Source organism: Cynocephalus volans, chromosome 4 (assembly GCF_027409185.1).
Source record: "Cynocephalus volans isolate mCynVol1 chromosome 4, mCynVol1.pri, whole genome shotgun sequence".
NCBI lineage: Eukaryota > Metazoa > Chordata > Mammalia > Dermoptera > Cynocephalidae > Cynocephalus > Cynocephalus volans.
In genome coordinates, this window is record NC_084463.1 from 118,647,484 (window position 1) to 118,791,662 (window position 144,179).

Consider the following 144,179-nt stretch of genomic DNA (forward strand, 5'->3'; position numbering starts at 1 on the left):
CCTTTAAGCTGATTGGAGGATGTAAAAAACCTCCCTTCCCCATTTGCCTTTAAAAGCAAGTGCTTGTGTGATAATAAACGGAACTGCTTGACAGAACCCCCTTTAATGGGCTGATTGGGGCCAGTGGCTGTGCTCACCTCTCTTCACGGCTCTCTTCCCCGTCTCCTTCCAAGGGGGCCAGAGGGAAAGAGGAATCTGGGCAACTCGCTCACCCACCAGAAGGAACACCAAGGGAGAGACTGATAATGAGGCTAAGGGCTGTTCGGGTCGGCCAGCAGCTGACCCAACAAACTTGTATCTGTGAAAGGAGTTTTTAAGACTAAAATATCAGTATCATCACCATACTGTCTATAAAGTCATGCTATATATTTTTTTTTAAAGAAAGAAAAAGCAAAGAAAAAAGAAAAAAAGGCTAAATCACAAAGATCCTTATTCTGTTGCCTACCTAGAATCCCTTGACAGAAATTCAACTATAGACTTGAACTGACTTCAGGGGAAAATTGAAAATCTCTCCAGTCTGGCAAGAGGAGTCCTTTGAATTTTTAAGTAAGAATCATAGACTTCGGGGTTTAAAAGATTCTGAGAAGCCCTGACACGTGATCACCTGGCCTCTGTGCTCAAACACTTCCAGATATTGAAGTTTCCTGTTCTAACCACTGAAAAATTCTTTTTTTTTTTTTTAAAAAAAAAGCTGACCAGTGAGATCTTAACCCTTGACTTGGTGTTGTCAGTACCACACTCTCCCAAGTGAGCTAACTGGCCATCCCTATATAGGGATCCGAACCTGTGGCTTTGGTGTTATCAGCACCACAGTCTCCCAAGTGAGCCACGGCTGGCCCCTGCTGAAAAATTCTTATTTTTCTTGGGTCAAAAACCTGCCTCCACTTCCTTTCATACTTTCCTTGCTCCTGGTGCTGTACTTTGAAGCCTCCAGCTCTGGACTGCTCCCTCCCTGTTCTTTCTCTAATTACCTCCACTGTTTACAGACACCTTCCTGTCTCTCTTAGGTCTTCTTCTCACCACCCCAGCCCCCAAATGAAACAGCTACACATCCTTAAACTCTTCCTCCTCCTTTGGCCCCCTCTGAGTTATGAAAGTCCCTCTTGAAACTGAGGCCACAAAAAGAAGTGCATTATTTCAGACGCAGTCAGCACAGTTCTGATCTGTGTTGACTTCCACAATGGGAATAAGACAATGTTTCCCAAACTAATTGTTACCCACAGACCAGGCTCTGCTTGCCCTTTCTCACTAAACAGATGACTCGAAAGTCCAGAAGTTGGTGCAAGGATTGGAAGGTTAATTCAGATAACCGGCATCTGGGGGATGACTAGGCTAAAATCATCCCAACTTCTGATGCCTGTTCTGGGCTTTATAAAAGGGAAGAGGCAGGAAGATGAAGTAACGGTCTTTGTTCTGAAAAAAAGGGGGGGGGGCGTGAATCTGGGAGCAGCAGATGGTCTGAGTCAGATGTCAGGGTCCCATGATGGATTGGGAACTTCAGCGTCACAGAGTCTGTGGTCAGCTTCTAGTCCTTGATGTTACCTCGGGGTCGGAGTCCTTATCTCCTAGGGAGAGCTCAAGGATAACAACCTCAGTCAAATATCATAAATATACCTGACTTGGATTTCTAATTAATGTGGATGCAGTTTTCTTTTAAGAAAGAGGGGGAGTTTACAATCAGCTAGGTTATCTTGCCTCTCTCATATCTCCTCTTTGTCTGCCCTAATGAGAGAGGTAAGAAAAACAGGAAACTTAGTTTCAGTCTTTAGTTGGAGGTGCACAACCTCTGAAGTAAGTCAACATAAGAGGGGGTGATTTCATCTCTGGGCAGTCTCAGCCAAATGGTCAATCTTTCAATTTTTCTGCTAACCTCAAAGAATTGATGATTATCAGTTCCCAAGTTAAGGGCTGACTGAAACTTTCTGCTTGGTCTTAGTTACCCTAAAGATGGTTGTTTTTCTGGCTAAGGTCCTTTTCATACTTATTCCAGAAACTGCCTCATAATTTTTGCCATTCCCACTTATCATCCATACTATTTAATTACTTACTTTAATTCGTGTTTTTAAAGATTAAATCTATTTTTTAAATATCTGGGAATTCAGTACTACTTGACATTAATAGAAGGCAACTGTAAAAACAAATGCAATAAAATGATTTAATTCTGACTAGATGCAGTTTAAAAAGAAATTAGCAAATTAGCAAGTGTTGGAACAATACCAGCAGAAACCAAGACTTCCTTTTGAATAATTCTTTTTGAAAAAAGAATGTTTATATTCTACTAATACCAACAACAGGAACTGACACATGTAAAGTGTTTAGTGCCCAATAAATGGTAGCTTTAATGTTAGAAATAACTCAAACGAGGGAAATACTATTATTCTCATTTTCTTAATGAGGAAACAGAGGTGGCAGAGAGGGTGTTAATTTCATGTGATTTCACTCCTTCTAAGTGACTGGACCCAGAATTTAAACTCAGGATTCAAATCCAGAGCCAAGATCTTAACCTCAATGATTCATGTACCACTGGGGTGGAATGTAGTATAACCAAAATTTGCTGAAAATAAAGGAGGTAAGGCATGGTGGGGGATGGGACCTGGGATTTAGTGGGAAGCCTTGGAATAGAGTTGCCAGATAAATTGCAGGATACTCAAGTTAAATTTGGATTTCAGATAAACGATGAGTACTATTTGGTATAAGTATGTCCCAACTAAAAAGTTATTTGTTGTTTATCTGAAACTCAAATTTAATGGGAGGTCCTGCATTTTTATTTGCTAAAGCTGGCAGCCCTACCTGGGAACCAAAGGCATGATTCCAGCAGGAAGTTTAGACCCACGGAGGGGCAGGCAATTAGAGCTTCAGTGAGGGCCTGTGGTAAATCCAACCCCTGTCACTAGGCGGCAGTAGAGGACTCACCTGAGCCGGGGAGGGGCCGGTGGGGAGAGAGAACAGACCGGAAAAGGGTTTTGAGGCTGCGCTAGATCCTAACACACAATCTCGCACAATCTCGAATCAAATCAGCAAAAGACAGAACAGGCAGCTCACAGAAAAAGAACAGTTTATACACGAGTTATAAACATGAAGAGATGCTTAGTCCCACTCATGATTAAATTAATAAAGCTAAAACAAAATGAGTTATTTTACATCCCTCATATTGGCAAAAATTAAAATATCTAAAAAGATAAATAATACTGTGTTGTGATAAGTATGAAAAGATACTATGTGAGTGGAGACTGGTGCATCATCTTTGGATTAATATCAAGATATGAAATGCATGTTGCCTTTAATCAATTATTTAACTCCTAGGGATTTATCAGACAGGTTTACTCTCCCTTATATGTGGAGACATATGAAGATGTTCATCATAGTTTGTACTAGGCACGAACAAAACAAACAGCCTAAAGAACCACCCAAAGGGAATTGGTTAAATAAATAACATATCTAGGTAATGGAATACTATGCATTCATTTAAGGATGGTGTAGATCTATATATGTTCATTAGGAAAGAATTCTAAGATATTTTGCTATGTGAAAAAAGCAAGATGCAGACCAGTGTATATAGTTTTCTTCAATTTGTGTGTAACAGAAAGAGAGAGAGTGCGCGCGAGGGGATGAGACGTATTTGTAAATGTATAGAACGTTTCTGAAAGGGTAGCCAAGAAATCATTCACATAGTTCTCCTTGGGGAGGGAGACAGGGACTCTAGGATGGGAAGAAAACTTCCTATTCATTGTATCGTTTTTATTTATTAATTTTACTCATTAATTATTAATTAATTGTATCAGTTTTACGTGGGTTTTTTTTTTTTTTGTCTTTTTCGTGACCGGTACTCAGCCAGTGAGTGCACTGGCCATTCCTATATAGGATCCGAACCCGCGGCGGGAGTGTCGCCGCGCTCCCAGCGCTGCACTCTCCCAAGTGCACCACGTGCTCGGCCCTACGTGTTTTTTTTAAAACCACATGCAGGTATTACCTTTAGAAATGTAAACTAAAAAAGAAGTTTAAAAAACAGATGTCAAAATCAGACTAAGAGGTATGATAACCAAAAGAATCTGCTCTGACCAGTTCAGCTAAATTACAGGGCCTTGGGAAATCTGGGATAAGTCAGTAATCAGGTACACCTGTCCTGGAAAACATTATCATAAGGCCATTTTACTTAGTAGCAGCCATAATGGCACCAGAGAGCCATAAAATAACCTAGAATACTTCTTAATACCCTCCCTAGATCCCTGCATGTAGGATGTAACCTAGTAACAATCCCAAGTGTATATGTCATGTACTACCAATAGAAAGCCTGATAAAGTAATCAGGAGGGACTGTCTTTCCCTCTCTCTCCTTTGACCCTTCACCCTTTTATGATTATAGAATGTTAAGCTCTGCTGGCCCTCCTGGGAACACATTTTCAGGGTGACCTGATCTATGTGACTCCCTGGCTGCAATTGTCATATTTGCTCAATAAATCCTTGCTATATGTATTTGTTCTTTGTGTCATTTTAAGTCAACACATGGAAGAAAATGTGTCTAAAGCTGAGATGGGCAAAGTGGAAATGGATCTGGCCCCTGGGCAATGGAGCAAGTCTTCAGGTAGTGGGAACCTGGCAGGTCTGTCCAGAATCCAAGAAGTCTTTGGTTCCCGGGATGCTTGGCCTGGTCTCCCCTGGGGTGAGCTGGGGAAGTGTCCACAATCTTTGTGCTCAGGAAGCTACTGTGGATGGACCCTGTCAACTGGCCTCTTCTTAGGCAGCCTGAGGATGATGTTCATATGAACTGTGGATGACAGAGGCCACGACAGAGCAGGGCCGGAAGACTCTCTTCACCTGTGTATTTTACTTCTTTTGCTGACTGGTACGGGGATCAGAACCCTTGATCTGGTATTAGAACATCGGTCTCTAACTACCTGAACTAACCGGTCAGCCTTCTTTACTTCTCTTAACACAGTCTTAGGCATTGCTTACTTTTTTAGATTCACAGACGGCTGTGGTCAGGTTAGCTCCTAGAAATTTTGATCTTACTGACAGGAGAGGCCCAGAAGATTAACAGTAGATAGAAGAGAAAGGCAGAAGAGCCCAGAGGTGGGCAGAGGTACTAAGAGGAGGGAGGGGAGAACAGGAAAAAGTTGAGTCCAGGAGATAGGATTTAGAGTGACAACAGTACTTCTCAAAGTGAGAACTGCAGACAGGGCCCTAAACATGGAAAAACACTGAACCCACCTCCTAACACATACGGAGTTAAAAAATAAGAAGATATGAAATAAATCTTCTCAATTTTGTTGTGAACCTAAAGCTGCTCCAAAAAATAAAGTCTATTTAAAAAAAGGTATGGAAGTCTGGAAAATTTTTGGATTTTCCCGTGGTAGCTTCTTTGATATTTAAAAATGCTAATCATAAAATATTTTTGTAAATCTTCTTGTTTCCCTAGTGTGCTTACACCCTGAATATTAGGCCTCATGGCTAGGTTAACATCAGCACAGCCAGGTTAAGCAACTTCCCCTCTATCTCCCCCTCCCCTTTTCCTTTTCTGCTCCCGGTACTGAGCAGTGAAATTCCTTTCCTGGGAAGGTAAATATGACCTTTATGATCAAAGGAATGTCTTGTGGGCTTCGGTAGCTGGCTTCCGCTACTTCACATGGAGAAATGTGAAATGCTTTGCGCTGATATAGCAGCGACACTAATTAGAAGCCTATGCCCTAACCAACCAGGTGTTAGCAGACTACAAGGGCTGGGTCACCTTGCATACCACTGATTTCAAAATGGCCCATTACTCTGCTAGAACCCTCAAAGGCTTATGTACCCCTGCTTTCCTTTGTTTGGGGGAATTGATCTGGCTCAGTCTCCCCTCCACGTTGGTGGAAACAAAGCCTTTTGGTTGAAGTAGCGCCTGGCTCGGGTCTCTTTCTCTGCCTTTTCTCTGTCTTGCCAAACCTCACACTGAACTTGTGCTTTAGTCTCTCTGTTGGATAATTCGCCTCTGTCTGCAGATCACTGGTAGCAAAAATTACCTGGCTTTTGGACGGCTACTTCAGTACTACTAAATAAGAAGCTCCAGGGGTGGGGCCAGGAACCTGAGTTCTCACTAGATTAAGAAATAATAATACATAGCATAATAGCCAGCCTACAAGATGGCCCCCAATGGTTCCTGCCTCCTGGTATTAATTCCTTAGTGCAGTTTCCTCACACATTGTACCAGGGTGGCCTGCATGACCCATAGTACATGACAGAAGTGAAAATATGTCACTTCTGAGATTAGGTTATAAAAGACTATAGCTTCTGTCTTGGGTGCCTGCTTTCTCTCTCTCTCGGGCCTTTCACTCTGGGGAAGTAAGCCACTGCATTGTGCATAGCCTGTGGAGAAACCGTGCAGCAAGGAATAGAAGATTCTGTCCTGCTGGTAGCTGAAGCTTGCCAACAACTATGTGAGTGAGGTTGGAAGCCGATTCTCCATCCCCAGTTGAGTCTTGACAAGACTGCCATCCCAGGCCCCAGTTGACAGATTGACTACAACCTTATAAGAGATCCTGAGCCAGAACCGTCTCTACTAAGCCACTTCTGGATTCCTGACACTCAGAAACAGTGAGATAATGAATGTCTGTCTTTTCAGCTGCTAAATTTAGAGGTAATTTATCATGCAGAAATAACTACTATAAGTACCATTTGTTGAAAGCTTACTATATACCACATTGTCTTCCAAGTGTTCAACACACATTATCCCAGGCGAATTTTACAAATATTTATGAGGTAGGAAGTACAAATATTATCCCCATTTTATAGGAGAAACCAAAGTTCAGTGAAACTGCTGAAATACCATCATTCTGCATATAAAGTTCAGAGGAGAATATCCAAAATGTTAAGTGAAAGTATTACAAACCAGTTCTTTTAACCATAAAATAAAAATTTGCTAGAATTGTGCTTTAGTGTAATTAACAAAAAGGATCATTATATACGTCTTAGCAAAAAATGTACTCCCCAATGTACTTAAATTAGGTAAACTAGTTTGCCAGTCACCACAGGATTTTCCATTTAAATGTTACCAAGTACATTTTAAAATTTAGCCATAATTAAGCTAAAGTGGACTTTCCAAGAATTAATTGTCACTAATGTAGGCTCTTTTGTGTGTGTATGTGTTTACTAGTTTGTGGCAATAAAGTCATGCCATCGGCATAAATGAAAAAAGGAAAAAGAAAGGTTAAGAAAGTTTAAGTGCCCTAAATGTGTTCTCATAGTGGTTAGTTGACTTGCTGAGTCAGGATTAGAACCTGGGCCTTTGGACTCCTGCACTGGGGCCATTCTTATGGCATGAGACTTTCTCTTATGAAACCCTGTCTGGTCCCCGTGTAGGTGCAAGGCAGAGCTGGGTTGCTAGTCCTGAAGGCACCTTGGATATCAGTGCTGACTCTGCCAGCTGTGATTTCACCTGACCAGTGGGAAGAGAGAGGGGAAGCTCTGGCTTAGGAAGCTGAATGCTGCCCTCCCCACGCCCACTAATTTATTTTTCCCAACTGTGCTCATCTGTGCTGTTCTGGGAAGCAGCAGTAGCGAAAGTATGGATTTTTAGAACCATCAAGACCTGATGTCAAATCCTGGCTCTGCCACTTAATTTCTGTGTGACCTTGGCCTAGAAACTTCACCTTTCTGTACCTCAATTCCATATTTTCATTCATTCAATCATACATTTATTCAAAAATGTTTATTGAGAAATCACTAGGCAGTGGAGTTCCATGGTGCACAAGATAAAGTTCCGTATCTCTAAGAGCTTTTAGGTCATATGGGAATGGTAATAGGTACTATAAAGACAATAAAATAGGGTAAAGTGAGTGGCCAGGGGTGCTGCTTATATGTAAAAAGAGATGGTATCATATGACCTAGCTATCCCACTGTTGGGAATATACCTAGAGGAATGGAAATCATCAAGTCGAAGGTATACCTGTTCCCCAATGTTCATTGCAGCACTCTTTACAATAGCCAAGAGTTGGAACCAGCCCAAATGTCCATCATCGGATGAGTGGATACGGAAAATGTGGTACATCTACACAATGGAATACTACTCAGCTATAAAAACAAATGAAATACTGCCATTTGCAACAACATGGATGGACCTTGAGAGAATTATATTAAGTGAAACGAGTCAGGCACAGAAAGAGAAATACCACATGTTCTCACTTATTGGTGGGAGCTAAAAATTAATATATAAATTCACACACACACACACACACACACACACAAACCCAGGGCGGGGGGGGGGAAGAAGATATAACAACCACAATTACTTGAAGTTGATACGACAAGCAAACAGAAAGGACATTGTTGGGGGGGGAGGGAGGAGAGGGAGGAGAGAGGGAGGTTTTGGTAAGGGGCAACAATAATCAACCACAATGTATATTGACAAAATAAAAGTTAAAAAAAATAAATTAATTAAAAAAAAAAAAAGAGATGGTATCCCTACTTCACAGGATTGACATAAAGATTACATAAGATAGTACATGTGAAGCACTTAGAATCGTGCCTGGGACAGAGTATTAATAATGGTAACAATTATTGAGTCCTTGTTATGTTCTAGACATTGTTCTAAGTGCTACAGATGAACTAATTCATGTAATGACCTTATTTTACAGATAAGGGACTGAGGCATAGGTAGGTTGAATTACTTGCCTAAAGATCAGAGAGTTAACAGATCATGGAATTGTGACCTAAACCCTGATATTCTTTTCTGAGTCTATGTTTTTAACTGCTTTATTAAAGATTAGTGGTGCTCTCTGCCTTCTATAACTTGATTTATGGAGGATGAAAGGCCCCAGAGGAGGTCATGTTCAATTCTGTTGGAGGTGTGGGGGTTGGAAGCCAGGTGGGACTGACATCGGCAGCTTACGGAGTAAATGCAAGGGCATTTGGAAGGCAAGTAACCATGTAACCTGGTGATGCTACTAGATGACAGAAAATGAGAGCTGAGGATAATGACGTTATAAGATAATAGGATAAAGAGGGTGTCTTAATTATAACAAAATACATAGACTGGGTGGCTTAAACAACAGACATTATTTTCTGACAGTTTTGGAGGCTGCAAGTCCAAGATCAATGTGCCAGCATGGTTGGGTTCTGGTGAGGGCTTTCTTTCTCACATGGTGGAAGTTGGGTAGAGAGAGAGCTCACACCGTGGCATCTATTTTTATAAGGGTACTAACCCCATCATGAGGGTGTCACCCTTATGACCTCATCTAATCCTAATCACCTCCCAAAGGTCCTGTCTCTAAATAGCATCACACTGCAGGTTAGGCCTTCTATATATAAATTTGGGGGGGACTCAGTCCATAGCAGACAGATGAACAGGAACTATGGAATGTAATGCCAGAATCTGGATCTGCAAAGCTTTCCCTGGCAGGAATCTAACAAAGATGAAACACAATAGGAGAAATGTCAAGTCCTGAGTTTAGATCCAAAAAATTGTGAAATTCAGAATGGAAGAAAATATTTTGCGATTTAATTAATTGCAACCTCAGGCTGAGGCAATGGGGACGACGTGGTCACCAAAAGAGCTGAATCTCTTCCTCTGATTGAATGCGAACACTCTTTGGACAACATTGTATTTGGGCACCCCTCACAACACAGTTCTAAAGTGCCTTAGGTAGCTTGGGTGTGGCACTTCCTGGACCCTGCCACCTCAAAACAAATCCTATTATGTGCAATCTTCTTCCCCAGGTATTTTCTTTCTTCCTTTTTTTCTTTTGGTGGCTGGCCAGTACAGGGATCAAACCCTGGACCTTGGTGTTATCAGCACCATGCTCTAACAAACTGAGCTAACCAGGCAGTCCCCCATGTATTTTCAAATAGGCCCAGTCATTTTATTGCTTGTGAACTTTATGAAGTATTGATATATGAATTTCTATTACTTAACTTGCCACAATACATTAGATTGTTGTATAGATAGCAAGTGTCAAAGGGTAAAGAAAGATGCATGAAATAAAAATTTAAGTTTGAGAAAATTAAAATTGAGAATGGCCCAAAGATTATCTTATTTTAGTGGTACAAATCCATTTATAGGCAAGCTCACAAACATTAAGGAACTATTGAAGTCCTGCAAGAACATGCTTACTTTATCATACACCCATCTCCATTCTTATCAACCCCTTAACTGCCCCATAACCAGTGAACTTTTTCTCTCTGGCCACAACATCCAGTCCTTCCACCACTCCCTCTTCCTAATTTCTAGCTCTTCTCCCTCAAAAGGACCCCTATGGGCTGTACAGCATGTGTAGTCAGACATTCATTTATTCAGCAAATATTTATTGAACACCTACTATGTGCTAGATTCTATGTTAAATACGAGCGATATAATGGTGACCAGAAACAGGCATGGTCTCATCTGTTATGGAGCTTATAATCTAGTCAGGGAGAAGATAATAAAACAATCTAATTCAGCTCATAATTACAAATTGAAATGACATCTATGAAAGATCAAATTGATACAGACACCACAAGAGCAAATATTGACAGCATTGGTTGGGTGCTGTCCAAAAAACTGGGAAAGTCAACTTTACTAGTAAAGTGATTTAATCAAGCCAGGGAAGTCATAGGGAGTTAATCATCATAAGTTGATGGGTGAGTTCAACCTCTTGTGATAAACATAGTGTATAACCTCAAGTAAATTACTCAGTTTCTTACAACAAACATTCTAACAAAAGCGGTTTTCTATAAAAAAATTTATGGTCTCAAGTTTGTTAGTCAATGCTTCTTGAAACCATTAAAACCAACCTGTCATCTTCCAGGGAAGTCCTTTGCCATTATTAGTAAATAAACTTAGAAACCGTCTTAGTCAGCTGCCATAAAAAATACCATAGACCATGTGGCTTAAACAACAGGCATTTATTTTCTCACAGTTCTGTAGGCTAAAAATTCAAGATTAGGGTGTTAGCATGATCAAATTTTGGTGAGGGCCTCCCTCCTGGTTTGCAGATGGCTGCCTTCTTGTGGTGTCCTCACCTGGCAGAGAAAAAAAGCTCTGATGTGTTTTTCTTTTCTTATAAGGTCACTAATCTCATCTTGGGGACTCCATCCACGTGACCTCATTTAAACCTAATGACCTCCCCAAAGCACCTCCTAATACTACTACCACATTAAGGTTAGGGCTTCAACATATGAATTTTGTGGGGACACAAACATTCAGCCTATAACAGAAACTCAACTTTATAATGACAGAATATAGAATAAATATAGATTTAACATACATTTAATGGTAACTGATATGTAAATATTCTCTGTTCTTTTCATTATCTGTCCAAGAGGTAATGGCTACTGATTCTTAGTTATTTGCAAGCACCTGTGTCAACAGTTGTTTTAGTCAGTTTTGTGTGTTGCTATAACAGAATACCTGAGACTGGGTAATTTATAAAGAACAGAGGTTTATTTGGCTTACAATTCTGGGACAGCTGCATCTGGCACGGGCCTCAGGCTGCTTCTACTCATGGCTGAAAGTGGCAGCAGCTGGCAGGTGCAAGCAGATCACATGGCGAGAGGAAGCAAGAGACAGAGAGGAGGTGGCAGGGTCCTATAAACAACGAGCTCTAGCGGGAACTAATAGAGCGAGAACTCACTTACTACCCCTCCTTCCCCAGGGAGAGCATTAATCCATTCTGAGGGATCCGCCCCCAAGACTCAATCAGTTTCCAACACTGCCACATTGGAGATCAAATTTCCACATGAGTTTTGGAGGGGGCAACACATCCAAACTCCATCAACAGTCTTCTTTCTAAGGTTCCTCATTAAATAGGGAACCAAAACTTGTGGCCTCTGGCTTCTGATATAATTTCTGAACAAGGCTGATCAAAGAATGATTTGGGGTTTATAATTTTTTGTTTTCTCATATGTGACCTATGGCAAGTCCCTCAGCCTGTCTCTCTGAGCCTCAAGTTCCTCACCTGTAAAATGAGATAATAATAGTGTCTATATTATTGTCTTTGTCTATTTCATGCTGCTATAACAGAATACCACAGACTGAGTAATTTATAATGAACAGAAATTTATTTGGCTCATGGTTGTAAAGGGAAGACCACGAACGTGGTGCCAGCGTGTGGTAAGAGCCTTCTTGCTGTGTAATCCCATGATAGAAGGTGGAGAGGCAAAAGATGAGAGAGAGAGAGCGAGAGAGACAGAGAGAGAGAGAGAGAGAGGAAAGGAGGGAGGGAGGGAAATGAACTCATCCTTTTATCAGGAACCTACTCTCTTGATAATTAATCCACTCCTGGGCCCGCCTGTGGCTCACTCGGGAGAGTGTGGTGCTGATAACACCAAGGCCACGGGTTCGGATCCCATATAGGGATGGCCGGTTTGCTCACTGGGTGAGCGTGGTGCTGACAACACCAAGTCAAGGGTTAAGATCCCCTTACCGGTCATCTTTAAAAAAAAAAAAAAAAAAAAAAAGATAATTAATCCACTCCCATGATATTAATGCATTCACGAGGGCAGAGCCCTATGACTTAATCATCTCTTAAAGATCCCATCTATCAACAGTGTTGGATTAAGAATTAGGTTTCCAACACATGCTTTTTGGGAGACATACAAATCAGCAATTATAAAGGTATTGTGAGAATTTAAAGAAAAAATACATATAGGTAGAGCACCCAGCACAGTGTCTAGCATATAGCAAACATTAGAAAATATTTGCTATTATTAAGAAAGGAAGGAAGGAAGGAAAGAAGGAAGAAAAGAAAAAACAATCGCAATAATATGTTGAATTTTCAAAAGGAGAGAAGAGAAACAGTTACAAGAGGTAGGAAAGGGGAAGGGGTGGGGGTTAGAGAGAAATTGGTTAAGGGTCACAATGAATGATTACAGTTTGTAATGATGAATATACTAATTCCCTGATTTGATCCTTACGTATTGTACAGATATTGACATTCAACTTTGTATAATCAATTGTTTCAGTAAAAAAAAAAAAAAAAATTGCTATTATCAATACAGGAAGTAGAGCTTATAGAAAATGAATCGAAACAGAAATGTGATCTTTACATAATGCTTAAAGAATCTGGAGCTGGCTGGTTAGCTCACTTGAGAGAGCATGGTGCTGGTAACACCAAGGTCAAGGGTTCAGATCCCCATACTGGCAAGCTGCCAAAAAAAAAAAAAAAAAAAAAAGGGAGTTTACATGGTTACATGTATTTATCAGATGAACTAATGTTCTTCAGAACTGTCACAAAAGCAGAAACTCTTTTTGAAGGATAATTTGAAATTTATGTGGACAGCAATTTGTTAATAATAAACATAATAATTCCCTTTGATTTAATCATCCTACTTCTAAGAATTTGTCCTAAGATAATAATCAAAGATGTGGACAAAGATTTAGTATAGGATGTTCATTACAGCATCATGTATAATAGGAAAACAGTTTACATATCCCAGGATATGGGAAGGTTAAATAAATTTTGGTAAATTTACATTTTAAAACCTGAAAATTCGTGTAAAACAATTGGAAGGAAATATACCAAAACATCCAACTGTGGTTATCTCTGGACTGTGGCATTGTAGGTGGGTTCTGTTATATTATTTATGCTTTCTGTTTTCCAATGTTTTCATAATGAATATGTGTTACTTTCATACTTGAAAAGACTCTTTTTAATAGCCTCATAGACAAAAATGTTTTACCCTAAGCTTTGTGGGGTTTTTTTGGCAGCTAGCTGGTGTGGGGATCTGAGTCATTGACCTTGGTTTTTTAACACTGTGCTCTAACCAACTGAGCTAACCGGCCAGCCCTCCCCTGTGCTTCGAAAAGGGCCACATTGGGACGACAGAATCCTGATACCAAAAGGAACTATTTAAAAATCTTCTGAATGAATCTTCATGCTTCTTTTTCACACTCTGCTTCCACTACTCCAGTTCAGATCTCTACCCTTCTCATGGACTATTGTAACAGCTTCCTAATTGTTCTCCTTGCCTCCAGTTTTGACTGTGCCATCCCATTCTCCATACTGATAGCTGCTAGAGTGATCTTTCTACAGAGGAAATCTGATTGTTCACCTGAAATCTTCACGGCTCCCTATGGACTTCATTGTGAAGTTGAAACTCCTTAGCACAGCAGGTGCATCACAGTCTAGTCCCCAAACACACACCTCTTCCTGCTTCATTGCCCTGGTACCCTAAGCTCCAGACACACCTGGTCACTCCCTGTTACACTGCTCTGTCTTTGCACACATGCACTGTTCTGGCTGGTAAACCCTGCCTACCCTTTAAGCTGTCAGATGCCCCTCCCCCAGGAAGCCTTCTCAGACTTCTCCCTCCACAGGCAGCATTAGTTCCATTTGGCTACCCTTTCCTTGGTGCCTACTTTCTTTATTGACTTATTGTTTCATATATCTGTCTCCCCCATAAGATGCACCTCTTTGAAGGGTATCACTTAACTATTTAATAAGTATTCACTGTGCCAGGCCTTGTGCTAGGCACTGGCATTTCAAAAAATGCATTGTTTACTTCTTTGCCTCTGCCCAGCACCTGGCACATGCTTATTGAATGAATGGCTCAATGAGTTTTCTAGTACAGAGGTTCTCAAACTTCAGTGTGCAAATGAATCACTCAAGGAGCTTGTTAAAATACAGAAGGCAGGTCCCCACCCTAAAGCTCTTGAATCAGAACCTCCTGGGTGAAGTTTGGTCATCTGCATGTTTACCAAGCTTCCCAAGAGATTCTGAGGCAATCCAAAGTTTGTGAACATTGAAAACCCTCACTTATCTTCAGAAAAGACCATGCCTAAGTCATTCCAGCCAGATAAAAGTTCACTCTGAATTTGTTTCCTCAAAGAAAGGAAAGCACTATTTATCAAAAACTTATTAAGTATCAGGTGCCTTATATTTAGGTGTCTTATATACTTTTCTCATTTAATTCTCACAAAAACTCTGCTCCGAGGGAACTACTTGTCTCCCCCTTTCAAAGGAAACTGCAGCTCAGAAAGATTCAGTCTCTTGCTCAGGAGAAATGGTTGGCGCTGGGAATCTAACCAGGAACTATCTGGCCTCCAGAGCTGTTCCATGACACCAGGCTGCCACTGCACTCCTGCCACAGTCAATGCCACTCTTCTGTGTGCCTCATTTTTCACCGTCTCCAAATGCCTACCAGCACACTGGTGCTGGTGCCCTGATGATGGTTTCACCAGGCCTACGAGAAATGGGAAAAATAAAAGGAATGCAACTCTTTTCGCTAAGCTGAAGTCTAGTTAAAGGATTGGCTTCAATTTTCTGCATTTTTAGGGTTAAAATATTTTTTGTTTTTTGAAGTGATGATGGCAGTTGGTTGTTTCCTTTTTAAAATGTTCTTACTTGGTAAAATAAAAAAATACGCAACCCTAATTGTCTAAGTTTGTTTTTTTTTCTCTCATTTTACTGGTTCTGGAAATCCCAAATGTGGATACTGCTCCTTTCAACACAGTTCCCCCCAACAGTGTGAGCCTGTTTCCCCAGCTCTGTAGCAAGTGGGGATCACTCACAACACTTCTGCATACGATGGAGGTTGAGACGCATGTTGCTGGGTGTGGGGTGGTGTGTGTGTGTGTGTGTGTGTGTGTGTGTGTGTGTGTGTGTGTGTGTGTGTATAGTAATAAGAAGAATGGGTCGATTTTTCAGATTGGGAGGAAGGAAGAAATGGGGAAACTGCTCTCATCCCCTCCTCCCCTGCTGCCTTTCCTCTCCTTCCCAACCTGGCTGGCCGGGATGGGAGCCCTCAGAGCTGGGGGCAGGGAAAAGAGGATGATTACAATTCCAGCTTTTTCATTTGCAGTTCAAACTCTATTGTAATTATTACATGTGAATTACGTGCTCCCAAAGCCCACTCCGGATGGGAGGCAGGAAGCCAAGCTGCAATAGGAAAGGGTTTGGAGAGGGCTGAAGTAACACAACTCTCCTGACTCCTGCACGGGGTGCCTCTGCCTCACTGCCCTTTGCTCCACTCCTGGCCTGTCCGGAGAAATCTCCTCAAAGGCCCAGTCAGCCCTCGCTGTCCCTGCCCACTTTCTGGTCTTGGGAGATCTAAAGAGAGGAAGGCAGAGTGGAGGTGGGAAGCTGAGGCAATGGTTGTGTTGGCCTCTCCTGCTGGACCATGAGCCCCATGAGGACAGAGAAGGTCTGTTTTGTTCATGTTTGTGTCCCAGTTACAGCCTGGTCCATTGTAAGTGGTTAATAAATACTGGTTACATGAATGAGTGATTGTATCTCAGTGAGATTAACTAGAGAAAGGGTCTGGCAGGGGAGATTATCTGTCTGGGAAGATGGGGGTCTCTGGGAGGAAGAGATAAGGAGGTCTGCCCTGGCCTGTTACCCAAGACTGGTCCTCAGGTGCTGATGTTAATGAGAGAATCACTTCCCAGATTCTGAGTGGAATCTTCTAGGTAAGTTTTTTTTTTCTCAAAGACCATCCTTTTTCCCAACCTCAGACACTTCTCCTTTCTTGTTTCTAGTTCCTCCTTCTAATTTCCTGACACTGAGGAAGGAGCGACCCCAAAGTGCATCCCAGACAGCTTAGGGTCTGGTCAGCTTAAGGAGGTGGGGTGGCGGTGCAAGGGCTGAACTTGGATGACCACACATGAGGACTTAAGCACTTGGACTTCACAGAGGCTGGAACTCTGGAAGCTTAGGTGTTGGAGATCATCTAGTCCCACACACCCCACCAAGTGGGATCCCTCCTGTGGCATCCCTCCAGTGGTATTGAGCCCCATTAGAAGACCCTTGGTTTGGCAGCTGTACAGTTAGAGAAATCCACTTGTGTCCCAGGGCTTGATGATGCCCTTGTCAATAGATGAAGGAAAGGAAAGAAGAGTAAGCATCTTATAGATGTGGGACTGTGCTGGACATGGTACATGTATTGACAAACTTCCTTTCACACCACCGGTGCCAGCTTCAGTATTTTGTAGAAAAGGAAACTGAGATTCAGAGAGGTTAAACAATTGCCAAAGCCCCACAGTAGATGAAGAACCTGGACTTAAATTCAGGTGTATCTGGCTCCAAGCCTGGAGGTTAACCAAAGAGCCCAGAATGTCCTTAGGGACACTGCCCTACATATTTTGTTTGTTTGTTGGTGGCTGGCAGTACTGTAATCCAAACAGTAAGTGTTGTAAGGATGCACTCTAACCAACTGAAATAACTGGCCAGTTCTTGCCCATGTATTATCTCAGGACAGCATCAAAATTTAGCCATAACCGAGTGATAGAGTTTAGACGTTATTGTCCCCCCCAAAACTCAAACGGAAATCTGATCCCCAACGTGGCAGTGTTGGGAGCTGTTTGAGTCATGGGGGCAGATCCCTAATGAATGGATTAATGCTCTCCCTGGGGGATGGGGGTAGTGAGTGAGTTCTTGCTTTATTAGTTCCCGCAAAAGCTGGTTGTTTGAAAGATGCTGGCACCTCCTCTCCCTCTCTCTTGCTTCCTCTGGCCATGTGATCTGCTTGTACCCACCAGCCGCTGCCACTTTCAGCCATGAGTAGAAGCAGCCTGAGGCCCGTGCCAGATGCAGCTGTCCTAGAATCGTAAGCCAAATAAACTTCTGTTCTTTATAAATTACCCAGTCTCAGGTATTCTGTTATAGCAACACAAAAACGTACTAATACACCGAGGGTCTGGAAAGATGAGTTCTGCTAAAATCTTTGACCTTTTCTTAAATGCCTACAAGAGCAGATTGTCACATTGTGGGTCATATTGGCTACTCTAGGGCTCACCTCCTTGACCTTGGTGGTCTCCAGTATGACAGATGCCTTCCAGAATGGATGTTTTCAGAAGATGGGTGATAGCAGGATTTAATATTCCTAGGTTGATTCCGGGAGGTAGAAAGGGCAGAAAGATAGGAACCTGGTGTTGGGACTGTGGAGCCTCACACAGACCATGGACCATGGAGCATGCAGTCAGGAATGAAGATGGGTCATGGCCCTCTCTCTTCAAAGCTTCTGGCCCACCACAATGGGGAAGCAGAACTACCATCTGTCACCTGTTCTAAAAGGAAAAACACAGATCGTGTGAGTGTATACTTCTGTGGGTATGTCTGTCTCTTTCCCTGTGAGTGTACTTAGATGTGGGTATATCTGGGCATGCAGATTCCAAAGTGGGATGAACTAAATGAGGTGAAAGTATCCTGTGGCAAAACCATAGCGGTCAGAGATGGAGCAGGCCACTGGGTGAGAAGAAGTCCCTCAGAAGGAGGCAAGGCAAGCCCAGAATGATTGCTGATCACCATTTCTAAGCATTGCCCATGTCGCTGGTGCTTGAGAGCAGCAAACAATCATAGAAGCTGGGAACAGGAGACAATTGGCTTCCTCTCATCCACTAGGTCAAGTCCAAACTCCTTAGTAGAACATTCAAGACCCTTCCTGACCTGCTTACATTTTCAGTGTCACCTTTTCCAGTACTACAGGTATTTCCCTGAATTCAGTGTGTCTGTTGTGCTTTTATGTACACATACAATTCCCCTGCCTAAAATGTCATATTCATTGGTGTCTGCTCAATGAAGACCAACTCATCTTTTTAGCTTTAGCCTCAGCTTCCTCAATTGCTCCAGGTGCAATGAATGATTTTGATGTCTTTTTGATGTCACCTGTGACTCACCTTCAAACCTCAATTATTTCAGTTGTCACATTGCATAATAATTGTTTACCTGCTTTCCTGAAGTGAACTGTGAATTCCATGAGGACAGAGTCTATATTTTACTCAATATTTCAAACTTCAGAATCTGATACAGTGGTTAGCCCATATTAGGTGCACAGTAAACATTTGTTAGATGAATGAATGAGTGAATAGGCTCACATTCTTTTAGAGGAGACAAATAAGTACAGAGAAAAATTACAAAGCTGTGTGAAAAGGACCATGCTAACTGGTCAGAGAGGAAGGAATGCCAGTTCCTACAATTTTCTACAGAAAGAAGGGAATGCCAGTTTTCAGGTAGCCCTATCCAACTCTCTGCCCCCTGCAATATACAATTCAAAATAAAAACACTGAACAGTAAATTAAAAAAGTATGTTTGAAACAAAAAAATCTCATCCATATGAATGAAATTAGGATAAGCTCTTTCTTTTTGGGAAGGGGTTAGTGCTTCTGTTTTGTTGGTGCCTGTATCAGTTAGGGTGCTCGCACACTCAAGAATTTAACTGAAGAGAATTTAATGACTATTTGCAGAGATGTGGGCAGGGTTAAAGAAACCAGCCATTGGTAAAGAGGTACCTGAAGACTAGCAATGGTGGCAAGCTGTTGCCACCCCAGGCCTGAAGGCACAAGGAGGGAGGCTATAGCTGTAGCCTTGGGGGAGTACAGCCATTGCCAGAATCTTAGCCTGGTCCAGTCGGCCTTATCCAAGTTCTCCTCCCACCCTCAGGTCTGCCTATGACTCTTATGAGCTGAACTCAAACAGAAGTGAGAGCCCTGGTGAGCCTGGGGATACAATCCATAGAGCTCAGGCTCCTGGAGCAGCATGGAGACTGGCCAAGAATGGATCTGGGTGGTGGGAGGGCAAGCAGAGAATAACCAGTACAGAAGGAAAATGCCTCTGCTTGTGGGCAGCCTATGTATATGATTAGTTTGCCTATTGGGTAATCAAGCACTGATTCAAGCCCTGTGGATGACAATTCTAGGTCTCATGTTTTGTATAGTTAGGTATTAGTGTATATACAGTTATTCAAATCTGTGCCACCAAGATAGTAGGTCTGGGATGGAACAAAGGTATCTGTTTTTAAAAAGCTTCCCAAGTAATTTTGATAGGCCCCACTTGTTGAGAACTGCTGATATACTCCACCTTCTCATTTTTACAGATAGGCAAATTAGGATTCAGGGAAATGAAAAATGCCGTTTGCCCACTCTCTGAGAACTATCCCTTAGGTAATGTTAGAGAATTTTTGTTGGAAAACTGAAATGTTTGCAACTATCTTGCAGCCCAATTTCTCTATTTTATTGATTAGAAAACTGAAGCCCCAAAGATAGAGTGATGTGCCGAATTATACAACCACAGTAGGAAGTCACAGAGGAAGGACTAGTACTAAGCACAGAATTTCTGACTCCCAATCCAGTGTTCTTTCCAGGCAGCACACTTTGTAGGAGTGTGTGTATGTGTATGACAAAGCCCTCGGGGCAGCAATTCTAGTCCTCCACTCTGGTGAAGTGGGTCTTCCCACAGCCCCGGACTGGAAAGAAAGCAGAGAAGGCAATGTTCATTGACCACTGGGGCTGGATACAGGAGGGGCCTGGAGAGGATGGGGCGAAGACTGTGGTTGACTCCTCATCTCAAGCCTTGACCCTCACCTTAGTGCGCCGGACTCTGAATTTCTGGTTGTCAACTCTGTCACTAGAAGACGGCTGTTCTTCCTCTGGGGGGTGGGGGGGGTTCAGGTCAACAGCACAGGCTTCAGGGAAAGCTGAGAGGGCCCAGAAGTAAAAGGAAGAGAACCATTGTGGGAGGGGATCACAGGAGACTTCAGCCTGTAGGTCTTTCCCCAGCCAGAACAAGGCTGGGATCCAGCCCTAGGGACTGTGTCACCATCCCGGGACGTTTGAAACTCCTTGATGGCTGCTAATTAGGTCTGGTCACCCCCCCCATTCCCAAAGCCTGACACAAAGCTACCGCCCTTCTACTATAGATCACTGGCCACTCCCCTATCCTTCGAGATGTATCTGAAATCTGCATCTCCAGAAATCCTGCTAGACTTCAATTTCCAGACGCCAGCAGCCCTTCCCCTCACCTATCCTACACAACATGTTAGGGTTGGGTGGAACCTTAAAAAACTATCATTCATCTTTAGATGAGGAAATCGAGACCAGAGAAGGGAAATGATTCACCCAATCACACAGCATGGAAGTGGCAAAACCAGGACTAGATTCCAGTCCATTTGACTACCTACCAGTCCACCCATGTAATTCCTGCGATTATGAACAAGTAGGTTCCAAATATGTTTGTGTAACTTTAGTGTATGTAATATCAACATTGAATCCACTTACGTGGTATTTTTGGTAAAGTTAGTTCACTCCTTTGGGTCCTTAAGGATGCTCAAGTCTGTGTCATTCGTGGCATGTTCTTGTGTGCGTGTTGCAGTTGTCTCTGAGTTGTGAAAGCTGTGTGTCTAGGGACAACTGAGTATCTGTGTTTGTTTAAATGTTAGGGTTATGGGTCTATGTCTGCTGTGTACCTACATACATGTCTCTCTTCGTGTTGAAGGTTGTGTGTCCGCTAACCATTGTGTGTCCATTTGGATGTGTGTACACAGTGAAGGTTGCAGGTCAAACTGCAATTGTGTCCCCGTGAAATGTATATTTAAAGGCCGAAGGGAACCTGACTTTGCCTTTTGTTCCCGGGTTATGAGAAAATGTGTGTAGTCGTGTGTCCAGGACAGGAATGTGTTTGTGTCTCAGCCAGGCTCGGTCCTCACCCAGGGATTGGGGTCACGGTCACGTTCTGGGATGCCCTGGCACGGCTTCCTGGGGGGGCGGAGCCTCGGAGCCCCGCCCCCCGCCCCCTGGGAGATGCCTCTTTTCTGGGAGCCGAAGCCCCGGGGGCCTGGCCGGAGTCGCCAGCGGGGCCACGCCCCCCCGGGCTCTGGCCCGCTCATTGGCTGTGGCTGCGGTGACGTTGCAGTGTCCACAGAAAGAACGCCGAGCGCCAAGCGCCAAGCGCGCGGGAGGTGTTGTCCGTCACCCCGGGCTTTGTTACGTCGTCACTTGCTCACCTGGCCGCGAGCGCGTCCTAACCACTGCAGCCCAAAGCGGGGTGCCAGCCGCTGACGCCGCCATGGTGTCCCCGGTCACTGTGGTGAGTGAGCGAGCGAGCGAGCCGGTGTCCGGCGCGGCCGGAGCCCACTGGCCTGGCGACCGGGCTTCGACAGGCCAAGCTGCCGAGGAGGGCCAGGGGTTCCACGGCGGCCGGCGTCCCCCGGTTAGAGGCGGGCGCTGTCACGATCCCCTGCTCCCCAGACCCGCGGCACCCCTCCTCCGCGCGCCCCCGCCGCCTCCCCCGCGGGAGGGAGGAACACATTGGCCACGTGACTCGGAAGCGTGACTTTGTCGATCTCTGTATAAGTGGCGCGGGTCGGTGGGGTCGCGGCCCGGGAAAGGGAGGGTACAACAGCGGGCCGTCGGGTTCTGCGTAGGCGAACCACAGGGAGGCGTGGGAGAGGGCGAAGGGCCAGGAGGGTGACAGGGACCTCCTGGGAATCCTGTCCCAAGTTTGTTTGCTCCCTTTCTTCATCTTATAAACAAGTCAGGGACGGAGGAGGGGACACCCCTGAATCTTAGGCAGCGCTAATAACGCGCTAGGGAAAGCGGGGTCATTCTCTATTGACATTCTCCTTTTCAGACTTTTTCAACTAGAGCCCTGTCTCTCCACCCTTCTTTTTCTAGTACTGGGTTCTCTATGACTGTCAAGGTCTCCCCACCTACTGCCGGTTTCTCCTAGAATATGTGGGCTGGGGGAGGGGATGGATGCTTTCAAAGGCCGGCAGGTGGATGCTGAGACTGTGGGGCTAGTCATCCCCTCCAGTCTTCTCCTCTGACCGTGCCCCTACCCTGACCAGCCTTGATGGGGGAATTTCATGGGAAGGGAAAGTCATCTCCTCCCTACTCTCACCTCTGGCAGAACAAGGGCGGGCTTGGACCTTGGATCCACCCATCTGCCTCTTCTCAAGGATTGATTAGACCCGCTCATCACAGTCTAATCAATCCTTAGGTATCTGGTGCTGTTGAGTCTGGGTGTATCCCCAGAACCCTGTGCTGGACAGTTCATCCAGCCAGAGACAATCATTTTGGCAGAGTGTGGGTATACAGGGAACTGCAGCTGCTCCAAATCACTCTTAGAGATCCTGTACTAGCAGCCCAAGGAGAGGAGTTTCAGGGGGTCACAGGTTCAGAATATCTGCAGCAGCCCCCTTTCCCAGCTTGGACTGTGCCTGCAGTGGCCTTGGGTTCAACCTTTCTTTAGCTGCCCTCCCCCCTAATCCATCTGAGACCAAGTCAGCTGCTCCAACTTCCCCTCTCAGTTCCCCATCTCCTCCCAGCCTGTCTGTTGGCTCCAGACCAGAAGCTGGGAAGAGAGCCCCTCCTCCCCTTCCTGCCTTTCTGGTGCCTAGAGTTGCTCTTGTTCTCTAAGAAATCACACACACACACACACACACACACACACACACACACACACACACACACACACACACACACACACACACACACACACACACACACACACACACACACACACACACACACACACACACACACACACACACACACACACACACACACACTCTTCCAGCAACCCCTGAAATCTCTGGTGTTTCAGGGACAGTTTTCCTGTTCCCAACTCATGGGTCCATTTCTCTAGCCAGCATTCCTAGCAAACTGTCCTTGCCCTTGATACTACCTTTAGGTTGGGGCAGGTGGAGTGGAGGCTGAGGAGCTGACTGGTTGAGGAGGAGAGAGCCTGAGGGGGCTGACATGGTCAGTTTTGCCCACCTCCTACATTCCTGGCACTCACCTGATGTTGCCAGGGCCCTAAACCTGTGCCTGGGCCACACTGCTGAGGATCACGAGTTGGCCAGTCAGGGCGTCTCTGTGGTTTCCCGCTGACTTCACTCCATTCTAGACAGCTCAGGGCTTTTGCTGGCAGAGAGTGGGGCTAAAGAAGGGGCCTGGGGAGGGGGGAGGAGAGGGCAGGAAGGAAGAAGCAGTGGGCTGCAGAAGGGGACATTATCCCAAGGTCTGTTTGCTGCCCAGTGAGTGACCATTTTATCCCAGCCCCAGGACTGAGAGCGGACAAGAACACAGGTAGCAAGAACAGTGGAGCCCTTCCCCCTCCTAATAAATTGAGCCTCAGGGTGGTGATGGGTTTGTTTATACCTTGCTGGCTGGTTGGGGCAGGCCAAGCTGTATTTCTCTGTCAGTCCTCCTTGCTTTGGGTTTGGGGTAGAGGATAAGGGTGGAGTGAGGGGTGGGGGTGGGGGCATGCCTGTTGTGGGGGTGGGTACCTGGGCTGAGGGTATTGGCTCTGAGTGCTGTTCTTGTCCTGTGTCCTCCAGGTGAAGAGTGAGGGACCCAAACTGGTACCCTTCTTCAAGGCTACCTGCGTGTATTTTGTGCTCTGGCTGCCCTCGTCTAGCCCATCGTGGATCAGTGCCCTCATCAAGTGCCTGCCCATCTTCTGCCTCTGGCTCTTCCTTCTGGCCCATGGCCTGGGATTCCTGCTGGCCCACCCCAGCGCAACACGCATCTTTGTGGGACTCGTCTTCTCTGCTGTAGGTGATGCCTTCCTCATCTGGCAGGACCAAGGCTACTTTGTGCACGGTCAGTAGCCATAATATCTGCCCGGGAAGGATCCTGGGGCTGAGGGCTAGAGGGTCCTGGGAGACCAAGGATTTGGAAGAGAAAGCTTTTGAACCAGAATATGGGGAGTCTGAGGGTTTCTGAAGACAGGAATTGTGGGGATCCCTGCTGGAGGATGACCTTGCTGGTGATGTGATCACTTCTAGCATTCTTTTGGTGAGTGGGGAGGATGTGTTTACTTCTGTGGATCTTCCTGCCTCTGTTATTCCCAAAGCAAAGCTGCTGGGTTATTCCAAACAGTCCACCTCCCACCCCTCTTATTACTTGTTACTCACCAAGCCTGCCTCAGTATCTCTCTTTCCCTCTCACTCCCAGGTCTACTGATGTTTGCTGTGACCCACGTGTTCTACGCCTCGGCCTTTGGTATGCGGCCATTGGCTCTTCGGACAGGTCTGGTGATGGCAGTGCTATCGGGCCTGTGCTATGCCCTCCTTTACCCAGGCCTCTCAGGTGCCTTCACCTACCTGGTGGGGGTGTATGTGGCCCTTATCAGCTTCATGGGCTGGCGAGCTATAGCAGGGCTGCAGCTGGTCGGGGCAGCCTGGCGCTGGACTGAGCTGGCAGCTGGCAGTGGGGCACTGCTCTTTATCATCTCAGACATGACCATCGCCCTCAACAAGTTCCGCTTTCCCGTGCCCTACTCACGGGCACTCATCATGTCCACCTACTATGCAGCTCAAATGCTCATCGCCCTGTCAGCTGTTGAGAGCCGGGAGCCAGTGGAAGACTATAGGCTGAGCAAGGCCAACTGAGATGACAGGGTCTGGTCACCCTCTCTCCTCTTGGGGCTGGGGTCCAGACCCTGGGAACCTGCAGGAGCTGGATCAGGATGGCTGCAGTGCCAGCCTGGGGCAGCAGGTACCACTGGGGAATTTACAAGTTTGAGGGGGTAAGCTGGAAAAAGAACTCCCTAGCAAAACCAGCGGTCCAAGACAATGCTAAGAGCTAAAGGAGCTAGCCCAGTAACTCTTGCTGGAGCCAGAAGTAGATGTTTCCCCACCTCTACCCCATCAGGACTTTGAAAGTCCCCCCGGAGGGTGATGGTGCTCAGCTTCTTAATTCCCACTTTCTCCTACTAGGTGGAAAAGTCTGATTCCATCTCTTATGCCTAGGACCAACGGCAATGCTGGGATCACCCACCCCTACCCTTTCTGATCTGCACAGAGTTGAGGGAAAGAGGGGAGAAATCTGTGCTGAGAAGCACCCAGGGCCAGGGCTTGAAGCCCCTTTCACATGCCTCTAGTTGGGAAGACTGCATAAGGGTGGAGTCTCCCTTTCCCTCATCTATCCTTGCTACTTGAACAATCTCAGTCTCCAAGTGGTGGGTGGGAAGGTCCAGGGAAGTTAGGAGAGGGAATTTCCTTGGTCTGGGAGCTTAGGGTACCAAGTTGGCCCCTTCTCTTTCACAGGCCAGCCCAAAGCTCAGGCCCCATACCACCACCCTCAGACCCTATCCCCAGGGCTAAGGTGAACATGCCAAAGGAAGGGGGCCAGCCTGTGTGTGTGTCTCTGTGTCTGTTTGCGTGTGTGTAGTCTGACTCCCAGCCTGCCTATGTCTTTCTCTGCCATATGTCTCTGTCCTGCTGTCTGTCAAAGTCTCATAGGGAGAGGGCCTCAGGGAACTGCTGAAGGGGTGCTGAGCCTGGCTCAGAGAGCTGGGACTCCCTCCTCTCAAACATACACTCTTAATGCTTTCCTCTCTGCCCCTCCTGCGCTGGGAGCAAGAGGAGGGGTCTCCAGTGACACTCTGGGATCACAAGACCCAAGGCACATTCAATGCAAGGGGAGCAAGGATGGGGCAACTCCATCCTCTACTGCCCGTGTGAAAAAAATAAAAACCAAGGGCCACTGGCTGTCCCACTTGTCTGCCTGTGTGGCACGTGCCTGTCCTGGAGAGGGGGTGAGGGCATGGTGCCAGGGGTTCTGGCTGTCCTCACAGCCTGGGTCACAGTCTTGGCCAGTGCATCTTGGCGCCAGGCTGGCTCCCTGGCTCTGGTGACACTGTACTGGAGAGGGCCTCACTTCCCTGGTCACATGTGTGGGTGAGTATGTGATTCAGGAGGATGGGGGGATGGGTGTATTTGCCACTGTCCAAATTTGTCCTTGTACACCACTGTGCACAGGTGCACAGGTACACATGTCCTTTACTGCTGCCCACCTCCTCCCCTCCCCACCCCAGACCCGCTGCCTGTCCCAAAATGATCTAGAGTCTGTTCAAGAATCTCCTCCTTGCACTCTGGGTTTAGTTGAAAAGCTGGGGAGAATAGGATTAAGTTGGCTGATTCATACTTTAAATGTGAACCCCTGACAGAACAATGTATCACCCCACTCCACGTACATTTGCATCTAAGAAGCAATGTCCTAACTCAGAAGTAGAAAGGAAAGCCTTGGGTGGTGGTGGTGAATATGCCACTAGTAGAGGTGCTGCACATTTTGTGGGGATGTGACATAGGGGGCTCAAGTCTCATAGGTGCTGCATGAATCAGTAATTGTCAAACTAGGGTTTTTACAGAGATCCCTGATGGGATGTAGAAAAGGAACATAGGCGAGGAGGAGGCTCAAAGACTCCCTATCCTTGTTTCAAGTCCAGCAGTTAATCTTAAGATTTTTTTAAAGGAAAGATTCCACTGCAAAATATGTTTGAAACTTCGTGAGCTAGATGATCAATCCCTTTTAGCTCTGATAGTGGGAACCCTGGATACTAGAGAGGCAAGGTCCTACTCCTTTCAAACCCCAGAACTCTGAACAAAGACCTACCTGGTATGAAGAAATGACAGGGGGCAGGATGGGGAGAAGGATGAAGTTGGTAAGACTTGCCCCCATCCCCTGAAGCAAGGGAGAAGTTGCAGTGGGGTTGCAGAGAAGGGGTAGGCAAGTAAAGGCCCAGTTAGAAGGGGGCTGGTCACTCCCTTGTGGTGGGTGTGAACCAGGCTCTCAGGGGTTCAGGTCTGGGGATCCCCATCCCACATTTGTGTCCATCTGCTTGGTCCCTGTTGTGTACCACCCTCAGGAACAGGAAAGGAAGAGCTTAGTTTATTGTCCCATCCCTTCACTGAATGTTTACATTGACAAGCACCAGAGAGAAAACTGGGCTGCTTACAGTGGGGCCATGCAGAGGACAGGCCAAAAAGCTCCACATCACAACAGCTTCCTTATCCCTGCAGACTCTCACTGATGGTTGCTAGAATTGACTTGTCATCTTTGTCTGAAAGAGCAAAGCAAGTATTTGTTAGTCTTAATGATGCTGGGGGCCAGGGAAACTCCAAACTGCTGGCTTGAAGTTACTATGCAGGAACCAGGCTCTGGACTCTGGGACCCATAACCCTGGGTCAGTGGAGTATTTGGGGTCTGTCAAGAGCTGCCATTTACTCAGCACTTAATATTTGCCAGGCATTATGCCAGACACGTCTATGCATTATCTCATTTAAGCCTTATGGCCCTGTGAAGTAGATAAGAGAACAGGCTCTGAGAGGTAGCTTGCCAAGGTCAAACGCTGGTCAGTAGTGAAGCCAGGGACCTGGGCCCATGTGCTTACAACCAGAGTTAAGCTGTCAGGGATCTCTCTAGCTGTGGAATTGAAAGCTGGATAGTTGCCACAGTGCCTTCCCTGGCCTAGTTCTGTTACACAATTTGGCACCTACTCTGAAGGCATCATCATCTCAGTGCCAGACACTTAGTTGAGCACTTGAGAGACAAACAGCAACAGGACATGGTCCTTTTCCCAAGGAAAGGTATCTATAACTGGATATAAAAGGTCTGTAACCATGGAGATCACAGCAATGGAGTGCTGTGGAGAGTTCAGGGAGTGGCAGAGGATGAGGCTGGAGAGGAAGGGGAGTGGGGAGCCTTATTGGTTTGGGATTTTATCATGAAGATCAGGGGAAAGCTAGGGGGGAATTTAAGCAAGAGAAGCAAGGCAAGTCAGCTTTGCATTTAAAGTTTGTGCTCCTAGCTGTGTAGCTATGAAGACAGTAGACTATGTGAGAAGGAATAAAATTTCCCCCAGTGTGCACATACATACTCAGAAAGGAGGCATGCATGTGCAAGTGGCAGGGTTCACTCCCTTTATGTCTCCTGTCTGTCCTTATCTTCCTAGACCACTGTTTTCAATCTTGGTTGCACATCAGAATCACTTGCAAAATTTTGTAAACATATAGAACCCTGCCAGAGAGATTGTAATGGGTGAGTCTGGTTTAGGCCTGATCACCAGTATCTTTTTGAAAGGTGAGTCTAGGCCCCCCAAAGGTTGCAAACCACTTCTGATCCAGGGATGTCAAATTCACATGTCTGCAGGGGCCAGGCACATCACTAATGACATTGAGAGGATGGGAGAGCGGTAAGAACTGTGGCCAATAAAGAATGTTTGCACCACTTGATGGCAGTCAGGTGAAATAAAAAACGGTGCCAGCCAAATGAGAGTTGACCAATGGCCCACGAGACCGCCATTTAGCCTCTGCCCCAGACCGGAATTGTCCCTCTAGGCCGGGCTGGCGTCCTCACTGTAGATGGGTGCAGCTGCTGCGGTCCTTGCTCCAGCACGCTGTACTGGCTGATGTCCTTGAGCGTGCAGGTGGCGATGACGAAGGTGCACACGCCGCTGGTGGAGTTGTACCAGAACTTGGAGTTGACTGTGATGTTGACGTCACCCTTGTAGATGGTCACCATGGGCCGCGGGTTCCCAACGAAGGCGCAGGTCATGGTGCAGTCCTGGCCGCGGAGCACCGTGTGCGGCTTGAGCAGGGTCAGGAAGCGCGCGCGTGGCGCCGGTCCTTCTCGTGGGGCTTCAGCTTGGTGCCTCGGTCCTCGAATGCGGGCGGGAGAAGCCGACTGTGAGTGCTCCCCCAGGTCACCACCCATCACCCCTGTTTAAAGCTCGGAAAGGACCCCAAGGACCTGGGCCTGACTCCCAGATTCCCAGATGCCGTCAACTCTAGAGTCCCCCACTTCATACTGGCTCCTAAGGGTTTCCCCCCACCCCGCGTCCTCTCCCCCCGCCCCCAACCACTCCAGGGTTCCGCGACCTGAGCCAGGTTCGCAGGTTTGACACTTCCCCAGACCTGGAGATCATAGATGTCTTTCCAGCGCCTGCTTCCCGGACACGGGTATTGCAGCCATTGTCCTGGCCTTTGACTCCGCCTCCAAGCTTCCCCTCCGTGGTCTCTCTCTCCCCTTCAGCCTCTCATTTTGAGCCTCCCGACGCTACCCCACCCTTAACCCCTTACCTTCAGGGTTCCCAGATGTCACCCCTTTCCCCAGTCTCTCCGGGGCCCTTACCTCCGTTAGCCCCACCCCTCAGAGCAATGTCTCCGCCCTAATCCCCCTCCGCCCCTCCCTGTCCCTCACCGCCGTACCCGCCCCAAAGGTACCTCCCCACTTCCACGTTAGTCTCACCCCTCAAAGTACCCTGTCCGTATATCCTTTGCTAGGTTTTCCCAGCATCTGCTCTCTCCCTGGCTTCCCAGAAGTTAACCCTTCCACCTCAGTGGTTCTCTGATTTTATCTCACCTCTTAGGTACCCCTTGTAATCCTTATGTCATCCCTGCCATCACGGCTCCCAGACATAACCCGAACCCTCAAGTCCCCCAACTCGCTCTGGTCCTTAATGATGAGCCAGGTATCCTTGGAATCCAGCGGGTCGCTGTCACCGAATTCATTTCGAGCCACCACTCTGAAGTAGTGCTTCCTGCCCGGGAGCAGCCCGGTCACAGTGTACTTGTTGCTGAAGACATGCTCAGTAGCGTGTACCAAGTGACAGTGCTTGCATCCCACTTCATGATGACGTAGTGGGCCTCACAGTCCTGCAGGTCCGGGCTGTGGTTCCAGGTCAGAGCACCATGTTGGGGACCTCCTCAAACAACTGTAGGTTTGTGGGGGGCTGGGGGAAATCTGGAACAGTTGGAAGGTCCGTCAGCAACCCTGGGGGGCCTGAAGTATTGTGCCCCCACCCCAGCCACCTGCCAAGCCTGATGGAAGATGGGATGGGGCACATCCTTTCTTTGAGTCTCAGGCAGCTGCTGTCTTGGAGTAAAAGAAAAAAAAAATCTATTTCAAGGTGCTGCTCTGTTACTTACTAGACCTGTGACACCTTGGGCAAGTTACTTATCTTTTGTGCAAAATAAGGCTAACAATGACTATTTCAAAGGAATAGTGAGTAAAGTGGCTGGCATGTAGTTACTATTCAATAAAAGTTCCTTCCTTCCTTCCTTCCTTGGGGGTTTAGGGCTTTATTATAAAACTTCCAGCCCTCTCTAAGAAGTCACCCCCATTTTTAATGAATTCATCTCCGTTTGTCCTTCCTGCCCCTCACCCATTTTCTACTCTCTCTGGAAAGCATACTCTGTATATGCTCATCAGATATGACTGCGGAAACTGAAACAAGGGCTTGGTGATCCTAGTTCAATGCCTCCAGGGCTTCAGGCCTTTGAGAAAAAGCAGGGAGACAACTCTCTCCACTAGGCAAAGGCTGATAAAGTGTTGCTTTGTGGTGTCAAAGAAGGCTTCACTACCCTAAGGTACAACTTTCCACTGGTAGGAGCCCAAGCAGCAGTGGGGAGCTATATTTTGGAGAGTGTGCAGGGATGCCTCCAGGAGGCCTCTGCCCACCGTCCGTACCTGCCACATGCACATGGATGTCATAGTGTGCCTCTCCAAACTCATTCTGGAGCAAGATCTGATACACCACTGAGTCAGAGCACTTGGTGCTATTGATGAGGAACTGGGAGTGGTTTTTGCCCTTGGTGACGGTTTCCCGGCCCTTGGTGTTGATGCCATTTTTCTGCCAGATCACATTAGGTGGTGATGAGCCCTAGCTGGTGACAGCAGATGGCACTATTGGTCACCGAGATGGTTTCTGGTGGTAAGCCCTCCCCCATCATCGAGGAGTGTCCTGCTAGGCTCTAGCGCCAGGGATCTGACAAGGGGAAAAGTCAGAGGCAGAGATTGTGATGGCTACAACAACCATCTTGGTTATGCGGAGGGCATAGGGGGGTCAGGCTCAAGAACAACTTATGGAGAAGGCTGAGTGAATGCAGAGGGCTGTCCCAGCATGAACCACCATGTGACTCTTCAGCCGGGCACTGAGGTCAAACTTGGGGGCTGCTGAGACAGAGGAGACACTGAGAGGTGGGGGCACTGACCTCTCTTTCAAGAAGACTCAGCTTTAAACCTCCCTTCCAAAGCCTTTCCCAGCCTCTCTTCTTTCATGACCCCACTACAAGCCACACAGACTTCTAACTGCCCCACAACACTGTGAAGCATTTATTCGTTTTTCCATGTCTCCCTCTACTAGTATGTGAGACCTTGGAAGGCAGGTCCCATGACTTATTTGTTTCTATATCCCTAACACATCCCTTGGCACATAGTGGATACTATTTGGCACATAATGAGTATTATTATTATGATGTTTTTAAGCAGCGGAGCCCCTGGGGTTAGCCCTAGCTCTGTCCAGGCACATAAGTATGGACGAATTTTTCTTGATCATTGCACCATCCAATTGTCCCCGATGGGATGAGGCGCCAGAAAGGAAGATTTGGAGCAAAAATGTTGGGCTAGAACCCACAGCTCTCTCTGTGTCTTCACCTGGTGGTGGATGGCACGAACCCCCTCATCTGGCTCTACAGCCTCCCCAACCCCAGCCTCATTCACAGCCCAGATTTAGAAGAAGTATTTCTGCCTCTTGGTGAGGTCTCCCACTGTGTAGGAGGTGCCTGAGATGGGGATCTTTGTGCACTTGGACCACTCTTCAGCCTACATTTCAAGGATGTAGCCAGAGGGTGGGTCTCACTCTGCAGGCTGGTGCCAGGTCAGGGAGACGCTGGAGTTGGAGGAATCAGACACATGCAGGCCCTGCACCAGGTCTGGGGGTTCTGGGGTAGCAAAGACATCCGGTCAGCTCCCAAACTCATCCCCACTCAATTCCATGCCCACTTCCCATACTCAATACTCCTGAACCTTATCTTTGACCACTTGTACCTACAATTCCCACAGTTAACACTCTCGATACCCAACCTCGCACACTCAACAACCTCCAAATTCAATTCTCTTATCAACTGAACACTTTCACCCTTAAAGTCAGTACCCTCCGAAATCAACATATCCTACATATTCAAACCCTTTATATTCAAAACCCCAGCTGTTAACTCAGCCATCTCCATCACATCCATTTATAGGTAGTATCCCCACCTCACTTCCTAAACTCAACAGCCTCCCAACCATCTACCCAAGACCCTCACTCAGTTCTCAACATGCCTCTACTACCTCACCTAACCAGAAATACTCAGAGCTTGATAACTTTCTTGTACTCCACCTCCTCACTGTCCCTGACTCTCAATCTTTATATTTGCTGGCTTTCCTATATGTGAATCCTGTCCCTCTATGAGGTTGGCAGCTTCCAGAGAGTGAATACCGTGTGATCCCTCCTGTCAGACTTTCCCAGGGAAGAAATTCTCTCTCTACTTTGAACGGGCTATGTGTTGGGGCTTGGCAGCCCCATACTAACTGTCAGGGTACTTGGACACTACTGAGTTGGATGGCATACTGGGCTGTCGAGGGCCTGCCTTATTTACAGCTATAACTTGGAACTCATATTCTGTGTCCTCCAGGAGACCATCCACAGTGCACTTGGTGCCTGAAATGGGAAGACAAAGGGTAGTGAGGCCAGGGGTGTCCACGGAGTGAGAAACCATGAAAAAGGAGATCGTATGATGCTGTTAAATCTCCCTAAAGAGTTAGGGGAGGGAGTATGTTCAGAGCAGCAATGAGTCCACTCAACAAGACTCCTTTAGCCCCTCTTGAGCCTCTGTTCCTAGGACCTCAACCTGGATGGGGTCCTTGTTGACTGGCACCCACAAGTTACTGCCTTTCTTTGCTCCACAATGTAGCCAAGCACTGTCCCCCTCATCCTAGGTAGGAGCATCCCATGTGATGGTCATGGCCTGTTTGGTCACATCAGTCACTTGAAGCTGGCAGACAAGACCAGATGGCTCTGAGGGGATGGACAGAGGGCAAAGGTTAAAAGGGGGAACAGGCAGACAGTTGCCCACCCCATGCTGACCTCTGCCTTCCCTCCTTAAAAAAAATACCAATGATTCTTAACTCTGGTTGCTACCTCACCTACCTTAATCCAGGACTTCTTGCTGACTGCCCTCTGTTCCACTATGAACTGTGTCATAGGCTTCCTGCCATCGTCCTTCGGGGCCTTCCACTTCATGTGCACACATGTACCAGAGAGCTCCAGGAACTCCACCTTGGCCTGTGGAGGCTTTGGATGTTTTGGGGACAAAGAACAGCTTCAGAATGGGGCTTTGGAGCAAGGGATCAGAAGCACCTCCTCCCACTCACTGCAGGTCTGGCCAGACTGAGGCACAGCTGGATGCTGAGCTTTTTGGATCCCTTGTCCTTCCCTGTGTCTATTGCCCCTCTTTCTGAGATTTACCGAGGGAGTTTGATCCTTGCCCCCTGGAGCCTCCTGCCTACTTAGAAATGGGTGGACTAGAGACCTGAGGGGCCCTTGCCTTAGCCAATTTCCCTGTTGCCTTCCAGACAAGTTCTCCCCTTCTTCAGAGCTTCCAGAACAGCAATGCTTTTTGGTATCACAGTTTACCTTATGTTATAATTACATGTCTGTCTACCAGTTTCATCCCTTTTGGGTTGAGGGACTGCTGGGGATACTTTATCTCTGCGTCTCCAGCACTAACACAGAGGAGGTGCTCAGTCATGCTGCTGAACTGAATTGAAACTCAAACCTTCCCACCCCACAGCTTGATGGAAATGCAGGTGGAGGTGATGACGGGTGTGTGTGTGTGTGTGTGTGTGTGTGTGTGTGTGTGTGTGTGTGTGTGTGTGTGTGTGTGTGTGTGTGTTGCATGTGGAATTTGTAAGTTCATAAGGCCAGCTCGTCTTTTCCCCTATGTGCATGTTCAGACCAATCCCAGATCCTATTCCCACTCCATCTTTTTCTCCCACCTTATTTTATCCCTAACCCTTCTCACCTCTCAGTCTACTCATTTAACTTCCATCCTCACTACATTTCCCAACCAACCTCACCTCCACCCCTAAATCCCACATCTATTTTACCTCCCACATCTATTTCACCTGCACCTTATCTCCAACCATGTCCTCATCTCCAAGTCAATAACAATACCTAACATAAGTGAAGGTGTATTATGTGCTGTGCTCTTGGCTGTGCACTTTATATTCACTAGAAATAGGTACTAGAGGAAAAAATCACTCTGTTCCAGGTGAGAAACTGAGGCTGAGGGAGGTTCATTTGACCAAGGCCACCCAGTTAGGAAGTTTAGGAAGTGGACTTCTGGCTACAAAGCCAGCACTCCAATCCCATTCCTAGCCCAAACTCCAACTCTATCCCTGGCCTCCTCCCCAGCCTGCCTCCCACCCTCAGGTGACAGGTGGCCTCAGACCAGCCCAGCCCGACCCTGCCCTCCTGGCATGCTGAAGTGCAGGGTGGCCGTGGCTGAGCCGTGGTCATTCCTGAGCTCGAGCAGGACGAGGCCACTGTCTTCACGCAGGCATTTTGAGATGGTGAGCAGCACCTGGTCTTCTGCACGCTCCATGGACACGTGTTCCTCCTCCGTCACCTCCATGCCTTCCTTGTACCACGTCACTCTGGGCAGTGGCTTTGCCTGGAAGGGCACCTTGATGCGGGTTGTGTGGCCCACCTTCACGGTCACAGGATGCTATGCCAATGCCTCCAGCACCGATGGGCAGACGGTGGGAGGATCTGTAGGGCGGGGCGGCAGGGCCGGCTAGTCCATTGCGACAGGAGAGGAGCCGATAGGGTCGGGGAGGAGCCGTGAGCATGTGGGCGGGCCAGGTGTGCTGGAGCACTGCCTACCCTGAGCCCGACCACACCTGCGACAATACCGAGGCTTGGCTCTCTGCGCCCTGAGCTCGGAATGTGTTCTTGCCTCGGGGCCCATGTTGGGGAAGATGAGCTTGTGCACCACACCCTGCTTCACGATCTGCATGCCCGGCCAATCGGTGATCTGGGGGGTGAGGGGCGGGCGTGAGTGCAAGCATGGGCCGGATCGACCTCCTTCGCCCGCTTCTCTGGCCCCTACCTCGGACCTCCTTGCCGTCCTTCAGCCACATGCCCTCCACCTTCTTGTGGGTCAGCACTACGCACAACTTGGCTGGACTCCCAGTGGCCTCGTGCACGTGGGGCATCCCGCTCTTCACCGTGGCCAAACGCTCAGAGGAGAAAGGGGGACAAGGGACTCATGGGAATAGGACTGGTGGTGATGGTAGTGGGCAGGGTCGGGGTGCCACGTCAGCCAAAATCGTTTATGATGAGCAGGTGGTTTGGCAATGGTCAGTGGGGGGGCTGGTGCAAGTAGGTGGGGAGATGGGTTGGGGAAAGGTCAGTGGCTTGGGAAATGGCAACCAGGAGCACTGAGAGATGGCTAATGGTGATCAGTGGGGAATTAGGATGCTTGGTTGAAGAGGGGAAATAGATGGTGGAGATAGTTAGTAAGGATGGGATGTTTATTTGTGGTTATGCTGGTCTGTGGGGTGTCCAGGGTCATTGGAGTTGAGGGTGGTCAGGGTCAGTGGGAAGTGGTTATGGTTAGGGAGTTAAAGGACGGTCAGGATCAAGACGTATGGGATGATCAAGGTTGCTGGGGCTGATCAGAGTCTGAAATTGAAGGATGGATGAAGTCAAGGAATTTGGGATAGAGTTGGGAATGGGGGATAATCAGGGTCTAGGAGGTAGGGATGCTTAGTGTGTGGGGGATGGGAGATGGTCAGAATTGGGGAGATGGGGGTGCTCAGAGTGAGGAGGTACAAGTTGGCCATAGTGGGGGAGGGTTGGAGTCAGCACAGGAGCAGGTCAGTGTCCACAGTGGGGATTGACAGGGTGGGTGTTTACCCTCCACAGTGGCAATGGCAGTACTGCCGTATTCAGTAGGGTCCCCATTCTGCATGGCCACTACCACTGAATCGTGCATCCTCAATGACCAGCTCTGCTCACTTGCCCTCATGGCTCATGCTGTACTTTATGCCATGCTGCAGCAGCTGCATGTCCTTCTTCCAGCACAGTGTCACATCCTTGGATGTCAGCTCACACTCCAGGCACACACAGCTCCTCTCTTTCACATGTATATTTTTGAGTGTGCTCACAAACTTGATGGGGATGCCTGTGGACAGACAGACAAATACTTGGGCCTGTTCCCAAACTCCCACATCTTTTTTCTGCAGCTACATGCTGCCCTGCCCCTCTTTTTGGTCCCAGAAAACATAAGGACTTGTGACATTGGGTGTGTTTGTGTGGGCTATGTGGCCCATGGCCCATGGTACCTGACAGGGAGAGTCCCAGCTCTGCCCTTTACTTGCTAGTTGACTGTACATAACTCATTCACCTCTCTGAGTCTCAGTTTCCTCATAAGTAAAATGGGATAACAACTTCTATGGCGCCAAAGTCAAGATCTCTAATGCCCTCTTGGAGATCCAGCCATACCTGCAATGTCACTCTCTCATGTCTGGACCTTTGTACATCCCTCTTCTGGGGGTGTTCTCTCCTCTACCCTCTTCTCTGAAAGCTGAACTACTGTTTGTTTATCTTGCTAAAGCTCAGACATCACCTCATCATATAATTTCTGACATTGCCAGGTGGTGCCCCTTCTTTGGGTTCCCACAGCCTCTGTTTCCATTACAGCAATGATGATTCCAAGTGACATAGATCCCAGGTGTGGTTCACATGTGAGACATGCTCATTGGTGTACCCACCATCAAGTACAAATCCCCAAACTAGTTATAATATCAGAATGGAGTAGTCAAGAGTGACACAGATATGTTGTAATATATGATATTTGAGCCATAAGGGCTAATAATTTTGGGGGCAATGATTTCTCAGCTGATAATAAGACCCCCATGTGTCTTGACTCCTGGCTTAAGAACTGCTATTCTAATTTCATTTCATACCTGACTCTACCACTAGACTAGGAGTTAATGGAAAGGAGAATTCTCTCTCTTTCTAGTACCTATCGTATGGCCTTGCACAAAGGAGATGGATGGATGGATGGAAGGATGGATGGATAATTGGCCACATGGAAGTTGCTGTGGCAGGAAGCCCACCCTACAGGCTCTCGCCCAACCACTCATGTTCAATAGTGAGCTGGGCCTTCTGTACCATGTTCCCTACCTGGGCAGAGAACTCACTGCTGTCACAGAGTCTGGCATCCTTAATCTTAAGTGTGTGGGTCAGACCATCCTCAGACACTGTGATTTCGTACTTGTCATCCCTCTTCAGCTCCTTCCCATTGAATTTCCACACAAAGTTGGGCTCTTTCTTGGAGAGGTGGATCTCAAACACAGCTGTTTGGTGCTCTGTCACCTTAAGCGGCTTCATCTCTCCCAAGAACTTAGTGGCTCATCTGCAGCAAAGAGTACGAGGGGCAGTCATTGGGCTGCAGCCCTTGTCCCTCCTGGAGGGTGGGATGGTGAAGGGGGCATGGAGACTCAGGAATCACTGGCCACCAGTAGCCTACATTTGGGGAAAGCACCCTTCCTTTCATTCTGCTTGTGAGCACTGCTGGGCACTGACCTCCACCTCCACTTTCTTCATCTCTTTGAGCTTCCTGAGCAGCCCCCAGAAGTCGGTGAAACCATACTCCATGCAGACCTTCTCAAAGTCCTTCTTGGGCACCTTGGACAAAATCTTCAGCATCTCTTTCTCATCTGTCACCTTCTTCTGCTTCTTCTTGGGTGCAGGGGGAGCCCTGGGAGGAGGAGGGGACCAAGCTTGCACTCAGAACCTCCCTCTGAAGACAGAGGGAGCCACTCCTAACCTTGAGATGCCCCTCCCCATTCTGTGGATTCTCGGAACTCAGGGCACTGTTGAGAGGCTTTTGAGAGCCAGCCTGGGTAGGAAGACAATACCCTGGGTAGAGGAGCTTCCCAGTCTCACCTCCTCTTCTTCAACATCTTTTTGAAATCGATTTAATCTTGACCTGAGAACAAAGAGAGGGACAGGGTCAGACGGGCGGAGTCTGGGTCCCTAAGAGGAAAGGCCAATAGGAGGGGCTGGCTCACCCTCTGTCACCAGCAAGGACTCGGTGTAGATGTCATCTGCATCGTCATTGCTTGCAGTGCATTTGTAGTTGTCAGAGTCATCCGAAGTCAGTGGTTCCAGCTGGGATCAGAGTCAGGCCACTAGTGGGGTGAGGGATGGTAGAGGCGAGAACCACAGGGAGACTTTCTGTGAGTTGGGAAAGGAGGGCTTTTTTTGGGAAGGGGGAAGAGGTTGAGTGTTGGGTGTATGTATGGAGGATTGAGCATCCTCTATGATTCGAAGGTAGCAGGTAGCAGGTAGTGTAAGTATGCGTGTTTGTAGCCTGATATTGTGGCAATAAAATTGTCTGCCTCCCCATCAAACTCTCTTGGCTGTGAGCTCCTAGAAAGGAGGGACGTCCTCTGAGTTGTAACTCTATCTGCAGTTTCTGGTACTGGGCTGAGTATTTCACCATTTAACACAATTTACTCCTCTGAACCAGACAGTTGGCTGAGCCCCGCAGGAAGTTGACTAGGGGCTTGTCTGCATGGTGTTTACAGCCAGGTGGGCTCTCAGAGGCCAAGGCTTTCAGAAAGTGTTTGCTGAATGAATGACCTTCTGTAAGGAGTCGCCAGCAGGGGGACTCTGGGGCAGCTGTGTGTGCTGTGGGGGACTGAGGGTCTAGTGATGGATCTTTGGGAGGAGAAGGAACCAACTTCTTTCTGTCTGTGGCGGGGAGGGGAGACTCCTTGCCTTTCACAACAAGAAGTCGGGGCAGGACTAGTAATAATAGGGACAGGAGCAATTATAGGCCTACGTCTCCCTGTGACCCATCCTTCCCTTTCCTCAAAGGGTCTGGAGATGGAGGTTGCAGCTGGGCAGGGCCAGCTCTCAGTAAGTGACCCAAAAGCTGGTTAGACCTAAGGATGATCGGCCCTTGGCGAGACTGTTCTCGTGGGCTCAGCTGAACAGCCCAGGACACCTGACCCTCACCCCTACTCTATGACCAGTCTCTCCCTGCGCCCCTGCCCCGCCCCGACTAGGCCTGGCCCCACCGTCTGGTCCCGCCCCTCCTGGCCACGCCCCTCGCTTTGGTCTCACGTTTCCTTTCGGCTCACTCACCTTCAGGACCCGCCCCTTCACTTACATCTGGTCTCTCCTCCCCCTCGTTCTGGCTTTGCCCCGGCTCTGCCTTGCCCCGCCCACAATTTTGGTCCCCTGCTCATTCTGGCAACACCCTAAATCCTGAACTCGGTCTTTTATCCTGCCGCGCCTCTAGGCGATGACAGCCTCTTTCCCCGCCGCCCCGTTCTCGGGTCGCCATTGCTGCTGTCTAGTCGGGGAGAGGACGGGTGGCCCGCCCCGGGTCCCCGCCTCCGGCGTGGTCGGTAACCGCACCTCCCGCTCGGCCCTCGCACCTTCAGCACGTGCTCCTTGTTAATGCTGTCGTCGAATACCTTGGCGGACTCCTTGATGGGGATGCCCCTCTCCCTCTTCCAGCAGATGTTGGGTTTGGGGTTCCCCAGCACCTGGGCTCTGAACACGGCTTTATCCCCCGTGGTGAGCACAGGACGCATTTTCGCCTCTTAGTCCGCCTCTTAGACCCTCTGCCTGCTCCCTGCAGATCTGGGCCTCCTCCCAGAGATCTGGGCTTGGCCCCAGGCAGGGGCGGGACCCTCGGGCCGGCTCTGCCAGTGTCTGTGTATTGGGGGACGTTGGGGGTGGGGTGGGTGGGGGACTGGGGAGATAAGCGGAGCGGACACACTCTCTGGCACGGTGGCCGGGTGACGTTTCTCCACGAACACAGGGACGCTCTCGACGGCAGGGATGTCGGAACTCGCGGTCACCAAGCTGAAGAACCTCCACTGTGCTTGAGGACTTCCTCGCCATGACTTCCTCTGTGGGGGCAGGCGAGAGGTCAGAATGGGTACCAGGTGGGAGTTCAGCCCAGGCCTGGAGGATTGACCTTTTCTCGAGGAAACGGTGATAAATGGAAACAAAGGGCGTCTAAAGCCAGCGGAGGCGGGACCAGCTTTGGAGAAGAACCGAGGCCCTGAGTCGATGGGTCATTGTGCTATGGCAGTTTCTAACCACTAGGGGACGCCAACTCATTTCCCACCCCTCAATGGTCAATCACCTTTATCGGACCACCGCCCTGAGTCCTAATGGTTTTTTTTTTTTTCCTTTTTTTAAACATGAGACTTTTCTTTTTGGATTTTCTTGGTCTCTTGGGATTCTCTCCTGAAAGTCCTGGTCCCTCACTAGCATTAACAGGGGCCGGGCCTGCTTCTGCTTGGGAGATCTGTAGTTTAGTTAAGAAGTGCTGTACATTTTCTCCCTGCCATTCTGTGGGTTCAGCACTCATTGCCTTGGAAGTAAGTGGTGATTCTTGAGTAAGAGACAGGACACGTTCCCACTCCAGAGACGCTACATATGGGAATCTCCTCTTCTGAAAGAGCATACTCAATATAGTAATATAATTTTATATTTGGAAAACAAAAAACTGTTTTTTGCATTGTACACTACAGAAAATCTTGGCTGGTGAGCAACAATTGCTCTGATTCATGGAGCACTTTCCTTGTGTCAGGAACTGTGCTAGTGATTTTCTTTAATCCTCACAGCATCCCAATGAAGCAGGTGCCTTTAAAATCCTAATTTGAGGGATTGAAATTTGAGGGATGGAAAAAGAAATGTGTTAAGCAGCTCTCATGGCCTGCTTTTTAAATAGTGACCAAAGGTCTCAAACAGGCAATGTGCAGGCTGCACCTGGCCTGTAGATGTCTTTTATTTGACCTTCACAGTGTTTAAACAAAACATCTGAAAATTGAAAGATTTCACATAAAAATTCAGATTTCTGGATTCTCACCACTGGACGTATATTCACATGGCAATAGAGAGTTGGAGGTGAATAGCGGCTTCCCCTTTAAAAGGAGTATGTCCTCTCTAGTTCACCCCAGTCTGTTCTCCACATTATGTTCCCTACCTGGACCCTGGTGGTCAGTGGCTTCCAACTGTAGCTGCACATTAGAATCACTGGAGATGATTTAATGGTTTGGGGAGAGACTCAGGTATTGCCATTTTTTCAACCCCCCTCGCACCTCCTATGCTAGGATGACTCTAGTGAGCATCTAGGGCTGAGAATCACTGCTATAAATCTCTTGAGTTTGTAACTTCTGGTCTAGACCATAAGCCTTGAGTCCTGGCTGCTTTGCTCGCTCTGCTGCACTGGCCAGGAGTGTTTGGTATAGAGTGTTTATCTGGGTTTGACCCCTGTGCACAGAGGACTTGGAAAGAGAGGCAATGACTGTGAGGACGGGTATTCAATATCCTGGCCCCTGACCATCTCTTAATCACTTTCCACTGGAGACATGGCTAGAACAGCCTGCCCTGCTCTGAGAACATTTCTGAGCTTTCCCTTGGATCCTGCCCTCCCTCTCAAGTCTGTCCCCCAAGGGCTAAGAGCCTGGACGTTTAGATAACTTGTTTTGTGTGTTCATCCTCTCTCCCCTGGTGGCCCCAAGTCTTCTATTTCTTAAGTGGAGCAGGGTCAGCATTACTCATATATAGATAAGGTGGCTACCTTCCTAACTTCCCCCATTCCTGAAATCCTACCTACCATCAGAGATAAGAGTCCATTCACCTATGGTTCTGATCTCCTTGAGCAATTAAGAGTTTATCATTCACTCACACACATCCATGTAATTGATTTTTCTTAAGCTGTTTTCCTGGAGATCTGATCTTTGGGTGAACATTCAGCTGGCTGAAGCTTTATGAAAGCCCAGATTAGAAGCACAAGTTGGGAGGGGGTTGCTGTTGGTATTGTGGGCCCCTGAGGGACCTATTAGTGGCAAAGACTAAGGCCATGAAGGAGGTGGGAATGGAGGAAGAGAAGCTGGCCCTCCCCCCACTTGCCTCCCACGATCTTGGTTGTCTGGGAGAAGGTCTGCATGTGGGTGGTGGAGCTGGAGAACTCCATGGACACGTGCTCCTGCAGCATCTGCTGGTGGTGAATGGTCGTCATGGTGACAGTAGGCGTGGGCACTCACCTGTGAGAACTGGGGAAAGAATAGGCCAGGGAGGACGAGAGGGAGTAGGAGAGGGATTCAGATACATTTATGCATGTTTATGTGTGTCTGTGTGGACAGGGGAGATGGACGCACACAGGAGAGGGTGAGGGCCGTGGTCAGGCAGCAAGCCTCTACTTTCTGGCCTCTCTTTTCTTCACTTCCTATCTCCCTTTTCCTGGTTGGTTGCAAGGACCAATGAACTCGTCCCCTCAATGAGTCACCCCAAATCATTCCAAGTTCTTGGACGTGGAGCCGACCAAGTAGGGCCCAGAAGAAGTTGAGTATACCTATTGATAGCTACATGGAACCAGGGAGGCAGTGCTGGATGTTTCATCAGGAGGGAATGAAGTCAGACCTAAGAAGGAACTTCCTGACTAAGCCATACTGGAGTGGGCCTTAGAAGGAAGCTGTGGATCTCCTTCCTGGGCTCTGCAGACCGTGGCATTAGTGGAACGCTAAGACAGACGACAATGCATTTCTATAGCTCTTACATTTGTGACATGGAAAAGACAGTTTAGTTTTTATTTCTTATATTTTTCTTTTGAACAGAAATTCAATCACATAGTTAAAAGATAAAACAATATAAAAACCTGCATGAAGAGGCTGCCTCCCACTCCTGAGTCCCTCTATTTCCCAATCCTCCCCCAACAGGCCACCGCCTGGAGTCTCTAGGCTCCTTCTGGAGCTGCTTCATGCAAGTATGCATGCACGGTCGTGTTCTCTTCCTCTGCATTTCACACAGAAGGTAGCCTACTACACACACTATCCTGCCCCTTCCTTTTTCACTTAATATATCTTGGGGATCTTTCCATACCACTTCATAAAGAGTTTCCTCATTCTTGTTAACAGCTACACAGTATTTCGATGAATGGATGTACCTGCCATCCTTTATTTAACCAGCATGGCAGTTTTTAAACGCTATTTTGTATATGAGGAAACTGATGTCTGAGAGAAATGACCAGTTCAAGGTCAGTAAGATTAGAATCCTAGCCTCTTGACTCCAGTGGCCTTCCAGAGCACCCCAAAGCCGCCTTCTGAGCCAGATGGTTTGAGGCTAAACTTTACCCCCTCTCCCCCCACATCTTTCTGCCTGGGCTGTTTCTCCATCTGGGTTCTGAGACTACTTCCTTGTCCTGGCTCCTGCCCTCTACCCTGTGTCCTCCTCTGGACTCAGAAGGTAGCAGCCTCTGCCTGAGGAAAGAGGGAAGCCTTACCTTCCGTGCTGACCAGTCCCTTCTAACATTTGAATGCTGTGTCCACGGCTTTGGAGGCTCAGCTAATGCCTGGGCTGTAAGGTGGGCCAGTCTCCTCCTTCCTCTGCCCCAATAGTGAGGATACCCAGAGTCACTGGTTCCTTAAATGTCTGGCCCCCTGGGGACGATTCCCTACACAGGGTCTGCAGCCGCCTCAGCTAGATGGCACACTGCTTGGGGGTGGGGTGGGGTGGAGGGAAGAGAGGCTGGATCCAGGGCTGGAGGAAATGCTAGGGACCAGGCAGGAGGGAGGCTGAGGCTAGCAGTCCAAGGGCACTTTTCCTTTTCCCTTGTGGTAGAGTTTTGGTTCTCACTGCTTCTGGGTGGTGCTTCTCTGAGCTGAGGGGCTCAGGGTGGTGTGTTTGTGTGCGCACACAGTCAGGTACATGTGCATGCATGGTTCAACAGGGCTTGGGGAGCAAAGCAATAGGTCTGTGTTTTCCAGGGATGGAGAGGGGGTGAGTTAGGGAAGGTCTAAGGTATCTGCTACTTTGCACAAATTCAGGGGGTGCCATCGTGTCACACTCTACGTGTGATTCATGCACATCCTGAGTGGCCTTACAGGGCCACCCTGGGGGAGGAGAGGGAAATGTTAGCCCTCTTCCCCCACCCCACTCCCACAGCCCAATCTCCCTAATCTGCGTAGGAGGGCCATCCTTCTGGGGAGAGAACTCTGCTTGAGGGTGGCTGGAGAGCATGCCCCTCTTCGTGGGGACCTCCATCCGAGCTGCTGCAGCCACCCCATTCTGTCATCATCTGTAGCACACCTTGCATGCCTGGACCCTTGACCAACCCACCCAAGGCCCTGGGATGTTGTAAGGACCTGCTGGTTGGTCAGAAGCTCTATCCTGGATCCCCTCCTGCCCTGAGGTGACCCCCACCTGCCAGCAGTGGCATCACAGCTACTTTTGCTCCAACCCCAGGGGCAGATGACCTGGGCCCCTTGGGAGGGGCTACTCAGTCCAGGCCTTACAAGGGAAATTGCTGGGCTGCAGCTGCTGTCAGGACCCACGGGGCTAACATGAAATAAGTGAGCTGGCCAGCAGGGAGGGGCCCCTGTGTGGCCTGAACATCCCCTGGTCCCAGCCTTGGTCTCTCTGGCCCATGTCAGAGCTGGTGGCCTCCCAGCCACTTTGCTTTCTTCAGAAGCCTCCTGCACTTGTCCTTGAGGTACCCTATGTCCTTGAGGTTCCCTATGTCCTTGAGGGCACATGGCTGGCTGGGGCTGAGGGTGTGTGAGAATCCTGTAGAACGGACTGATTTTGGCTTTTCAAATTTGGACTTACCCCATACTCCCAATCTCCACAAGGGGTGCCAGTGAACGTGAAGGCCAAGTGTGTGTGCTGGGGCTGGGAAGCAGGGGCACAAAGACCAGGTGCAGGGACTGCAGGGCGGAGGCAAATCACACAGACCCAGGAGGCTAGTTTTGCTCAAAATGCTCCGTTTATTGCTCTATTCAATGACCACGAGCGAATTATAAAAAGACACCAAATGTCTCTGTCTGCCGTGGAATAAATAATTAAAGTCAGCAGTAAAAACACGTGGCTCCAAGATAACACATGTTGCCAAAGAATCATGCATGCCCTGCTGATGGGCTCTCAACACACGCATGGACACGGAACACACACAGAGCGACACAAAGTGAGACTTCTGGGAAGGCTTTCCCACAGTGACACAGAAAAATGTTTCACACAGACCTGGGGCCTAGTCCCCACCCTACCCTTGGAACTTCCCTCCCCCACCCCCCAGCAGGGCCCAGATCCTCTGGGTTCTCCACCACCATTCATCCCCTTCATCCCCAATGCCTCGTAGGCTGGCCATTGCCTCTTGAGAGCATCTGACACCCCGAGGCCACCCTGACTGTGATGCCCACCCTATCCCAGAGATCTCTCCCCCAGCTGAGATCTCTCGGCCAAGGTCTCATGCCTGACCTCCAGGTCCTTAGGCTGCCCTCCCCTGCCCCAATCCTGGTCCCAATAATTAGGGGCAAAATACAATCCACCTGTTGGGAGAAGTGGGGGTGGGGGCTTGAGGCAGGCACCTCTGCCTGGGCTGCTTAGGGGCTGGAGGTCATTACCCCTTTCCCGGGCTGAGGAGACACAGTGTCCGGTACAGACAGCAGAGATGGATGGACAAACAGAACACGCTGTGGCAGGACACTTGGGAGTGTGGCACAGAAACGTTTGGATCAAGTAGCGATGGAACCGTCATTAAAAACTGAGACCCCAGGCCTGTGTGGTGTGGGTCAAGCCCTGGGGCCCCAGGCCTGGCCTGGCACATCCCTCCCCATCCCTCCCACTCCCCAATATGTACACTAGGAAGAGCTATGCTGGGGGTAGGGGCCAGGCCCAGGCTAATAGGAGGGAGCAGACTGAAGAGAAGGAAGCGGGAAAGGGCAGAGGCAGGGGAGCAGACCCAGGACCCGAGGCGGGGCCCTGGGTGGTGGGTGAGGGCCCAGATTCAGGCTGGGCAGTGCCCAGGAGACCTCGGAGGAGTGTGATCACTCTGGGGACTGGCGGGACAGCTGCTTCTCGTAGAGGCTCATGACATGGTGCACAAACTGGTACTGCTCGCACGTCTGGATCATGCCACCCCTGCCCGGCAGAGATGCACAGTGGGGATGGGTCCCTAAGGGATGGGCTGCAGGGTGCCCCCAAACCCATGGAGTACTAATCATTTGGGAGGCACACTAGGGGCCTTGTCCATTGTCCTCTGCCCCTTCTAGACAGGGATACAGATGACATGTCCTATCACTTTCAGCCTCTCTCCACCAGCTGTTTCTCTCCCCTCTTCATCTAGCCACCGTCTGGATCCTGCTCCTCCACCCAGCTGTCCTCCCTACTCCTTGTCTGTCAGTCCATATCCAGTGTGTCCATCTGCTCCTCACCCCCATGCACATGTTGATCTCTTCCTGCTGCCCCCACCCCTGCCTGTGGGCTGACCTGTCCTGACGGAGTTGGCACGTGGTCTTCAGGATGTCCACCACGCCCTCATGCCGCAGCTGCTGGCAGCAGATGCTAGTGGCAATGAAGCAGCCAGTCCTCCCAATCCCTGCACTGAGGGCCAAGGCGATGAGTGGAGTGAGGAGCAGGGCAGCACAGGGGTGGGGTGGCGGGCTGCCCTGCCCCAGAGGGCGGCTGGGAGTACCCACCTGCAGTGGACGATGATGGGGGCACAATGGGGCCCCTCCTGCTGGGCTGCCTCCTCCACCTCCTGCACCAGGTGCAGGAGTGGGGGGGCCCGGTCTGGGGTCTTCTGGTCGGGCCAGGATGTGAACCAGTAATGCTTCAGGCCTCGCTCTTCGGTTCCACTCTGTCCAGGAGACAGAGGCCCACCCAGATACATGTGAACTCTTAGCCCACAAACCAGCCCAGAGATGGAGATGGGATGGAGGGAGGATGAACACAAGAAGGAGGACACAGAGTGGAACCTCTTCCCCCTACCATCTAAACCCTCTTGCTAGTGGCACCAGACAGAGACCAATGTCAGCTTGGTAGTGGGGGCTGGTCAGTGGTGTCAGTATTGGTCTTCTCTTCGGTTCTGCTCCAACAACTCCAGATCAGCCAAGAACCCCTTCTCCAATTCTTTACTGTCTCCACGGTTCCTTAACAACTGGCCCAGTTGTCCCTTAGTCACATAAGCCAGAACCTTGGGACTCCCGCTCTCACCTCGCTGTGCTCTGCCTGCCCGATCCCACCTCCATCCTCAGTAAGTGTTGTCAGTTTCACCTCCGCTCCATGCCCGCCTCTCCATTACCACCACCTCGGCTTTGACTTCTATCCTCTTGACTGTGTGAGTTCTCTCCCTCCTGACTGCCCCAGATCCACAGCAGTCAAATGGTCTGTCTACAACACAAATCTGGGCATGCTGCTCTCATGCTCAGAACCCTTTGCTAAGGACTGAATGTTTGTCTCCCACCCCAAATTCATAGGTTGAAACCTAATCCCCGATGTGAGGGTATTTGGAGGTGAAGCCCTTGGGAGGTGATTAGGTCATGAGGGTGGAGCTCTCAGAATGGGATTAGTGCCTTTATAAAAGAGGCCCCAGAGAGCTCCCTCACCCCTTCCACCAGGTAAGGACATGAACCAGGAGGTGGGCCCTCATCAGAACCTGATCATGATGGTGCCTTGATCTTGGACTTCCCAGTCCAGAACTGTGAGAAATAAATCTGTTGTTTATTAGCCACCCAGCCAATGGTATTTTGTGATAGCAGCCAGAACAGACTAAGACATCCTTCAATGGCTCTCATTTCTCTCTGAATAAAACCCACTCTTAGTCCTTAGCTTGGCAAATAAGACCCTTGATACAGGGTCCGCCCTTCCAGGAACATCTCCTGCTCCTTCATACTTGTACTTGATGCCCCTGCACTCCAAAAGATTTGAAGATAAAATCTTTGCAGCGCCCGCACACACAAATGTTCCATCTTTCATGCCCTTACTTTTATTTTTTTTCCTGCTGGAAATGTTCTCCCCACTGTTTTCCCCTGGTCAACTCAAACTCATCCTTCAAGAAGACCTCATTCAACATCACCACTTCTAAGAAGCCCTCCCTGAGCATGCTGGCTGGCAGTGTCCTTCTTCTGTATCCTTACCTATCTCTAGCCTGGTACTTACCATCTTATGGGCACTTCTTGAGGAGAGAGTCCAGGCTAGGGACAGTTCTGTGTTCCCAGTACCTAACCCAGAACCAAGTCCAGGGCAGGTACTTGTAACGGTTTATGGACAAAAGTAAATACCCTCAAACCCCAAGATGCTCTGGTTCTTCTCTAACCAGCACCATGACATCAAGAAGATTAGGCAGACCCCGCCTTAGCCCAGGCTCTTTTTCTAGGAATTTCTACTTAGGAAGCTGGTTCCTCAGGTCCTTTGGTTACCTGGCTGTGACAGCTACCACAGCTCCTGCTCCTCACTTTTCTGGCCCTTCATACCCTCCAGCAAGAGCTGTATCTCACAGTGGCTCAGGTGGGCACTGCCTTCTGGGGAATGAGGTACCCCTTGACACCCTGAGTAGCACCCTATCCAGTGGGAGAGGGAGCAGCTTAGAGGGACGAGTCTCATGCCTGGAGCTCATTTTCTGTGGCTGGACACTGTGGCTGTCAGCGTCAATGGACTTCTCAGGCTGTTTCTGGGTAGGGCATCAGCTTCCTGGTGCCTGGTTACCTCTTCAGCCTTTCCACCTTCCCCAAATATGGGTTTCATTGTTTCTCAAAAACAGAACCCACTAATCCCCAATTCCAAAAGAACAGTCTTCCCTATTATGCAGATCCTGGAAGAAGCACACTTTCAGGTAGGAGGATACCTCAACCCACTCTTCTGGGCTGTTTTGTATTGCTCATTTTTTGTGCATCTTCCTTTTTCTTGCCGTTTTCTGTAACCACAGCCTCCCCGGGCAACCCTAAAACAGCAAGAAGTACCTGCCCTCTGGTGGAAAGATTGGGCACTACAGGCCAGTAGCCCAGCCTCCCAGGTGAAGGGATGTTTCTAGGCAGGATCTCAAAGTCATGATGAACCCTCAGTTATAAGGACAGTACTGGAAACTGCTGCAGTCCCTTCACCCAGACACTCCTGGCATTGGGTGCACTAAAGCAGAGCTAGAAGGCATGAAGAGCAGTGTAGAGAGAGAGCACCCAACAGCATCACATGCAACAGAGGTTTGGGAAATGCAACTGGGGTTTGGCCCTCCCTCTGGTGCCCAAGTCTATTCATCCCTCCCTCATCCCTGCTTATCAGCAAATCCTGGGAGTGCACAGGCTTTTATTTCAGCTACAGTGGGCTTTTAGGCCCTGTTCTCTTTGGAGTTCCCAACTATGCCCCTACCCTCCATCCTTCCAGCCTAGCCCAGACCAGCCCTCACCTTAAGGGAGATGAGTCGCAGCCGGTAATCCTCAGTGTGAATGACTTTCTGCACAGTGACCTCGATGCCGTCGTACACCACCTGCTCCTCTGGCCAATACTCGGTGCATTTCTGCAGGGGCCCAGATCAGGCTGCGATACACCCCCGTTCCCTTCCCATACTCTTCCCGATGCCCCTCCAAGGCCAGTGGAGAGAGATAAAAGGGGAACAGGTTTGCTGTTCTGGAGTGTTGGGTTCAAATCTCAGCTTCATAACCTATAAGATACTTTCCTTTTCTGAACCTCAGTTTCCTCATCTGGAAAATGAAAGTAATACCCATTTTGAAGGACTTTTGTGGGGATTCAATCAAATGGGCTATTATGGGGACAGAAGTAGCCAGCACCAGTTCTGGCAGGCTGGAGGCAGCAGAACTTCATGGTTAAGATGAGGGGCACTGGGGGTGGAGAGGCCTCTGACTATCTGCGTGGCCCTGAGCAAATGACTTAAGCTCACTGAGCTTCACATTTCCCATCTTGACAGTGGAGTGAACACTACCAACCTCAAAAGATTGTCATAAGGATTAATTTGAAAACGAGATGCTCAGTGTAGGGCACAGCACAGCAGACACTTGGAAATGCATGGTACAGGGGTCCCTACCTCATTCATCTCCTCGATGTTGGTGATCATGACAATGATGGGCGTGTGTTCCTGCCACACCATGCGCCAGAAGTCGGCAACCGTGCTGACGATGGGTCCCTGAGTGGCGATGTACACCTTCTCCTCCCCACCGTAGCCCTGTGCCAGCCAAGTCCAGGCTATCAGGGTCAGAGACAGGGCTCCCAGGACCCAGTCCCCACACTCAGGCTCTTCCCAGGGGCTAGAAGGAGCTAGACTGGCTTAAAGACAAGCCTAGAGGATGAATCCCATCGACTCAGGCCTCCCCTTCAGCAAGAGACCATCAGGATGGGGCTACGTACCCGGATATAGTTGGCGTTGATGTAGGAACTCAGAGGGTCGTCGGGGTCTGGTGAGGTCAGACACACTCTGCTGTGAGGGTCTGGGGTAGGGGGAGACAGATGTGGCCGAGAGCTGGGCCCTCTGGTGCAGGGCCCACCTTCTCTGGCCTATTCCAGGACACCCACATTTCTTCTGGGACCTTAGCAGTTCTTCCTTCCCTTACCCCATAGAAACCAGTGACCCATCCATTGTCCACACAGGCAGGTGAGGACCCAGGATGAAGAAGAGGGTAGAGAGAGAGAGGCCCTGGGTCTCTACCTCTGTAGGATCAAGCCTGCCCTTTGCCTGTGCTCCTTAAGCTGCCTGGTGCTCACTACACCTTATGTTCTGGAGAGGAGAAAGCTATGTCAAGAAAGGAATTACCTAGGGTACAGATGCTGGACAGCAGGAGGCAGCTAGAGTTTGAGTACATACTGTCACTACCTTGCTGTGTAACTTGTAAAACATGTGGCTTAGGCCTCAGTTTTCCTATCTGTAAAATGGGAGTCAAGATGCCTACTTACTAAGACTGTTCGGAAGATAAATGAGAAAACATGTGAAAGTGCTGTATAAACTATAAAGTGCTTTATACATACAGAGGGCTGTTAAGATTTGGGGGCAGACAGCTGAGGGAGAATATTGGGAGGAAAAGAGTAAAACCTTTCACACCTGAAATGAGACTGTAGGGTCTTAGCAGCTTGGACATGTGTACACAGAGACACAGAGGGTTTTTTTCCCCCCTCTTCTCAATCTAGTCACGTGTCAAATCCTATAACAACAGATTCTCATAACACCCTACTCTTCTTCCTGGAGTAGCTCTTGTTTTGTTCCAGCTGCAGCCTCCCTGTATTGACTGTTTTCTCAGTCTGCAGAGGCTGAGACTGAGACTGGGAGGGTGCATGAGGTAGGCAGGAAAGCTGAGTGGGAGCCCAGAACCCTGGGTTGTGGTTTAGCTTTGTCACCAGCCCACTGTCTTATCCCTTCTCTGGGTCTCAGTTTCTCTCCTATAAAAGGGAGGGTTGGGCTAAACACACTTCCAGTATGCACTTTAAGGGGCTCTCAAAGGCAGTACAATGGAGTCATTAAGAGTCTACCACTGAGCCAGGGAGGCTGGGTTCAAATCCCGACTCTGTGACTTACTAGCAGTGTTCACATGGGCAATTTACTTAATCTCCCTGTGTCTTATTTGTAAACTGGGGGTACTCCACCCATAATGACCTCACTTATTTGGTAAAGTTAACATGAACAAGTAGGGCACTTAGACCAGCAACTTAGGTCAGCACAAGGCAAACACTATAGAGCAGGGAGTTGCTGTTATTATTGCCCATATGACAATTTTTACCATAAATTAATAGGTAAAAAGGAGGACTTCAAACACAGTAGGATAAACAGGGGAGGTGATGTGCACAAGCCTCCCCTTTCTAGCCCTTTTCTCGCCTCAGCCCCAGTGCCTGAGGTTTTGGCAGGTGACTTTGGCAGTTCTTGTGGCAATGGGTGGCAGGGATGGAGAGGGGCAGGGTAAGTGGGAGCGGGGGCTTCTGGGTGACCCACAGAAGAGGGGAGCAGGAAGCTCTGCATGAGCCATCTCCCTTCTCCTTTTCTGCCTGTCCAGATTAAAGGGCAGAAGGACAGAAGTGGGCACTGCCCCTATGGCCAGATGCTAGGGACTCTGGCATTAAAGAACTACTGTGGCAATGATAATGATTCTGTTCCACAAACCCTTATTGAGTACCGACTCTGTGCCCGGGCACTATGCTTGGGAGTAGGGACTCCTAGATAAATAAGACATGGTCCTCACCCCCAAGGAACACACAGTGTTGGGCAGGCAGACAAGTAGTGAGTAGCACATGAGCACCGGGGCTCATGAACAGAAGGGGCCCTTGCCTTGGATAGGGTGGTTAGGCTTCCTAGAAGAGGTGGCACTTTGGCTGAGTTTGAAGAACCAGTAGGAGGAGGAGCAGGAAATTCTGTTCTAATTCAACCAAACAGGACAAGGTAGGGATTGGGGAGAGATGAGGCTGGAAAGGAACCAGATGACAAAAGGATTTATAAACCATGCTTAGAAACCTGGACCTCAACCCGAGGATTATAAGGGTGACAATGGTGGTGTTTAAGAAGAAAATGACATGATTAGGTTTCTGTTTTGCATCATTTTTCTGGCAACGGTAGAAGATGAACAGGAGAGGAGAACATGAAAGCCAGGAGGCCAGTTAGGGGTTTCCTGCAATGATTTGCATCAGAGTGTCCAGGGTCACAGGGCTGCTCTGCCTGGCATGACTCCAGGGGGCATTTATGTCAACGTAGTCTATGTAAATGGCACTCCTTGGACTTGGGCAACACGGAAGCCATAACCCCAAAAATGTCATTTGGCAGTGAGGATGGAGAGGGGAGCTAGATTTGGGAGATATTCATTCATTCAAATAGGTACAGAATCTCTACCATGTGCCAGGCTCTGTTTCGGTGCTTGGGACAAAGTGGTGAAAGGAACAGAAAAGCTCCCCTGCACCTTGTTCCCAATGCTGCCTGCTGGTCACTGGCACTCTGACTCTGTCCATGGTCCTGTCTTTCCTTGTGCGCAGAGTCTATATCTCATTCATGTCTGAACTCTCAGCCCCTGGGGCAGAGGCTGAGGAAATGTGTGTCAAATGAATGACAGAACAAACCTCAGGGTATCCTGGATCTGAGAGGAGGCCTCTGCAAGCCTGATCTGCTCTCTGCCCCCCAACCCAGTCTCTGAGGGTGCAGGGTCAATTCCTGCTAGATAAAGACAAGATTCTCTGTTGGGCTTGGGGACCTGGATGCACAGGGCAGACGGAGGTGGCCTAAGCCTCTCAGCAATTCAGGGCAGACCACATGGAGTCATGGCAGGACTCCTACCCTCCCTTGTGGCCAGCAAAGCCCTGGGGGTACCTAGTCCTTCCCCCCAGGTAGGGCTGGGATGGGGTAATCAAGATGAGGGAAGAGGTGAGCAGCCCTGTAGAGTGCACCCTGGCTTTAAATGGTGCTTTGTTTAACCGGAATCACCTAGAGACTGTGTAACCATAACAACCACAAGTCGATATTTTGAAAGTTAAAAATAAGTCATGACATCTTACACATTGTTGGGGATGCTAATGGCAAAACTGTTTTTTTTAAAAATCCTCGCTACTCCACAAACCCAGTGGAGTAGATCTGTGGGGATTCACTTTCAACAAGTCACCCCCAAAGTAGCCTGGCGGCCTGGGACCAGAACTTGGCAGGGGTGGCAGGCAGAGGTTTCATGAAAGTTACTTGAAAACGACATCACAGGGCTGAAAGAGGAACATTAGGTCACCTGGTCTAACTGCCCACAAAGGAGGAAAGGCCCTCTCAGACCTCTCAGGGGACTGCTCATGCAGTTTCACTTGAACACACTGAGCGACAGGGAGCTCACTACCTGAAGAGGCAGCTCATTCCCCTGTGGGGTGGTGCTGCCTGTTATGGGACCTACAACCTGACCAGACTGAAAACAAGGTAGATAAAAGAGCCTGACTTTGGGGTCACAGAGACCCAGGTTTGAAACTGAACTTCCTAGCTGTGTGACTGTCAATGAGCTACTAAACAGCTCTGAGCCTTAACTTCCTCTCCTTGAAATCTGCCTCTTCTGAAGAGACAATGGATGTGAAAACACTCTTCAGTCACCACACACTGAGCTGCTGTTATCACCACCCTTTCTCTCTGGGTTTCCACAGCACCCAGCATAGCACTTGGCCAAGCAGGGCAAGGATCCAGAGAGTGCTGCGTGAGGGAATGAACTAGCCTCTGCTTTCAGCAGGGAGGCGATTCCTTTCACTGGGCACCCCCAGTCCTCCATCCCTTCTCCTCCAGTGATGAGTGTCCCATCGCCCCTGAAAGCCCAGCTCTGGGCTTACGGTATTCCTCGGGGTGAGGGTGAGCCTACCCCCACGTCTCTGGGGCAGTGAGTACTCACTGGGAAGGATGGTTTTATACCGGTTCTTCCGCACCAGCCCAGGAATGTCATACTCTTTTGGATCCACAAAATTCATAGGGATTTCCTGCAGAAGGAAGACACAGGGGTGTAAGCGGCTGAGGGCTGGCCCTCATAGGTGTTTGAATCCAGGGGCTGCTGTGCCCCAACTTCTAGTCCAGGGGCTGGCTTGAGTGCATACACTCATTCAACAAATATTTACTATTAAATGATATAGTGCACATAAAGCATTTAGAACAGTGCCTGGCACATGCTGAATGCACAATAAATGTTATTATGGCTGTTATTTATTGAGGGCCAGCCTAGCACATAATAGACACTTGATAAATGGTTGAGGAAAGAAGAACAACAAGATAAAAAGCAACCTGGCCAATCACTGCCTCTTTTACACTCTCCGTGCAGCAGCCAAACTGAGTGGCTTTACTGATCTGTGTTCCTGCCCTGGGCAACTCCACCTTGAGACCTTGATTTGTGCTGCTTCTTCTGTGGTAATATCCACCCCATCCTCATCTCCTGTCTAGCTTAAGGGCCACCTCCCCGGAGAAGCCTTCCTTGATTCTCCAGCAGGAAAGCAGCCTCCTTCTGACCTCCCAGGGCTGTATCTGCACCTCTCAATCACTCTGTGTCAAGAGCTCTGTGTTGGAACTTCTCTCTTTCCATGCAAGGTCTTCTTGGATCTGGCCTCTCTTTACCTCCAGTGATGCCCGTCTCTTCCCTGTTGTTAATATGCCATTCTCAGTCCTGCCTCCAGGTCTGAGCTTATGGCTTTCCACTTGCTGGGAGCACTGGTCCTACCCCTCCTCTCTCTAAATTGTTGCCACCCCTTAAGGTTCACTTCTAGCTCCCCCACGTGCCTCTTCTTGTGCACTCTCTCCCAATCTGTCCACTCAGGTTAGCACCTGACTGTACACAGTTTCATACTATTCATTGTTTTTGGACACACTAAGTATGGGCTTTGTAAAATGAGGATCATAATACCTTCTAGGGTTCTTGCGAGAATCAAAAGGATAAAAAAAAAACATGCACAAAACTGCCAAGGAGTGGGTGCTCAGGCTATGTTCCTTCCTTTCTGGCAAAATCAACAATTACCTATCTACTGAATAGGAAATGACATACAGGATGTAAGTTCTTTCTTCAAGGGGAGAGGATGGCGGTGGGAACTCAGAGCAGGAGCTGAGGCAAGGGTGGTCAAGGAATGCTTTATAGAAACATCCAGGGTGGGGCATGGTGTGAACAAAGGCATATGAGGAGAGAAGCACAGGTGGGGTTGGCCCAGTTGGAAGTGGACAGTCCCTGCAGGGGTGGAGGATAGGGCACAAGGCTGGAAAAGGAGGCTGAGGCTAGACCGACTTGGGTTAGGAGGGCTGATTTCTTATGCAGGTGGTGCCAAGTTCTGGCAAGCTTGGAGCACTGGGTCAGAGGGTGGTAGAGGTCTTCTCAGGGGCAAGAGCCATCCGGTCTGGACAGGCAGCAGGGTGGCCTAGACGAGGGGCCAAGGGAAGGGAGATGAGAGGGAGGCACACTGCTTCCCACGTCTCTGGCTTCTACCAGGAGGAAATTTCCCCAAATACTCATGGCCCCTTGCCCATTCCTGCCCATAGAAGTGGAAGAGTCACCTCAATGGTGAGTTTGATTGAGGAGCTAAACTTCTGGGCCTCAGCCCCTTCCTTCCTCCTCTGCTTGGGGGCTTCCTGCCAAGAAAGAATTATAGATGTGTCCCCATGGGGCAAGGCCCATATTGTGGCAGCACTGCCTGTGGTGGGTGGAAAGTGCATCTAATTTGGGGCTTGGTATTAGAAAGCTCACTACTGCTATACATTGCAAAGCCTCATTTCAAACCTATCCTTTACTAATTGTAAAGGTGATATTGTGATCTACGTCTTACCTCTTAATGGGTTGAGCAGTCAGGCAGGTAAATAGGGATGTTATTTATTGGGCCTCTCAAAGTCCAACAGGAGGCAGCTGAAAGCTGTTGCAGAAGCTGGCAGGAGTTGATTAGGACCTAAGCTAGAGCCTCAGGGGTGGGAAGGAGGGGAGGTGACTGGAGAGATTTCAAGAGGATGAACAATGTTTGGCAGGAGGAGGGTGGGAAAACAAGAGTCAGAAGAGAAGGCTTTCTATGGCTTTCAAAGCACAGTACTGGGTAATAAGGACTAGAAATGCCACTGAACACCAATCACCTGGATGCGTGCTTTGCACATGTTATCAATCTCTTTAATCCTTCCAACACGCTATTGTTTTCATCCCCATTTTCCAGATAAGGACACTGAGGCTCATAGGGCAAACGGCTTGCTCCCCTGCCTGGCTAGGTAGATGATCGACTGAGCACAAAGGTCTGCCCACTGTGGGGGTGGCTGGCTGCAGGAGACTCACAAAGAATTCTGCCTGCAGCAGGAAAGGGTCCAGGGCCTTTTCGTGAAGCTCCTCGGCTTGGAGGACACGGGAGGCACTGAGCAGGTACTCGCGGGCCGACTCCTCACGTGGTGACATGAGATAGCCAAAGCCCTCCTCGTTGCAGCCCGGAGTGCACATGTCCAGGGTCAGGGAGACGTTGGAGCCTCTCCTGGAAGGGCCAGGAAAAGGGGAGTAAGTCTCGGGGGCAGGGAGGGGCATCAGCTGGGGGCCTCAGGGGTGGGAGCAGGGTGGGCTCAAGGAAGAGCAATGGGAGTATACAAGACCCTGTCACAAGGAGCCTGTGTCTCAGCCCTGAGGCGTGGGTATGAACCCATTTCCTGCCTCCTGCAGAGGAACAGCTAACTGAGTGGGGATTTGGGCTCTTGTTCCAGAAGTTACATCCAATGAAACCACAACATGGCCCTCCCCTGGGCTCTCTTCTGTCACTGCTGGAGGCAGTTCCACCCTGTGGCCTCCAGGAAGCTCAGAGAGAGAGGACACCTGCCTAGAGCAGAGATACAAGGCTGGAGCCCAAGAGGATGGCTCCAGACCCTCCACATCACAGTTCTGGGCCCAGCGGTCCCAGGATGAGGCTACCAGGGAGTTAAGAACATCTCATCTGGGAGAGGCCAGGACCCTCAGCTTCCAGGGAAGGAGGAAGTCCTAGGGGAAGCACAGTGGCAGCAAGGATATCTACACTGGACAAACCTTAACATCACAGAACAGGACGGACCCTCATTATACAGAAAGCGAAATAGAGTACCCACAAGGGGACAAGATTTGCCCAGGCTCTCACAATAAGCGAGTGGAAGAGCTGAAACAAAAAGCTTGGTTTTCTGACTCCTCATCCAGGGCTCTTTCTTTGTGGGTACTCAAACCTGGTATGATCTGGCTTAGCCAGCTAGGCTCCAAAAAGAGGGTGTCTACACTTCCCAAAGTGTGCTTTGTGGAACACTATGAGACACTTTATAAAAATAGGTGTGATTGAGTGATTTTGGGAAATGCCATGTACTACCCTCTTGCTGATTTACAATGAACACAAGGATGCTGAAGGCCCTGACAAGTCCTGCAGAAAAGAAACCTACCCAAACGTGCTTGAGCACAGAAGAGCATGAGTGTGCACGTCTGCACACCTGTGTATGCCTATGTGTGCATGTGCAGTAACCGCACTTCGTAGGGCACGCTGATCTACATGAATCACCCGAAGAGCATGTGTCTACACTGGCTAAGCTATGAGGCCAGCTCTGTCCTGGGCACTGGGAGTCAGAGTCAGGCATCCACACCTCTGATTGGGAGCTGAGAGCTTGAGGGCCCACAGAGCCCACCCCTCCTCCACCCCTCCCACCTCTCCTGCAGACCCATGGACTTGACGGTCAGTGAGGCGGGGTCGGCTTCAGGCTTGATGTCCATCACGCAGTCAAACACAGGTGTCTCAGGCACCAGGTCCAGGTCCAGGAAGTCATCCTCAACCCTCTCCTCCATCCACTCCGAGTAGGTGAAGGAGGGTTGGCGGCTCACTGACTGGCGCCTGTCCTCAGGGGGCATCGGGGTGGGTGGATCTGGGGGGGCCCTCAAGAGGTGCCACACCTGTTTGGAATGTATAGTGTCATAGACCTCAGCCCATGCTGGCTGCCCCCTGGGTTCCTGGGGTGCCCCTGGGATTGAGCCCTTTCCCCTCAATGTGTCCAGAGCAGCCCTGCTCTCCTAGGAGCTGTTTATAAGACACTGCCCTTCACCTAGGTAGGAGGCTACTACCTCCACTCTCTTGCCCTGACCCACTCCCGACTCTTAGTTTCTTGTGGATTCACGCCTTCTTGTGGGGACTAAGGGTTCCTGCACCAGTCTTCTCTCTGCCTCAGCCCCTTTCTTCAGCCCAGATTACTGCAATCCAATTTTTTAGAAAGAAGGAGCTTCTCATGCCAGGCTGGGCACACTGGTGGAAGGAGACAGAAACCTGTCCTTGCCCTACCCAGAATGTCTAGCCTGTTGGACAGGAGCTGGTGAAGATCAGGGCCTCAGGGTCTGAGAAGGAGAGCACTAAGGCTGGGGTTGGGAAGTGCCTTACCAGGGCAGTAATGAGGACCAGGCCTACAGACACAGAGACCAGCAGCAGACAGGGGACCTCCCAGATGCCAGGGTCCAGGTCCAGCCAGGCCTGGAGAACATGAGACAAACAGATCAGGGTGGTGATGGAGGCAGAGTTCTCATCTATTTCAATAGTGACAAAATGGAGACTGAAAACTGCATCTCAGGTCTGGGGTGGGGACAGGCAGAACTTCAGGGACTTAGAATTATCTTCTGAACACAGAGAAGCACCAACCAGGGGTTGGGGAGAGGGGGACTGGAGGCCCCCAACTGATCCCCCCTACCCTGGGGCTCCCCAGAGCTTACTCACCATGGGTCCCAGCTGTTTCAGGAGAGTGAGCAAGGAGGAGAGGAGGTGTGCGGCATTCTGCAACCAGATGTGGCCATAGCCGCTGAACCAGAGCACCCCGCAGGCAAGCTGTGGCAGTCAGGGGGAGCGGACTGAGTTCAGAGCCCTGACTCCTGGCCCCTATATTCTCCCTGCAGAGCTCACCTTCAGCCTCAACCTGGCCCCTCAAGGAGGCTCTTGAACCTCTAAGGTCCAGACTGGGCAGCTGAGGGAGGGGCCCAGGTTCCTTGTGCCCAGAGGAGGCCTCAGGACTCTCCCTGGAGAAGAGCGTTAGGAGGGAGCCAAGAGAAACCCTTCCCAGAGGAGATCCCACAGGTATGTGCATAAAAAAGGAAGTGCCCCGGGAAGGCCTCCACAGACAGGAAGTTCTCAGAAGGAGCCCGCAGGATCGGGGTCAGGGGTCAAGGGGGCCTGTGCTCCCGGTTCTCGGTGTAGGGAAGGCAGCAGTGAGGGGCTTAGCTACTAAGGCTGTCGCTCAGAAGGCCATCCGTCCCCTCACCCCAGCCTGGGGGCCCCTCACCTCCCTGCGGCTCCCCAGGTGGCCATCTTGGAGGAAGTGGAAGGCTGTCCCGCAACCCGCCCGCTCTCCAGGCCCTGGTAACATCCCTACCAGGAACTGTGAGGCAGCAAACAGGCACAGGCTGCTCCTGACAGTGAGGGAGTGGCTCCCGGCGCCTCGAGGTGGCGGCTTCCGAGCCGGCTCTGAGGGCGGCGAGGGTGGCAGGAGTGGCGGCATCTCTCTCTGCGAGTCCGGGAGCCCTGCGGCCTCATCCAGTGCCTCCATCACTACCGGCTGGGGGAGACCTGCGGGTGGAGGGACACGCGGGCCATGACTCCGGGCCCTGCCGGCACGCGGGGCTCTGCCGACCCTCGGCCGGCCGCGGCTTTTGGGGCTGCTGTGGCTTCCTCTCAAGCCGGGATCAGTCAGCGTGGCTCCACTTCCAGCAGTCACCCTCGATTAGCACAGCAATATTCACCTACCTTCGTCAGAAAGAGCTCAGTGTGGGTGGACAAATTATTTCTCTTTTATTTCTCCAGTAACAGAGTTAAAATGGCAGGAGGTTTTTCAGGGAGTTAATATCGTATTTACGCAGCTTCATTCTTTTCCATTTTCTTAAGGAAACAAAAAACCGCCACCTCAAACTCAATAAAAAGAAAAAAAAAAAAAAAAAAAAGATACGACATAGCCAGGCCATGACCCCAAACAACCCACCCACTCCTGTCGTCCAGGGCTGGAGGCTGGACTCTTGACAAGATCACAGCCCCTCCTCCACCTCAAGAACCTCACTCTGAGAGGGGGTGGGAGGCAGTCAGAGTGATGTGGAGGAGAATCTTGGTGTAGTAGATTTGATATCAGATGTCTGGGATCCAGTTCTGGGCCTGTCCCTAGTGGTGTGGCCTTGGGAGAGTCACTCCCTCTCTGGGTCTGTTTCCCCACCTAGAAAATGGTGTTGGGCTAAACCCTTGGTTTTCACCAAGGTGTACCAGGGACTGTTAACAAGTGTTCTGCGTCTCTCTGCCTGCACCTCAAGTACAGAAGATCTCTCTGTCCCACCACCTTATACTGGATTTCCATTAAGATTATTTCAAGCAGAGTTCCACTACTAAAATATCTGAACACCAATGGCTTAGATCTGAGCCCATGACCATAGAATGTGGATTCCAGCTGCAGCCACCTCTGTGAGGCCCAGATGTTAGAGGCCCCAACTCAGACTCAGATGACTTAATTTATTCTGAGAGTGGCATCAACAAAATAGATATGCACAGCTTAACAGCTGCGATGGGGCTGTCCACACATCACTGTGTATATGGGTCAGCGAACTTCTTTCCTGGTTGGTTAACAAAAGACCCACGTGAAGCCAACACAGTTGTCTGTCCATGTGCTTGCTCCCTCACTAGACAAACATTTACTGAACATCTCCTATGGCCTGGATCAACACTGAGGTGCAAAGAGCCTAGGTCCTGGAGATAGCTATATTTGTATCACAGGTCCCCTTTCCCAGCTGCTGACCCTATATGGCTCCTTGTTTATGTTTTAGCCACACTCTTTGCAGTTCCTCAGGTGAGCCCGCCCCCTGTGCTATGCACATGCTATTCCCCCTGCTGGGAACATCCCTCCAACACCCTGCTCCCCTCCCCTGCCCCCTACATACTCTGCCAAGGTAACTCCTATTCATTTTGTAGATCTCAATCAGATGTCTTCTGAAGTAGCTCCTGTCCTATCCTATACTGACATCCTATGCCTCCCTCTCCTTCAGCCACCAGTAGCAACAATATACCTGGAATGTGCGGGGTCCTGTACTGAGTGCTTTATATATGTTAACTTATTTATTCTTCATAGCATCCCTATGAAGTTGATACTACTATTCTCCCCATTTTACAGAAGAGGAAGATGAGATGCAGAGGTTGAGAGATCTGTCCAAGGTCACCTGGCTGGTAAGTGGCAGAGGTGGGTTCAACCCGAGGCAGTCAGGTGGGCTCTAGGCTACATTACACTTGCCATGGTTTGTAAAATGATTTGTCGAACAACATCTCCCCTACTTGCCTGGAAATTCCATGAGGGCAGGAGTGGTGTCAGTTTTGCTCATCATGATTGTCTACAGCATCTAGCACAAATCCTGGCATGTAAGTCTATAACAAATGTTTACTACATAAGTGAAAGACAATGGGCAAGTGATAATCTTTTACGCACTTTTCTTACCTGATAAATGGGGATAATAATACATACTTTGAAAAGCTGGTATGAAGACTTCAGATAATATAGATGAAACACCCAGCATGGTACTGGACATTTAGTAGGTACCCAATAAATGGCAGATAATAATAACAACACATAGTTCTTGGCTTCATAAGGCTCCCAGTCTCATGGGTAAAACAGACCAGTAAATACATGTCTACAAGACGATGCACTAAGCAGTAAATCTAAGTGCAGTAGGAGTGTCTAAGAGGGTGGGGGAAGGGCATTTACCTTTGCCCATGGAGGGTACCATTACCAGACCACTTGAGCAGTCAGTTCAGATTCTGGGAGTAAGTTGAAAAAGAAAAAGCTACTGCTAAAAGATGGATCATGTGGGAAGCTTAGAGTTTCTACCATAGAGAAGCAGAGGGTTGATTTCTCAGGGGGCAAGGTCTCCATCCACATGCAGTTGACAGGTGATCCCAAATCTGGAAGGGTGGAAAGGGTATGGGCCCCGGTGTCATCTGGCTGCTATGTCTCAGCTCTGCAATGCCCACACTGTGGACGCTGGGCAATCCCTTCTTCTCCCTGGGTCTTGAACTAGAATTCAGTGCTTCTTAGAGGTTTCTGCCAACCTTAGAAGAGAGGGAACACAGACCTTTGGGGAATCATAGCAAGTTCACATGATCTTGGACTTTGCTGTTTTGTTTTAAAGTCCATGGGTGTTCTACATTCTACACTATGGTATATCTGTACTCATTTTGATATTAAAATAATGTTTTTCCCCCCTCCCAAAGCTTCAAATCAAATTTATGCTCCAGGAAGATGTGTGACATTTATCCTGTGGCTTTGCCCTCAGGGGTACATGCACCCCAGTCTGAGAAGTATGAAACTTACCTGCAATAAAATACCATGCAGCCATTATAAATGACTCTGTTGATGAATATTTGATAACATGGAAAGAAATTTTGATGGTATGGAGTGAGAAAAGCAAGGTTACAAAACAGTATGATCTCATCGGCCTTAAAAATTAAGAAAGTGTAAACATGCCTATAAAAAGATGGAGAATAGCTGATGTAAGACGAGAGGTTAACATGAGATAGTGTCGTAGAACATGGAGCACAGTGAATGCCTGGCACACAGTAAGTGCTTAATAAATGCTGTGCATGATAAACGGGAAGAATATAAATCACGTGTTAATAACAGTTCTTTGGGGGAGGGAGGGATTAGAGGTGATTTCATTTACATATCTTAAATTTCCTCCAACACACACCCACACCCACACATTTGTAAGGAAAAAAATATTTTAAAAAAGAGATCAAAGTTCTGAGTTAAGATATCATGAAGCAGTATTCCCAGGTTTCAGGTCCTAATTCCCACCTGTTACATCTAAATGCATATGCTGGGACATGATATTGACAAGAGTGTGCATGGCTCTGTGAGACCCACCCAGCTATGGAACAGCCTCTCAGAAAGCAGGCCCCCCGATAATGTGTGATCATCACTTTTGCCTATGAAAGATGGCAGGTTAACTGCCTTGCACATTATGGGGGTAGAACTGCAGGCTGGTGGGGCCCTGTATGCATCTCAGAGACAAAGGGAAAGCCTTTTTAATTTCTTTTTTAAACCACTGGGCACCTAGCAGCCCTGGGGGTCAGATCAATCCAACTAACGGTTATTTACCGGGCAACTGGTAGATATACATCTTTCCGGGCAGGGTTTATTTAAAAGCTTTTCTGGGTAGAAATCTGATATCTTTTTATCCAGGAAGATACATTTTTCAAATACACACTATAATCTGCATATAATTTGGGGGTGAAGTCCCTAGACCTCAGGATAAGGATGTGTGATATCAGCGGTGGGCAGTGGGGGTCTGTGATAGAAAATAGTGGAAGTTGCAGAGGTGGAGAACTGGGAGAGGAACCTGGCTGATTTTAGTCTCTGCTCATTCGTGCATGGGTCCAACACACACTTATTGAGAACCAATTATATGCCATGCACTGGGAACACAAACATTCAATTTCATGCAATTCGTGACCTATTTACTATGTGCCTACTTTGCCAAACCCTGGGCTAGGCTCTGGGAATACAGCAATGAACAAAACAGTCCTTGCCTGTACGGACCGTTGTGGTCCTGCTCCTAGAGATGATGTCAGCTCTGTCTCCTTGCCCTGTCCTCCCTTCTACTATCTTGTTCTGGGAATGACAATGCCACCTCACTGGGCTGGCTGTGTGCAGTTTCCAAAGTGCTTCTGCGCACACAGCCGCAATTGCTTTTCTCGGCAGCCCTATGAGGTAGACATTATCATCATCGGCCCCGTTTTGTCGGTGAGAGGCGGCTGCTTGTGTCAAGGGCTGGCTTTTCAATAGTTCACAGCGAGGTAGCTGCTTTGCCACGCATGAAACCCTGACTCAGAGGCAGCTTGCTGACAAGTGATCTCACATCGGGCTCCTCATGGACTTACCTCTTGCGCAGGGTGAAGGGATTTTCCAGTTGAGGAAATCAAGGCGTGGAGAGGTTAAGTGCCTTGCCCAAGTTAAGTGCAGACCTGAGACTCAAACCCAGTGAAACATCACCAAGTGATGTTTCCACTTTTACCACACTGCTTCTCAGGAGAGGGTCACTGCAGCAAAGGCAGGGAGGAGGATGAGAGCTTGGGAGGGACATAGGCACTGTGTCTGGGAGAACCTTGAACCCTAACCAGCTGTATGTGGGTGGTGGATCCTTAAAGGATACATGGTGTTGAGGGAAGGAAAGATGTACTGAAAGGCAGGAGCTCAGTACCCCAGGCCAAAGCTCTAGGGATCCTATGTTAGGCACACAGGTAAATGACCTTCAGATTTCACATGGGGCATTTGGAAACCCTATGATCCCTCTCTTGCCTATGATCTCTCCCCCAGCTCCCAAATCCTACCATTACACTCTGCAGCTACTCTGTGCACTGGTGCTGGTGCTGCCTGAGCTCCAGAACCATGGCTGCACCTGTCAGTGACTCATCCTTTGAGCTCCCAGGCTGCCAGCCCACCGGAACTGGAGCAGAAGGCGGGCTCAGCCTGTTCCTGTTTTCATGAGGAGGGAGGCTCTGTCCCATTTAGCTTTCCTTCCCTTCCCAATGTGGCCAGGAGTGACCTCCCAGCCATGCCCACACAGTCACAGGGGGCCTTGCCCCACAGAACATCACACTCAGTCCTGCCTGGGCTTCTAGAACCACCGACTATCAGAGCCTGATAGGTCCTGAAGAATATCTGGTCCAGCCAGCTAATTCCACAGATAGAGAAACTGAGGTCGAGAGAACAGAAGTGGCCTGGCCAAGGTCAACAGCCAGCCAACAGCAGAGCCTGGATGTTGGCTGCTACCACAACCACTACCAGTTAATGTATATTGAGTGCTTACCAAGTGCTGGGTGCTACTCCATATGCTTTACACATATTAATGCATTTAATCCTCACAACCCTAGAATGTAGTTGATACTCTTACTCCATTTTGCAGATGAAAAAAATAAGGCACAGGGAAGTGAAGGCACTTGGCCAAGACCTGCTAATAAGTGAGTAGAAGCTAAGACTAGAACCTGGGCAGTCTGCCTCCAGACTCCATACTATTAGCCAACACAGCAGATGAGCCTAACTTCCCTAAGCCTAGGAGCAGATATTCTGCTTCCCATACCACATCATCTGTAAGAGATCTCCAAACCCACTCCACGCTAGTCCATCTGGGTGATGGTGCTGGGCTCCATGGTTTGTCACTGTCCAAAATACTACCAATAGATATTGACTGCTGTGGACAGGATTATTGCTTCTGTCTCATTGTGGGGAAGAAGGCGAGCATCATGCTCCTACTCTCCCAGCTCTGAGCCAAGCACATTATCAGCCTTATGCTATTCAATACTCACAACCATGCTGTGGGTTGACATTATTGTCTTACATGTACAGCCACAGAGGCACAGAGGTGTTAAGTACTTTCCTGGGGTCACAGAGCCAGGAAGCAGCAGAACTGGGATTTGAACCCAGGTCAGTGGGACTCCACAGTCTATGATTTTTCTACTGTTCCACAGAAGGGTCTGGAAACCCACAAGGGGGATGGGTCAGGGCAGGTTTGCCTACCAGGCCTATTTTTGAAGTTCTGCTTGGGTAGTCCCTGAATGCAGAATCAAGGAGGTACTACCAGAGGAACTGAGGAGGACTTCGGGGTGGAAGAGTCTCAAAGGAATAGGCCCAATCGGCCATTTCTGCCATCACACCCCCAGCACTGCCCTGGGCTGTGAGAGGGAGAGCCTGGCTTCGCTGGGCAATGCTGTGGTCTCTGTCCTCCTCCCTGGGACTGATTGCAGTAGTGGCCCCCATTTTCTGCTACCTTTTGGGGGTGTGCAGCAGGCAAACTACAAGTCAGAGGGTATGTGGTGTTGGAGAGTACAGTCCCCCAAACCATGTTTTCATTTGATAAACATTTACCAAGCACCTGCTCTATGCCTGGTCCTTCACTAAGACTTGCCCTCAAGATGTTTTGTGTTTCAACCCCTACACTGACCAGCAGGACTCCTAGGAGTAAGAACAGCCCCAGTGAAAAGAATTTCTAGCTCCTCCCAGCAAAGGCAAATGATGGTGAATGTGGCATTCTGGGAATCTGTACCCACTCCACACCACTCCTCCACTCCCTCAGTCTTGCTGATCAGTGAGCGACAAGACAAGACTGAGAGCTCCACAGAATGAGGAGCAAGATGACAAGGGCCTGGGTTGGTGGAGGGCCCATCTCAGACGGTAAGCTCCTCTCTGCATTCCCCAGGCAGGCAGGAGGGTGTAGGAAAAGGGAACAAATTTGGGCAGAAGAGGATTCTGGACTAAACATGGGTGCTGACTGTTTATCGGCTACATAACTTGGGCAAGTTTTGATTAACCTCTCTGTAACTCAATTCCTGTGGTGGTTTTAAAATGTGTCTGTAAATTCTTCAACATCAGTAGGTGGAATCTATGTCTCCTCCCTGGCTGACCTCCCTGGCTGACCGCCCTGAGGAGAATGTGGCAGGAATAGGACTGTGGGGCTAGATTAGAAGAATCCATGTAGCCTTTGCTTGTTCTCTTGGGACACTTGCTCTGGAAACTTCCAGCAGCCATATAAGAAATCTGGCTGCCCTGAGGCTGCCTGGTGGAGAGAGGAGACTTCCATGACTATAAAGTGACTGCTTTACAAATATTGAGTCATTAAAGACTTACACCAATTGTATGAGATGGGTAACAGGACGGTCCTTTTCCAGAAAGGAAAACAGAAGTCCAAGAGTTAACTGACTTGCCCAAGGCCATCACAGCTTGTGGATGGAAGAGCCAGGAAGAGCCAGGACTCAGATCTATGCAGTTTGGCTCCAGATCTGTCCTCTTAACCAGACTCTGTGCTGCCTGCCCCAGACTGGGCCTCTGCTGGTTCTTCCTCCTCTCAGAGGAAGTCTGCCTGGGAAGGAGCTTTAGCCCATTCCAGGACAGAGGGGACAGGGGCTCTCAGAAGGGAGGGGACAGGCCTTCTCCCCTTGTTACAGCCCATCATACAGCAGGGGGGTGGGGGTGGGGAGGGGAAGGCACAGAAAAGTAGGACTGGGACCAAGACCATGGGAAGAGGTCTGGGAACCAAGGGTGTCCAGTGCTGGAGTGGGGGCAAGAGGGCTGACCGCTGTTTACAGACATCAGAGAGGCCCTGCTATGGAAGAGGACAAAATGGGAGGCAAGAATGGGACCCATGTCTGGAAGCTCAAGGTAGGTGGATTTCTAAGTAACATGATCTGCCTCTGGGACTGGACCCTAGAAGTCTATACTGCAGCTCCTCCTATCTCCACAACTGGCTTTGTTTCCAGGGAAGTAGCTTCTTGTAGTGGCTTGCAGCAAAAGGTTTTGGAGTCATTCAGACTTAGGTTTGAGGCCCAACTTTGCCATTTACTACCTATAGGAGCTTGGGGAAGTGATCTCCCTAAAACTCAATCTCTCCTCTGGAAAAGAGATTACTAAAACATGCCTGGTAGGACTTTGAGGATATCATGAGGTAAAATGAACAACATGCTTAGCCTGGTGCCTGGCACATGGTGAATGCTCAATAAATGGTTGCCAGAATTTAGATAGGAGGGGGAAAGGGGAGGGAGGGGAGCATGGGGGAGGGGCAGCAGTAAGGATTTCCCTTTCATCTGCCAGGTGAGCCCCCCAGGAGGACAATGGGTGCCCCACCTGCACGTGGGCAGGACCTTGAGACTGCTGGCTGGCAACTGGAGTTAGTGGATGGAGTGGGCATGGACTGGGGGTGGGGGAAGTGGGGCTGTTTTGTGTTTGCCAGTTAATTAAATCCAGAATGCCAACAAGCTTTCAAAACAAAACGCAACTCAAGTACTCTTTGGATGGGATATAATAAAATGGTTCTATCTGAAATTGCAAGCAGCTTTGTTGCCGCAAACAAAGCCGTTCTTTGTGCGTCTCTGGAGCGGAGGCCCAGAAGTATGAGGGTGAAAAGGGTCAATGAAACTGTGAGGGTACAGCATCAGTATTTCCCCTCCCCCCAAGCTGTGCATGCTGAAAACTAAAGAACTACAGCAGAGGCCCTGGGGCAAATGGGTACCAGAGGTCCCCAGTGCCTGAGACTTAAGCACACATGCATATGGAGGAAGGGACAGACTTGAGAGAGCATCTTGTTCCACCCTCCCATTTCACAGATGAGGAAACTGAGGTCCAGAAACTAAGAGGCAGGACCAAGACTGACATTCCTATCTTTAACTCTCGGTTCAGCACTCTTTCATTAAGGTAGCATAGGAAGTTTAACAGGGACTACCGGTGGGTGTCTTGAAAGTCTGGGGCTTAAGGCTCCATGGCAGTGGAAGCTGGGTCCCGGCTTGGGCTTCTTTGGTGGGTCCTGTTTAATGCCCTCAGAGGTCTGGGAAAGTCCAGGTGACAGGAGGTGAGCAAGAGCAGTCCAGGGCTCCCCTCAAAACAGCAGTGACATCAAATCCCAGAGGCTGCCACCGTCAATTGGCCCTCAGCAATCTGGGAGGCTCAAAATGCTTTGCAAGGTGTCAAGAGGCCTAGAGGCCTGAGGGCTCTGTCTTTATCCAGCGGGTAACCCCAGTCATCTATCTCCATGGGCCTTCCAGGGCTTCTGTAAATTCAAAGAGTGGGACTAGGAGTCTTTAAGGATCCTTCCAGCTCTAAAGACCCAGTGCTACTTTGGAAAAAAATACGAGCCCTCTGCTTTAGTTTAATGCAATGCTTTCCTTTGTTCTTAGGATAAAGACCAAAGTCTTTGCCATGGCCAGTAAGAAAGAACCTTTGGACCCTGCTAATAGGCTCCACTCATACCACCTCTCTCCTGGTTCTTTCTACTCCAGCTTCTTCTAAATCCTCTGCTGGAACCAGTCTGGGAAATAGAAAAGTCGAAAACAGTGGTTCTACTCCAGAGTGTAAAAGTCAAAGAAATTCTCACGTAGTCCCTAATGGAGCATGTAAGCCAATGTTCCCTCCTGAGCTAGCTATCTGTGGGGGTGGGGGTGGGGGGGTGGGTTGTGGAGGCACCTTCAAGCCCACTACTGGGGGGCTGGTGGGCCAATTATCCAGGGAAATGTTGGGGAGTACTATGCAACACTTAGAAGCACAGGGTTAGAGTGCATATGGCACCATGGAAGGAGCTTAGAAACACAGTGCTGAGTGAAAAGAATGAGATCTAACACAATACAATATACACAATAAAACACAAAGGATACAAAACATCACCACCCATTCTGCAAGGGCACATAGAAACAAAAAATACAGATTAAACATATTAACTATAGAGAGAGGCATTGCAGTGGGAGATAAAAAGGGAATAAATAAGTGAATAAAACCAGAGAGGGGTTTCGTGTGGACCACTGAAGATAACAGGGCCATGCACCGACGAGTATGACTGACAATGCTCTGAAAACTCTAAATAATTGCATCCTCCTCCCCCAAGCAAACCTGAAATAAAACCAAGGAGTTGGAAAGTGGGCCAAGGTCCAGTGGGGAAAGAACGAACAGAAACTGAGGGCCCTTCATCTTGTCTTCACCCTGTGGGCATCTTGGAACTGGGGGAGCTGGAGAGAGAGGTCCTGGCTGCCTGGGAGTCAACACCTACCGAAGGGGAAAGACTCATGGATTTAGCTGCAGCACAGCCGACTGGCAAGGAGGCCCCTGAATCTCCTCTTCTCTGAACTGGTTCACCAACATGACCTCTGAGTCACTGTTGGCTTTTGATAGGGAAGGGGATTCCATGCCCTGGTGGCTGTCAGCACAGATACCCTGGCAGAATTAACTGGCCCCATTAAAATCCCTGGGGTTGTGTCAACCTGGGGTTTTGGGCTTGTCAGGCTGAGCAACCCAGAGGCCCCCCACTCCCATCAGCTACTATTTTTTGTTTTGCAAGAATTGATTAGCATTTTGGAGTGGCTGATCGTTTTTATTTTTTTATTTTTATTTTTTAGAAAATATGGAGAATCCTCTCCCTCCCAATAAAAACATAAAGAAAAACCAAGTCATTCATAATTCCACTACACTGAGAAAGGCACTGGATTCCTTTTGATATTTTTTCTCGTATTTTTCTCTTTTTGTGGGTGGACTTTTCTCCCCATAGATCATTCTGTATATAGGCATATCCTGAGAATATGCCTCTTTGGATTAGGATTCAACTTTTAAGCAACATGGCAGACGGCCTCCAAGGTGGCCCTCAATGACACCCACCTCCTGGTATTCACATTCTTGTGCAGTGTCTCCCCTACATGGTACCAGGGTTGGTCTGTGTGGCCGATAGCATACAGCAGAAGTGAAGGCATGTCACTCCCAAGATTAGGTTATAAGAGACTGTAACTACCATCTTGGGCATTCTCTGGCTCCCTCCCGCTGGGGAGAGACAGGCCTAAGAGGTATGGTCAAGGGTTGGCCCTGTTGCTGGGTGTCAGGACTGACTGGGTAGGCTGCTCGGGCTGGCAGAGGGTGACACTGGGTTAGTTGAGGACAAAAGCACAATTCCAAATGGTCTTGTTTGTGATGGAGAAATGGTCCATCTTAAATTAAACTAGATGGTATTCGACAGGAGTGAGGGCAAGAAGATGACTGAAAAAGATCTAATGGTCACAGTTAGCCACAGCCTCAATGGGGCTGAGAGGAAGGGAGCCTGGTGCTTGGTCCTTAGAAGAGGGGTGTGATACGCAAAGCCTTGTCTTTGTTTAGGAAAACAGCATGCAATAGGTAATTTGGGGCAGGCTTCTCATCTATTTTAAAAGGCAACGTACCCCAGCTGACATTATGCCTGGTTCAGATAGCCTAGTTCCTTCTTTGCTGATGACTCTCCTTGGTCCCTTAGATCCTTCAGGTTTTAATCACTCAGAATTAAAAAGAAACAGCACTGGGGTCCTCATAAACAGCCCCACCTGATCCACGGCATTATTTTCATATGTGTGCCTGTGAAATTTCAAAGTTAAGAGATGTAAAGTGATTCATGCAAGATCCCAAGCGCAAAAACAGTAGAGCCCCAATTCATTCACATCCATGGCTTCTGAATCCAACAATTAAAAAAAAATTAAAAATGACACGTGAATACAACTGTCTGGTTTACAGTTCCCCAATCATATCCATTACTCACTGAATTCCCACAACAACCACGAGAAGATTGCTTTTCCCATTTCCCAGTGGACATCTGTGAAAGGCGATGCTTATGGCTGGACCCTTGAAGCCGGATGCCCAATACAAGGGCAGACAACTCAGCACTGTCCCTACACCCAGGAAAATGTCTCTTGTCCTGGCCTCACACTTCAGGGCCCTGCTTCAGTCCTTTACCAGGCATGCTCCTCCTCAGAGGTAAGGAGTCCATGGAGTCAAAGGCACATTTCCCCCTTTAGACTGTGTAACCAAAACCCCATAATTTCCCACCCATATAGTCCTGAGCCTGATGGCCCCCTTTACTGACTGCTTTATGAGGGTACACTACACTGCTCTGTGCATTCCCTGACTGGCTCAGGTGACTGTTTGCAGGTGGTGTGTTGCAGCTCGGATGTATGGGCAGGAGTACTCATCCATATAAATGTGTATGAGCATCCCAGCGGTGTTGGGCAGAACTGGGGTGAGCTGGAGACCAGCTTCCCCCAGACCCCATGTTTTAGTGCAGAACACTGAAGACTAAGAATTCCAAATTTGAACCTGGTTTCCAAATTCCTTACAAATGAATATTTGTCAAGGTAGAAGGACAGAACATATTTTGTTTCAAAGTTTATTAGCTTGATTTCTAACTTTTAACTATTTAGATATAAAATATACAGGCCTTACAAATGTTAGGAGTGGGCCTGCATGCAGCTGTGCTCTTTGGAGTGGCAGGGAGGAGAGCCAAAGAAAAGAGAAGAGCCAAAGAGCCAGAGATTTAAGCTACAAAGGGTAAGTGGCTTAAATAACAAAAGGTTGGGGAAAAATATGGGACATGGGATGCAGGCTGAGGGAAGGAAGATTTAGGGGAAGAAACAGCTCATATTGGGAGGAATGTGAGAGCTTATAAAGAGGGTGTGGGATTAAGGACGGCCACAGATTCTCTGCATTCCTCCTATCAAGAGGTGGTATTTATTTTCCTCCCCCTGAATTTGAGCTGGCCCTGTGACTGGCTTTAACCAATAAAATGTGGTGAGGTGAGACTGTGTAGCTTCTGAGGCTGGGCTTTCAGAGATCTGAAGCTTCTGTTTTTGCCCCTCTTGGAATATTCCTTTTTTAAAATCAGCTGTCATGTAAGAAGTCCAACTCCGTTGAGACCACTATGTTGTGAGGAAACTCAAGGTAGCTGCATGGAGAGAAAGGCCAAGTGGAAGACCACTGAGGTGTCAGACATATAAGAAAAGCTTTCCTGGGCATTCCATCCCAGCCCAGCACATGGAACAGAAGAGCCACCCAGCTGAGCCTTGCAGGACGCTTCAAATCATGAGCAAATAAATTGGTGGTTTTAAGCTACCAAGTTTTGAGGTAGTTTGTTAGACAGCAATAGATAACAAGAACAGATGCTGAGATCTGAAAAGAAGAAGTAAGCTGAAGTGGCAGGATGAGTTTAAAAAAAAAATGTAATGAGCTTCCTGAAAGCTGGGGTGATCTATTACTGGGCCAGGCCAAAAAAGAAAGGTGATAGCATCTGTCACTGCATATCTTATGACTACCATGGATGCCCATTTGTCTGAAAGGGTTTTGGTAACAACCTTTTGGAGGGAGGGAGCTGTACCAGATGGGCTCTTTCTTCCAGTTGCAAAGACTTCCTGTTTAGTGTCATCACACACCTAGGTAACATTGTAGAATATCAGAACAGTTTCTATCCTGATGAAGAAAAATGGATGACCATCCTCCCTACCAACTCTGGCCCCCTTTCCTGGTGACTTTGTAAGTAGACAACACTCCTGCCTGTGGCTGTGCTGGTTCTGTGATGTCCCAGGCCTATGGTGGGGACTCATGAAAGAGCCACAAGTTACACTATCCACACTGCTGTTGCAGGACTGGCCTGGACTTGAAGCCTGAGCCCTGGGAACAAGAACACAGAGATGTGAAGGTTTTTCTGTTCATACTCCATACCCCAGAACAATCATTACCATCATTAGCTACCATTTATCAAGCACTGTGTAATAAGCACTTTACATCCAACAACTCATTTAATAAAAAATCTCAGAAGATCTTATCATATTATCACTCTCATTGTACAGTGAAGAACTTGGAGCTCTATGCAGATAATTTACCCATGGTCATGCTGCTAGTCAGCGGTGGAGCTGGGATTTGAATACAAGTCTGTCTGTCTCCCCACAGCACCCCAAGGCCCAGCAAGATGGGCTGAGGCTTTCGTATCTGTCCTGACGTTTGAGAATAGTTAATTTCTACCATTGCTGACCAGTAGGTATGTGGGTTGGTACTTTCATCTCGATACAATGGTATCATTACCAAGTGCTACCCAATTAGTGTTCTCAGCACATCGAAATGGTGTTTTGTTTCTCTTTATCCATTCTTAAGACTCAAGTCAAAGAAAACTCACTGAATCATCAGCCACAGTAAACATCCCTAAATGCATAAAAAGTCTTGAATAAAAACAGAACTATCAATTCAACAAAGAAATAAAAACCAATAGAACTTATGTTGTTGGGTGTCAACAGGCACAAATGACATAGTGATACTACTACATCCAGGTCTGTCTTCTTTATGTTTGTCCACCTGGGCTCCTGCACCTGCTCCCAGGCCAGGCTGAACTAGTCCTAGGCACCAGTCTGGGGGGCTCTGTGGGAAGAAGGGTTAACAGATGGGGGATAAGACCCATTATGAGGTTAATCTCCTTAAATACCTGGTAGCATGTTCCTAAAGACATGAACTGGGACCCTACTCATCCTCTAGGCTACTTCTTATAGGAAGCCTTCCATGACCCACCAGACAGGGCTGCATTATTGCTGCACCCTTCCACGGCACCCTGTGTTCTTCAAGAGCAGGGACCATGTCTATCTTTCTATTCACTGTATCACCAGTGCCTGGCAAATAATGGGTACGGAGTGGTTGCCCAACAAATAAAAATCGATAAAAGGGCCAGGCTGCCCTTTGGCCCTGCAGGTTTTTGGCACAAAATCTCATCAGTGGCATGGTGGGATGGCTGTGAAGGCTACGACCTGATCCTTCCTCTTGGTCAGAGGTAGTCACTGAAGGATTAGGATATCAGAGCTCTCCTCGATACAGGCCTCCAGGATGGGCAGTGGCCTCTTGCTGAGACCTAGGCCTTGCACCTGGCCTCACAGAAGGGTCCACTTGAAACCCATGGTGATACAGAGCATTGTGCCTAAGGCTGGGTTGGGCACGGCCTTCAAGACACTGGGATTTAAGGTGGAGAGTAGGTACCATACCCACTGGCTCAAGAGGTTAGCTGTTTCTACCAAGGACAATGGTCTACTCAGGCCTTCGGTGTGTTACAACTGTGCATAAACCCAGTTCATCATGACACACTTAAATCTCAGGGTGGCAGGGACTGTCTTGGCTCTAGCCAGCTGCCAGCTATAGGAGGGCTCAGGAGTGCCTTGTTCCCAAGAGCAGTGTTGTCCTTAGACCTGTGCCTTGCTCTCCCTCTCTTCTGGCCATGCTGCTACCCATGGGATGAGAAGTCTGCAGGGTTCAGGAGATGTGCTCACCTGGAGTCTGGGACTAGTGTCCACACCACCATTTCTAGGCCATGCTCTGGTTACCAGGACTCCAGAATTCCCTGCCCAAATGGGCCGAAGCCTGCATGGGTCTCTTTCCCAGGTACACCCTTCTGGGGGTAGACATTGCCTTCTCCTTAGGAATCTTTAGGTGTGAGGGGTGGCCAAGGGGCAGCTTTTGGGGTGGGGTGTGGTCTAGGTCTGGACACATGGACTGATGTGCCCATATGCATGCATGCAAGGCCTTGTGGTAAAGGACTGAGCATGGGGTGGTGTACCGCTAGGGGCCACATTTGTTGTCTGGCCTCAGTTCCTGCCAGTGTCAGGAGCAGGCCTGCCCATGAGTCTGCTGTCCACTGGAGATGCTGACAGCAGTTCTTGGTGATGTTGCTCCATTCCACGTACCGGCCACTACTGGCACCTACTGGTACCTTATCTACCTCCTTCCTCTACCCTGTACCCCTGAGGAAGCTGCTGGGTCCCAGGCTAGGCCCGTGCTGGTGCTTGCTGGGGAAGGAGTGGAGGCCCTAGCACCAGTAGTGTTGCCTGGTTTCTTGCAAACGTGAACACCCACATGCAGAAGAAGGGGGGATGTGAGTCTGAATGTACTAATGTGTTTGGGGACTGTGAGCAAGTAAAGTGTGCAAGCAAGGGAGAGTGAAAGGGAAGAAAAGGACGTTGACCACATGACAAAGTGTGTGCGTGTGCCTGGCGTGGAGAAGGCAGCTGAGTATACACCTAATGTCCACCACAGTACCTGGGACCTGTGCATGACTAAGGGCCTGGGAAGAGGACAGAGAATGTAGAGGGAGAGAATGCACGTGCCTCCTGATCTTTGTGTGTTTGTGTGAAAAGGGGGTGTACCTGTGGAGAGGGAGAAGGACACCAAAAGAGGGAACGAGAGAGCAAGCGAGCCTGCCTATCCATAGGAAGCACATCGAGTGGAAGCAGGGATGGAGCGATGGAGCTGGGAGAGCTGAGCGTGCGAGGGGAAGAAGACACAGGTGCATCTGCCCCCGCAGGGCCCTGTGAGACAGAGGCAGGCCATGTGCCAGGGGGACTGTGTGGGGACATGCATGTGTGTACGTGAGCACACGGCTGTGACAAGTGAGAATGCGAGTGTGCAGCACATGTGGGAGTGAGGGGGGGGTGAGCTGGCACGCTTGGCCCCGGGGCAGCTGTGGGCTGCCTGGGGGCATTGGCAATGCTGGAGGATGCTTTTAACCCCAGAAAGCTCAATCTGAGAGTACTGTGTGACCTGCCCCGTGCTGGCTCAGGTCCGGGTGACCATGGCTGGGAGCGGTGGCCATGTTGCCCTTGCCCGGGGGTGTGTGTGGGAATGAATGAGTCACTGAGGCGTGACTGGTCCTCACTCTGCCTCGCCTCTTGCCCAGTGGGGAAGACAGCGGGAGGAAGAGAGAGTACTCGAAAGCTGTATTTTTACACCATCATTATGCAATTACTTGCTGTGCTCACAGGCTCTTTCTAAAGACTCAGCACCCAACTCTCTTGGCCTATAACACCTCTATTTCCTTTTATGTCTAAGTTGCAGTACAGGTCAGTGGCTTCAGCTGCCAAACATGTAGAAGTCTACTCCACACCCTATTTACAATGCAAACCACCCTCAGGTCTTTTCCCATCCCCTCTTCTTGGCTTGAATTTTCTCCACAGAATGTACTACTATTTGCCATACTATATATTTTACTTATTTAATTTTTATTGTTTATCTTTTCCTTAATAGGAAATGCCTACACAGCACTTGCTACATGCCAGGCACTGTTCTAAGTTCTCTATTAATGTATTGAATCCTCCAACAACTCTATGTGGTAGTGAATATTATTCTTGCCATATCATAAATGGGATGCCTGGAGAGGTTAAGTTGCTCGCCCACGATCATCCACTGGTAAGTGGTGAAGCCAACCAGAGTTCCTGTTCTTAACCAGCACATAACACTGTTCTGCAAGGGTGGAAACATTTCTCAGTTTGGTTAACTGTTGAATCTCCAGTGCTTACAACAGTGCCCAGTACATGTAGGTGCTCAGTAAATAGTGGAAAAATGAAGAAATGAGTGAATAAATGCTGGGCACAGAGGATGCAGAGACGAAACAGAAAGGTCCTTGCCTTCAAAGAGCTCACAGTCCCATGGAGGAGACAGACCAGTAATTATTCTAATACTATATCAGGATGGCATCGTGGGAGTTTGGAGGGGCATACAGCTTGCCTGGCCCCTGGTAGGCAGGGCTTCTCAGAGGAAGGCACAGATGGAGACAGGCACCATGATATCACCCACCCCCTCTAAACTCCTCCCTGGGGACAAACACACCTTTACTCTTCCTGCCTCAGTCCACAGGGTCCCAGAAGATGATGATAGTACCATGGGAACAACGGAGGTAGAACAGGGTAGTGGTCAGGCCACGGGCTTTGGAGAGAGACTGCCTGGTGTGAATCCTCCCGCTACCAGCTAAGTGACCTTGGACAGACTGCCTAACCTCCTTGGGCCTTGGTCCTTTCATCTGTAAGATGGAGGTAGCAAATGATACTGACTTCCTAGGGTATAGCACAAGGAAGGCAACGTGCCAGTTCCAATGGAGATGACCAACATCCCTCTTCCATTCTACACTGGTTGCTGGATTTTGGGGAGGAATTGGAGAGAGGGTTGGAATTAAACATATTATGCTTATTACTATAGTCTCTCTGCTATGGTTTCTTCCTATTTTCCCAAAGCAGCTCAAAGCAGAACTTGTCCATGAAACTTTGTTAGGGCAGGGTCTATGTCTGTTTTATTTACCACTACACCCCCAGCACCTAGTACAGTACCTGAGACATAGGTGCTCAATAAGTAACAAATACTTATTGAGCACCTACAATGAATGACTGAGTGATTATATTTATTTATTCCTCCAGGACCCTTGTGAGGATAAATATTCGTATTTCTGTTGTTTCTACTTACATATGAGGGACTGGATGTCCAGCAACATTGTGTCTTGTCCATAAACACACACCCTGTATGCAGAACAGCCGGACTCAAATGCCAAACCCCATGCTCTTTCTTTCATACCACGCTACTCTCTGGACTCCTGTTCATCATGTCCTATTGCCGTGGACGTTTTTTTGAGGCAGTGGGGCCATCCCAGATCATAGAATCATCTCCAAATTCTATGACTCATATCTGAATCACAGAACCGTTTAATAGTTGAAAGGGACTTTTGATGTCATCTGGACCTCCTACCCATTGTGGAAACTTCCTCACCAATGTCTATCTAGCCAATATTTGAATGCCTCCAGTGATGAAATACTCATTTTCTTCCTCTGCAATTATTAAATTCTATGAATGAACCACTCTTAGAGCTAGAGAATTCTGTATCTTGTGGGCCAACAGGCCTGTGTTTAATTTCTATGTATTGGGCTACGTCATCCTCTTAAAATACACAGAATGGCCCTGCTGCCCCCTCCACAAGACAGCCTTTCAGATATTCAGACAGCCTCACATCCCTTCAGAGAATTCTTTTCTTCAAGCTAGCTGTTCCTGGGCGCCAGAAGACTCCTCCTGAGAGATGGTGTCCATCCCAGGCCATCTTGCAAGGCCGTCCAAAGTGTTTTGGGCAATGGCACCCCCTACTGGATAAGGGATGAACTGCATCAAAGGGCTCAGCCCTCAGGATGCCTGCGGAGCTTCATTAGTAGCTGGGGCACTGACGTGTACTGTGAATACAACACTGCTTATCTCCATCGCTTTAGAGTCAAGCTGGTTGTTTTCAATGTCTACCCTAGAGAGTGTCATGTGGAGACTCCATTCTCAGGTTCCTTACCAATCATGAGGTTTCTGACAAACTACAGGTTTAGGACTTCAAAGTTAGAATTCAAATGGCTGTTTTTTTTCACAAAACGTTTGAAGGGAGAGACATGAAAATGTACACTGTGCCATAGGAGTACAGAGATTTTTATTTTTACACTTGTCTTTATTTTCTAATATTTCTCAATGGACATTTACCATAAGAAGAAGAAAACAATGATAAAAACTTTTATAAGAAGAAAAAAAAAAAACCATTAAAAATCCTCCTGTCCCCTTCCCTTTATTCCCTCCGAGGTTGTTTATCATGACCTGGGTTATTTGGTCTACAACTGGGACATGTTGCCACTCTGTGGGCAGGAATGCCCTGGTAATGTCTCCGTGGTGACTACAAGGGCCTGTGGTTCAGCCACCTGGGCCCCCACAGGTGTGGTCAACTGGACTCACAGCCAGAGTTCTCAACAGGTAGTTCTCCACATCATCTGTCCCACCTTGGTTCATGCCACATTCAGGCTGTTTGCTTCCTAATTGACCTCTTGAAGTCTGCCCAACACGTCACCAGTCAGTGGTCATGTCCCTATCAGCCCTGAACTCTGAAGCTCTCCACCCTTCTCTCCACCTCCCAGCACACCCTCGGCCACCTGCTCTTCCCTCTGTGTGAGCCTCCAAATGCAAACAGTTCAGAAAGACATCAGGAATTAGAAAAACAAATCCCTATTTAAATGAAGACCCATGGAGCAGCTGCATTGTTCCTCTCAATTAAGTTCATAGCCAACCAGGCTTTACTCCAGCCCCAGCATCAGCCAGGTGCTTTCTGTCCACTCTGAGCTCTGGGAGCACTTGGGGACTGGGAAGACTCACCCGGCAGCCTCTCGCTGCAGCACATGTCCAGGGCCCCTCCCTCGGAGTCATCAGCAGCGTCGTTCTCTCTTTCACTCCTGCAACAGGATGAAAAAATGTGAGATGATGCTGTTGAACTGGGATTAAGACAAAACCCTGAGCAAAAATAAAAAGGCTTCCTCTGTACTCTGTGCCCCTTTGAATAACCCCGCCCCATTAGGAGGACCTGAAGAAAAGACCAACCTATCTAGGGGTCAAGCTGCAGAGGCAGGGGACAGAATTTTATAGGTGTCTTCCATGTGGAAGCATCATCACAGCCATCATCATCACCATCATCTCTACCACAGAAGGAGGGTTTACTCTGTGCAAAGTACTTTACAAACTTTATCACATTGAGTCCTCACTATGACCCCCTGACTCAGGGATCATTAAACAGGCTCAGAGGAGTTAAGTAACTTGCCCAAGGTCACACAGCTTATAAGGGTAGAGCTGGGTTTGAAATGACTGTCTAAGACTCCAGACTCATGCTCTCACTGCTGTGCTGTTCTGCCTCCTAGTTCCTCTGGGTCTGAACAATAGGTGAACAACAAGAGGGGTGCGGGTAGCACACAGTCCTGTGTCCAGCTCCCCAAGACATGCAAGTGCCCTGTGCTTCAAGGAAAGGAAAGTGGCATGCAGAACTCTTCTCCAGAAATAGCTAGAAAAAGTAATTATATATATTTTACTTTTAAAATTATATATATTTTAGTAATTATTTATATTTTAGAATTTATATATATATAATTTTAAAAATTATATATATATATATATATTATATATTCTAAATATTCTCTTTCTGAAATCAGAAAACCTTCTTTCTAGCCCATCAGGGCACCTTATAGAACTGTACTGGGATCTAGCTTTTCTCCTTTACCCAGTTAAGTGGGAAAAATGTTGCTGGAGATCAGCCAGAATAGATACGCTATACCTGAGGGCAACCACACAGCTCACAGGGGCCCCCTACGCTAGGAATGGCCTGAAATGCAGGCGTGGGCTCCAATGTCCCTGTCTGCCCTTCATGTCTCTGACCCTTGGCAGTAGCTGAAAGATCCAGGGCTGGACACACAAACCAGTCTGGGTCAATCACATCCTTTCCCTTGAATGTTTAAAATGCACTCTGGAAGGCCTGGAGCCTGCAGTTGCTGGTGCTGAATCATGGTAGCCATGGTGCCCTGGAGAGGAAAGCTGCAAATGTCTGCTGCCAGGGGCCTCAGAGCTGCTTCATCCCGGCTGTACTGAGTCAATTGGACAACATTTCCATCAAGACCATGAGATGTTACAGGATCCTTCCAATAAAGTCCCACATTTTAGCTTAAGCCAGTGAGATTTGATTTCTGAACTCTTAATTTTGCCTTGCTAGCATAATACTTCCAAGAAGTCCAGGAGGTCAGCGGCCTCTCTGTCCACTAGTCCTGCAATCCTGCCTCTTGGACTGGTCTTGGGGCCTACTGCAGGCCCAAGTGCACGTTTTAAATAATCAAGGGCTGTTTAAGGGTGACCCTTTCACTCTGATGTCTTTTGCTCCCAACTGGCATTGTATTACAGTATTTTATTTTTTTCTCACACTCCAACTGGCAGGTTCTCTGAGAATCCCAAGTCCCAAAGCCCAGCTCTCCTGCAGAGAGTGGGTTGCTGTCTTCAAGGCAAATGACTAACTTTAAATGTCTCCTGAGTCCCTCCACTTTTCTCCCTCTCCACCATCTCCATCTTGATCCAAAACACCATCATCTCTTGCCTAGATTACTGCAACAGTATTTTAACTGGTCTCTGGCATCTACTCAGGCTGGCCTCCAAAACATTCTCCACATGGCTTCAATGCATATGGCTTACATAAGATGTGCAGTTTACAACCTACACAACTGGATGGGGCAGGCTTGAAATAGAAGCAATTCCTTAAAACTCAACTTTTTCACATAACCTTCCTTGAAAAAATACTTTGAAGGCATCCTATTGTACTTAGAACAAAGATAAAAATCCTTTGACATAGTTCACTAGATCTTGTGAATTTATCCCTTCAACATTATCTTATGCCCTTTTCCCCTTGACCTCTGTACTCCAGCCACGCTGCACAGGCTCTTTTCTTCACAGCACCTTTGCATGCACTTTTCCCTGTACCTGGAGAGCTCCTCCAGCTCTGCTTCCCCGTACTTTTACTCATGGCACTCAAAACATTTGGAAATTTCATTTTAATTTATGCCATTATTTGATTAACAACTGTTTCAACCATCAGACTGTAGGCTATATGAGGGCAGGGACCACTGTTTGTTTTATTACTGTATCTTCAAAGCCTGGCATAGTGCCTGGCTCACTGTAGGGTGTTCAATAAATAAATATTTGTGGAATAAGTAAATGTTGCCCTCACATTCTTGAAAAAAAAAACATCAGGAACCTCAGACAGACATCTGAGCTGCTTTGTGGCCAGGTCTTTGTTAAGTCATTTGGAACTCTCCTCCACAGGTGCTGTCCAGAGAATCACAGATCTGCAAGGCCTCTCACTTTATAGAGGAGGAAACTGAGGCAGAGAGTGAGGGTCTGACTTGCCCCAAGTCATATACTGAGTTGGTGGCCACAGGGATTGGGTTCGAGAACAGCTACCTGCAACCTCCCAATCCTGACTTTTTCTTTACCCTGAAGAGTACCCCCCAGCTGGAGGGCAGCACATGAGGGCTGGCCCCTGGCTGGGTGCAGAAAGGGCAAGGTACCTCTGGAAGGGGACCCATGTGTGACTCACACCTGCTTTCACACCTTAAGCCTCCCAGGCCCTCAGCCATGTTCAGAATAGCTCAGTGCTGCATGTGTGCAGCGGACTCTATAAATAAGCTTCCTAGAAAATGACTAATTTCATAATCAGAAAAGCAGAAAGAGTAGCACCTCTCGACTGCAGAGGAAAACGGAGCAAAAGCCCGCTGCTCTGCCCTATAGCTGAAGGACTCCAGGCAACTCCAACCAAAACCTGCATGTCTAGGCTGTTCAGGAGAGGGTTTAATTAGATTTCCAAAGAGAATAGACGGCCCATTCAGGCTGAATGAGAAGACCAGTATCAGGGCACTGGCCTCCTTCCTCCCTGCCAAGAGCAGAAATAGCTGCTTGCAGTGGATTGCAGCAGGCTCCTTCTCTCTCCTTCCCCATTTCCATCAGCTGGGTGACAGAAGAAAACTGGCCTTTGACAACAGGGAGCAACTTGCTGGGCTGGCCCCCTCACTGCTGCTCTGAGAACCCCAGAGATCGTGAAGGGACTTGGAAATCACCCAGCCTGTCCCTATTTCACTGATGGAGAGTGTCCTGGAAGGGAAAGAACCTTTCCAAAGCCATTGCTTCATTCAACAGGCACTTGCTGAGCATCTCCTGTGAGCAAGGCACCAGAGCTGTCCAGGAATATGACGATGAACACGCCAGGCCCTTCCTTACAGGCTCCCAGTCTTCTTGAGGAGACAGGCATGCAAACATGATTGCACCCTGACACTTGTTTTCATCAAGGTTTGTGTGTGACAGCTTGGGGAAGCTCAGCTCAGTCTGTGGTGAGGGGGCAAGGGGAAGAGGAACTCTTCTCCTAGGGGAAGTCAAGAGCTGATTCTTAAAGGATGTTTCTAGATGGAAGAGGGGTTGCAAGGGAAAGAACTTCTTGGGTAGAGCTATAGCAAGAGCAAGGCACGGAGGCCTGAGACGTATGGAACATTTGGTGTTAATCGGAAATAGGCTGCTAAGAGGGATGGGGCAGCAGACTGGGGCTAGGCCTCAGCAGAGGCACCTGAGCCAGAAGCAGCCTGGACGCCAGGAATCCTGCCTCCTGGGTGGGACGGCCCTCTGCCACTTGACCATGTGGCTTCCCTGCACCAACAGGTGGCAGGGGCTCCTCTATGCTTGGCCTGGGCTGGGAGGTCTTTAACAGGAAGGGAGGACAGCAGCATGTGTTTGAGGACTGGACATTAGGTAGCATCTGATCTAGCCCCAAACTATTCTTTTTTATTGTGGGAAAATTCACATAGCATAAAATTCACCATTTTAACCAAGTGCACAATTCAGTGGCATTTAATGCATTCATAGTGTTTGTTGTTCACCCACCACCATTATCTAGTTCCAGAACATTTTTATCACGCCAAAAGGAAAGTCTGTACCCATTAAGGAGTCACACCTTGTTCTCTCCTCCCCCCAGCCCCCAGCAACCACTAATTTGCCTTCTGTCTCTATGAATTTGCCTATTCTGGATATTTCATATAAATGGAATCATAAAATATGTAGCCTTTTGTATCTGGCTTCTGTCACTTAGCATAATGTCTTCTAAGTTCATCAAAGTCGGTAGCATGTATCAGTACTTCATTCCTTTTTATGGCTGAATAATATTCTGCTGTAGGATAGACTACATTTTATTTACCTACTCATCAGCTGAAAATGTGGGTTGTTTTTACCTTTTGGCTATCGTGAATAGTGCTGCTATGAACCAAACTGCTGTTTTACACTCTGCTTCCAACATGCTTATGCCTTTGGGCAATCGTTTCCTTACCCTGGGTCTGGGGCCTCATCTATACAATAAGGTGGTTAGAATCTACGCCCTTTGCAGCTTGAATTCGTCACCTTCATGCATTCATTTGTGTGTGAAGGTACCGTGTACTACCCAGCTACTCCACTAGTTCTGGGTGCTAGAGACCCGGCCTGGACTACCCACCCCATCTTCCAGGAGCTCATGGCTGGTGGCTGCTGTGGGCTGGGTGAAGGGTTCTAACAGAGCCCTGTCGGGGAAGGACTGCAGCACCTCCCCTCTGCCTGGCGGATGGGGTGGGGGACAGGTGGGTCTATTAGGAGGCATCCTAGAGAGAGAGGATGCCAGCTTTGCCCAGGACTCATGCAGAGAAAGAACTGACGGGTTTGGTGAGGCAGGCAGAGCAGCCTGAGCTGCTTCCACGGTGGGTGAGGAGTGAGGTGGAGCTGGGATGCTGAAGTCAGGATTCCCGGGTGTGAGGCTGAGCCAAGCCCAGGAAGGTGTGCCCTTTACCTTGGGCTTCGTGCTCCTGGGCCCTCTAAATACCCCTTGCTGTCCACAATAAGCTCATACGACCCTCTCAAAGCTCTGACCCCACCAGATCTCTACTGAGTCTATCCTGTCCATTCCTACTTTCAAGTCTTGTTCATGCTGTTCCCTCAGCATGGAACATTGTTTCTTCCTTCTGCCAAATCTTATGCATTCTCCAAGGCCTGACTTAGGCGTTACCTCTTCCATGGAGCACTCCCTGATCTCCCAGAAAGAATCAAGCTCTCCCACACCTGGCTCACACTTCCCTTTGTCTCTTGCTTTGTTCTGCTACTATAGTTAGCTGTTTATGCACCTGCCTCCCCCACCGGCTTTCAAGTGACTTGGGAGCACCCACACCCCCTCAACCACCTCTGCATCCCAAGCGTTCAGCACAGGGCCTGAGCCTGTTCATGTATACATTAAAGGTCAAATGGAGGGCAGTGGCAGGGTCTCAGGGTTGGTGGCTTTGGAGGCTCTGGGAGGGCAGACTCCAGCTAGGAGCTCCCATCCTAGAGAAGATGGCCAGACTGTGGTCAGGAAGAGGCCCACAATGCTGTCCAGATTTTCAGCATGTAGGGGCAGAGAACATGCTGGTTTCATGGAAAATATCATGTTGATGACCTCATATAAGTGAGTCACATGTCCCAGAGCATGCGGGAGGAAAAAGGCTTGGCCTCATCAATGGGTGGGCTGCAGGGACCCCCCCCCCAACACGCTCATCCAGCTCCCTCATAATTCATTCCCAAGATGTCTGCATGGGGAAAGGTGCCATCTGGGGCCAGGGCAGGAGGCTTTCTCAGCAAAAAGCAAACTGGAGATGTGAATGGAGGAGAGACACCAGCTTCAGAACATCCAGATGGGAAACTGAGGGGAAGAGTCACTGAGGTTAAGTGGCTTTCCTCAGGTCATACAGTTGTGTGAACAGTTGTTTCCTGGTAGTTAACAAAATCCCGATTTCCTTTTGGGAGTCACCTCTCCCCTCCCCTGGTGCCCTGCCTGACCCTTGCCACACGGAGAGCCTAAACCAGAGCTCAGTTACCTGTTATTTCTGTGTCATATCCCAGAACCTTCTAATAAACATCTTTTATGCCTAAGTTACTCAGAGTCAGTTTCTGTTGCTGGCAACCAAAGAACCCAGACCGCTGCATGCAGCAAACTTGTGGAACAGACAGGCTGTGAGCCCAGGACTCCCAATGCTTAGTTCACTGCTATTTCCGTCCTGTCAAGCTGCCTACCCTCCTTGCCCAGCTGTCCACTGTCCAGCCATCTGTCCCCACGTCTGAGCAGACTGCAAACTTGGAGTGTTCTGGATCCTAAACACAGGGTCTGAGTGTTCTCTGCTTGGGATGTGCCCAGACGAATGACTTCCTTTCCACCCCTGCTCTGTTGGTGGGATGCGGGGGCGTGGCAGAGACCCAAGGGGAGAAAAGATGGAAGGGTGCTGGACAGGCCAGCCTGTGGAAGGGCTCAGACAACAGCTTTCTGTCTTTCATGGGAGTCTGATTCAGGGACTGGACCATTCATTTGTTCAACTTGTGTTTCCTAAACATCTCCTGTGCGCAGGCCACGTGTGAGGTCCTGGGAATACGCTGAACTATAAACATCTCATGGGGGATGCAGGTAAGAAAAAAGGCAGTGGTGACATAGGTGGCATGAGGGGAGATGTGCAGGGTGCCCTGGAAGCACCAGGGAGGCCCCTGATGAGACCGAGGAGTCAGGGAAGGGCTCCCAGGAAGGGACATTTACGATGAGATGTGAGACAGGTGTGGGGGTGAGTGGCTGTGGAACAGGACAATTTACTGAGATGCTCATTTGCAATTTTTTTCTTTCTGTCTCCCCTTCCTCCCAGAGGGGTAAGGCAGCCTACACTCCCTTGGGGGAGGTTTGGCTGCAGGACCAAAGGCCAAGTTTGGGAGGAGCTATCCTTCCTGGTCTTTGTTCTGTGAAAGCTGGAACTCCTGGAGGGGGAGTCTCTTGGGAGGTGGGGGCATGAAGGAGTGGAGGGGGGTCTCCAGGCCTAAGAAGGCAAGCAAGTTCTGGAACTGGTGCCCGGTGTGTATGTGCAGACCATGATAGGACCACCGGGGCATGGTTGTGAGGTACGTAGAGTGGGCTGGATCTTAGCCTCTGGGGTTTCTGCAGCATCCCACAAGGGCAAACCTCACATGGGGCCCAGAGGCAGCAGATCCTGGAGGGGCCTGTCACGCTGGGCTGGGGGATATCTCAGGTATAGCTGGCATGGTTTCCTTGAAAATCCCTGGTATGGTGGTTGTGGCAGAGGTTGGGGAGGGGCGCCCCACTAATGACTAATTGAGATTGAATTTCTTACCAGCTAGAAGTGATGGGGAGCTTTGAGTCCAGCCTAATTTCACTTAGGGGAGACACTTCTTCCATACCCAATATTGAGGATTAAGAAATCTATTGGTGCCAAGAATGGTTTCGTGACCGGGAAGCCTGGGGGCTGGGAGACCAGATGAAAGGTGGGTGTGGTGACGGCCTGGCTGTGGCTGGGGACTGCCCCCTTTGTTGGACCACCTGCTCCAGCCGCTCTGACTTTCAGACTGTAAGTGCCTTTCCATCGCCCACACGACCTCTCCTTTGCCCCTCTGCTTAGGCTGTTTCTCCTGCCTGGAATGCCATCACCTCTTTGTGCTCCTCCTCAAAATCTAACTCAGGTTTTAAGGTCCAGCTTAATCTTTACCTCCTCTAGGAAGCCTTTCCTGGGGACAGATCTTCATTCTGCTCTAGTAATGCTGTGTGGCTTTGGGAAAGTGTCTTTAACACTGGGCCTTACATTTTTCTCATTTGTCAGACAGGACTGACAATACCTTCTACACGAGACTGAGGTGAGGATTATCAGTGAATGAGAGGAATGTGAAAATGACTGTCATGGTGCCTGGTAAATAGCAGGTGCTCAGGAATTGTGCAAATGACCCACGAAGGCACAGCAGAGGACAGAGATGAGGGAGATGGTGAGGGGAAGTGGGTGTGTAGACAACGTGCAAACTCCCAGGAAAGGGCTAGGAACCTAGCTTCCAGAAAGCACAAAGGGCTTTGAACAGTGGCCTGATATCTGGGACAGCCTTAGGAGAGAGGCATCTGAGGACTGTGCACCCCCATCGGTGACAAGAGGAGGGCACGGTCAGGCTGCAGGTGTCAGTGGTTTGGTCCAAAGGCCTGAGAAGAACTGAATTTACCTGCTGCCTTCCTGTACTCTGAGGAGGAAGGGTCTGGTGGAAGGTGTGAGGAGCTCCTGTCCTGCCAAATTCTTAGGTTGGGTGGGATGGGAGTGGCAGAGACACACAAAGGCTCTCTGCTGGCCTTGGTCACCATGCCAGGGCCAGAGCAGAAGTGACTAGCTGTGGAGACAGGTCAGAAGCTTGTGGCTGAAGCCAAAGCCTTTTGTCCTGACTACATCTTTGGGGTAGAGGGACCACAACCTCACTGTGATCCAGCTTAGGCTCTGCAGACCCTCCTAGCCTTTTCTTGGGGACACTCCTGCTTTCTTTTAAAATCCACATTCTCTTTCTCTTATGGTCAGGTTGGTGAGGAAGGAGAGGAGTGGGAGGAGGTGACCAGGGTGAGGAAGGAGGGAGGGCAGAGTCAATCTTCAGGTCACTTGTTCAGGAACAGCTTCCACAGAACCCTGACTGATTAAAAGGATAACAAAGACAATAGGATTAATGAAAGAATGGGCACCTATCTCTATTGATCCCTTTCCACACATGCCTGGCACTGTCCTGAGTGCCTTACATGTGTTAGCATATTTAATCCTTATGATAGCCCTAGGAGGAATGTACTATCATTACTTGCATTTTCTAGGGGAGAAAATGTATATTTAGAGAAGTGATCTGCCCAAGGCCACACAGCTAGTAATTATAGATCTGCCCACCCACCAAGCCATATTCCTAACCTCTCTTCTCTTGCACTTTTTAGCCTTTGGTGAAGGCAGTACTACGCAAATAGGAAGAGTGTGAACATTACAGCAGTTACTTTCTATAAGTTCTTAAAAAAATCCTCACCATAAATCAATGCGGTAGCCTGTGATGATCCCCATTTTACAGAGCCCAGGCTACTAGTGACCCTGGGCCAGTCCTTTCCACTGTTTGAGGCTCAGTAGCCCCAAATGAAAATCAAAGGGGTTGAATGACCATTAGGGCCTTTCCTTCTATGTCAGGCTTCAATTCTGGAGCTGTCAAGGTTTAATGAGGCAGATGGAAGAGTGGCAGTGAACCAGCAGAGGGTGCTCATGGCCCCAGGGAAACAAGGCCTTGGTGCACGGAGCCTGGGCAACTGTCAACAATGGAGGGCGATCAAGCCCAAGCCAATGATTGATGGAGGCCACGTTCAGCTGTGATGATTTGATGTTGCACATGGTTCTATATGATTATAAACTGTGAGGCAGACATGGGCCCAAAAGACGATCAAAGAGCAGGATTTCAGAGTTCAAAGGTCATCTGCTCTAAGCCTCTGTTCTCCAAGACTCAGAAAACATTCCTTTCTGCTCCCTCTCTCTACAATCCGCTCCCCCCACCAATTATACAGTTTAATTTACAAGGAGAAAACAGGCAATCATAAACACAAAGGCGTGATCACACTGTTTGTGGGGGTGTTCTGGTACTTCGGTTCAGCTAGATGTTCACTCCTGTCTATAATGCCTTGGAATGCACCTTCCCCTCCACTGGAAGAGCCCCCCTTTTCCCTCCTGTGTCTGGAAAACTCTTACTTGTCTTAAGACCCTGTTCAAAGGCCTCCTCCTTAGTATAACCCTCCCTGACTCCCTTAGAAAGAACTGGGTACCCTCTCGTCTGTTTTCACCTCTCTGTGCAGTAATTGTCTATTGATGCCCATATCCCTGCCTCACACTGAGCTCCCTGGACACAAACCTGTGGTTTATAGTCCTTATACTGTGTGCTGGATACTGTGCCAAGCACTGTGCATGTACCACATCATTTACTTCCCACTATAACCCTATGTGGGGACAGTGGTCCTCAGCCTTCTCCACGTGTGGAGATGGGGACTGGGAGAGTTGGAGTCACTCACTCAAGGTCACACAGTTGGTAAGCAGCAGAACCAGTCTTCAACTCAGTTTGCTTCAACTCCAGGTCTGGGCTTTATTTAAATCACTAGGTTTACAGCCTGGTGCGAACCTTCCCGTTTCCCATGTCTAATACTCTATCTGGCACCAGACAAATGTTCAAAAAACATTTCTCAAAAAAAAAGTTGGCTGGAGTTTGACCATTTACAAATGGCTCATTAAAAACACAACAAAAGCAATAAATGCATGGGCTTTGGCACTGGATTGCCCGGTACGAATCAAGGCTCCCCCATGGCTGCCTGATCTTAAGCAAGATCCTTGACTTCTCTGTGCCTCAGTTTCTTCATCTGTGAAATGGGAATAACAATGTCTACACTTCAGAAGGTTATTACAGAGATTAAATTAATTTTAATCCTCATACAAAGTTTTTACATGAGCTACATGTAAAAAGCTTATAACAGTAAGTTCCAAAAAATGTTAGTTGTCATCATCTTGTGTGTCAGACTTTGCCTATTTCCCAGTTAATATAGCCCTTCTCTCCCCATAGAAGAGGCCCATGGAGTCTCTGCGATAAGTCTTGTGGTGTGCTAATAAGTTCTTAAAAAAAAAAAAAAAAAGCCTTGGTTTGTGGCATTTGCCAATTCCCAAGGTGTAAATGCTCTCACCATGGCTGATTTCAAGCTATGAACAAGAGGCCTCCAGCAGCCAGTCTTGACAGAGGTCAGGAGTTTTGCTCCATCTCTCTGTGCCTCAGTTTCCTAATCTGAAAAATGGACCAACGGTAGAAACTAATTCAGCACTCCAATACAGGTTAGCCAATATCTTAAGTGTTGCTGTCAAGAGTTTTAACTCAGTCTGTTGTCTGGTCCTGACACTGGTCCAATTCCAGCAACTGGCCTTCCGCTTTATGCCCTGGCAGGCAGAGTCTCTGCCTTCTAGGACTGAGGCCTCGTCTACTCTTGCAGCTCTCCTTTCTCCTCCTGGAACTAGCCTGTGTTGTTACACACCTACCCTGATCACACATTATTTTGTGCCTCTGGTTTCATCCCTAGACTTCCCTGATACTGTGCCTTGGCCTGGACTGCCAGCGCTGCTTGTCCCTTGCTTTGGATTGTTCATGATGGTCCCTCCTGGCATCTACTTTGCGTTTCATTGCTTATAAAGCTCCTTCTCATAGGGCTTAGATGCCCCTAGAGGGGAAAGCTGAGGTTCAGAGCTAAGTTTGCTCCCATTTGCTGCTAGGGGGTGCCTAGCTCCTTTCATACCCTATACTGTGGGCTCTAGTTCCCCATCAGGGCCTCTGCCCCCAGGCTCTGATTTAACTCTTCTGTGCCCAGGCTGGGAAGATGCTGGCACCTTAGGGTTTGGTGGAAGAGTCAGACTAAATGAGTCAGAAACAGTGTCTGGGAGGGACAAGGCAGAGGCTGGGTTTGGAAACATTAGCTGGATTGAAGGCTCCTTTGCCAGGAGAGAGAATAAATGTCAACTAGGAAAAAAAGTCCAGATGGGACCAGGAGTCATGGATGAAAATGGTCTGACCTCCTGATTTCTATTTAATCAACATCAGCTGCATACCTACTATGTGCCACATGCTTTCCAATACCTTATTTCATTCAATCCTTATGACAACCCAGTGAAGAAGATGTCACTATGCCACTTTGTAGGAGTTCACAGGCATTTAGAGGGGTTAGGGACTGACATGGGAGCAGGCAAGTGATCACTGTGGTCCTGCCCAGGTGGCCAATGGAGAAGACAGGCAGGAGCTTGGTCCTAGGCCAGTGATGATTGATCCTTTCACTGCCTTGTGCCAGTGGGCATGTGGAAACCTGGCACCAGGTAGGCTGTCAGCAGAGGTCCTGTCATGGGTTGATTTTTCTCAAAACATAACAGACTGGCCATTCTGATGTCATACACCTTAAGGCAACCATGGTCCTCTGGAAAAAGGATGGATTCAGAGGCAGAGAGATCTGGCTGAAGTGCTGTGTTCTGCCACCTTCTCCTCACAGGATCTGGGGCCAGTGTCTTAACTCTCTGAGCCTCAGTGTCCTCCCCTGTAACATGGAAGCAGTAAGAGCTGCAGGGCTGTGGTAAAAACTGGGAAGTGAGTGATGTCTGTAGAAAGTGCTAGGCAATCCCAAGGCAGACATCCTCCTCGTTATTCCTGCTGACCTGGCTCAAAGCTTCATTTCCTGTCTCCCTCCAAGTCAACCCAGCATGGGAGATGGTCCTGCTCTTTGTACCAGGCAGTGCCATCAGCTACAAAGGTCTGCTTCCTATTTCCTCAGGCTCTGTCAGGTGTTCCAGGAGCTAATGAGAACAAGGCAGGAAAGAATGAGGATGAGAGGGGCCTCCCAGCAGAACTGACTCCTCTCCCCTCTGGAGAGCTCCAGGCTGTTTCTAGGTCCCCTGAGTCAGACCCAGAGCCCGTGGGAAGGGTAGGTAAAGGAAGATCCTCCTTCACCATGAAATTGGCCCGCCCCCCCGCCCTGCTCACCCTTTGTCTCCCCTTGTCCTCCTGCCTGGACAAGCCTCCCTTCTCCTCTCCTACAAGCTGTAGCCCCCTGTCCTTCCAAAGCCCACCTCAGCTCATGCCGCCTCCAGGGAGCCTCCCCAGTGAGTCTAGCGCATGCTGACCTCTTGTCCGGCTGAGTTCTTCCCCCAGTGTTTTGGTGACTTGGAACCTGGCATGGACTGTACTCCATCCTGGGCTGCCCCCCTGGCTCTCTTGTCCATACTTTGGCTTCTGTGGGTAGCCCAGGCTGAGAAGGGGCAAGGGACGGGCCTCCTTCTGTATCCTCCATGACAGGGAGCCTGGTACAGAGCAGGAGAGATGGAAGGAAGGGCAAAATACATCCAGCTCTTTCCTGTACTCTCAGATTTAGAAGGAAGATGGGAAGGAGAAACTAAATGGGAGAAAAACGAGGAAGGAAGAAATGAGTGGAAAGGAGTGAGAGGAGGGAAGGGAAGCTGCTGGAGACTCAGTACCAGGGTCACAAGGGGACATGGTCCAGGCTGCCTTGGAACACGCTCTAAAGTTCTCTATGGATGTCACCCCTGGGCTCAACAGGACTCCTCTCTGAAAACACTTGGAACTCGCCTCTGCCAGACACCCTTCCCTGACTGACTCTGGTCTCTCCCCTTTCTCTGAGCTGTGCTATTTTGCATGCATTGATGCCATTTCCTATGATGCCACGTGCTCTGGTCTCTGCGTCACTGGCAGTAAGTTTCAGTCCAAGTTTATCTGTGGTCAGAGATTAGACTTTTTTGACCACCTTTCTTTTATCAGCTTCAGAGGGTGGTTGGGATACATTTTGCATAGCTATGTTAAATCTAGTCTGTCCCTGAAATAATGTTGAGGCAAAACCTGCTATAATCTTATATCCATTTCTTTAATATGAGGCTCTGTGCTGGGCCTGTGGGGTACACAGATGACTAAGATCCAGTCCCTGACCTCCACCATCTTCTAGTCCAGCGAGTAGAGTCAGAAATGTGTTAAATGTCCACTGAGGCTGTCTTATGGGAGTACGCAGGAGGGCACAATGAGAGAGTTTGGAAAGCTGCTGGGAAGAGTCCTGAACAAGCAGGAGTTCATCAGACAGTGGGGAGGACATTCCAGGCAGAGAATATTGCAGGGGCAAAGGCCCAGGGAGGTGAAAGGGCCAGGTGTGCCATGAGGAGGTGGCACCTCAGTGGGGCTGGAGGGTGGGCAGGAGAGGGCCTCTCGTCACATGGCAGAAAGTTTCAAGCACCAGGATAACATACACTGATTTGAATTCATAGGCCATTTTTTCCCCTCCGGGGGAGTAAGGCAGGTATTGCCACCCTAGTTGGCATTTAGAAATCCGTTTGTGGCGGGGTGGGGAACAACATCAGTGGATCTTAAGAACTACTTTATGGCACAGAAGACCACATATTAGATTCCGTTTATATGAAGATCAAGAAGAGACCTGACTCATCTACAATGACGGGAATGGGAAGAACCGTTACCTCTGAACTTTCAGGGGTGATGGAAACGTTCTGCATCTTGATCTCCATGATGGTTATATGCGTTCATACAGTTGTCGAAACTTACCAAACAGAACTCTTAAGAGCCGTACATCTGACTGATTGTAAAATATACCTTAAAAATGGGTGTGAGCGTTTTTGGTTGTCACAATGACTGAAGGGTGCTACTGGAAAATATACAGGGGACGGGGCCAGGGATGCTTTCACAGCAAAGAGAGCTCCCACCCAAAGGCCAGTAGGGTCCCTGTGGAGAAACAGTGCCACAGGAAGCCATGGAGAAACGGAAAGAGAGAGGGAACTAGCTGCATTTGTGTTTTGGGAAGATGGAACTTTGGTGGTGATGGGAGCCCACAGGGTCCAGGCATCTTGGGACAATGATGTTCACAGAAGGTAGACAAATGATCTTCACTGCTGCTCCTGGACCTTGTATTTGCTTAACTCTAGCCCACTGGCCTGAAGCTGTCCAGGCCCAAGTCGGGCCCCAGGAGGTCCATCCAAGGCACTCAGACACTGAAGGGGTTGGAAGAAGGCCAGCCAGGGAAGTAGCAGAGGCAGCAGATGTCAGATGGAAAAAGAAACGCCCCACCCCCGGCCTCCCTGCCTCCCAATAAGCACCAAGGGTGATAAAGTGATCATCTTCCTCTGAAGTGCAATCAAAGAGGTGAGGCTCCCTGGGAGTTTGCAGTCACCGGACGTAGAGCTGGATGCTGCTGCTACTGCTACAGAAAACTATCTTCTGAGATCATGGTTAAAGAAGAACACAGCCAACTTACACTAACATGCTCGCCTGACTGCTTCCTTCAGAAGCCTTCTCTGACTTCCACCCTGGGCAGGTGGCTCTCCTGTGTTCCCATAGCCCTCTGCCCCAGTGCCAGAGCACAGTTACTGCCTAGGTCTGTTTTCTGGCTCTGCCAACTAGCTGTGTGTTCCTGGTGAGCTACTGAAGCTCTCTGTTTCCTCACCTGCAAACTATGGATGATAACCTTCTTCACTGAACTGTTACAAAGATTAAGTGAGATAACGTAATAAGCACTACGCAAAAGTTAATGCTTATTATCACAGCACATGTCACTATGGACCACTGTCACCAAATTACTTCTCTGGTGCCCCCAAAAGACATAAGCTCCTGGAGGGCAGGGTCCTTGTGGTTGTATTGATTGCTGAGGGTCCTGTGTCCACCACAATGCCCAGTGCAGTAAATGCCTGCATGCATGAATGAATTCCACCCACTAAGATGTCTCCTGAGAGCTTTCTTTTCCCACCCACAATGCCTCCAAATCACAATAATTCTTGAGAAATGGAAGTTGGACTCATTTGTATTCTGTTCCCTCTTCCCTCCTCTCTATTACCTCCAAGACCATGTAGAACTCACACAAAATTTACCTTTTTAACTTAATGGCTTCTTCTTGGACCCTCTACTCCTAAGACTTCACACTCAGTGGTCTTTTTCATGCCAGGCACACAAAAATCCTTTTTAAAAAGCACCCCACAGCTTCTCAAAAAGTTAAACATAGAATTACCATATGATCCAGTAATTCCACTGCTAGGTATATACTCAAAAGAATTGAAAGCAGGACTTAAACAGATACTTGAGCACCAATATTCACAGCAGCATTATTCACAACAGCCAAAAGGTGGAACAGACAAGTGAATAAAAATGAGGTACATACAGTGGAATATGTTCAGCCTTAAAAAGGAATGAGGTTCTGACACATGCTACAACATGGATGAAATGTGAAAACAGGCTAAGTGAAAGAGCCAGACACAAAAGGACAAATATTATATGATTCCACTCATATGAGGTACCTAGAATATGCAAATTCATGGAGACAAAAAGTATAACAGAGGAATCCAGGGGCTGGAGGGGGTGGGAGGTGAGAATGAGGAATTACTATTTAATTGATAGGGTGTTTGTTTGGGAAGACAAAAAAGTTCTGGAGATGGACAGTGGTGATGGTTGCACAACAATGTAAGTATATATAATGCACAAAATTGTACACTTAAAAATGGTTAAAATAGTAAATTTAACATTATGTGTATTTTGTTTAATTTTACGATTAAAACAAAAAGCGCCCCAAACCAACCAAACCAACCCTGGGAGGTCTCCATCTGAAATCTGATGGAGCTAACGTTCCTCCATCAACCATTCAGCGCTGTGACCTTTGCCTCCTTGTCTGTGATGTCTCTCCCTCTTCTCCTTGGCTACAGCTCTGGTGTTCCCTGTTCTCCTTCTACCCCAGGACCTGGGGCCACATCATTTGCATCCGTGAAATCAACCTGCACCTGCCCTCAGTCTGCAGTTTCTTTTCTTTGCACCCCTCTTTAGCCACCCTTGATCCCGTCACACCCCCTTGAGGATGCTTAAAATGACGAGATGGAACTCTGAGATGGAAAAGCTGCGTGCTTGGAGATGCTCGCTATTGCTTATGTCCAACAACAAAGAAATGCTTAAATAAGATATGGGAAAACCATGGTGGATAAGAAGACCACGTAGAAACACAGACATTATGATAAAATGTTAAGCGAAAAATGCAGGCTATAAAACTACACGTCGACTGATTTCAACTATTACAAACAGATCTATAGAAAAATAGAATGGGATGTACAAAATAATGGTTAATTTTACATTTGTTCTCTAGTATGGAATATGGTTGTATTATTTTCAAAATTGCAATTTATTTTATAAAGGCCAGGCAACACCGTTAGGCAGATGATGAAATACACACGTTATCAGCCTTAAAACAATCTTTGAAGTTGACTCCAGATGCCCACATGCTGCCACCACTGAAGTCCACAAATCCCTCCTGAATGGCTTCCAGAGAGATGGGGGAGGGAGGAATTTCATGTTGACTCTTCAGAAAGACATGTTGAGACTTGGATGTCTCTCTAATGACTGTAATCAACCACCTCACCGCTAAAAGGGAGGGCAATTTAGGGTCTTTACTTTGCCATACAGTAACCATGAGATTTGGCTATGGACAGATTATCCCCTACATCAGCCCTCAGTTAGGAATTCCCACCAGGATGCTTGCTCCCTTACATACATGCAAACTGTGGATCCCTACATCCAGCTCAATGGGACCCCCTCCCAACACAACATGCTACACCCCAGGTGTGGAAACTTGAGTCAAGGTTGTTTCAAGAAGGACCCAGGAAGGAGGACGGCTTTTGTTTCACGTGCTGCAGCTTGTTGGAAAAAGCTTTCTTCAGTCTAAGAGTTTGGGATTTCTGAGTTTTGCCAGACACTGGTAGCCAAGGTGATCATCTCACATGTCGCCAGATGCAGAAAAAATGGAGACGACATTGAAGAATGAAGGGGAAGTCTTATTTTTCCTTTTTTTATTTATCTTCTTCCTTTTAAAATTTTTTTTGTGTCTTTTTCCATAATACCTAGTTTAATGTAAGAAAGAACTTTTTGAGTGATAACATTGCTTAAAAGCTAAAAGAACTTTTAGTTTTTTTTTTCTTTCTTGGGATGACCTGAGTTTCAAATTTCTAGAGGTGAACAGACCAGTGGGTTCAGATGGAATTTGGACCAGGGAGCCAGAGATCTACGATTCTAAGACTGAGACCACATGTCTAGCCTAATATCTGGCTGCCCCTGCTAAGGGAAACATCCCATCTCCTCTGTGCAGGACCACCTGTCTGCCTCACATCCACCAAATCATCTGGGTGCCGCAGGAAGCCACACCTCACATGGTCACTGTCATGGGGGAAGTCAATAATATGGGCTCATGGATATCACAGGCTACAAGAGCTTAGTGCGAGCTTAGTGCTGCAGGGACTCTGGAAACCCAAGCCTGGCCTCCCAGAGATAGGGAAACTGAGTTCAGAGATGGGAAGAACTTCACCCCAGGTCACTTATTCATGAGTAAGTTTAGGATTAGAACACGGTACTTACACACAGCTGTGAAAACTCACACTGGAAAGAACATTGGTTTGTACATATTTCTGGTGAGTCAGCTACATTTTTGGTATGGGGTGCTATATATTTTGAAATGTCCGCATATTCCCTGTGTCCAATTTAACACAGATAAAAGTTTTACATGATTAGCTACCTTCTGGAGTTTTTCCATTCCTATTTGTGGATCCATTTGAACAATTAATTGTTCAAATTATACTTGTATAGTTCTATAAAAAAATACTTCTATAAAAAAATTTCTCCCTTCCCACTGTTCTCTGCCTTTTAGGGAATCTGTCAATTTACTGGAGATGACAGTGCCTTGTCCTGCAAATTTGGGCCTTTGTGCTAGAGACGAGTTTCTTTAAAATCTCCATGAATGAGGGAGATGGCTGAGGGCACCAGAGTTACACAAGGGAAAATTTGAAATGAACCAGAAGGATGTGCATTTGTGCTTGAAGAGGGATGAAGGAAGACCAAACATGTTACCATTTTAATTGTTTTACAGTCATTTCAGGTATGTTTTACTACTTAGTCTTAGTCAACAGCAGTGTTTATAACAGCAAGCCATACTGAATAAAATATGTAGATTTGCTTCAAATTTTCATACTTGAATGACAACACAGACATTCAACTCATCTGAGCTTTACCACTATGATCATACCACAGTTTACTATGCCCTTACTATGCCATAACATGACTATTTATTGATTTATATGGGTCCAAGATATGAAGTCTCATATAGATGCTTATATGTATTTGGAGAATGAATGAATGAATGAATGAATGAACAAATTGGCTCTTGACAGTTTAGGGTGCTTGGTGAGCCACCTTTGCAGGAGAAATCATTAGGTTCCCTGTCAGACCCATGGCCCCCCCACTCCTCCTCCTGTGGGGCTCCTTCTGTGAATATCATCCTTAGCCATCAGTCACAAAGTCTTATTCCTCCTTCCCTCTGGTGTCCTTATCCAATCAGATGCCAATTTTGTAACACGGTGGCCTCTTCCATTTTCCTACCCACTCTTAAAACCACCCCTAATCCTAATCTCTCACCTAGACCTTTGTCATTGTTTCCTACCTGGGCTCCCTGCCAGTATGCTCTCCCCCTCCAATCTGTTCTCCATGGGGAAGCCAGAGTGAGTTTTCTCATGGCCAGGTTTGATCATGTCTCTTCCCCACTTGAAAACTAAAGACCAGCTCCTCAGCTTGGCATTCAATGCCCCCAACAACCGCCTCCACCCTCCTACCCAGCCTTCCTTCTCATGACTCTTCTTTTATCGTTTTTGCTCCAGTTTGAGTGAACCACATTCCAGTTTCTGTACATGTCCTTGAAGTCCCCACTGCCTGTCTGTCTTCTGCTCATGCTGTTTCCAATCCTTGAAGTATTTTTCCTCCTTTCTCCTAATGTACGAATCATTCAGGCCCAGCTCAAATGTTACCTAGCTTCTCCAAGAAGACATTGCTGATCTTCCAGAAGAATAAAATCCTTCCTTCTTCTCTACTCTTTCCAAGGGGTTATCTGCCTCTCTTTTAGGGTAAGTCTTGGGAAAGGACAGGCAATATGATGTAGAAAAAAGAGTTCAGAATCTGGAATCAGCTCATCTGAATTGAATGCCGAGCTCCCTGGCTCTGAGACTTTTAAGGTATGCACCCTTAGATAAGTTAAACTCAGAGTCTTAACTTCCCCATCTGTAAAATGGGGAATGGTAACACTATTGATACCATGGGTATGTTATAAGTATAAGTGACAGGGTGTGTAAGAAAAGCTTTGACACTATATAAAGATTGATGATTAAATTCAGTCATGCTGAGGTGCAAAATAACCAACAAACAAAACTGCTGCTTCTCCCAGGGAGGTTTTATAGACGTCTTTTGCTGACTGGACACCTCAGCCCAGGAATAGGGCAGTGGGGGAGGTTTTTTTTTTTTTTTTTTTTTTTTTTTTTTTTTTTTTTTAAAGGAGGAGGACTTTGAGACTGTAAATTCCCATGTCTTTGGAAAAGATATGAAGAAGGGAAGAAGTGGAGGGTATGTCCATAAAGCTAGGGCCCAAACAGCATTAATAGCTACAATTTCTGAGCTTTTTCTATGCCCCAGGCCCTGTGCTGAGTACCCTACATACATCATCTCTTTGAGTCTGGAATTATACCTTCACAGTAAAAGAGGAAAACCAGGCCCATACCAGTTATTTAAATAAGTGTTCTTCTTTTCCTTCCCCAGCACCCTCTACCACCAATAAATATTTCAGACCTGAAAGATATCCTGAAAATCTCTAAGCCTATGATCTTACTTTTCAGTTGGAGAAACAGTCAGAGAGGTTATAAGCATTTATTGAAATTGTACAGCCAGTGAGGAGGAGACTGGACCTGGAATCCAGATCTCTTCACGCTCAGGGTGGATGCCTCTGCATGGCAAAAACCCAGGAGCCACTATTCATTATGAAGTCTGTGTAAATGGCACCTCTTGGCGCACAATGCCATCTACATGGAATCAATGTCAGTGGAGGCCTCTGGAGTTTTACCATTTGGCCACCCTGGCTCTGCTCCATGCTAGGCTGCTCACCCCACTCAAGAAGAAAGCTCTTGAGACAAAAGCCCCAGAACCCTAGAGACTGAACACTGCCTTCTTCGCCTACGATCTCATCCAGTCTCCCTGAAGGTGACTGTCTTCATCCATTCACCATCCAACTATGATAGTACTGCTTCACAACACCTTGCAGGGTACCCTCTCTGCACCAGGAATTGGGCTCAGTTCTGGGGACACTCAATTGCCCTTGACGGAGCTTTGTTCTGAGAAACCACCCAAGCCTGGTTTGGTTGTAATTTAAGCTTCTTCAACAGCTATGTCAGCAATACCAAGAGGCTGCACTTAACAAACACCGAGGAGGAGGTGGCCTGGCACGAAGGACTTGGGGACTTCCACAAAGGAATGATGAAAGGGATGTAATTAGATTAGAAGACTTGGGCCCTTAAGGAGGAGGGGAGAGTGACTGGGAGGGCATGCCGTCAGGTCAAAGACGAGGAAGAGGACGATCCCGGAATGCCACATCACCTGGTCCAACTGAGGACACTCAGGCTCTGTGACTCCTGGGAAAGCCAGCATTAACACCCTGAATTCTAATCTCTGATCTAAAGCTTCTTCATTCTCCCAAACTAAATCCCAAGCCTGGAGTGCTTGCATAACAGAGCGCTCCTTTGAGGCTGAATGAGGCAAATTAAACGCCAATCCATTTTTTTCCCTCTCCTTAACAGGAAGGACGGCAGCAAATGAATAGCACCTGCCGCTCAAAGTGGGGGCAGGACTGTTATTACAAAGACTTTCGTGGTACACTCAGGTGAATTTTTGGGTTGTGGGGCATCAACGGGGATAGGATCTAGTTGTGGAGGGGGGGAAATGAGTATGAAAGCCAGGGACCTAGAGTCTAATGCAGGCTTTGCCACTAACTCTCCGGTGACCTTGGTCAAGCCACCTCACTGGGCCTCAGTTTCCCCATTGGTAAAAATGAAAGGGTTAATGAGTTCCTAAGATTCGTCTGGTTCCGACCCTCTTAAGCCACGTGATCCTTGATAAGGTAGGCTCCCCAAGGATATGACCTGAGCAATCTTGGGTTTTGCAGGAGCCTGGGCCTCATCCAGGAAAAAGCGGCAAGCTAGGGGAGGGGAACGCGCTGGTCTTTTATTTTGGGGTGGCTCAAGCCAAGGGTCGGGGGAGGTGAAGCAATGGCTGGGAGCCGCGATTTAAATTTAGAGGCCAGAAGGCTAGGGGCGCTTTCCAACCTCCCTTGGGCGGCTCAGGCTCTGGAGAGGCGATGCAGCCAACAGCCGCGCGCTCCAGCCTCAGCTGCAGAAGCTCGGACCCCGTACCACTCTCCCGATCCCTCCCCGGAACCGCGCACGAGCTTGGTGGGGAGTGGCTGCCGCTTCCTCCCTGCTACCAAGCGCCGGGCCCTCTCCCCCGCTTTGGGCCCCCTCCCCCAGTCCGGGGGCGCGGGGAGCCCCGTGGGGGCGTGGCGGGGGCGGGCGCCGACTCCTGGGCCCTGCGGGATGGAGGAGGTCTCAGTTGCGGGGCTGCCTCAGGAGGGACCCCGCACCCTCCACCTTCCGGCTCCCCACACAAAGGCGCTGACGGAGGCGCCGCACTTACCGGCCAGAGTGGGCTCCGGGCGCCGGCGAGCAGGCGGGCAGGCTGGCGGGAGGATGTGCGCGCGCGAGTGTGCGTGTGGCTGCGTGTGTCCCTGTGTGTCTGCGCGAGTGTGTGTGTGACGGGGGCCGCGCCGAGCCCTGTGCGTCTGCGTGTGCGGGGGCGTCCGTCCTTCGGTCCGTCTGCCCAGCGCTCCGTCCCGCGCTCCGTGCGCGCTCCCTCGCCAGACCGCCTCACTAAATGCGCTTCAGCTGCGGAGTCGCGGGCGCAGCGCCGGGTCGCTCGGCCAGCCCCTGCCCCGGTTCCGCCCCGCCCCCGGGCGGGCTTACGCCGCTCCCCGGGAATTGCGCAGGGCCCGCGGAGCTGGCGAGGCGCGGGGTGGGTGAGGCGGAAGGCACTGGGAGCTCCGGATGCGCCTAAGGCCCCTGGGGGACCGGATCACAGACCTTTAACCCCTGACCCCATCTCGGGCGCCCCCCACTCCCTCGCAACTCTGCGCGGAATCTCCTCAGGCACCGCCACCACGCCAGGGTTGCCTGGACAGGGAGGGCGGGACAGTGGGAGCACCCCGTTCATTTCATTCATGATTTTTCTCCTCCCGCGAGCCCCGTGTCCTGGCTGCGTAGCTACGGCGACCGCCAGAGGGACCCCAGCAGGGTTGCGCGCGCCGAACCTGGGGCGGGACAGACGAGGCAGCAGAAGGGAGTAGGGGCGAGCGAGACAAAGGGGTCACAGCTGGTGGAGGAGGGTGGTGAGCGGATGGAGTCCTGGGGCACTCTCCGCACGATGCTCACACCTGCGCGCGCGGAACGGCCGCGTACCGGGCGCACACAGTGCCTGGTGCCCGGGACCCATTCCAGGACTCGGTGGAGGAGGCGCCCGTTTTCCCACTGCATGATCAGTGTCTGGGGAGCAAGGGCGTGTGAACACTTCTCCCTCCATCGGGTCTCGCCTACCTGACGCTCGTCGCGGGGCGCGCACTATCTTGGCTTTGTCGTGGGCATCAAGGGAACGGACGCGCAAGGAACTGCCCACGCGCCCCACAATCGTACCTTCCTTATGCTGGCACCCTACTGGCCGGAGGTTCCGACATCCCATCCCGATGGGGGCTTTCTAAGGTTTGGGGTTGCACAAAGGTAGGGGGTTCTAAGCTCCATTTTTACATGGGGAAACCGAGGCGAAACACCAGACGGCTCCCACCCTGGTTCCAGCCACCATCCAGCTTGGATTTCAGCAATAGCCTCTTTGGTGGTCTCCCAGCTTCCACTCTTGGTCCCTTGCAGTTCATTTTTTACACAGGAGTCAGAACAATCCTTTTAAAAGGTAAGTCAGATCAGGTTGTTCCTTTGTTGGAAATCCTGCAGTAGCTCTCCATTTCATCCAAGTGAAATCTAAAGCCCCCATAACGACCTGCAAGGTCCTTAATGAAGTGGCTTCCTTTAAACTCTTTAATCACTTAGTGAGGTTGGAACCTCACTTCCAACCACCCCGCCTTCCACCCACACTCCAGTCACACTGGCCTTTTTGATTCATCACCAGCATGGCAGCTATCCTGAGGCCTCAGGACTTTTGCATGGCTATTCTCTCTGCCTGGAAACTCTTCCCCCATATAGTCAGATGGCTTACTCCTATACCTCGTTAATATGTCACGTGGAAGAGTGACTATCCTATTTAAAATTTCAGGCCTGCTCTCCCCATATTCTCCATGGTGGTTATGACCTTTATTTTGTGTTCCCTTCCCCTGAGGCTTACTGGCCTTTCACTGCCAGCTCCTTCCTCAGTCCTCTCCTATCCCGGTTCTCCAGTGTCACCAAACTACTCTGTTCTCTAAACAAAACCTGTATTTCTCTAGGCCTTTGCTCAGGCTGGGCTTTCAGTCTGGAATGTCATCCCCTCATATTTGCCTAATTTTTAAGGTTCAGTTCAAATACCATCTCCTTCTCCGTGGAGCCTCCCATGATATTCCCAGGGACACTGAGCCCTCATTACTTTCTGTCTGCTGTGCTGGTGTTTCCTTGTCTTTTCTCCAAATTCATAGGAGCGCTATGAACTCCTGGCAAGTAGGGCTGGAGTCTTCCTTCTCCCCAGTTCCCAGCACAGAAGGGCCCATCAGTACATTTGTGGATCAAGGGCACTGATCTGGAGGCCCTAGGCTGGGCCTAGATTAGTCTTTTCTGTTTAATGTTTTTTCTGGGAGGGGCACAGAGCCCAGCTAGGTCACCGTGTTACCCTCAAGGAGTTTGCTATGGGGGAAAGCGGGGGAGGGAAGGGCTCAAATGTCAGATAACCAGGGCATAGTGCTTGGGGCTATATGGAAGTATGGGTAGATATGTCAGCCAGTGCTCAAGGACCCACTCTTTCTCCCTGACAGTATTATCACCATCGTCCAGCATAAGGCTGATTTTCACCAGACAGGTCAGCGTAACAATAGCAGCTACCAAAAATGAGCCGTTTAGTATGTGCCAGGCACCGTTTGGTGTGTTTTCAGTGCACTGCTCTATTTCATCTTCATGGCGACTTTGGGAGGTAGACATTTTGATATGCCCATGTTCAGAAGAGGAACCAGGAAGAATAAATGAGTGACTTAAGGTCATTTAAGGGGTGTGTTTTTCAAATTCAGATCTAGCCAGTTCAAAAGCCCAAGCTTCTAGAGCAGGGATGCCTTAACAGCGAAGGCCCTGGGGGCTGATGGAGGCAAGGGGGGAAAGAGTGCTTAGGGAGCCTCAACAGCATCAGCCTGGCCCAGAGTCTTGCTGTCCCCAGCTCAGAAGTCACAGAGGCATAATACCCCAAGTGTGCTGGGACCTCACGGGTTTCTGTCATTGTTGACGTCCTGAGGTAGAGGCTAGTTGTTCTTCATAAAGGCAACTTTGGAAGGCCAGAGCTGCTTTCCGAACATTCCTAGCTGCATGCTTTAGGTTCAAAGCCCAGCCCCAGCTATCAGATATGGATAATAATGCACATCTCAAAGGGCTTTGGTGAGGAATATCTCTAGAAAGCAGCAGGGGCTCAAAAATATGATCTTTCTCCTTTCCTTCTTGTGAGTTTATGTCAGATAGGAATATACTTAAGCTAGTATTCTCACCCTGTTTCTGTCCTCTTACTGAAGAGTTTCAGATTCCCATAGTCCACTGAGAGTTATCTGGTGTGCAGTTAAGGAAGAACCCTGTCATTTCTTGAAGGCTTCAAAGACAAGCTATCCGTGTTGCTTTCCTGCATTCTCTCCTTGCATTTGCACAAGCATCTTAGGAAGGAGGTAGTTATTACTGACGAGGAGGCTGAGGCACAGAGAGGTCCTCTGAGCCTGTTTCCTAGCGCAGTACCTGCCTCACAGCTGTAAATATAAGTTAAATGAGTTAATATATGTAACATGCTTTGAACAGTGCCTGGCATATTGTAAGTGTTTATTAAATAAATAAATGTTTGCTATGATGATGGCAATGACAATTAATCTTTACAACCCTCTGAGGGGCTGGGTGTAGTGGACATTTGCTCATTTTTGGCTGCTCTTTTGGTACTGGCCCCCAATTTCCTCTTGGATGAAGTCTTGGGTGAAGTCTTGATGGGACTGTCAGAGTGTGCTGTCCCCTAGCTTGGGCTAGGGGCTTTCCCATGGTCACAGAGCCCACTAATTAATGACAGTAATGAGAGTCTAGCCTATGTCCGACTCTGTTCACTGAACCAGCTCCCCTCTCCCTAATCCCATCACCATGGAAAGTGACCCCATTGATTTCCTTTCTCTTCTCTGATGGGGAGAAGGAAAGTTCTACGAGGCCCATGACAATGAAGTAGTTATAAGGTTGGGAGGATTTAGGAGGCTTGTTGAGTCATTTTGTGTGACTCATTTATCTACTCTTGAGGGAGGGGGGAAGACGGGTTTGGGAAAGAGGAGGAGGGGGAGAGAAAGATGGTCTGAGAAACCATACTTGCTGGTGGTCTTTGATGGACTGTTAAAGATTAGAGTCAGTATTTCTTGGTTGGGCCACACTTGAAATTCACTCTTTTGGTAATGAAAATGTTTTGCTTCAGTGAAAATGTTCCCCATCCAGATTTTTATTTATTTACTTATTTATAACCCATCCCAATCCACAAAGGATTTGAGGTGGCTTACCACAGGAGCAGAAACCATAAAACAATGTTAAAATATCAATAAGGAAAAAGAATCAAGACCAAGGAAAATGTAAATAATCTTTGAGAGACAAGACCAAGGCTCAATAATTACAGCTGATTTTTATTGAGTTCATATGTACAGAGGCATTTGCGTACATTATTTCATTTAATCCTTAAAAGACCCCTGTGAGGTAGATACTGTTATTATCTTCATTTTGAAGCCTAGGGAACTGAGGCTCAGAGAAATGAAATATGATGCCCAAAGTCAGGTAGCTAGTAAATGATAGAGACAGTATTGGAATCCAGTATGACACTGGAACCCATGCCCTTAACCACTGTCTTGTCCTGCCCCTCCATGGGACAAAAGACCACAAATTTACAGATCACAGGGGCCTCTAGAGTACTCTGCATGAGTCTCAAGTTTGGTTCTGATCATCTTAGATGCCAAAAAGAGAAACAGTTACATAGAACTAATGCCCTTACGTTCTTTGGTTTTTATTCAAGTGTCACTTTCTCAGAAAGGCCTACCCTGACCTCTCTAGTTAATGCTGGAGCCTGCCTCTTCCCGCTCTCTTCAGCAGTCCCACTCTCCCTTTATCTTTTCTTTTATGGTGGCACATTTTACTTTCTAACCTACTGGATAGTTTATTTATAAACTGTGTTATAATAGTGTATATTTCATATATTTTTCTTATAACATATAAGAGATTCTATAATATATTGTATATTAGTAAATTTTTAAATAAATTATAAATTAGATAATTTATTTAATATATTCACTGTTTAAATGTATTTTTGTACTAGAATACCAGGTCCACATGGGCAGGCATCTTTATCTGTTTGGATCATTTGCTATATCCTAAACGTCTAGGACAATGCTTGGTATATAGTAGGTACTGAGTAAATTTTTGTTGAATGCTGGATTGATTATTTCAGAGGGGAAGAAACAGACCAGTATATCTGAAGTGTCAAAGTAGGTCACTTTTTTTGCTAGCTCATACTTTTTTTCCTTTCCCTCCCCCTTTCTTTACTTCTTTTTTCCTCTGTAAAAAGTTTGGAGTATCTCTAGCACTTAGCTGTAGGAACAGTCTTCAGGAGGGTTTTCTGATGGTAGACCCTTAGGGTTTGTGTGGCCAGTGACCTTAGTGTCATTATTAGAGCAAATGAATAAGTGGAATTCATGAACCTAATTTTGGTGGGATCTTTCAGTGAAAGCTGGATATTATCCTTACACCTAAATCAGCAAAGGCAATCTTTTTAAGGGTCGAGGAATAGTGCCCAAGTGCCATATCTCAAGGATTTGGGATTTACAGTGGATACTATGGGGATGGAGATGGGAAAATAAAAAGCAGAGCTTTTGTGTGAAACAATTGATTTAAAGGGAGAGGACATCCTGCTGTTCCTAAGAGTTCACCTCTGGAGTCATATTTCCTGGCTGCAAGCCTGAAGAGTGAAAGCCAAGGACATTAGCAAGGTTTCTAGAGGAGAACCTTGGCTGAGACCAATTGCTGGGGTGTTTGTGGGTAGGGATGTGTGTGGTGTAATCTTTCTGTAGGGGCTGGCCACAGATCCAGGCCAAGCCTCTGGGAGCTGCAGACACCAGTCTGTCAGCTCAAGGTGAAGGCCAAGGTCGCCTGACTGATGCTTTCAGTAAGAAACATTAGAAACGCTTGTCTCAAGAGGAGTGAGAATCAGAGCTTTGTCTCTCCAGTGGTCATTGTTCTGGGATCCTGCAAAGCATATTCATTCAACGAATATTTTTACAACCTACTCTGAACTAGCTACTGTTCCAGTAGCAGGGTACACATTAGAGAGCAAGACAGTCTGCTTCCCAACTTGCACTCTAGTGGGGATACACAATTAACCAAATTAAAATAACAAATGAAAGGATAATTTCAGACAATGGTAAGTGCAATGAAAAAAAGAAAAGAGGGTGGGTGACAGAGAGTGAAGGTGGAGAACCACCACTTTCAATTGGGTGTTCAGAGAGGTTCTCTCAGAGGAGATATCATTTGAACAGAGACATGCATTGCAAGAAGGAACCAGCCACTCAGAATAGCGAGGAGATTCCTGGGCAGAATTTTCTCTCCTAGGCACAGCAGGATAACAGGGTGAGAGATGAGGTAGGAGGGGAGTGCAGGAGCCAGATTGTGCAAGGCCTTGGAGACCACGGGGAGAATATGGGTTTCATTCTAATGTTCTGGGAAGCTACGAGAAGTTTCTAAGTGGGGAGAGTGATGAGACCTGGACGTGAACTGTGGGTATCTTAGAAAGCAGCAGCATTGGAGAAGTACTAAGAATCCCAGCCCTTCTGCTTTGGAAGGGCCCTTGGAGGCCATTTGGCCCAGTGCTTCCTAGTTAACGGAGTCTCAGAATCATCTGGGGGACTGTTAAAAGATACGGATTCTGAGGCTTCCATCCCTGGAAGATTTAATTCAGTGGGATTGAAGTGAGGCTCAATGTTAAAGAAGTTCTGCAGATGATTCTGCTGATTAGCTAGGGTTAGTGACAACCAGCCAGCCGAGTCAAGGCCCCCCACTTTTGGAGGAGGATACTGAGGTACAAGGAGGAGAAAAGCCTCATCTGATGTCACACAGAGTTAATTGCTGATCAGTCTCCTGACCCTGGAGCAGTGCATGTTCAGAGGTCTGGCAACAAGCCACAGACCACTGACTAACTTAGGCAAAGGGGAGTGATTGGAGGGCCATAGGGGAGCTCGCAGATGGAAGGGGAGGCTGAGGAACCAGGCTTGAAAAGGTGGGAGTCAGGAAGCTCCAGAATTTGCGGAGTTAGGAACATCTCCCCAGTCTCATCCAGGCATCACCACAAAGGTGCATGAGCACCTAACTCTTTTTCTTCCTTCCTGTTATTCAAGGCTTGAAGTCTCCAGAGAGTTAGAATGTGATTAGCTGAGTTCTGGTGTGGCTTCACCCTACTGACTAGGGGAGGGCACACGCTAACTGACAGTCCCATCAAGGCTTCACCCAAGACTTCATTCAAGAGGAAATTGGGGGCTGTTACCGAGAGTAGCCAAAAATGAGAAAATGTACCCTACACCCAGCACCTCAGAGGTTTGTGAAGATCGGTCATCATTGCCAGCATCACAGCAAAGACTTACTTGTTTAATAAGTACTTACAATGTGCCAGTCACTGTTCACTGTTCAAAGTATGTTACATATATTAACTCATACTTATGGCTGTGAGGCAGGTATCGAGCCAGGCACTGAGCCAGGAAACAAGCCCAGAGACGGTATGTAGCATCTAATGTCTAGATTCTGCATTTATAAGTTCTAAAGCTCATTTACACCTCGTGTCTAAATTGCTCCTCGCAACAACCTGCACACAGGTGGAGAAAGTGAGAGCATGCACACTCTAGAGACACACAGTTAGTGAGTGGCAGAGTCCTGGATGCATATATTCACTCATTCATTCATTCATTCATCAAATAGCATGTGGCTCTTTGGGGCCAGGCACCACGCTAAGTTCTGGGAACTCACTGGAGGGCAAGTTACAGTTTGTTTTTCCAGAAATTCACCAGCTCCAGGACAGAGTGTGAGAAGGTAGTAGAAAGAGAAAAGGCTAGAGCATGAGCCTAGGCCAGGAAAAACCCCAGGGCGTCATGTTAAGGACTTTGGATTTCATCTTGATGGCAACCACAGAAGGATTTTCAGCTGGGAACTTGTGTTTTCTGAAAACACTGCAGGAGGCAGATAGGGAGACAGGGCACTGATGCAGTGATTCAGGTGCAGGGTCACGGTTGCCTGGATTGGGAGGATGCTGCTGCAGATGGAAGGAAGTGAACAGAGTTGAGAGGTAAGAAGTGGAGGTGACAGGGTTTGCTGACTGAATAAGGGTGGAGGGGGAGGGAGAAGTTTAGGATGTGGTCAGGATTTTTGAGTTGGGCAACTGGATGAGGGGCGGTGGCACGCACCGTGGGGAAGACTAGTAGAGGAGCCATTTGGACATGTGGAGTCTAAAATTCCAGTGGGATAGGGACATGGAGAGATACAGGAGTTTGCTGGACCTTTTGCCTCCAGATCCCATCAATTCCCCACAGTGTCTTGCTAATTTAGAATCTCCAACTGCAAAGACTATCAGAAACCCAGAGATTATCAGATGAAACCTTAGAGATCTCTTATTTCATCCCCCTCACATTTCAGATGAGAACACAGAGGCCAGAGAGAAGTGGTTTCTGAAAGATCATGAACCAAATAGATGCTGAACTGAAACCTGAGCCCAGGGCTTCCCAGAGGACCCCTTCCCTACCTTCCCACTGTCCCCGAGGCCAGAGGGTGCAAACCACAGATCTAAGGCTGAATCAGACTCCAGAGCATTCTGTTTGGCCTACAGTGAATTCAAGTTAGTTGCCATCATTAAAAAAATTGGTGCATTTCAAGTACAAATCCATATTTTTTAAAAATAATAGATCTGGTGACTTCAGGCTCACATCCCTACATGAGAGTGACCAAATGGAACTGGTCATAGTTGCCCCTTGAGGCAGGGCATGTCCAGTTTGCCACAGTCGTCACTCTTATCCCCATTACTGAGGGCTTGTGCATCTCTCATCTATCAACATGTTTGCTCTGTCACTTTTTAAAGGGGAAGTCCTATATTTCCTGTAACAGATCTAAAATATCTCTTATCTGACCCGAGTTGCTTCATTTCCCTGGCCTCTGTAAGCATTTGAGTTATGACCCTGTCCCTTCCCCTTAGAACCACACATTACTTATTTTCAAAGTGAGGTATCTGCATATGATGATTCCAAGGTCGTTTCTAGTTCTGGCTTCCAAGGCTGTCCAAGTCTGCACTTCACAAATGAGTTGTGCTATCGACAATGCTTAATTGTTGTACAGATGGCTTATAAGGGATTGCTTACCCTTCACTCTTTTGCCCTTGAATTATGATTTATCTAAGCCCTTGGAAGAAAATGACTTTTGTTTTGGGAGGTTATCCTTCATCTTTGATTTTGAACAAAATGAATACTTCAAACAATGCAGCATAGCTGCAGTTGCTAGGAAGAGACAGCAGCAGCAGAGGCTGCCTGGAGACAAGGCCATTAGGAAACTCTTATTTTTCCACCTTCCTTTCCTTCCTTCATTCCTTCCTCCCTCTCTCTCTCTCTCCCTTCCTTCCTCCCTTCCTCCCTTCTTCCCTCCCTCCCTTCTTCCCTCCCTATCTCTCTTTTTCTTCTCTCTCTCTTTCCTTTTGAGCAGAGATAGCACAATCAATAACCCCTTCTACAAAGACCAGTCTTATCACCAGTAGAGTTCGAGTTGTTCTGAATCCAAAGGTTCATTTCTAAAGACCAACCCTCACCAGCCAAACAATTAAATACTCAGTAAAATAAACTCCTGGGTTTTAATTTGGGCCCTGCCACTAGATAGTCATTTGACCTTGGGCAAGTATTTTCCTCTGGGCTTCATTTTCCCCATGTGTAAAATAGAAGAGTGGAGGGATGGCTGGATGCTCTTGCAGTTTCTTCTAGCCCTGCCATTCTACAAGGAGACAGCCAGAGATTTAGAGAGTAAGGTAGCACCAGCAGGTAAGGCCTATGACTCCGATTCCAGTTCATCAAGGCCCTGGGATTCCTTCACTTTGAAGCCATAATAATTCAGTTGTAGGTTTTGGCTTTATCTCCTGTGGCTGTTCTTCAGTTATCTAATAAGAGATAAAGGAGGGATTTCTTTCCACCTTTCTCTTTGGGTGTAATGTGCCCCAAGTGTCTGCCTTGCTTGTAATCTTTCTTTTAGCATAGTTCCTTTATTGTCAAAAGTGCGGGTGATAGTCCCTAAATGTCTCTGATTATTTATTCCAGTCCTTCATCTTCAGATTCTGCAAGTCCCCAGCTGCAGGGCTGAGAAGTGATGATTTAAGCAACAAGTTCGCCCCCTGGTGACCTGTGTAAAGATTGCAGAAAGGTCTCTGCCACCAGTAAATAATGAATTTAATAAATCCTGCCTCTGTCTAACCCACGAGGTAGGATAAAATGTGAACATAAATGTCCTGATAAGTAAAATACAGTACATGAATGGGAATGATGATGTATCTGAAGCTTGTACTTTCTTTTTCAGGGATGACTTTTGCTCATTTGGCATGTCCACTCTCCTGTCCTTCAGTTCTTGACTTAACAGTTGGGCTAGAGGGTGTATTGGGTTCAACACCAGCCTCCTCTAGTTCACCTGTCTTTCAGTGAAACAGTAGAATGGGTTGTTTCAGGAGGTAATCAGTTGTTACAGATGTAGAAGCAGATGCTGCATGTGTCCTTGAGAATGCTAGAAAACAGAGAGATAAAGTTAGATTCACTTATTCAAATGAGCAAATATTTATTGAGTACCTTCTATGTTCCAGAAACTTTCCTAAATGACAGAGTATATAGCTGTGAACAAAACGAAGTTCTTATCTTAGGAGCTTATATTTCATTGGGGGAAACACCCTCCAATGTTCTTTTCTAACCAGAGGTTCTAAGATTAATCAGTTACAAGTAATGGTGCTCTGGTTTGGCAAGAATATGTAACAACGATTTTGACCAGGGACTCAGGGCCTTAAGGAGATGTGAACATCACAGTGAAAGCATCTGAGGCCTCTGGACATCACCTTGACAAACTGGAGACCTAATGCAGGGAGCTGTTCTGGGTCCTGAAAGTGGACTCCAGGGGAGGCTGGTTCAAAGTCTTTATACTCCAAGGTACAAGTGGTCCTGGGAGTAGTCTGTGGAAGAGAGGTCAGGAGAAAGGGGAACATACATAGACATCAGGAGTTGCATGTATTCACAAATCACCAGGGCTATAGGCCTTTTAGAGATGAACTCTTCTAACATAGTTATTTTAGAGATGGAGTAACTGACACCCAGAGAGAAGTGCCTTGGTTGAACTCACAATCAATGGTCATTAGCTAGTTGGGATTAAAAGTACATGAACTTGTATATATTGATAAAGAGGACAAACATATAACAAATAAATGGAAATATGTGATTCCAACTTTGATTAAAAATCATATGTGGTTATCTTTTGAAGGTGAGATTGCAAGGTTTTTAACTTTCTTTGGTATACATTGGTGTATTAAAAAATATTTTACAGTGAGAATGTGTAATTGTAAAATAGAAAAAATTATTCAAAAGAACTTGTATTTTCAGTGATTGAAAGGAAATAAACCAGAACCTAATAGCAGTGGTGCCATATGTATATGTATTTTCTCTTTTTTCACTTTTATGAATCTTCCACATTTTATTTAATAACTGTTGTAGACATTGCTAGTCTCCCAATGTGAAATCACCCTTTCATTCTGGGCATGCAACAGGATTACCCTTCGTTGGTCTTGCACTTGCTGTAGGATGATGACTAATTCTGGCCCATATGACAAGAATGATGGCTGTGACGCCTATGATCAATGGAAATGATAAGGGTCACCTAAGGGCCACAGCACTTAATTTCCAGTGTGAGTTTCCCTAGCAACAGTGAACTCTAAACTTCATGTTGAGATGGTGGAGGTGATTCAGGATGGAAGCTGTCTGCAGTGCTGAGCAGTGGACCTGAAGGATAGCTGCCCTGGAGAGGAGCCCTGACATGCTGTAGCATTCATACGAACAGGAAATCCACATCTACTGTCACTGAGATTTTGGTGGTGTTTGTTGCCACAGTGTAACCTTGTCTATCCAACTAATATGTAACATGTATAAGATGTTACTAAAAAGAATCATTACCACCTTATGGAATATAATCAATTGAACATGTACCATATTCAGAAATTTTTATGTCAGAATTTCAGAAACAGGCACATGATTCATGTGCATGTGATTTATTAAGGAGTGCTCTCAGGAGAAGCCTGGAAGGAATGAGAGAAAGAGGAGGGGGAAGGGGAAGAAGCTGAGCAAGAATATGATTTCAGCAAAGTCTAGCCTCAGCATGATTTTGCAGGGGGCTCTGGAGTGTAGATTGTACTATGGAGTTTTTCCCTCTTGAGTCAAGGGAGCTGAGCTCTGGCCATCCCTACACATTGGTAAGTCATTGGCTATAGGTAGCTTGGGTTGGCGATAATTTAAACTGTGAGGTGGCTGCAGTCAGCCAAGGACAATTCATTGATGGAGTTGCAAGTGTGAGCTGTTAGCAGGAATTCAGCAGTTGGCAGCTGGAGGAGAAGTGTACCAACTGGAAAAGGGAATTCCGGGGGCACCACAGCATCTGCTATTGTCCACCTTTTGCACCACTCAGACCCAATTGCTTCTCATATTGAATTAACTCCATTGCCACAGCTTCTCCAGGATTCTGGATGGCCACAATTTGTAGGGAAATTTGCAAGAGATGGATGTGGGTTGAGTTATAGTCCCCAGTTCTGTATCTGGTCTCAAAGCTCAACTGATACTTATCACCCTCTGCTCTACCACACATTACAGATTCTCTCCAGTCCAGCTAGTGTTTCTGCTGCTCTAAGTGGCTTGACTGGTGGAATGACTAGACCCTCATCCCTGAGAATCTGAACTCCTTTCTGTCATGTCCATGTCAGGCTATGGTGTCTATATCTTGCCAGTTAACAGTTAAGCTTGGCATGGGAGTAAGAAGAGACATCCCACTGGCAAGCATATTCCTCCCTTCCCCCACTATGTGGCAGCAACCCTGCATCCTGATGATGGTAAGGGTCAGCTGCTCCTGGCAGTGTGGTGATGCCTTTCTTCAATGCTGCTCTACTGACATGAGGGGCACAATGTGACCAGGAGGCAGCCATAGCTTCTATTTCAGTGAGACTCTTCTGTCCCTGTGTGAGCATGCTCCTCTGGAACCAGGACCTCTGGACTCCCAGAGCCCAGAGTTGTAGGCATGGGATACCCAAATTCGTTAAGTAAGTCAGTAAGAGTGATGGTGCAGGGCTGCTCCTACTTCCATCTCTTGGACCCAAGTAGTCTGTCCATGGAAGACATTCCACCTACAATGGCCACTGGTTTAAGGACACCTGACACCTCAGCTGCATCTTTAAGAGGTCACTTTGCCACCATCAGGCTAGCCACATTTGGATGATGTGGTGTGTGGTAAGATCAGTGGATTCCATGTGCCCACTGGTTTCCTCTTTGGCCATTGAGAGGGTCCTTTGGTCCAAGACAATGTTGTATGTATGCAGTTTCATGTTGGTGCAGGGATGGGACTAGGGCAAGGCGAGTAGGATGCCTCGGATGCAGACTTTAGGATGACTCTCACTGTTTTTCATCCTGGGTGTGCCTCTCTTGCCTCAGCTTGGTTCTGGCCCTGACTCTGTGAGTCCTTGGATAATGGTGCTGGTTGTGACATTCTGGGAAGACGACGGGACACACCAGAATATGTGTCAACCCTGGTTAGGATAAATTGCTGCCACTTCCAGTATACAAGGTTGTAGTTCTGACCCAAATGTACATAGGTGGCTGGTTGGCCTCCTTGAGGTATGGTACTATATTGGGGTCCTCAGTGTCAGTCTTTGCTGCTGACAGGTTAGACACCAAGCAGCCGCAGCAGCAGCCGATCAACCTTGGGAGAGGGAGATCATGCTGTAGGGCTTGTGCATGGCCTCCTCTCTGTCACCATGGCTGCTCCATTCATGATCCCATTGCACCAGCACTTAGGTAGCCAAGGACAGAGGCTGCCTGATGTCTACTGGATCTTACCCACTTGGTTGTTTCCTGCCTCTTTCGCAGTGGATGCCCTCTGGTGGGCACTAATGTGTGATGAACATGTATAGTTTAGTGGTTTTACTATATTCACAGAGTTATGCAAACATCATCACCATCTAATTTTAGAACTTTTTCATCACCCCCAAAAGAAACCCTGTATCCTTTAGCAGTTATTTTCCATTCCCACTCCTACTGCCCTCCTCCTGCCCCAGCCCCGGGCAACCACTAATCTACTTTCTGTGTCTATTAATTTGTCTGTTCTGGGTATTTTGCATAAATGGAGTCATATCATATGTGTTTTTATGTGTCTGGCTTCTTTCACTAAGCAAAATGTTTTCAAGGTTCATCTATGTTGTAGCCTGTATTAGTTCTTCATGATTTTTTATTGTCAAATGATAGTCCATTTTATGGACATTGTTACCACGTTTGTTTATCCGTTAATCAGTCGATGTACATTTGTGTTTTTTTCACTTTTCGGCTATAAATAACACTACTATGAACATTTGTGCACAAGTTTTTGTGTGGACATATATTTTCATTGCTGTTGGGTATATTCTTAGTTGTAAGATTGCTGGGTCATATGATCACTTTATGTTTAGCATTTTGAAGAGGTGCCAAACATTTCTGCAGTGGTTGCACCAGTTTACATTCCTACCAGCTAGTTATGAGTGTTGCACATGTCCTCTTTCACTACCCCAGACACCTTCAGTAGCATGGGATCTGTGGGTCATAGGGCCCAAGTGACAGGGTTGCTTGTTTTGCAGACCAAACCCGGTGAAGAACAGTTTTTTTCCTTCGGGTTCCTCTCAAAACTGGCATCCTTCCACATCACTCAATAAATGTGTCAGAGCAGTATCCCCCAGTGTGAACTGTGCTGCCTCCATAACCCGAGGATGCTTACCAAGCCTTGAGCTCTTTCTTGGTGGCTGGAGACATAAGGCACAATATATTGTCTTTTGCTTTAAAGGGGCTGTTCCAGCACACCCCAAACCACAAAACCCCTTAAACTTCACAGATGGGGCAAGCCCTTGAATTTTTGTAGTATCTATTTCTGGTTTTCTAGAATACTTGCCACTTCTTGATCATCAGGTCAAATTAATATGATGTCATTAATATAGGGGACCAAAACAATATTTTCTCAAATATTCAGATGGTTCTTGTCTCTTCAGAATATGTTGTAACAGAGTATGACTGTCGTATAATCTTGCTCATCTCACTTGAAGGAAACTGCTTCTGATCCTCCTTCCTGATGAATATTAAAAATAATGCGTTTTCCAGGTCAAAAGCAACACCATAAACTAGAGGCCATGTTGTTCATGTTCTAGTAAAGATTCCAAATCCAGCACAGCAGCTGTAGTTGTTGGTACTATTTGGTAGATGTCAGGAGTTCACTGTCATCTGCCATATCCATTTACTTTTTACTATGGTCAGACCAGTGAAAAAAACAGCATGCAATTGAGACAAGCACCCCTGCATCATTTAAATCTTTGGGGGTAGTGCCAATCTCTGCGTTCCTCCTAGAATGCTATGTTATTTTTTTATTACTATTTTGACCAGAGGAGGGTATGGTTTCAGGGGCTTACACTCGATCTTTCATACTACGGTAGGTTTCCCCCCATTGTCAAGGATCCGATATGACTCTTTTGCTACCTGCTAAGTGAATCCATCCAATGACACACTTTAGAACTGGGGAGATGACCACCAGTTGGCCTGTGGAACCAGTGAGTTCAGATCGACCTGGCCCAGGGCTCCATTTAGTACTTGGCCTCACCTCTCTAATGGGGGCAAGGATGGCGCTTTGGGTCCCCGGGTCTCTGTGTCAGTTCAGACTCTGTAAATAACAGCTCTCAAAAGATACAGGTAAAGGCGTCTTTACCCAAATATTGGCACTGTAGTTACCCAAATATTGGTAGTAGGTCCCTCTGGGGAAGAACCAGAGCCTATGCATACTTAGTGTGGTATTTTGGGCCCTTCCTCAAGAAGACTGGACCTTTTTTTAAAAAAAACTAAAATTTTTTTAGGGTAGGGTTTTGTTTTTTATCTTGAAACCATTTCAAAGTTACAGAAAAGTGCAAGAATAGTCCAAAATTATCTTGTATATCCTCCCCTCAGAAACCCCACGTGAGTTTCATCAAGAATGTCCTTTGTGGTGAAAGGATCTAGTTCCGATTCACAGGTATCATTCACTTGTTATATCTCTGCAGTCTCCTTCAATCTGCAACAGATCCTCAGTCTTTGCATAACTTTCATGACTTTGACATATAAATATTTTTAATATTGCAGGCCAGTCATTTTGTAGAATTTCTCTCTTTTGGCTTTGTCCAATGTTTCCTCATGAGTAGATTTATGTTATACATTTTGGTCTTCTCATTGCATCCTACAGGATGGGGATTTGTCCCATCTCTAGCGGTGTTAACTTGATCACTTGATCAAAATGGTTTTTGCCCTGTTTCTCCACTATTGTTACTTCCTTTGTAAATAGTAAGAATTTTGTGGGAAAATACTTTGAAACTATATTAAATACCATTTCTCATCCCATTTTAACCCACCAGTTTTAGCAAACATTGATTTTTCTTGCCCGAATTAATTATTGCTCCAATGGTTGCCAAATGTTGATTTTCTAGTTCCATCAATTTTCAGTGGACATTCTACCCTAAGGAAACGCTTTCCTTCTCCCCATTTATCTTATTCATTTACATATTATGTCATTGTGAACTCATTGACTGCTATTATTCAATGAGTTATAATCTGGTACTATCATTAGTTATTTTGATGCTCAAATTGTCCGTCATTTTTCCAGTGGGAGTCCCTTCAAGCTGGTTTCCGTGCCTCCATTATTCTTTAAGCATTTCTTTAATTTCTAGAATAATAAGACTTTTCCAGGTTCACCTTGTTCTTTTCCTATCCTTATCCTGGAATGAACCCTTTTTAAAAAAAGTTGCCTTACTTCCTTTGAAGGGAAAATGGTGTTTAGAAACTAAGATCTATTGGAGTATTGCTGCTTCCAGGCTCGTTCAGTTAGCAGAACATCTATCTATATATAAATATATAAAAAATATACAGGTGTATGTGTATATATATATATGCGTATGTGTATATATATGTATACGTGTTCATACATATACTGATAAATATCAATATTTCTACAGGTATATACTGAAAACCCTTAGTTTATACCTATATCTCCAATTCCAATCCAGCACCACAAGCTTCACTCTATCCCTGTTTTATTTGTATTTGCCTTCTCCAACATGAGAATTCTGCCTCCCATTATGCTCAGTATATTTACTTATTGCTGAATCCCCCTGAATAAGACTAATATCCTGAGCCCTCTCTGCCATGGCTCTGCTTGGACACCCTCCTCATGCAGGCCCTGGTCTCATTGGTTTGCTCCCTGTGGCACCCCCCACCTGCTCCCGCCTGCCATGTCTTCCTTCATGTGCTTCTCAGCCTCCTTTTCAATTGATTGGTTCTGGGTTTGAGACCTGGCTGAGGTCTGAAAATTGGGTGAAGCATCATGACTCTTTATTGGGGTGGCTGACCTCAGCTTTCAGCTCATTCGTTCTTGATTTCTTTTGATTATATATATTAAGTGATAAATTTGGTGCTTGCAAATCTTTGCCTCTAGGAATACTGTGCTCCGTCATCCATCTGACAGATTCTTCCAGGTCAGGCCCCCTTGCTGATACTCTGACCTTGCTGTCCATTGTGGTAACTATTTCTCTCTAATTGCAAATGCTGCTGTTTGGCCTCCTCTGCTCCAGGATTCTGTTATCTCTATTGAAACCAGGGATCCCAGCTCTGTAACAGCGTCTCCTACTGTCAGCTCCAGCCTGCAGAGGACAATCACCACTGAGATTCCCAGCCATGTTGATACTGCCTTCATTGTTCATTCCTTATCATCTTGGTAAGGTTCATTCCTCTGGGATGTTATGAGAAGCTGCGCATGAAATGGGGGATTAAGCATGTGGTTAATTAATGGAGTGTTCTCAAGAGAAACCTGTAAGAGAGTGAGGGAAGCAGAATAGGGAAGAGGCAGAGCTAAGCATGGAAATGGTTTTAGGGAAAGTGAAGTCTCATCTTGATCTTGAGTATAAACTGTAACATGGAGTCTGTCCCATCTTGAGGCAATAAATAAAGTTTTTTTGTAACTTCCCCTAGGTAAGGCATCTCAGGGTAAGGTGGCTCCACTCACCCAAGGACAAACCTCTGGAGAAGGTTGCAGGTGTGGGCTATTGGCAGTGGCACCTGCACCAGCTGGTGGATGAATAAATGGAATCAAACCAATAAAAGGCATCTCAGGCGATCTGGACAGGACACCAACAGAGTCTGCTTTACCTAGGCAAGCCTCGATCCTCATTAACTCCAACTCTACTTATGTATGTGCACCTTCACAGCTGAACGTGGCTAAAGAAAGAATCTTGCTGAATGATAACACTTTAAAAATGATCAAAGCCTCAAGTAAATCCTTAATGCTGCCTGGAAACTATAGTACATTTCCCTAGTCTATTCACTTCTTGTTCTTCTAGATGACTATTCCATGACTACCTCTTTCCTTAAACATCCTGCCCCTTCTCCATCAACTTCACTGTCAGCTGATGACCTTTACTGAGACAATATTCCGCAAGATTCTAATCTACGTCTATCACTCACCAGCGTCTTTAACCACAGCCTCTGCCTTCCTTTCTGTTACTGTAGGTGAACTCTTGCTGCTCCCACTAAAGCCCACCCTATGAGGTAGGAGAGTGAAGCCCTACCCAGACAGCATTGCTGGCCAACGGGGTCCCCCTCACCCAGGTCTTGGTGGTGTACTACCCATAGCTTGGAGGGGGCAGGAAAAAATGTTTTGACCCCTCTCCCCTGCTTTCTGATCTCCTGCTGTGCCTCCCACTGGCTGCACCAAGGATGCCCGTGTGTGTAGTTAGTAGAAGGCAGCCTCCTGGGCACAGAGAAAGCCAGAGAAAGGTGGAGAATTGGTGGTGGTTGTGGGGATTGGAGGGTGGGAAGTGACAGGTAAACAATAACCAGCACAAATGCATTCTATGTGGGCAATCTCCAAATTTATATCCCCAGTAGAATAGCTCTTAATTCAATTCCAGACTCTCATATCCAGTTGCCTGTTGTATTATTTATTATTATTTTTATTTCTGCATAACTAACCCTGAATTTAGAGGCTTAAAACAAGACATATTTATTGTCTCACAGTTTCCATGGGTAAGGAGTCAAGGTATGACTTAGATGGGTCCTCTACTCAGGGTCTTGCAAGGCTGTGATCAAGGTGTTGGTCAGGGCTATAGGTATCATCTGAGGCTCGGGTTTCTCTTTTAAGCTCACTGGCTGTTGGAAGAATCCAGTCCTCTCTATAATATAACACTTTCAAGACTGTAGGGAAAGTGAAGGAAAATGGTCAGGGCCCCTCAGATGTTCACAATCTTGCTGAGCATTTGATGTAAATATGCACATGTGCCCAGGTGTTCCTTGGTTATTGTCTGATGTAGTTGCACATGTGTACCCAGGTGTCCTTGGTTATGGACTTAAATATAAAGGACAAGTTGCTCTGATCCATGGCGCCCCCTGCTCCCCGGGATGCCCCCGGGAGGGGTGGCACGGGGAGGCCGCTACTGCTGCTGAAGGCTGTTGCTGCAAGCTGTTGCTGCCAGTGCCCCCGGGATGCCCCGAGAGACCACCACCGCTGCTGCTTTTGTTGCTACTGCTGCTCTGAGCTGCTGTTGCTGCTACTGCTGAGCTCATGTCGTCTGCCAATGGCTCCCGGGATTTTTCCCAATTACCTAACGTGGGCCTGCGTGTGAGGGGTCTGGTGACCCAGTCTGTACAATGCGTTTGAAGGGTGTGAGCCCTAGCCCTGACAATACAAATGGAAACTTAGTGTAACTAAAATAATGAAACATTTTGGCTTTAGTTATGAATTGCTTTAACAATACAATTGGCTACGATGGCAGTAGTCCAACAATAGCCCCAACCAGACAATTAGCGTTAGTTACCTAGCAATACAAAGGCCAATGGTTGAGCATCTCTGGGGTTTCCTCTCTGATAGACCCTCTTTTTAAGGGTCTCACCTGATTAGGTCAGTCCCATCCAGGATAGTCTCCCTTTTAATGAATTTAATAACAACTGAGAAATTCCTTCACCTTTGCCTTATAATGTAATATAATCAAGGAAGTGATACCCCATTACCTCTGTCGTATTCTACTGGTTAAGAGTAATTAAAGGTCCTTTTCACATACGGGGTGGGGGGGATTATATAAGAGTGTGGGTCATTAGGGGTCATTTTAGAATTTTGCCTATCACAACTTTATCTTCACATAAATGTCTCATAGTAACTGACTTGCAAACTGCCTCCTGCAACAGACTTACCCATCTCAGTTAATGGCAATGTCATCCTCCTGGTTGATTGGTCAGCAAACCCCAAGAATATTTTGTCTCCTTTCTTTTTCTCACCCTCTTTACCCAATCTTTAGCAAATTTTGTTTGCTCTACTTTCAATATATAAGAACAATCTGATCACCTCTACTGCTACCACTATGGTGCCTGGCTCTTCTGTCTCTCTCTTCCCTACTTTATTGTAATTGCCCCTAGTTGGCCTCTGCTTGCATTCTCTTGTATTTTCATCACTCAGTAGACAGAGCACCCATTGAAATGTCACTTCTCTGCAGAAAACCCTCCAATGGCCATCATCTCACTAGAGTAAAGGCAAATTCCTTATGTGATCGAGGCCCCATTGCCTCTCTGCCCTTCTTTCTCCCTCTGGCCACTCTAGCCACAATCACCTCATGGCCGCTCCTAGCACACACTAGACATGTGTTGATTCCTCTTCCTGCAGATGTCCACAGGATTCAATTTCTCCCTTCATTGAATGGAAGGAAACATTTGCTTAAGTCTTTGCCCTTTCTCAATTAGCCTTCCCTGAATATCTTAGTTATAGTCACAACCTTCCAACTCTGTATCTATTTTTCCTGTTGTACTTTTCTTCATTGCACTCATCTTTGCCTAACATGCTATTTACCTCTATTTTATTTTTTTGATAAATTATAATCATATATAATTATGGGGTACATCGTGGTGTTATGGTATATGTAAACAGTGTGGAATAATTGATTCAAGTTGATTGAAATCCATCACCTTTAATACTTATCACTTACTCCTCATGTCTAACTGCAACTTTCTATCCTTTGACTAACATCTCCCCCTTTCCCTATCTCCCAGCCTGTGGTAACCACCATTCTACTCTCTGCTTCTATGAGTTCAATTGTTTTAGATTCCTCACGTAGGTGAGAACATGCAGGTTTTGTCCTTCTGTGCATGGCTTACTTCACTTAACAATAATATCATCCATGTTCATCCATATTGTTGCAAATCACAGAATTAAAAAAAAAAATTTGACGCTGAATTATTCCACCGTGTATATATACCACATTTTCTTTATTCATTCATCCATTGATGAACACTTAGTTTGATGTGATGTCTTGTCTATTGTGAGTAATGCTGCAATGAGAATGGGAATGCATATATCTCTTTGACTTATTAATTTTAAGTCCTTAGGATGTATAGCCTGATGTGGATTGTTGGATCATATGGTAATTCAATTTTTAGTTTTTGGGGAGCCTCCATACAGTTTCCCAGGATAACTGTACTAATTTACATTCCCAACCGTGTGCAAGAATTCCCTTTTCTCCACATTCTCCCCAACATTTGCTATTTTTCATCTTTTTGATAATCAGCTATTCTGACAGGTGTGAGGTGATATCTCATTGTTTTTTTTAATTCACATTTCCTTTAAAATTAGGGATGTTGAGCATTTAAAATATATGTATGTTGGCCATTAGTATGTCTTCATTTGAGAAATGTCTATTCATGTTCTTTGCCCATTTTTAAATTATTTGTTCTCTGCTATTGAGTTTTTCTTAAATTGAAACATAATTGATTGTACATATTTATGGGATACAGCATTAAATATCAAGACCTGTGTGCAATATGTGATGCTCGAATCATGATAACTAGTGTGTTTAATATCATACAATGTAATCATTTTTTGTTACACTTTACCAATTTCTCTCTAAGTCCCTCTACCTCTCCCCCTTTACCACTTCTGGTGGCCTCAGTTCCCTTCTCTTCTTTTGATAGTTCAACAAATTATTGAGAATGTGGTATTTTTCTTTTTTTTTTTATTCATTTGTTTATTTTTTTTTAGCTCTCACTTATGATTGAGGACATGTGGCATTTCTCTTTCTGTGCCTGGCTTATTTCACTCAACATAATTTTCTCTAAGTTTATCCATGTTGCTGCAAATGGCAGAATTTCATTCCTTTTTACGGCTGAGTAGTATTTCATTGTGTAAATATATCACATTTTCCTATCCAGTTATCTGTTGATGGACATTTAGGTTGGTTCCAACTCTTTGCTGTTGTAAATAGAGCTGTGATAGACATGAGAGTGCAGGTATCCCTTCGACACAGTGATTTCTATTCTTTTGGATATATACACAGCAGTGGGATTGCTGGATCACATGATGGTTCTATCTGTAGTTGTTTGAGGAACCTCCATATCATTTTCCAAAATGGCTACACCAGTTTACAGTCCCACCAACAGTGTAGGAGGATTCCGCTTTCTCCACATCCTTGCCAGCATTTGTTATTCTCTGTCTTTTTGATAATGGCCAGTCTAACTGGGGTGAGCTGATATCTCAATGCGGTTTTGACTTGCATTTCCTTGTTGCTGAGTGATGTTGAGCATTTTTTCATGTGTCTGTTGACCATTTGTGCATCTTCCTTAGAGAAGTGCCTATTCAGCTCCTTTGCCCACTTTTTAATTGGGTTATTTGTTTTTTTTACTAAGATGTTTAAGTTCATTGATATTCTGGATATTAATCCTTTGTCTGATGAATAGTTTGTGAATATTTTCTCCCACTCTCTAGATTGTCTTTTCACTCTGTTAATTGTTTTCTCTTTTGCTGTGCAGAAGCCTTTTAGTTTGATAAATCTCATTTGTTTATTTTCTCTTTAGTTGCCTGTGCTTTTGGAGTCATATTCATAAAATCTTTGCCCAGTCCTACATCCTGAAGTGTTTCTCCTATGTTTTCTTTTAGGAGTTTTATAGTTTCAGGTCTTCTATTTAAGTCTTTAATCCATTTTCAGTTGATTTTGGTATATGGCAAGAGGTATGGGTCTAGTATCATTGTTCTAAATATGGATGTCTGATTTTCCCAGACCATTTTATTGAAGAAGCAATCTTTTCCCCAATGTATGTTCTTGGTGCATTTGTTGAAGATAAGTTGGCTGTAAGTATGTGGGTTGGTTTCTGGGTTCTCTATTCTGTTCATTGGTCTATGTGTCTGTTTCTAAGGCAATACCACGCTATTTTGGTTATTATGGCTTTACAGTATAATTGAAGTCAGGTAGTGTTATGCCTCCAGCTTTATTTTTTTTGCTCATGATTGCTTTCGCTATTTGGGGTCTTTTGTTATTACACATGAATGTTAGGATTGTTTTTTCTATTTCTGTGAAGAATGTTATTGGTATTTTAATGGGGATCACATTGAATCTGTAGATTGCTTTGGGTAGTACAGACATTTTCACAATCTTAATTCTTCCGATCCAAGAGCATGGAGTGTCTTTCCATCTTTTTGTGTCCTTTTAAATTTCTTTGAGCAGCAATTTGTAGTTCTCATTGTAGAGATTTTTCACTTCGTTGGTTAAATTTATTCCTAAGTATTTATTTTTTGGTGACTATTGCAAGTGGTCTAGATTTTTTGATTTCTTTTTCTGCTAGTTCATTGTTGGAGTGTAAAAATGCTACTGATTTTTGTGTGTTGATTTTGTATCCTGCCAGTTTACTGAAATTGTTTATCAACTCTAAGAGTTTTTCTGTAAAGTCTTTAGGCTTTTCAATATATAGGATCATGTCATCTGCAAACAGAAACAGGTTGGCTTCATCTTTTCCAATCTGGATGTCCTTTATTTCTTTCTCTTGCCTGATTGCTCTGGCTAGCACTTCCAATACTCTGTTAATTAGGAGTAGTGAGAGTGGGCAGCCTTGTCTTGTTCCTGTTCTTAGGGGAAAAGCTGAAAGGGTGATATTGGTGTTGGGTTTCTTGTGTATGGCTTTTTTGGGTTGAGATACTTTCCTTCTATACTTAATTTGCTGAGAGTCTTTTTCATGAAGTGATATAGAATTTTGCCAAATGCTTTTTCTGTGTTTTTTTGAGATAATCATATGGTTTTTGTCCTTGATTTTATTGGTGTGGTGTATCATATTTATTGACTTGTGTGTTTTGAACCATCCTTGCATCCCTGGGATGAATCCCATTGGATTGTGGGATATAAGTTTTTGGATATGTTGCTGTATTCTATGTGCTAATATTTCATTGAGGATTTTTGTGTCTATGTTCATCAAAGATATTGACCTATAGTTTTCTTTTTTTGTTGTATCTTCATCTGGTTTTGGTATCAGGGTGATGCTGGCCTCGTAGAATGAGTTTAGGAGAATGTCCTCTGTTTCAATTTTTTGAAGTAGTTCGAAGAGAATTGGTATTAATTCCTTTTTAAAGGTTTGGTAGAATTCAACTGTGAGGCCATCCAGTCCTGGGCTTTTCTTTGTTGGGAGACTGTTGGTTACTGCTTCAATCATGTTGCTTGTTCTTAGTCTGTCTGAGTTTTCTTGTTCTTCTTGGTTCAGTCTTTGTATTTTGAATGTGTCCAGAAATTTATCGAATTCCCCCAGGTTTTCAAATTTCTTGACGTATAGCTGTTTATAATAGTCTCTAATGATTCTTTGTATATCTGTGGCATCAGTTGTAATGTCTCCTTTTTCATTTCTAAGTTTTGATATTTGGGTCTTCTCTCTTCCTTTTTCAGTTAGCCTAGCTAATAGTTTGTCTATCATGTTTATCTTCTCAAAAAACCAACTTTTTATTTCATTAATCTTTTGTATCATTTTTTTGGTCTCTATTTAATTTAAGAACCACCCATTTATTTACCTCTCTAGAATCTGAGAAATTTTGAAATCTGAAATACACCTGGCCACTAGTTAAGACATTGTTATTGCCCTTAGGATTTTGGGTCTGTGTTTTTAAAATGGTGGAATTTTGACCTGCCAGGGCCCAAGGGACTGTGTTGGTCCCTGAATGGTGAAAGAGAGACCACAGGGGTGTCAGTTGCTACTCAGTGACAGATATTCTTTAGTTGGATGAATCTGCACACATCTATATTGTTATGAGGACTGTTGTGATTGTGCATTTTGGAAAATTTTGAGGTTTTTCTTCCTGGGGAGCATGATAAAAACAAATGACTATAGCTGCGTTGTGGTTGTTGTGAATTTATAGTGAATACAGGAGTCTGGTCTGTTCTATCCCCTGCTTATGGAGACCCCCAGAGAGCTGCAAGAAATAGGAAGAGTCCTCCTTGCGGTGTGACTGCAGCCCTCATCTTGATGCAGGACAAATACCTTCATTCCTCACATACATTTGCTGAGCTGTAAACCTCAGATTGTCCAGAAGGGGGAGCTGAGAGAATAAGTCTATGGGCTCACAAGAGAACTACAGCAATTATGAAAATGTTTCTGGTTTTTCATTTTTCATTGTTAGAGACCCAGGGTCTCACCCACCTGGGTAGACTGATCACATAGTTTGGTATCACCTTACTTTAATGAGAATGCATTTTCGAGCTTGTGATAAATACAGAAAATAGTGTCTAATAAATGTTCCAGACTCTCTGTCATTTAACATTCTGGCTCCTATTTACATTTCCATCTTCATTTATACTACTCTTATTCTCCAGCATTCTGTCATCATCCTCCAAAACCACACCCATGGCAGACTTGGTTAATGGATTATAGGATGTTGTCTCGTGGAGTCTGCCTGGGGCTTGAGAATTCTCCTGAAGGCAGTACTCCACAGACTCTACCAACCAAAGGGGGCTGGCACAGGACACGAAGCCTCTGCACTGTACTAAGTTTACTAAATAGTTTCTGTGCCTGTGCTGACAATTAGGTTTCGTCTAGATTGCTTTCCCTTTATTCCATCTCTAAAAGAATATTGAAAATATTCTTGTCCTAAACTTACCAACCTCTAAGATTATTAGGAATATCAAATAACCAAAGAAGATAGTTTCCAAGAAATGGCTTTGTAAAGTGGTGAAGTGCTATGATAAGATAGGTGCTGTCCTCTTCTAACTCCAACCTTTTCTTCAAGCTTTTCCCATTCATCACTGAACTCCCGCTCCTCTGCTCAGCTAGGTCTGAGATGGTAGCTATTGACCCCAGGCATCTTCTCTTGCCCTACCTGATAGCATCCTCTAGGCTGATGGGACTGTATCTTGTCAACCTCTTCATCTCAAGTGTGCTTGGCTTATACTGCTACCCGATATATTCTCATTCAGTTAACTGATAACTGGAGATAGATAAGGGGCTGTGCATCCTCTGGAATTTACAGTGCAATGGTTGACTCAAATTGCAGTAGGCTCTGAATAATGAAGAGGCAGTATAGAGTAGGACCGAATAAAGTCAAGATGTGACAGACACAAATTGGTGGTGACTCCTAGCCCAGAATCATTTTCTCAATAAACAATTTTTACTACTCTTTTTTCTGCTCCTGTTAATTGACGCTACTTCTGCCATGACTTCCAAATCTTTATTCAAGTTTATCAGATTCGCCAAGGTTTTGCATAGTACATTTGAGTGTTTGTTTGAATGTGAGATTGATGGGGTCAAGTTTCACTTCTGGTTTTGTATGTTGTGAATGTCAGAGGGAGTAAGCATGGGACAGGGTCGCATTTACCAGACCAGGAAACAGAAGCACCTAGCGGTTAATACACTGGTCCAAGGTAACCCAGCATCGCCTGCTAGGTGTTCTTTTCCTTCAGAACTCTGCCAACTCTACTGCTTCTAAGGGCTTCATCCTGACTTTGCCTCATACAGTTCCTAGTCTGATGTTATCCTAGTAGGTTCTTGCCTGTTTCTCCCCTTCCCCCTAACTTCTCCTCTCTCCTCTTTCTCAGAAGCAAAACTTAATTGTTTTCATTTTGTCACGTGGAGCCACCAAACCATCTGGTTGGGCTCTTCCTGCCATCCAGGTTTTCTCCTTCTCCAAGTACTTTATGTTGTTATCCTTGTCACATTTTTGTTTTTTAGGTTCAAAAATCAGCTGTAATTCTATCACCTTCACACAACCTGGTCACATTTAATAAATGAGTTTAAGCTTCCAGAAAATTTTCAAGGTAGAAGGCAGAGTAGTGAAAACCTGAGAGTTTCCTGTACACTTTTCTGAAGCATGATACCTGGTGGCTGAGGTTGCTGAAGATGCACTGCAAACATGGATCAGGGCAGAATAAAGGGGAGAAGAAGCCTTTTTGGAGCCTGGGCGATGCCAGCAGAACTAGCTAGTCCTTGAGGGGTACTTGCCCCAGGCAGTTGAACTTGTGGCATCCATAAGATCCCTGTGTGGGAAAAGCAAGCTGGGTCCTGGTGTTGTACAACCTCAGGGGATGCTACTGACATTGTGGTCTATGTGAGCAGTGCTATCCTGGATTTGTGCAGTGCACAGCCTGTGAGGGAGAATGTGTTGGACCTTACTGGTGAGAGATTCTATGAAGAGAGAAAGTCCAGCTGTGGTCAGTACTTAAATGAAAGTGGACAAAAGGAAGAAAGAGAAAAACCCAGCTTTACCACTCTTGGAATGCTTGTCAGAACTCACTTTATCCTCGTGACCTTTGGGGCTCTGGCTTTAATAGTTACAATCTTCTCCCTGCACAGGTTGCTTAGGACCTGAGAAAGGGAGAGTAACGAAATGCTATGCTTGTGTAAGATAAGGGGAATGACGCCAGTAACCCCAAAGATAAGCAAGCAATAGGAGGCACCTGGGAACCTTCCACTTCTGCAGCCTTTCTCTCTTTGGCCTAGCTCCACTTTTGTCCTAAGTCCCTTGCAAGCTTCAATTCCCCACCCCATGTCTGTCCATCCCCATCATCCCCAGCATTGCAGAGAAAGCAGCTGTGCAGTACTGGGATTGATAGTCTGCCCAGTCCGTTCCTTGTTAAGTAACCACCCATCGATAACAATAACAACAACAATAAACTCCTTGTAAACTGTATGGAGTTGCCTGCTTCATTCTTTGGTCTTAGGACACCTTCTCAGTTTGGTGGGCCTTATACTGTTAGCTCATACTCGGGCAACCATTTAAGGTGGGGAGAAAATAACTGGAATTCTCCTTTAGAGCTTGAGAGAGAATAATTCATATGAGTCATGCTTTATTATACTTGAGGCATCTATGCTATTAAAGTATCAAGTGGATAAAAGAAATGTGTCTATGTTTTCAATTTAAGAAAATCCAAATGGACCATGCCATGCAATGAAGAGGGAGAGTGAAGATGCTTTGTGAAGTCTTGGGAGGTTGGTTCTTTACTTCCACTCAGGGACCAGGGTTATGCAGATATCACATTTCCTGATGTAATTCCTTATGCAGTTAGTTGTCCCTTCCCCTGAGCTCACAAACACGTCTCCTACTCTTGTTCTAATCACGTAGCACATGATTATTCGAGTACATGACATTCTTTTCAGGAGCCTTAGAGCTCTGCAGACGGAGTCTGATCACTGAATCTTCAGTGACTCTAAGTATTGCATGTCACCCCTACCCAATATTTGTCATCAGAGTCACGAAATTTTGGATATCCCTTCCCGTTCAGTAACTTCTCTTCCATGGTTGTCACTTCTGTGAAATTTTCTTTTTTGGCCATTCCTTGCTTTTTCTTTCTTTGGCATTCCTGTCATCGATGTGTTAGATCTTCATTTCTCTCTCACTCAATCAGCTTCTCTCTGAGTCTCTCAGAAACACAGAACTAGGAAGGACTTGAGGGGCTCTTTAGATTCATGAGCCTCTTTGCAGATGGGGAACCTGAGACCCAGAGAGTGGAAGTGACTTCTCCAAGGTCACCCAGAGAGCTTGGGCCTGAGGTTCTTGGTCTTGGATCTTGTGCTCTTTCTGCCTCTGGCCCTTCTCCTCTGGTCTCATTCCTACTTTGGGTGGTGTTACTGGGATGATACCAGCAGAGATAATCCCACCCTTCCAGAAGTGGGAAGTGCAGTGGAAAACTGTGCTGAGGCATGTGTGACACTGAAGCAGATCTACAGGACATGATGGAACCATCCAAATTGACTCATCTGGCTGAGTTGACTGGAAAGTGGATGAAAGGACAGTCAAGGAGACAGTCAGAGTCACCTCTCTGGGCCTCGTTCTGTCTGCACCAGTCATGTGTCTATGTCTTTGCCTTTCTGCATCTGTCTCTCTCTGGTTTTCTCTATTTCTACACCTATGTCTCTCTGCATGTGTCTATGTCCCTCTCACATTTTGTCTCTCTCTCTGCTCTGTTTTGCACTCCCCACCCAGACCCTTCATGCCTGTATAGCAGTTTGAGAAGGATTCTCTGCTGTTCCTCACAAAACTTCCCTTTTTTCCTCTTTTTTCTCCTGAATTAACCCCTGTTCTGAAGTTCCTCTGAATTTTTCTCTGACACTGTCTTTCTCTTGTCCAAAGGTAAAGATATGGAAATGGAATGTGCAACATAAGGTGAGATAGTTTGCTTCTCTCTCAGACTCTGTCCTTCTGTGAATAGTTTTTTAAAGCACTGTTTCCAAGTAAAGTGATAGAGGTCATATAGAGAGGAGAAAAAGCTTGAAACAGTCCAGGATGCTGGGGTTTTAGACATCTCAGTAAATAGCCCACTATTTCTCCACATGAGTTCTGAACCAATTAAGAAGGTGACAAGTTGTTAAATCAGCAGGAGAGCAAATGTCATCTTAATTGCTCATAGAGTTGTTGGAGAACATGGCTGAGGTATATCTTCAGGCAGCTTCCTAATACTGAAACCTAGTATTAGGCAAACTTAAGCTCTTAATAATAGCACAAGCCCCACCAGGGTGATTGAGTCACCCACCTCCCCTGACCTGAAGTGGCAAAGCATTTGCTGCAGGGTCAGCAAGAGCTACTGAGAGCAGATCATTGACAGCCAGGTCCCAAATAGAGAGAGGCCAATGGACAGAGCCACAGGTAGCCAGTTCTTTATCCCAAACTCACTGATCAGAAAAACTATCCCACCTCCCAAGGGAGGAGAGAGAGAGAGAGAGGGAAAGGTGAAAGAGATACCCTCATGGATGTTTCCTTGAATGGCAGGAAACATCAGGAGTAGGAACTAAGTGTTCCTCCTAACGTATTAGCTGGGTTATAATGTCATGCTTGTTTCTAACTTGTGTGATCTTGAGCATACCACTTCTCCACTCTAGTTGATGTTTTTCTCCTCTTATAAAATGATAAGTTATACTATATCTGAGGATATTCTACTACTAATAATCTGAACTTGTGAGGTTTGTTTAGTGTTTGATCATTGATTGATTGATTCATTCATTCATTCATTCAGCAAACATTATTAGAATCTAGTATTTGCCAGGCACTGTGTCCATAGCAGGGGATACCATGGGGAAAGGACATGAGAAATAATGAATAAATATTTATTCGTTAATTAAAAAATAAATTAAAAAATAAATCTCACTTTTTTACATTTTTTAAGATGGTTAGGATAAAATGTAAAATTACATATGTGGTTCACAAATTTCTATTGGACGGTGTTATTCTAGAGTAACTACTAAACTTTAAAAAATGTGTAACTACACTGAGATACCATCTCACCCCAGTTAGGATGGCTAAAATCCAAAAGACTCTGAACGATAAATGCTGGCGAGGTTGCGGAGAAAAAGGAACTCTCATACATTGTTGGTGGGACTGCAAAATGGTGCAGCCTCTATGGAAAATGGTATGGAGGTTCCTCAAACAATTGCAGATAGATCTGCCATATGACCCAGCTATCCCACTGCTGGGAATATACCCAGAGGAATGGAAATCATCAAGTTGAAGGTATACCTGTTTCCCAATGTTTATCGCAGCACTCTTTACAATAGCCAAGAGTTGGAACCAGCCCAAATGCCCATCATCAGATGAGTGGATACGGAAAATGTGGTACATCTACACAATGGAATACTACTCAGCTATAAAAACGAATGAAATACTGCCATTTGCAACAACATGGATGGACCTTGAGAGAATTATATTAAGTGAAACAAGTCAGGCACAGAAAGAGAAATACCACATGTTCTCACTTATTGGTGGGAGCTAAAAATTAATATATAAATTCACACACACACACACACACACACACACACACACACACACACACACACACACACACACACACACACAAAACAAAACCCGGGGGCAGGGGAAGAAGATATAACAACCACAATTACTTGAAGTTGATACGACAAGCAAACAGAAAGGACATTGTTAGGGGGGAGGGAGGAGAGGGAGGAGTGAGGGAGGTTTTGGTAAGGGGCAACAATAATCAACCACAATGTATATCGATAAAATAAAATTTAAAAAAAAAATGTGTAACTAAAAAGCGAATGTAGGAGGAAAGATGTAGTAAAATACACGGCTAATTCATAAGAAAAAAGAAAGAAGGATTAAAGTTAAGAGAACAGATAGGACATACAGAAAACAAAAAACAAAATGGCATACTTAACATGATAATTAAATTACATGTAAATGAACCAAACAATGCAGTTAAAAGTAAAAGATTGTTAGACTAAACATAAAACAAGGCCCAATTCTATTGTATTTACAAGATAAACGCTTCAAATAGTTTAAAGGAAAAATGGTAGAAAAAGATGAAACATGAAAATACTAAATTAAAGAAAGCTGGAACAGCAATAATAATATCAGATACATTATAGAGAAAAAAGAAATATTTTATAATGACAAAAATTTCATCAGACTTTTTTGTAGCAATTGAGAATTGTATTCTAAAATTTACAGGCAACTGCAAAAGACCTAGGAAGCTAAAATAATCTTGAAAAAGAAAAAAAAAAAGTTAGAGGACACACACTACCTGATTTTAAGAATTAGCACAAAGCTGCAGTCATCAGAACAGTGGGTGCTGGTGTAAGAATAGACCAGGGATCAGACTATTTTTGCAAAGAGCAAGATAGTAAATATTTTAGTCTTTGCAGTCATATGGTATTTGTCACAACTACTCTGCTTTGTTGTTTTCTTGTGAAAACAGCCATAGACAACATATAAATGAATGGGCTTGGCTATGTTCCAATAAAAAGTTATTTGCAAGAACTGGCAGTGTACTAGATTTGGTTCCCAGGCTGTAGTTTGTTGACTCCTGGAATAGACTAATAAAGCAGATTAGAATGTCTGGAAATAGTGCCACACTTATAAGGATAGTTTTTGACAGAGGAGTTAAATGACTCAATGAAGGAAAAGAATATCTATTCAACAAGTAGTGCTGGAACAACTGGATAACTATATGGGAAAAAAATGAACCTTGATGCCTACGCCAAAAACTGTACAAAAATTAATATGAAATGAGTCATACATCTAAATGTAAAAGCGAAAATTAAAACATTGTTAGAAGAAAACATTGGAGAATACCTTTGCTTTCTTGGAAGTAGGCGAAGATATCCTAGAATACATAAAGTGCTAACCATAAGAGAAAAGAATTGATAAATCAAATTTCATGAAAAATAAAAACTTATGCTCATCAAAAGATACTTTACAAATGAATAGGCAAGTCCCAGACTGGGGAAAAAATATTTACTTTACATAAATGTGACAAAGGATTTTTATTTAGAGTATATAAAGAAGTTCAGCAAATCAATATAGACAATCCAATAAAAATGGACGGAAGACTTGAACAGGCACTTCAAAAAAAGATATATAAGTGGCCAATAAGCACATGAAAAGATGTATACTTTTTTGGGGAAATGTTGCATGCTTTGGGGTGTGTGTTGGATAGTTATATCATGTTAGGAAAGGGCTTGACTTTGCTATTGTCTTTCTTTGGAATTAAGTATGGTTTAAGAGGTGTGAATGGGCACCAGGTTGACATGGGGTAGACTGTGATGGTTTGAAAGTGTCAGCTTGTCTAGGCTGAGCTATATTTCCCAGAATTCCCTTCTCTTTAAGTTTCTGGTTAGGGTGGGTGGTATCAAGAGATTTGGTACCAGATTTGGTGACTGGAAACAAAGTAGTGCCATATTGTTTTTAACGCATGGAAGTTTGGTGCAGGGGTAGTATGATGCTCTTGCATGTTGTTACTTTCTGTTGGCTTGACTCATGAGCCGGCTGCTGAGCCTGTAGCTGCTCCACCTTCCCTTGGACACCTCTGCAGCTTCTCTGACCCTTGAGCCCAATGTGTGTTTAGCTCCACAATGAAGGGAGCCAACTTCTCTTGCAGAACTTCCGTATCCTCAAACTTGCAGGCACTACGAGAGACTGACATGGGTTCTAGTCAGTTCTCATGGGTTTTAGCTCATACTCCTGGGTTCTAGCTGGCTCTGCAGACTTCAAGCTCCAGCATGAGACAAATAGAAAACAGATTTACAGGGATGATTCACTGGAACTCACAGTCTGGCTAACGTAAAATATTCTAGATCTATATCGATATCTATCCATACATAGAGGTTTGACCTTATTCAGTCATGTATGCAATCCTCTAGAAGTACTACTCATCTGAATCTACATGAAAGGGCCTCCTGAAATCTCTGTAGTTTCCTGAGGAAGGCTTCGTCCACTTTTCCCCACCTCAGGTATGTCCTCTAATGCCTTCTGGAGGACAAACTTGAGGGGCTGCTGCTGCCTAAGAGAGTCAACAAAGAAATAAATGATGGGGTTGGCACTGCTGTTAGTACTAGACAGGATTGCCCATGTCCAGTTAAGATAATGTGAATTCTTATAATAATTCTGACCAGTGGGTGCCTAAGGGCAGGCCACGAGGTGGAAGACCAGCACTGTGAGCAGGATGGTCACATACAGCCTGGTCAGTGGCATATGCCAGGAGCCGCAAAGGATCCTGACCAGCAGGACTAGATTGGACCCAGAGAGAAACACAAATAAAAAAAATCAGCTACGAGGCTGGGATTTAATCAAGCGTCTGACACCAAAGATACTCATCAATCCTAAATAGGAAGTTACAATTGTATGTGCTCTGGATGCTCAGCAGCAGGGACAGAGCCCAGAGTAGGGCACACATGACAGCTGACTTATGTCTCAGGTGGCAGCAGTGGTACCAGATGGCCACAGGATGGAAAGGCAAAGCTCTGTGCTAATGGTGGTGAGGATGCTCATGCCTGTGATATAGAGAGTGATCGTCAACATGAATAAGACTCTAGGGATGAAGATGGAGATGGATGGAAGGAGATGATGAGGAGTAGCATGAAATGCACAATGTTGTTGCAGAGGAAGAGGAAGTCAGCTCCGGCCAGGCTGAGGACATAGACAGAGAAGGTGTTCCTGTGCATGTGGAAGCCCAGGAGCCAGAGCTCCACCATATTTCCTGCCAGCCCAACCAGGGCACTGATGAAGATCAGCAAGATCGGGGTCAAGGTCTCCATGCTGAAAGTTTGAGGAAGAACCCGGTCACCTCCATTCATTGGTGTCAGTTGCATTCCCCAGTCTGTGATGGTTGGTTCCATGCTCAGAAATCCTCCACTAGTGCCCCCAGGAACACAGAGAAGAGTTGAAGGCCTACTGTATAATTGCTGATTCTCAGGACTAGCTGCCTATGTGGGAATTACTATCCCTATCTAATAGGGAAGGAAACACAAGCTTGCAGAGATTAAGTAATTTATCAAAGGCTGGGGAGCCCAGGAACCTGGATTCACACCCGGTTTTTGCTGACTTGAAAGACTGGCCTCTCTCTGCTATAACACACGTCCTCTACTGACATGGGAATAGTCTGTAGTCCAATCATGCCCTGTCCTCCCTCCTCCCCCAATTCCCTATCCGGAAGCTATGTCATTCGAATCTGGTTTGAATCCCGAGAATTTCTTGAAGAAGAAAGAGAAAAGTCTGGGATAGTACCTGGGAGACCAGGAGAAGACTATTTACTGAAGCATTACTCTGTCCTGGGTCAGAAGTTTTCTCTCACGTTCAAGAATTCAGAGAGACACAAAGGTGATCCCTGGCCACACTCATGACAAAGAGTGGCCTATCTGTGGAGGAGAAAGAAGACCATGCTTTGGAGTCATGAGATACATGTGACCTCTTGTTAGGACAGGTGTGAAGATGACTGGTCCCGTAGGGCTAAACGTGGCTGTGTGTCAGCCATTGAAGACAGGGGCACGTTTCATGTCTGCAGCGCCCAGCTCTGGTGCAGCACACTGTGGTCTTTCTGTTCAGCACACTAAGACTTACTCAATGAATGAATAAGTGAGAGAGGAGCCTGATGGCAGTGGAAGATTTAGGTTAAAAGGAAAAATAAAAGTGAAAAAACAGTTATAAGCAGCAGAACACACATGTATAATGAGATGAAGAAAATTTGATCTATTATAGTTCTTTTTGTGAAAAGTTCTGTGTTTACAAGAATTACTTATATGTGACCTAATAACTTAAGTTGACCACTAATGTATCTTTGAAGCGAGGACTCCACATGGTTTTGCTGAGCACCTAGAAGTATTTTGGTACACAGTGTGGGAGTAGGATTTGGGTCTGAGCTGGATTGATCAGCAATATAGAGGAAGAAGGAGCAAGTGAGGGTGAGTTCTGAGTGCTGCGGAAAGAGGTATTTGAAGTGTGTGACTATCTATGGAGGATTACTAAGTGGTGTGCTGTGTTGTGTACAGTATAAACCTAGTTCATTCTCTCTCCAGGAGATCTTTATTAAAGTTTCCCTTGCTCATGAAAGTTTTTGTGTGGGAGGAGTCTTTGAGATAAAGTAGAAAAGTTCAGGGCTTGGAATGTAAGGAGAGAGGCTCATGCAAATTTCAACTGGGCAGAGTGGATGAGCCCACATCCTGGTGAATGAAGCAGCTGATTGAGAGTTTATTAGTTATTATCTCTTTTAATCCTCTCCAGAGCCCATGAGGTAAGAATTAATATAATTCCCATTTTAGGGAGGATGAAGTTAGAGCACAAAAATTATGAATGATTTGTCTCTGGTCTTACACAGTGTGGATTGAACCCAGCAGAGATGCCTCAGGTCTGCTCTTTTGACCAGCCCTGCAGACCCACCACTACTGTGTGTTGATTATGCATAGATGGGACAAAAGCAGAGGAGTAATTCCCAAGTCAAATCTAAGCTGGCAGTCAAAATTGTGGATTAAAAAATGTTGCATAAGGAAACTCCAGAAACAGAGAGGAATAGAAGCCAATCAAATAGGGGGAAAAAAAGTGGTAAGTGGAAGCCTGTTAGGTACAGATAGCAGACTCAAGGAGGCCTATCTTGCCCCACAATGGCAGCTTTTGATCTGGAATCCAGAGAACTCACACGAGTGGAGGCCTCCAAGTGGAGAGGGGGGCAGGGAGGGTCCTCCCATGGGTGTACCCTGAATCATCAAGCACTGAGTGCATCCATCATGGGCTGTCTTAGAGAGACAAGCTCCCGCAGCCCTGATTGGCCAGAAGATGAAAACCAGGAACCCTGTTATCCCACTCAGGACACTTAAAAGTTTGTACATCTAAGATTAGAGTGTGATGCATTTGTCTTCCTCCTCAAACCTGAAACTCCATAATGACTAAGTCATGCTTGTTTTGTTCACTACTGTATTCCCAACATTTATCATTGTTCCTCAAAGACCATCTAACATCCTCTTTTAACACAGGAAGAAACTGAGGCTTGAAGAAACAGAGGGATTTTCTGAGTCACACCATGAAGAGCATGTCTAATACCAGCCCCTGGTCTCCTGGAACCCCATCTGAAAGCTTTTCTGTTGTTCTGTGCCCCAATATTCATTGATTCTGAGGAGCTCTTGAAAAATCTTCATGTGAGCACGGTACATGAGAGACAACCAGGGATTATAGATACTAATAGTTTCCCCCAATCTCCATTTTCTTTTTCTCTAATACAATAATTCTCAGAGTTTTAAAACAGAAAGGAACCCCAATCCCACTTTTCATTGATGTTGAATGACACCATGTCCCTAGGAGCTGGCCAGTGGGAGGTGAGCAGAAGTGATGTAACAAAGTCCTGGGTCATGGGAATAATGGAAGGAGAATAGTCTCCCCTTTCCTTCTTCCTCTCCATCCGCCTGGAATGCTGATACATCTGGGATCCATGTAGCACCATGAGGGTGGGAGAAATTCTTGTAAGGAACAATTTGGAAGCAGTCGTGGTGGCTGACGCCTTGGAGTCTCCAGCCTAGGTCGAATAAACGTTCTTATTTAAGTCATTAGTATAATGGGTCTTTATTAGAGCAGTCAAACTTATGCTATCTTTAAAAGGAATATATTTTTAAAAATTATATTCCATATTTAAGGCATTTTTGATGAATATGTGTGATTGCTCCATAAAAAGACATTAGACAAAGAAGGTGCAAACAAAAACAAAACAAAACAAAACACCCAAAAGAAACCTCAATGGAGATGGGATGAAAAATGATTCAATGACATTTAGACAGAGAAAACCCTGGGGAGTACAAGGATGTAAGGAAATGTCAATTATAGTCTCCATTTGCCATGAAGATTTTCTTCTTTCTACTCTTCTCTACCCTACCTGGCATCGCAAAAGGGTGACTTCTATGTACCTCATCAGATGGGTCGTTTTTCTTCTGGTATCTGGTTCAATTGAGCCAACACCTGGAGACTGAAGGGCAGGAGGAAAGTGTTTTAGATTTTTTCATTTCCTGGCTGTCTGCCTGTGAGGTCATGTGTTGGCAATGGCAGTGCTTCTCCACCTGCCTGGTCTTCCTCTCCTTACTGCTATAGATATGGCTACGTTCTCTCTGGTAACTGCTCTTTTTCTTGTTCCTTTAAGCCTGGTGGAGGAAATAGTGCTTTGTTGAGGGGTTAGAAATCTTGATTCTCCTTTGATCTTAGAATAGGATTTTTAGGTAAATGCATGCATGGGGCTGTAGCCCTTGAGTAGGGGACAATAGTCCACAGATAAGTTTGGCAAAAGTCATCTAATCAATTCTAAACACTGTTTAGGGATGGGATTGTGTACTTTGACTATTTTAGGTCACTGGTTTGATTCTGGCTTGAAGGTCTATTGACTATCTAACCTACTGATTGTTCTTAAGATATGCTAAGGAAACTGCTTGAATGCTGTTTAAATATACTAAGGAAATTGCTGTAGGGAAGTATGTGGAAAAGAACATGTTTGCTAAGGACAAGCTGTTTGTTTGGTGGGTCGACTTAGCTTTTTACGAATTGCATTCTGGAATGTCACGTTGTTAATTTTACTGCTGTTACTAGTTTCAGTTGTTTAAAGCTATACTTAGCCATAATTTATTTCTGTAACACTGCCTGTTTTTATGTCCTTCTTGATGATTGAATCAAATGATTTTTCTTGTGAAACTTCCTTGTCTTGTCAATAAAAAGAAAGGCTGATTTTGAATCGGGGCTGCTGCTCCCCTGATGGGCTACAGTCCCTCCAGGCCTCATTCATGGAGCTTTGAGTGATTCTTTCTTTTTTTCATCTAGGTTACACAGAGGGAAGTGTAACAGTGCTTCACTATTGCTGGCCTTAGGCTGCTTCACCATGCATTTTCACTTTCTCTTAACCCTGCCCATCTTTGTAAATAGTCCCCTCAAGAAATACACCTCAATTATTCCAGTTTGGACTGTCTTTTTTTCCCTGGGATCTTAGATATGAAAAGAGTAACTTTGAAAAGCAAGTAAAACAACGAAACCTGGGTTTACAGCAATTTAGCTCTGGTTACAATGCCTGCATGTCACCTTGCTCCTTACATAAATATGAGATCCAGCATTCTCACCATGACAGCAGATTGAATCCTTGGAATAAAGGGGAGAAGATGGGAAGATGGATCAGAAGGGAGAAAAGTCTGTTTGACCCCATTTGGACCTCCCACAGGGCTGTCAGCACCATTTCCAGAAGGAAGCTTCATGTCTCCTGCCTTTTCCTGAAGGTAGCTCCATGACCCCTGCATGTAGCACCCCAATATGGAAACACAGAGATATAAACTTTGAGCAAATGCCATAACAGGAAATCAGACAGTTTCTTGTCATATTGTCCTGCCTTTCCTCTGTTCTTCTGTGTAGAGGTGGAGAGCTGCTCTGTGCTCAAGGGGGAGAGCCTTCCTGGGATTGACTGATTCCAGAAGACCCTTCTCTGTCCTCTGAATCAGGAGGTGTCTACAGGAGCTGGAGTGAAATTAAAAGCTGGTGACCAAGTAAAGATTATCAAGATTCTGGACAGCCCTGTGATTTCCTGTACATGGACTGTGGGCAAACAAGAGACCAGAGCCCTGTGAGACACAATCTCTCACCAAGGTGTTTATCAGCCTCTGCCCCCTTTCCACATACATATCAGCCTATCTGATCACACCCAGTCTTGTCCACCTTCCTGTAAGTAATTGCTGTTCTGGACCTTTAATTGTGAACTATGAGCCTACGTAAGAATATCAAGCAATGTGAGATTGCATCATGAAATTGCAATGTGAGACTGCATCTCTAACTAAACAATAAAGTATATCATAGGGTCATTCAAGACTCTCCAGCTCTGACTCCATTTTTTTTCTTTCATGTTTTTAAAAAACTTGTAGTACTAGTTGATTCATGTGTATACTTTCATTCCAAATGACAGAGAAGTGTGTACAAGACGGAAGTCTCCCGGAATGCTATTCTCCAGAAGCCACCACTTTTTATACTGCCTATTCTTATTTCTTTTATTATTATTAGCTCTGAATAGTAAACATATATATTTTTACTTTATTCTTAGTGGAAAATCATAAATTGACTTTCCTCATAAAATGTAGAGGATTCAAAACACATAGCATATCCTTCTTCCTTCTTCCTCTTCATAAAATTTGCTACTTATTTTTGTTTGGTGTGGATACTAAAATTCTATGACTTCCCTTCTTATGCCTTATCCTATAACCAAATTAAGTCACTTGTCATTTTTAAAAATTTCATTTGAATTAGAAGCTATTTCATTTTTTAAAAAGTGAAACATAATTGATTATACATATTTGTGGGGTACAGAGTTGAATTTCAATCCCTGTGTATAATATGTGATGATCAAATCAGGATGATTAGTATATTCATTATTACAGAACAGAATCATTCTTCTTGAGCCTTTACCAATTTCTAGCTAACTGTCCTTTCCCCCTTTCCCACATCTAGTAACCACATTCTGTTTCTCTGCTTTTGAAATTTCAGCGTATTATTGTGATTGCTGTATCTTTCTTTCTTTCTTATTTATTTATTTATTTTAGCTCCCACTTATGAATGAGGATGTGAGACATTTCTCTTTCTGTGCCTGGCTTATTTCGCTTAACATAATTTTCTCCAAGCTTATCCACATTGTTGCAAGAGGCAGAATTTCATTGTTTTTTATGGTTAAGTACTCTTCCATCCTACAGGAGCTGGAGTGAAAGCTGGTAATCAAGTGAGGCTTAACAAGATTCTGGACAGCGCTATGATTTTCTGTACCAGGACTGCAGGATAATCAGAGACCAGACTTGTCTGAGACATCTGCCCCATTTCCACACACATATCAGCCTGTCCTGTCACACCCAATCTTGTCCACCTCCCTGTAAATAATTGTTGTCTGGACCTTTAATTGCCAACTATGAGCCAAGGTATCACTGTCATTAATGTCCGATTGCATTGTGGGGTGTTACAACCAAGGAATAAAGTATAACATGGGATCATTCATGGCTCTCCATAGCCTGACCCCATTTTTTTCTGTATTTTTTTAAATCATAGGAGTAATGTATTCACTTGTATACTTTATTTTCAAATGATTGTGAAGTGTATACAGGACGAAAGTCTCCCTGAATCCAATTCCCCAGAGGCCACCACTTGCTATAATTTCTATTCTTATCTCTTATTATCATCATCTCTGAATAGGAAACATATGTTTATGTTAATTTGTCAGTATTAACAAGTGGATCAATTGAATTTTCTTATAAAATGTAAAGAGTTTAACACACATAACTTATCCTTCTTCCTCCCTTCACTTCATAAATTTAAGAAGAGATGATTCCAGGAGACGGAGTCAACCTAAATGCCCGACAGTGGATGAATGGATCAAAAATCTGTGATACATAAACACAATGGAATACTATTCAGCTATAAAAAATTATATCCTATCATTTTCAGCAACATGGATGGAACTAAATTTAATGAAGTGAAGGGAGGAGGAAGGATAAGTTATGTGTTGAACTCTTCACATTTTATAAGAAGTCAGTTGATCCAATTGTTATTTATTTTTATTTGGGATACTTATGCAGTATTTTAAGTGTTATCTCCTGTGACTTCCCTTCTTGTGCCTCATGTTACACACAAATTAAGCTAGTTGTCATTTTTTTAAAGTGCTATTTGAATTAGACACTATTGCAAATATTAGAAAAATATTCTCTTCAATGTATTTCTCCTTGAGGAGAAGACATGTATGCCTGAGGACCTGGAATAGGAGTGACAATTCTCAATGTATGTATTTAAAGAATTTTCTTTGAAACCTGTGACTGTATTACTGTTTCAAAAATAATTTTTAATTTTTAATTTTTATTTATTTTTAATTGTATGTATTTTGGGGGTACATACAATTGAAATAACAAGTGTGTTATTTCAATATATGCATATATTGTACAATTGTTCACTTAGGGTAGAAAGCATATTCATAACCTAAACGTTTATCTCTTCTTTGTGATGATTACATTCAAGATCCTTTTTTGTAGCTATTTAGAAATGTACAATATCATATTATTAGCTATAGGCAGCCTAGAAAACCAGATATTCTTCCTATACTTTGTACTTGTTAATCTATTTCTTTCCCTGACCCCATCTTCCTTCTCTTTCCAACCTCTGGTAACCATTATTTTACTCTCCACTTCTATGAGAACCACTTATTTTCTTAACAAATTTTTTAGATTTCATATATGAGTGAGATCATGTGGTATTTGTCTTTATGTGTCTGTCTTACTTCACTCAGCATGATGGTCTCCAGTTCCAATCATGTTGCTGCAAATGATAGGATGTAATTTTTTATAGCTGAATAGTATTCCATTGTGTTTATGTATCACAGTTTTTTGATCCATTCATCTGTTGTTGGGCATTTAGGTTGATTCCATCTCTTGGCTGTCGTGAATAGTGTTGCGATGCACATGGGAGTGCAGGTGTCTTTTTGATATATTGATTTGATTTCCTTTGGGTATATACATAGAAGTGGAATAGCTGTGTTGTAAGATAGATCTATTTTTGGTTTTCTGTTCTGGTGACTATGGGATGACAATATTGTGCTTTAACATTTCTAACTGATTTCTCATGAGGGAGAGAGATTCCAGGGATTTTCTACTCCATCCTCTTAGTCACCTCAAAAATAAATTTCAACCCAAGAAAAATAAATATAATAATCTAGCTAAGAGAGGTCAATAGAGATTTAAAAACATCTTTTCCCCATGATCACAGGGAAAAAAAGATCACTTCAATAAGCCTAATTCCATCCATCCATCCAGAGAAAGAGAGAAAATCAGAGGTGAGGAAATGAAGATAAAGAGTATAGAAAACTTTTTTTTTTTTGTCTTTTTGTGACCGCTAAGGGGATTGCAACCCTTGGTGTGGTGTC

General features: G+C 46.7%; 3 protein-coding genes across 3 annotated transcripts; 1 reads left to right on the plus strand and 2 right to left on the minus strand.

Moving 5' to 3' along the window:
- Positions 1 to 21,615: 21,615 nt before the first annotated feature.
- Positions 21,616 to 26,114, plus strand: TMEM86A (transmembrane protein 86A). The gene is made up of 3 exons (XM_063095582.1): positions 21,616 to 21,742; positions 23,997 to 24,261; positions 24,616 to 26,114. Exons 1-3 carry the CDS (start codon positions 21,722 to 21,724, stop codon positions 25,050 to 25,052), a joined length of 723 nt encoding a protein of 240 aa, XP_062951652.1. The 5' UTR covers positions 21,616 to 21,721; the 3' UTR covers positions 25,053 to 26,114.
- Positions 26,115 to 27,452: 1,338 nt separating this feature from the next.
- Positions 27,453 to 42,329, minus strand: IGSF22 (immunoglobulin superfamily member 22). The gene is given in 28 exon segments (XM_063094975.1): positions 27,453 to 27,517; positions 28,808 to 28,833; positions 28,835 to 29,054; positions 29,057 to 29,087; positions 29,866 to 30,038; positions 30,041 to 30,130; positions 30,133 to 30,186; positions 30,913 to 31,128; positions 31,306 to 31,440; positions 31,896 to 32,165; positions 32,798 to 32,928; positions 33,118 to 33,298; positions 33,301 to 33,559; positions 33,640 to 33,655; positions 34,747 to 35,046; positions 35,177 to 35,228; positions 35,231 to 35,303; positions 35,386 to 35,534; positions 36,188 to 36,252; positions 36,254 to 36,455; positions 37,420 to 37,678; positions 37,862 to 38,036; positions 38,225 to 38,267; positions 38,350 to 38,449; positions 39,727 to 39,865; positions 40,076 to 40,167; positions 40,169 to 40,206; positions 42,221 to 42,329. Coding segments are annotated over 28 exon segments (3,663 nt in total).
- Positions 42,330 to 46,128: 3,799 nt separating this feature from the next.
- PTPN5 (protein tyrosine phosphatase non-receptor type 5) lies at positions 46,129 to 85,502 on the minus strand. The gene is given in 14 exon segments (XM_063094617.1): positions 46,129 to 46,222; positions 46,571 to 46,684; positions 46,780 to 46,940; positions 49,482 to 49,592; positions 50,118 to 50,255; positions 50,438 to 50,517; positions 54,406 to 54,490; positions 56,797 to 56,986; positions 58,163 to 58,404; positions 58,883 to 58,972; positions 59,213 to 59,320; positions 59,862 to 60,055; positions 79,737 to 79,813; positions 85,477 to 85,502. Coding segments are annotated over 14 exon segments (1,710 nt in total).
- Positions 85,503 to 144,179: the final 58,677 nt, after the last annotated feature.

Bases quoted from the DNA above. Each gene is read 5' to 3' on its own strand.
- TMEM86A (XM_063095582.1), top strand. From the start codon at position 21,722: ATGGTGTCCCCGGTCACTGTG. The intron at 21,743-23,996 runs GTGAGTGAGCGA...TGTGTCCTCCAG, and splicing joins TGGTGTCCCCGGTCACTGTG to GTGAAGAGTGAGGGACCCAA. The intron at 24,262-24,615 runs GTCAGTAGCCAT...TCTCACTCCCAG, and splicing joins CCAAGGCTACTTTGTGCACG to GTCTACTGATGTTTGCTGTG.